General features: G+C 39.1%; 1 protein-coding gene and 1 long non-coding RNA gene across 5 annotated transcripts; one reads left to right on the forward strand and one right to left on the reverse strand.

Moving 5' to 3' along the window:
- Positions 1 to 2,485: 2,485 nt before the first annotated feature.
- On the reverse strand, positions 2,486 to 8,854 carry LOC129146534 (uncharacterized). Its single transcript, XR_008553396.1, has 3 exons — positions 8,811 to 8,854; positions 5,825 to 6,019; positions 2,486 to 2,596 (listed from the first exon to the last, which is right to left on the reverse strand). It is a non-coding gene; the product is annotated as an uncharacterized LOC129146534 (long non-coding RNA).
- A 381-nt stretch (positions 8,855 to 9,235) lies between these two features.
- On the forward strand, positions 9,236 to 67,279 carry FAR1 (fatty acyl-CoA reductase 1). 4 transcript variants are annotated; one of them, XM_037522695.2, is made up of 13 exons: positions 9,236 to 9,372; positions 12,383 to 12,467; positions 29,335 to 29,530; positions 34,581 to 34,756; positions 40,717 to 40,896; positions 43,293 to 43,470; positions 44,621 to 44,665; positions 44,785 to 44,912; positions 45,853 to 45,920; positions 47,385 to 47,556; positions 55,580 to 55,709; positions 58,510 to 58,637; positions 67,005 to 67,279. In XM_037522695.2, the coding sequence occupies exons 3-13, from the start codon at positions 29,342 to 29,344 to the stop codon at positions 67,165 to 67,167; spliced, it is 1,557 nt and encodes a 518-aa protein (XP_037378592.1). In that variant the 5' UTR covers positions 9,236 to 9,372; positions 12,383 to 12,467; positions 29,335 to 29,341; the 3' UTR covers positions 67,168 to 67,279. The 4 variants fall into 4 exon arrangements, with proteins under 4 accessions (XP_037378592.1, XP_037378594.1, XP_037378595.1 ...); XM_037522697.2 differs by lacking the exon at positions 47,385 to 47,556 and adding an exon at positions 47,857 to 48,028; XM_037522698.2 differs by having other exon boundaries at positions 44,785 to 44,903.
- The last annotated feature ends 49,963 nt before the right edge of the window (positions 67,280 to 117,242 follow it).

Genomic DNA, 117,242 nt, shown 5'->3' on the forward strand with positions numbered 1-117,242 from the left:
TTTGAAGTTTCCAAAAAGATTCTGAAAAGTATGTTAAGTAGACTTTTTAAAAAAGATTTATTTATGCATACAAGAACTGGGGTGTAGGCCAGAGGTGCAGGAGATAAGAGAATTCACCAGACAGAGTGGGGAGCAGAGCAGGCAGAATGACTGAAATACACTGCTAAGGGGAGCAGCAGGAGAGACAGGAGAGGTCTGCTGTGTCATGCAGGTTAGCTCCCTGAATAGGGATGGAACTTGTGCTGCAGTGGCTGGGGATAGCTTGATAGTGCTGTGTCTTTAACTCCTGTGCCACCAGGGAGGCCCCAAGCAGACATATTTTATAAAACATAATTATTGTTGAAAAGTTCTTTTATATACTTTTATCTCATATTTTAATAATGTTTTTAACAATTAAGTGCTCATAAACATTTCTTAAATAATTAAACAAACCTAGCTATAATCTTAAATGATTTTTCTCATAGATAAATCAAATATAAAGAAAATCACAGAAATAATCTAATAGTTAAAAATTATGTCTCTCCAAACTGTACTGTATTTGACATATACTAATCAGTATTTTTAGTACCTCCTGTTTTAAAATTGAATTTATAATTTTATAATCTTGATATCTAGCAGGAATAACCTGAGCACATCTGACTAATAAACCTAGTAGAAAAGTTATTTCTGTATTATATTCAATGTTGACAATTCTTAAGACATGATTTATTAAGTCAAAAAAATTAAACTAGTTTTTATTTACCGAAATTATCCCAGATCATGTGAACTTGAAAAAAATTTGAGTTCAAGTCTATATTTCTGAGTTTTAGGAAAACTTAATTTATGTAAGTGCATATTTTTTAAACCAATTAAATTGAACCTTTACAAATGAATTTTGGCAATATCCTGAGACAGACATCTGGCACATTACGTAACTTATATACATAGACATATACATACACAAACAGAAATCTTATAGTTTTTATTTTGAATCCTAGCCATGAGTTAGGTATAAATACAGAAATGCTAAGTTTACTAACTTACATGAATTGATTTTCATCTTTACCTTACTAATTTTTCCTCTAAATTTGATTTTCCCATAGGAAACAATAGGGCATTTAATGAGAGCTCTCTAAAAGATCCTTTTTTTAAAAAAAAATATTTTATAAATTTTTTACATCATTTTTCATTTTTGCACAATGTATGCATTTTCATCTTGGTTATAGTCCCCATACAATTCCCATCCCTCTTATTTTGACCCTAATCCTCCCTCATAGTGTGTCTCTGGTTTATAGTTGCTTGTTGATTTTGATTTTTACTTTATTATAATTAATCTTTTCCTGGTCCCTTATTTAGGTTTTCTAAATTCCCGCTATGAGTGAGATCATTCAGTATTTTTCTTTTTCTTTCTGGCTTATTTCGCTGAGCATGATCCCTTCCAGCTCCATCCATGTTGCTGCAAACTGCATGTGTTTATCTTTTTTGATTGCTGAGTAATATTCCTTTGTGTATATGTACCACATTTTCTTGATCCAGTCATCTATTTTTGGGCATTTGGGTTATTTCCATAGCTTAGCTATTGTGAATAGTGTTGCTATAAACATAGGGGTGCAGGTGCTCTTTTGAATTAATGTTTCTGTGTCCTTTGGGCAAATACCTAGGAGTGGAATTGCTGGATCATATGGAAGCTCCATCTTTAGAAGACTGAGGAATCTCCAAGATCCTTTTAGAGATAAAAGTCCAAATATTCAAAAGTATACCCATTATAACTGTGATTCAAAACCAACCAATAAGCTTTATTTGACTTATAATCCATATTAAGTCATTTTGCCTTACCTATGACACAAACGGTATCCCCAAAGAGAAGGTAAAAGATGCAACCTTCCCGAGATCCAGAAAGTTTACTCCTGAGTTAGCCTAAAACTGCAAATATCTTTATTTGCATAATGCTAAGAATAGTGTTTGTGAAGATGATCTCTCTCTTATTCACTATAGGAATGGACCAGCTGAGCTATGGTACTGGGTAGTCAATATAAAGATAAGGGTTTCCCAATACCATGAAAACAGAGAAGGTTGACAAAACAAAAACCTCTTATGGACTGGGTTCTTTCATTAAGACAAACTTCCCCCAGGGCCAGCAAGGTTGAACAGAGAATGCTAGCTGTCATTTTGTGTCTTATGTGTGGCTGGTGATCTAACTCAAGCCAATGCTTGTAACCCAAACTGGACTAAAGTGAATACACTTTATAGTGACAAAGCTCAGCTCTCAAGATACAAAACAAGATGAAAAGAATAACAACATAAATGACCAAGATAAGGAAAAGAAAGAGTAGGACATGGATCATAACCAATGGGTACCAAGAACCAAAAGTACAAGAGTCATAATTCAAACAACTAATACTAATATGTTTCCTGTCAGTTTATATTTAGAAAGAGACTTTTATTACTCTTGCTTTAAACTGATCTGGGAATAAAAATACTCACCTCCTGCTGGCATCTTGTCGACGTTCCAGGATTTCTCAATGTCCTAGCCACTGAATTGCATTCTCGTCACCAGAAACTCTAAGGGATGCAAAATTTTACCTCTGTCTTTTTAGGATATTTTTGCTGGGTGGGCCTGAGAATGAAAGTGACATAAGATGGATTAACAAAATATATAGTTTATATAAATTTTGTGTGACATGGGTGCACATGTAATAATTGAAAATCCAAAGAAATTGCTAAGCTTAGACTTTTACATTAGCTTGAGGGAGGAGAGACAATTGTGGAAAAGTAAAGTGTATTAAGGCTAAAGAAAGATAAGAATTATTTTAGCAGTCTTTTTGTATAGAATTCTGTTTTGATACCCATTGGAAGAAAATCTCTTTGTTTCTGGTATAAGGAGGGCATCGTTCACATGAGGTTTTTTTTTTTGGAGAACAGAACAGGTAGATTTATTTATGTATTTATTTATGTATTTATTTATTTATTTTTAAGATTTATTTATTTATACAAGAACTGGGGTACAGGCCAGAGGTGCAGGGGCATAAGAGAATTCACCAGAGACAGAGTAGGAACAGAACAGGCAGACAGACCGAAAACACTGCTGAGAGGAGCAGTGGCTGAGACAGGAGAGGTCTGCCGTGCCATGTGGGTATCTCCCTGGCTGGCTGGGAATCTAACCCACACTGCAGAGGCTGTGGACAGCTTCATGGTGCTGCGCTCAACCCACTGCGCCATCGGGGAGGCCCTACAAGAGTTTTTATCTCCTGTTTTCAGGAAGAAAAGGGCAGTTTAGAATGCCCTTCTTGTATCTACTATTTTTTAAGTTGTAAGCTCAAAATAAGCAAAGTGTTATATTTTTTGGTGCATATTCTGCTACCTTTCAATATCTAGAAAGTCACTAGTCAGGACACAGGAATGATTTAGTAAAGTCAAGAATATACCAGTTCCATTTTTGTTCCACCTAGATTAAAGCTATTGAATAACTGAGTGTCAGATGATTCATGTCCAAGTTAAAACCAAATTTACTTCAAGATCTCTGAAACAGATACCAGGCATTAAGTTTCACCCTTCTTTTAGAAAAAGACCAGGAAATGAAGCCATGAGGACCTGTGTGTACTTGCTCGGGCTGGCAACTGATGTACTAGTGGAAACGTCAGAAACTTGGAAGAATTTCTTTTTTAATAACAGGTTTAAAAAATGTTTAATGAGAACTTTTGTTTTTAAAGAATTATGCCTTTTTTTTTTTAAGATTTATTTATTTAAATATCCATACAAGCACTGGGTACAGTCGCAAGTGTGGGAGGGTGAGAGGATTCACCAGAGCCGGAGCGGAGAACAGAACAGGCAGATCGACGAAATACACTGCTGAGGGGAGCAGCAGGCGCAGCAGGAGAGGTCTGCTGTGCCATGTGGGACCCTCGCCAGTGGCCGGGCATTGAACTGGCGCTGCAGAGGCTGCAGGCAGCTTCGTAGCTCAGCGCTCAACTGCTGCGCCACCAGGGGAGGCCCAAGAATTATTCCTTTATTATAAGATTTTTATTATATTTATTTTTGTGTAGAAGAACTGGGGTGTAGGCCAGAGGTGCTGGGGGAGAGAGGATTCACCAGAGACAGAGTGGGATGCAGAACAGGCCCATCTGTAACCAGTGGCTGAAGCCAAAAGACTGTTATAGGTGGTACCCCCGGAGGGGTTTCCTGGTGTGGATAGCCTCAGGGAAAATGCTAAAAAAAGTATAGCATTTTTGGGTGGGGCATGGATAAAATATATAAGGTTCTGCAGAAGGGGGCACAGATTTATTCGGTCTTCAGGATTCAAGGTTTTTGGATCTGTAGCATTTGGGGTCAGCGGATTTCAGCCCCCATGGCACCCATCTTCCAGAAAGCTGTTGTGGGCCTCTGAAGATGGAGGCCTCCAGCAGCCAAATTTGGAGAGGAAAAGTTCAGAGACTTTGCAATTAGCAGAGTGACTGAAACTGTTCCTGGTTTTGCTGCAGTTACAGCCTGGCAGAGAAAGCAGAGACCGGAGAGAGCCACCTGGCTGAGCTGCGAGAGTGTGGCTCTTTGTTGAGTTGTTCCGATGCTACAGCTGCTGTCTTGACTGTCGCTTGCCTGGTACTGCATTGGGGCATCCAGGAAGCTCCAGGAGTATCTCCTGTTGGCTTTGTGAGTTGGAACCTGGCCTAAGAGTCTGGCTGCTGTGTGCTCCAGGTCAGCAGAGGCAGGAAGACACCATCTTGAACACGTGGCCTATTGTTCTGGAGAGGAGTTCTGTGACTCTTCCTCAGTGGTGGGAAGATGCCATTTTAGCTGATTTTGTTTAGAACTAAAAAACACTGGGCATGGCTTCGGGTGAGGTAAAGGCAATTTTTGGCCTCAGTAACACTTTGCTTCCCCCTGGTTTGTTAAATAAATCCCATTGTTGTTGTTCCCTGAGCCTGAGCAGTCTTGCAATTGGGCGCATAGATGAAGAACTCAGTGACCAGTAAACTATTTGAGCAGTGTCCTTGGCCAGTTTTAGTGCCCCTTGCTGCCCTATAGCAGATCCACTGAAATACACTGCTAACAGGAGCAGCATGCAAAACAAGAGAGGTCTACTGCACCATGTGTGTTAGTTCCCTGGTCAGGGATTTAACTCAGGACACTTTGTGGCAGGGAAGGCCACAGTGCTGAGCCTTAACTCCTAGGCCACGAGGGAGGCCCTAAAAAATATGTTTAAACTATAGCAATTATGGATGACATAATTGAGGACAAGGCAAGGTAGAGATCACTAAATGAATTGCAGAGAATAACTGATATCACCAGAAATTAGGTTCTCTTGAGGAGAGTTGTCTGAAACTTTCTATACTATGAAAGTGAGCATCTCTGATACATTCCAGATAACTGTGATAGTCTCCACAGCAACTAAAAGAAAGTTGCATTCCCTGTAGTTTTGTGCAAACAAACACTTTTAATGTGAAAGTTACTTTTAAAATAGTCATACTGTTACAGGGAGGGAGAGGGGCAGCCCAGACCCCACAAACCTGCCTGCTCTAAATTGGTTCTGCCATCCGCCCACATCAACACAAAACATATCAGACTTTAATGGGAAGGAACTTTAATACAATTAGGAAACAATACAGGAAAGGCAAAGAATCTAGTTTCTAAATCAAGCACCCAAAGTTACCCATCCCCTCGTGGGTAAAAGTCCACCCAAACAGGATTGGCCCAGAACAAGGCCCCAAAGCCTGTCACAAGTCTAAAGCACCTTCCAGTGGGGACCCACAGAAAAGCATCAGAAACAACCAGATGAGTCTGGAAGGAAAAGAGCAAAATCAAAATCAAGACAAAACCCGCCATTGTCACCTCCCCATGGGTCTCTCACCCTCATGTGTCTCTTGGCTCCATGTGCCTCCTCCAGGTCTCCTTCTGGCTCTCCATCCTGCTTCCTTCTTTCCTCAGTCTCCTCTGCAGCTTCTTCTCTCCCTGCTCAGCTCCACCCTCCTTTTGGGTGGGGCAGGAAACCTGGAACCTCCCTCTTTCCTGGGGACCACCCTGTTACAGTACTTTATCATGAAATCTGTAAAGATAAAGCATGGTGAAAATAGTGATTAATTCCATGAGTTCCATGAGGGACAAATGTAAGATTCTGTGCTATTTATTGTGGGAAATAAAAAGACACATAAGGACAAGGTGTAAAATGACTTGATCTTATTTTAGAGGTGACTGTAGCAAAGTAGAAAGATTGTGGAGGTTGCCATTAAATAGACCTAGATTTCAGTCCCATTTTGCCACCTAACAGCTGTGTGTTTGGGCAAATTACTTGTCTCCTTGAGTCTCAATTTTCTTTTCTATGAAATTCAGATGAATAGATGAATAGTTTAATAGGATTGTGGCAAAGATAGAGTGAAGAACCTCATTACTATTTAATAAAATACTGATCGAAAAATATATTAGATAGAAAAGGATAGATGCCATAGGAAGTATTTCTTCAGAGTAGGAAAAGATAGTATTTGCATTAAAAATTAATGCGCAGCCTCACTTATTTTCTGTTTTAAAAGAAGTCATAAAATTCTGAGCAATTCGTAATTACTTGCAGCTACATATGTTTAGTATATGTCTTTGGTGTTTATTTCTATGAGATTATCAGCAATATGTGGATTTTCTCTTTAGACTAAACTATAACAGTACATTTTAACTTGTGGTTACTTACTTTCATTTACAGAACTGTGTTTCTATAGCAAGAGTCAGAAGCACACACAGGTGTTTCATATTTGAATAAAATTGCAATGTTTTGATTCCCATATATAACAGCCCAATTTTCAGCGCTCTTGTTGAAGATAAATGGGAAAAGCATTTGAACAAATGATTTTTTTTTTGGGTAAAATCCTTCATTGCCTTCTGTGAAGACTATTAATTACTCACTGTTGTAGATAAAAGAATTCTTTGAATTAACAAGAATAATGGTGCACTATGAGGGACTCTGGCCATTCAACAAGCCCTTTCCATGAGACAGCACAATTTTGGAGAGTAAGTTTTTGTTTTTATTTTACATCCTCTTCCAGAAAGCACCCTCCCTCCACCCTCCACTGGAGATACATTGCCTAGTCACTGACTTGAATCAAATGAGATGACTTTATGTTCTCAACTCTGTTTTTAAAAATTATGATGTGCTCATTAAGCAATTACTTAATTTCTTCACGTGTTTTCCTCAGAACTAAGTATTAATTTGTTTTTTGTATCTATATATAGCTATATTTAAAAATTAAGGTGTTTACATAAAAATCAAAAAATCTGTAATTGAAGTGTTATTCAGAAACAGTGCATAATTGCATATGGTGTGCTGACAAACCTTAGCAGTAATGAACTTATCTCCCTGTCTTCTGAGATGATGACCTTAAGTCTAAGCTCTGCTAGATCCTCTTTATATACATCCCCTCATCCTGTATTACACTGTAAATGTTTATGTCTTTCTCCCCATTATACCCTATGCACTATGAAAAATACTGTCTTATCTGCCAGAAAGAAAAAGAGAAATACCGGATGGTCTCACTCATAGCAGGAATCTAGAAAACTTAAATAAGGGACCAGGAAAATGAATAACTATAAGAAAGTGAAAATCAAAATCAACAAAAAACTATGAACCAGAGACACTTTTTGGGGGGTGGGGGGCGGGAGGGGAGGGATTGGGGTCAAAATGGGAAGAAAAAGAAAATACTGTCTTATCTAACCTTATGTGCCTAGTTCAGAAACAGGTGATTTCAACAAAAGTACTTATCTGAATGGAAGAATTGTGTCTAGAGTAATAAATATGAATGATGTCATCTTTGTTTTGCTGCTGGTGCCCTTTCACAGGCCAGAATTTGGCCCAGGGTTGTTTGTTTTGGAGTATCACTGACCCATTTCTAAGAGGTATTTTGCTTGACCTATTTCAGAATTGTATTAATAGAGTGGTTCTGGACGTGTGTCTTTTTGCCTAAACTAGTAGAATGTCAACCCGGAAGGTATGCACCTGTTAGCTTTGTTTTCTGTGCCCTCCTCCAGAAAGGACTACTTATTCCTGGTTTGTGAGTTCCTCCAGGGCACGTTTGTATTTTCCAACTGGGTTTAGCAGAGTTTTTGCGTTACTAACAGGGCCAGGCCCAGAAAGGACATCTAAATCCCCAAAGGAAAACACAATAAACCATTCTAGCCCATCCTTAAATTACCAAGCCCTGTGTGCTAGTCACATGCCAGAAATGTAAATTTACTTTTATTTCTCACAATTCTTTTTTTTCCCCTTTACCTTCCTCGCTTGCAGTTTTTGAATAATAGTTAAATCCAGTGGGTTTATACCAGGGGAGTCTCTTGGAGACTAAGATTACAAAAATGTTATTACACTGTAATTCTCACAATCTTTTTATTTAAAAAATTGAGAGAAAGTATGTGGCGTGCACTAATCTTAAGTGCATGGCTCCATGAAGTTTTACATGTGTACAAACCTCTGTAACTATCACCCAGATTGAGTTTTTCCACTTCCCATTGGGTTCCTTTATGCTCCCCCACCCCGTCCATCCCCCCAAAGTAACCATTACTCTAACTTCTCTTCCCATAGATAAGTTTTGCACGAAATTATTTTGCAGGAAAAGTAAAGTAAAATTATTTGCCCATATTCCCGTGGGGCCGGATGAGACTTAAGGTACAGGGTAACCCGCGGTGGTTCCCGGGGATGGGCAGGTGGGGGGGCGGGTTTGTGGGGCCAGTCCACAGGGCCATCAATTAGCTCTCATCGACCCACCAAAAAACGCACGGGGCCCCACGTAGGCAGTGCGGGGCACGCCACAATGAACGCCCCATGGACAGGCTCGCCGACCCCGCCAGAACCTTCTCACCTTTACCGCGTGCACCCCGCAGCGCCAAGGGCAGCCGGGCGTGGTCCTGGGCGCGACCCGCCGCTACGCGAGTGGCCAGTGGGGGCGCTCCTGAGCCCGACATGAGGGCCACGCGCCCATTGGCTGAACTTTCCCCCGCCGGCCGGCCGGCCGCAAAGCCCACCCCCTCGATCCTTTCTCAGCTCTCTCATTGGTCGTTCGCGTCTCACCCGCGCCCACTCCCGCTCCTCTCGCCCCCTCCCGGATGGAAACGGGATTGGAGGGGGGGGGCTGGAGGCTGAGCCGGGCGGAGGGAGAGCGGTCCTGCTGTAAGAGGGCCAGAGCCAGCCAATCAGGGCGCGACGTGGAAAAGAGGCTCCGCGCCAGCCAGTCAATTTCCGAGGCGAGGGTTGGGGCCGGCTGACGCGACCGCGGGCGGCAGCCAATGGGCGTGCCGCTGCCCGTCCGCTCTTCAGCAGCCGGCCGGGGGCGGTGGAAGAGCGAGTGAGAAGAGCGCGACGGCTGCTGCGGAGCCATCGCTGGACAACCTGGGAGGAAGTGAGGCCGTCGCCTCTGCGTCCAGGTGAGGCCCGGAGGCGCGGGGCGGAGAGGCCGGGCCGCTCGGCCGGGGCCGCGGCTGCGGGAGCCGGGGCGGCTGGCAGGGCCGAGGCCCGGGCGACGCGGCCGCCCCCGCCCCCACCCTCGGCCGCTCGGAACCGGGGCTCCGGCCTCGGCACAGGTGGTCTCTGCGGGCCGGGCCGGGCCGGGCCGCCGCCGCCGGAGGGCCGGGACCTCGAGCGGGCTGGCCCGGAAGGGCCTGGTCTGCAGCCGCGGGGCCTGGGGGCGCCTCCGGGGAGGGGGAGGCCGCGCTGTGGTGGCCGAGGTGGGGCGGGGTGGTTAACGGGGAGCGGGCTGGTGTTGGAGGGTGACTGGCTGTGATTGAGAGATTGCGGGCCGGGAGGAGGAAAGTGATGGGAACAGGGTGATGCTTAGAAAAGGGTGCCCGGGAGCAGGTGCGGAACCCGGAGGGCGATTGGGCTCCTGGAAGCAGGTATTGAGACTGGGCAGGGCGGCTGGAAAGCTGCTGGGAGGGCAGGGAGGATTAGCTGGGGTTTGAAGGTTGAGCCCCGTGCACATTGGGGCGCGTGGATCTGGAATAAGAGGTCCCGACTGACACCCGAAGGTGCCCGAGAGGAGGAGGTTTCAGGAGAGGTGTGGATGGAGGCTGCTGAGCTAGGAGGTGGTAAGTGGCCAGTGAGGAGAAAGTGTACAGGGAATTAACGAGGTAGGTTTCTGTGCGGTAACTTGAAGGGCGTGGATCTTTTAAGGGCGTGGAAGTGGCAAGAACAACTCCGTTTTGGCAGAGACAGGGCTGCTGAATGTCTCAGGTCGGAGTTAGTCAGCTCGGTTCAGTCACTGCTCATTCAGGGTCACGCAGACTTGTGAACTCCCTCTACTGGGGCGCACGCCCCCCCTAAACACCCCCTCTTACTCCCCGCCCCCCGACAGTTCATCTTGTCTTCTCTGAGCAGCACATTAACTCATCCTCTCTAGTCGTGGCACCAGAATTGTTTGCTTTTGATTGGGTGGTAATGAGGAATCGCTTGATCTTTATATTTTAAAAGTGTGGGTTTTTTTTTTTTTTACTTTTTAATTAATTTTTTATTTTTTACATCATTTTTCATTTTTAAACAATCTTTGCTTCCCCCCAACCCCTTAGGTGTCCCTATAGAGTTTCCTTCACCAGTGCACCCGTGCACCATCACCTCAGTCCCCTGTGCTCCTCCCTCCCTCCCTCTGATTCCTCTCCCTCTGCCTCCCGTGCAGGATGTCTCTGATTTATAATGGTCCGTTTTTGCTTTGTTGTGTTTTGTACTGTTGTTACTTTTTTTTACACCGATGTCTTACTGGGTTCCCCTGTATTCCTGCTATAACTGAAACCATCCGATATTTTTCTTTTTCTTTCTGGCTTATTTCACTGAGCATAATTCCTTCTAGTTCCAGCCATGTTGCTGCGAATGGCATGCGTTTATCTTTTTTGATTGATGAATAATATTCCATTGTGTATATATGCCACGTCTTCTTGATCCAGTCATCTGTCTTTGGGTATTTGGGTTGTTTTTAGGTTTTACCTATTGTAAATAGTGCTGCAATAAACACAGGGATGCAGGTGTTCTTTTGAATCAGTGTTTCTGTGTCATTTTGGTAGATCCCTAGTAGTGGAGTTTCTGGGTCATATGGTAGCTCCATTTTTAGTCTGCTGAGGAACCTCTAGACAGCTTTCGGTAGTGGTTGGGTCAGTTTGCACTCCCACCAGCAATGTAAGAGAGTTCCTTTTTCACCACATCCTCACCAACATTTGTTGTTGCTTGTTTTTTTGATATGTGCCATTCTTACTGGTGTAAGGTGGTATCTCTATGTGGTTTTGATTTGCATTTCCCTGATTGTAAGGGATGTTGAACATTTTTTCATATGCCTGTTGGCCATTTGCATTTCCTCTTTGGAAAAATGTCTTTTAAGTTCTTCTGCCCATTTCTTGACTGGGTTGTTTATTTTGTTTTTGTGGAGTTGTGTGAGTTCTTTGTATATCTTTGTGATCAATCCCTTATCAGTTGCCTGGAGTGCAAAGATTTTTTTCCCAATCAGTGGGGTGTCTCTTTGTTTTGGTTAATGTCTCTTTTGCTGTGCAGAAGCAAAAATTATGTTATTTTAAAGGCCATATCAGAAAATACTTTCAGAAAATCTGCCCTACAGGGGAGTTTCGCAGTTATCTTGTTAGTCATATGTAACGTAGCATTAAAATGATGCAAGAGCTTCTATTAGCACAAGCAAGTACTAGCATATAAATACTGCCCTGTCATTCTGTAGGACTAGCTTATTTTGATATAGTAGAATTTGATTATGCATCATGCTAGTGGGAAATTTTTCAGGCTTAGGAAATGTTTTGTAGCTGAACAGGTTGAAAGTTCTTTTCACAAAGAGGAAAGGAAGACGGTATGTATTACTGCTACTGCCTTTCTGTGATAGGCTCTGAGGTATATTTTCTTTTTTTTTTTTTTTTTTTTTTTTTTTTTTATAGAGGCATGCTTTATTTATTTGTTTGCTGGTTTGTTTGTTTGTTTTGTTTATACATGCACTGGGTACAGTCAGAAGTGTGGGAGGGTGAGAGAATTCACCAGAGCCAGAGTGGGGAGCAGAGCAGGCAGAAGGACCGAAGTACACTGCTGAGGGGAGCAGCGGGCTGCAGGAGAGGTCTGCGCGCCATGTGGGACCCTCTGGTGGCCGGGGAGCAGCCGGGGATCGAACCGGCGCCGCAGAGGCCGCGCGCAGCTTCGCAACCCAGCGCTCAACCGCTGCGCCACCGGGGAGGCCCTCTGAGGTATATTTTCTGATTGATAGGACAGAAGGATTGTCAAGTACTTCTTGAAAAACATAAAATAATATAGTGTCAGGTGTCAAGAATGTTTCCCTATTAGCTAGATTAATAAAATGTTTTAGCTAATGGACCATCCTTTAGGATTTACAAATAATTTTTTGAGAATAAATTCTTGGTAATGCTATTCATTGATTACATTTTATCCCTGGTATAACAGAATACCTAAGTGCTGGGGTGCTGAACCGAGTCCGAGGAGAGAACTAATCCAAGTGGAGTTAATCAGGGAAGGTTTCCTGGAAGAGGTAAGTTTTGAGCCATCTTTTGAACCTAAGAGGTTGTGATATGGGTTATTGGAAGACATGGAGGGTGACATTCCAGTATTTTGGGTACATTATAAGCAACTATGTACAAAAGTAACAGATTAAAAATGTTTTTTAAGGAGGATTGACGATTTGAATGAATATTTAGGGATTTGAAAATCTGTTAAATCTTAGTTGATAAAAGATGACTTTGTGTGGTGGCCAGGAGAAAAGAATTAGAGGTAGGTAGTAGAGGAAAGAGCACAAAACTAATTTCTGATAGTTATGATAAGAGAATAGAATGAAAGGAAGGTGGGTTATTGAGAGGTAAATTTGGTGTTCAACCATATAGATGAGAAACATTTAGTGCTATACTAGGTTATGTTAATAATAATAGCAAGTTTATTAGGTATTTACTTGTGCTGGACACTGCTTTGAGCTTTCAAGTTTTTTTGATCATCCCTGTTTTATAGATCAGAGAACTGAGATTCAGAGACATTTAAGTTGCTTAAGGTTCATACAACTGGTAAGTAGCAGGTCAGGATTGGTGAAGTCATGCATTAAACTTTAATTGAACACCTACTTCATGTTGGCACTTTATTAAGTGCTGAGACTCAGAGTTGGCAAGAAATTCAAAGATCAGATCTGAGCCATTTTTCAGAGTGTCAAGAATTAATTGAAGAGAGCCAATGAAGAAAGTGAGAAAGATTAGTTGGAGAGACTTTCGTAGACACTGTGGAATATACTACTGTTTAGGGAAACAAGGAAGGAAGAGTTTCAAGAGGAAGTGGTCAGCAGTAAAATATGTAGCTGAAAGATTCAGAATAACGAAGATTGAGAGGAAACCACTGAGTTATAAAGGAAAAAATAAATGTAAATTTAATTGCAAGAAAACCAGAATAAAGATACTAAGATGTAGGCTGGTAGCAAATTGTGTCTAGTGACAAATGCTCTATACAAATTAAAGATTTGGTGTGATCACAGTTATGATCAAATTCATAGGAAAGATGTTAGTGTGTCCTCTTATAATATATTTTTTTTCCTCATAATATTTTTAGTCTTTGGCTGGTAAGATCATAGGTTTCAAAATGCTCATACTTTTTGTATTTTTCCCAAATTAAAGAAAATGAACATTACTACTTTTATAATTAGCAGGGAAAGCCATCCACTGTAATCAGCTATTAGTGAGGAAATACATGGGTAAACTAATCTGAAGTATGTTTGGAATAGAAGAAAAGATGGTCTTATTTCAGTGCTTACTGCATTTAAGGCACTTTTGTAGGCGTGTTCCTATTTTGGAAATGACTGCGTTGTTACTGGTAGAAACAACCTGAAACTGGCGTACTAAAAGATGCCATTTGTTAGTCTGAGGGATCAGGAGTACTAAATCACCCTGGATCATGGAGATAATGGTCCACCTCCTTTAATTGCTTTTTTCGAACTTATTAAATGAATTTGAAATTAAAAAGACCAAACCACTCATAGAATTGAGTCATTTTAATTGTGTCTTGGCCTTACACCCTTCCTTCTGATTCTGTAGTTCCTCTCTTCAGTGAGTCGGGTCTTAAGATGTCAGTTTAGTAGTACATATGGAAGTGCTGACTTAACGTGTAACTAGCTTAACTTAAGTATTTACTGTTTTTTCAGTTCCCAGTTTAATAAAAAGACAAATTTTGAGAAAATAAACTTTTCTTATCAAAAAGTTATTCCAGGGCCTCCCTGGTGGCGCAAGGGGTTAAGACACAACCACTGAAGCTAACCGCAGCCACTGCAGCACAAGTTCGATCCCCGGCCAGGGAGCAACCTTCATGGCGTAGCAGACCTCTCCTGACTCGCCCGCTGCTCCTCTCAGCAGTGTATTTCAGTCAGTCTTCCTGTTCTGTTCCCCACTCTGTCTCTGGTGAATCCTCTCACCACCACTCCCCTACCCCCGTACCTCTGGCCTGTACCCAAGCTCTTGTATGCATAAAAATAAAATAAATCTTTAAAAAGAAAAAAGTTATTCCAAAGAAAACTAGTAGGATTTGCTTTAGGATTAGTACATATTTATTCCAATGTCGAATGGAAAGAGGGAATTTTGAAAGTCAAGAATAGGATCTAGTTTTTAGTTTAATTTCATTGGACACATAGAGATTGTGGGAGGAAATTTAATATTTCACCTACGTAATACTTTCTTTTTTTTTTTTAAAAGATTTATTTTTATTTATGCACACAAGAACTGGGATATACGCCAGAGGTATGGGGGGGGTGTGGTGAGAGGTTTCACCAGAGACACAGTGGGGAGCAGAGCAGGTGGATGTACTGAAATCCACTGCTGAGCAGAGCAATGGGAGAGACAAGAGAGGTCTGCTGCGCCATGTGGATTAGCTCCCTGGCCAAGGATTGAACTCAGACCTCAGTGGCTGGCAATAGCTTGATAGTGCTGAGACTTTAACCGCTGTGCCACTAGGGAGGCCCAACTTTATATTTCTTTTTTTTTTTAATTTATTTATACAAGCACTGCGTACAGTCAGAAGTACAGGAGGGTGAGAGAATTCACTAGAGACAGAGTGGGGAACAGAACAGGCAGACAGACGAAATACACTGCTGAGGGGAGCAGTGGGTGGCAGGAGAGACCGCACCATGTGGGACCCTTGCCCAGCAGCCGGGGATCGAACCGGTGCTGCAGAGGCTGCGGGCAGCTTCACAGCCCAGCGCTCAACCGCTGCGCCACCGGGGAGGCCCCCAACTTTATATTTCTTAAGTAAATAATCACATTTACTTCTCATAAGATTCTCTAAGGTGGAAATCCATTTTACAGATGAAGAGACTGAACCTCAGAGAAGTTAGTAACTTTCCAAAGGTGGTAGAGTGGAGATTCAAACCTTGTTTTGTTTAGTGCAAACATTCATGCATATGAGACAAAAGATAAGATGAATATTAATACTTAAAATAGAAAAAAAAAGCCACACAGCTTTAGATATGTAGTAAGCATTTGTTACTTTAGAAGATGGGACTCTGCTCTGTTTGTTTGTGCCTTGTGACACTCTCCTAAAGATAGTGATTTTTGTTTGTCTTAGAGGGTGTATTGTGTTACATTTTATTGCTTTACACATGTAAATTTTCACATTTTAGTATTTTTTTTGAAATGAAGATGTATTTTACAATGTCTATGTATTAAAATGTTGATGAAATGGATACTGTGTCCAAAAGTCAAATGTGTCTCATGGTATATGTATGGTCGTCATGTATAATTGTCTTAGTTTGTTGTATGCATTTTCCTCCCTTCTTTACGTAGCCTATGAACTTTCTTTTCTATTTTGGCATAATATGTAATTGAAATTTGTATCGATTATAGTTATTCTCTTCAGCTAGTGAATATTATGGTGTAGAAGAAAATATTTTGGTGTAGAAAATTAACATTGTACTCTGAAGCAGCAGATAGGCGTTTTAATTTTGGTTTTGTTAGCAATGTGGTATGTAACTTGAGGCAAGTCACTTCCTCCTCTCTGAGCTTCAGTTTCCTCATCAGTAAAATGAATGGGGAGGGGAACTTTTAGGCCTGAATACCTTGAGCAAGCTCTATGTCCTCTTTATTATTAAGAATGTGGATGCCTTAGACTTTTTCTTAAGAACTTTATTGTCTTTTACTATTTTTTTTTCCCTCTTCATCTTACTGTCTTTCCTCCCTCCCTTTTCCCTAGGGATCCTTGAGAGAACTTTGTCAGACTTTTAATTTATTAGAGGATGAATTATTTTTGATGTCTTACACTAACCAAGAAAAGATATCTGAGAAAGTATGTACAGTAAATAGTTAATGAATTATGTGTTTCATGTGATTTAATAAAAGAATCATTTAAATAAAATACCATCAAAAAACAATTGAAGTTTCATGGAAAGAGAGTTCTTCCTAAAGAATGAAATGTGTTTAGTAAGTTTATCTGTTCTCTGCTAGATAGACATAAAACTCCTGGATCTGTCTTTAAGTTCTATCTGTTATAGTAGGAGAAGCAAACTTCCATACATTTTCTTCTTTGGAAACTGCCAACATAAATATACAGTAATGTACATATCACCAATTTTAGCAAGTATCAACTTCTGGTCAATCTTGTTTCATCTTAACTTGGTCTGTCCACTCCCCCCACCTCTTAAACTTTGAAGCAAATACTTAGAATTCTTACTAAGTATTGCCACACAGCATGATAGATGTAATAGATATGCTAATCTAAGGGGAGTGTGAATTGTTCAAATAAATATATATTCAGACATGTGTATCATACTGTGCTAGAACAAGAGAATTAGATATCATTTACTGTGGAGCTAGGATAATGTTGATGAGTATACCTATATAAAACACAATGTAGAAATATACAATCATATGCCAAAATTGGTGATAGAAATTCTAAGAGGGAAATGCCATCATTTCTGAACAAAAGTAGTATTTAGATATGGGGTGCGGATGATCATATGGAGAAAGCATGCAGTTAGAAAAATGTAACTTTAGCTTTATAGAATGCATCTATAACTATTTCTGCCTATATCTTCTAAACCCCATACAAGATGTTATTGACATGTTTCTGACATCAATACTTAGAAAAAAGCTAATATTAGGAATTAGAAGTCACACTTTGTGAATGTATCACTATCTATAGTGAACTTTTTGATGTATTCCTTTATAGAGCCTTGTAGGTATTTTAGTAAGAGTGTTTTTTTTTTTTTTAAAGATTTATTTATTTTTATACAAGAACCAGGGTACAGGCCAAATGTGCGGGAGGGTGAGAGGATTCACCGGAGACAGAGTAGGGAGCAGAACAGGCTGACTGAAGAAACACTCGTGAGTGGATGAGACAGAGAGACCTGTTTGCCTTGTGGGATTCTTGCTGGCCGGTTGGCCGGGATCAAACCTGCGCTGCAGAGGCTGTGGACAGCTTCACAGTGTGGTGCTTACTGGGAGGCCCCAGTAAGGCGTGTTTAAAGGTCCACTATTGTCTAGAACATTTGTGTGTGTGTGTGTGTGTATTTGTGTGTTTAATTTAAATGTTAGCATTTAACAAATTCAAGATTACTTTGAAATACCTAATTTAAATCATTCTTGTCATTTATGGAATTTTTGCCAGATATATTGACATGACAGTCAATGAGAAATCCTTCTTGGATTTAAGCAGTTCTTACCATTATATCTTCATATTTTGTTTTCAATTTTTATTTACTTTTTAAAATATTTGTTTATTTATTTATACAAGCACTGGGTATAGTCAGAAGCGCGGGATGGTGAGAGAATTCACCAGAGCCAGAGAGGGGAACAGAACAGACAGACCGACGAAATACACTGCTGAAGGGAGCAGCGGGCATGGCAGGAGAGGTCTGCTGCACCATGTGGGACCCTTGCCCAGCGGCTGGGGATCGAACCGGCGCTGCAGAGGCTGTGGGCAGCTTCACAACCCAGCGCTCAACCGCTGCGCCACCGGGGAGACCCTGTTTTCAATTTTTAAATTGATTTTTAATTGAGGTAATATTTGGATAACCCCATCAAGTATTTCCGCCATAGTACAACCATCACCAAATCACCCATAGTCCACCACCATAGTCCATGGTGCTTGCTTCCCTCTTTGTTTTTCCTCCCTGCCCTATATTTTCTCAATTTGGAGTATTGATTTAAATATTTTGAAATATTAACTGAGAATAAAATCTTATATTCCATTATGCAGAGATTCCTTTTTTTTAAGATTTATATATTTATGCATACAAAAACTGGGGTGTAGGTCAGAAGTGTGGAGGAGCAAGGTGAGAGGATTCAGCAGCGACAGAGTGGGGCGCAGAAGAGGCAGATCCACTGGAATACACTTCTGAGGGGAGCAGGGGGGAAGACAGGAGTCTCTGTGCCATGTGGGTTAGCTCCCGTGCCACCAGGGAGGCCCTAATACAGATATTCTTAGTCAAAGGTCATGAACCTCTTTAAGTGTCTCAAACTTTTGAGCTATCTCCTCAGAAATATATACAGATATGCTTAGTTTTAAGTTTTTCCATATAATTTCAGTGACTTACCAAGATTCTAGAATTCACATATCTTGGTGGAGTGGGGAGGTTCTGTGGACTCCGGTTAATAATCTGTTCTTTAATATAGTGGCAGAAAACATACTGCTGAAACTCAGCTCATTTCTGTGTGTACTGCTTATCTTTTACAAGCAAATATTTTCATTATGTGATGAAATTACAAAACTCATTATACAAATGTCCAATTTAAAAAACAGACTAATCCTTAATTAGATTCTTGGGAGAATGCACACCATAGTCACTTTAATAAACACGTAGGGATGAGTTTGTCAAAGATTTTGGAATAAGTGTTTGGTACTTTATAATGGCTACTCTCCTTCCTGAGTTAATAGGAAGTATAGCTACATAACTTAAGAATAAATATATGCATAAATATCTTCTGTTTAGTGGAAAAAGAAAAAGCTTCTTTGACCTATCTTGCCTTACATAGTTAAGATCTGTGGAGGAAAGGATCTGTTAATATTTGAGATTCTCATTTGTGTTAAAGTAACTCCTAAGTACGATACAGAGACTTAGAAACATGTATTGGTCTCAGAAAGATTCTCAGTGGAGCCCCGAGTTTATAGTGGTTATTGTCCTTCTAGTTTAAAGAATGGCCCAAAATAACTTTCTTAGAAATACATGGTTTTAAAGCCTTGTGGGTTGTATCTAAACTGTAATCTACATCAACAGAATCTTCAGGAGATAGGTACAGGTGAATTAACTGCTGATGGACATTTGACTTTGCAAAGCAGAGAACAGACTGTTTGAAGATCAGTGAATATTGGTGTATTGCTTAAAAGTGATAACCTTTGCGACCTATCAGAGTTAATAATTCTCTGGGTATTTAATGTTCTACTTGGAAACAACTCATTCTACTACATAGTAATAGATGCATAGATTTGAAAGCTAGTAGAGAATTTGGCCTCCCCTTCAGTAAATTTTACTAATGATCAGATAGTTAATTGACTGCCCAAGTAAGGTGGTTATTGACAGTCCCAACAGTGTAGTTATTCATTACTCTGCCTGATTTTTGGTAAGTCTTTGCTCTTATTTTGTCTTTTTTTTTTTTTTTTTTTTTCATTCTAGTTCTCAGTTTCTGGAGAATAAAATATCGTAACAGTAGGACTTTTAGCTTTGTGACTTAGATTCTCATATGATAAATTGAGAATTTCCTGAATTTTTAGCCTCTACTGTTTGCTGTGCATGCTCTCGCCCCATCTTTTTGGATTAGGCTTCTTAGAAGCTTAAGTCAATTTCTCAGCTGAACAAACATACCAAGAATCCAAAAGTCATTAAATACTTCATGTTTCTATACCTTTCTGGGCAGATCACTATCTGAGAGCATTCAGTTGCAAACTCTTATCTATGGACCTGGCAAGTTTTAAAGATAAACCAGGAAAAGATTTTTGAAAAGAGGATTTTGCTGAGAGATTTTGTCATTTAGACATTACTGGAAGCTTCACACACTTGGAATCATTGACACCCAAGTGCAGAGAAGTTAGTACTTCATGAAGGCCTCTGATTCTAAGCCTTTATGCCATATGTGGTGGGTGTGGACCTGCTTCTCCAGTGGTGTCCCCATCCAGGGTTAGGGCCCTCAGAAGAATGACTATGTCTGTTTTAACTCCCAGCCTTTCTTCATTCTTTTCTCAAGAATTCCCACTTTCTAGTAGAATGCTAGCAACTAATTGTCAGGGTAATAGCATTTTGTAGCAGGAGATGGATAGTTCCTACTTGAGTCACAAAAATGTACTGGTCTGAAGATCTAGATTAGTTAAAAAACTTTTGCCTCAAGTCCTAAGATGTAATTGTGTAATACAGGTATAATAAAACGAAATGATAATGAAACCCAACTAATGGTAATTTTTAGAGTAATAATTGAAACTACAGCTAGCTAAAGGCAACAACTAAGTGTCCCTTTTGAAAATTTATAGGATTCCAGCTATTGAATTTGCTTGTTATAGTTTTGCAGCATTGTGCATTGCAACAACCAGTTATTAATTGTATACAACTTGATCTTATAACTTGCTCATTTTTGCAACTCTTAATAACCAACTTAATAGTTTATTCATAAATAGCCTTATGGAGAGTTTATTCATAAATAGACTTGTGGATGCCCTTAAAATCCTTTGTATCTGAGGGAGGTTTGGCCCATATTTTTTGTAAGCTGAGGTATCAATGAGCTTTGCAAGATCATTGTTTCACTGAGTTGGGAAATTTGTGAAAGACTGGACTTAAAATAGAGTTCAGTGGTTTCCTTTACCTCAGAACATTTTGTAGTCTTTGATATGCTAATGTACTTTGTTAATCTCCTGGTTTGGAATAATGTATACAGTTTCCCAGCTCCCTGTACTACTTTGGGAAGGTTAAGAACAGATTCACAAGACTGCATAAGAAAATTATGAAGAAACAGGCAATACACCATATAGCAGGAGTTTGAAAGCACTTGGTTTTTAAGGATTGCAAGTCATCTGCTGTCATAATCAGAGTGTGTGTAAATGGCTTTGAGACTAACTCTTTCTATAACCAGTGAAATACCTGATTTTACCAATTTATTTTGAAAGTACTAATCTTCATTAATGGACTTTAGTAGTTTTAAACTAGACCACATAAGATAAATTATAAGTAATCTGCCTGAATCTATTTTTATATAAACTTGCATGTAGTTTACGTGTGTCCATGGTAGATCTGGTACTTTTTTTAATACTGGTTTTATTGAATAGCTTGAAATATTTTTATCTTAATCTTAATGTATTTACAAGAATCAGATGTGCAAGTTTCACAAATTTGTAAGCAAAGCACATTATTTCGGTTTATTCTGTTGTGTTGGAAAAATTCAAGAAGTCCTGTCTTTTGTAGTATATTTGAAATAGTATACTTTCGTATAGTGGAGTACAAAGTCATAATATATTTGGATAAAAATTTCATGTCTTGACATGAAAACATTTTTATAAAAGTAAAGAGAGACTATAGCACAATACTATTTCTAAAGAAAAGGATCATATATGGCTTATGGAGCTTAACTTTTTTTCTTTCTTTTACTATTTTCCCCCAAAATGGATTTGAATAGTTGTTTGTGAGAATGAAAAGTGTATTACCAAATGTGCTAACAAGAGCACAGTTCTCTTTCTGTAGCATTTACAGAGAAGTTACTCCATTGGTATCAGTCTTGAGGAAAGAGTTTAAACAAAGGAAAACAGATCTTTAAAATTTAAGTTACCTTTTCAGTAGATAATATTAATAGAATTGACATTCTCTCTGATGGATTAGAACTTTACTTTTTAAAGGTCTTTATGTTTAATTTTTTACAGTACTCAAAGGAATTCTTAGTCTGATTTTTTTTTTTTTTTAATGTCTGCTGTTTTCCAGCATAATGAGGTCTTTTGAGGCATTTTAACTCTTACCAAAAAGGGCCATGTTTATGGAGCAACTTCAGTGTGCAAATAATTATGTAGTATCTGCCTTGTTAAATGATACCCAACATATTCCAAGAACAAGTAAATCTTTTGAGATTTCTCAACCTCAAGAAGTACCTTAGACATGGGGAAAATAGGATACAGAGAGTTAAGTATTGGTATATCTGTAATTGTGTAGGCAAACAGAGTGGCCATTATATCTACTTCAATGGGTGCTCACAGCAGGATTGGACACTAGCATCTTTTATTCAAAGAAGAAATGTTAACTAAGATGCTAGAGCTATTCTTTTGTTTGTAGAAAATGCCTTATCAGCCTTAATTTTTGAAAAAAGGGAAAAGGAACCCAACTTGAAGACAGTAAATAGTTTGTATGCTTGGAGTTTGCATTTTGGCCCTTAATTTATTGCTGCGGCTTCCTTTCAGAGGAGGTTTTCTTTTATATTGAGACTTAAGCAAAACACCAAGATTCTAACCTTTTAATATATAGTAGAAAAGACACTAGACCAGTGTTTGCCAGTCCGCCTCCAGGTGGAAGCCTATCAAGAATCTTAAAAGGAAGTATATGTACTTAACCTACAAGGTGAGACCTTAAAAGTCTTAGCCAAAATGAGTTGGCTTGCTTTTGGCTATAAGTATGTCAGCTCCAAGTAGTAACCCTACTGTTTATGTTGTAGAGCTTATGGAGGAATGTTACTTTGGGCTGGTCAACCGCGGGTGTAACTTGGAAACCACGCTGGGCGCCAAACTGTTGTAGAGCAACCCTGATACAAAACGGGGTGCCTGACTGTGGGTCCTCACCCGCGCGCTTAAAAGGACTTATCAATGCTTTACTGCAGGCACACGTGAAAGGTTAATAAAAGGTTTATTTACAAGGGAAGGGGAAATGAGGAAATGTACAGCTCTGGGAGAAAAGTGGGAGACAAAGTTTTAAATGAGACCTACCCAATCCGCCGATGAGGAATCCCAAAATGGTGCTCTCAGAGTTGGCAGCCAGCCAGGAGCGGTGAAGCCAGGAGGCCAGCGAATGCGAGCCAGAGAGCGCCCAAGGCCCACGTGTTTGGTTTTTTTATATCCAACCTGGCTGCCCAACTCCACCCTCAGGTCCCAGCCACCCTCCCTTGGTGGTGATGGGATTTGTCTTTCCCAGAGTCTTGATGGCTTTAGTCTGGAGTGGGGGTGGGGTCCACAAAGCCTGTATGGGATTAACTCAGGACATCATTTCCCCCTAACAGTTAGAAGTTCACAATTAATTGGACATAAGAAAATGAAATTTTCATTTGAGGTTATTTGTATATCAAATATTTCAAAGTATAAGAGCCACGGATCCTGGGGCCATACTTTCTTAAAAATATAGAACAAACAGCTGTATTGTTTCCTATCCCCATGAATGTGGATGTAGGTGTCAGAAGGGTTATGCTCCTTTTGAAACCTGAAAGGGTTTTTTGCTGGCAGTTTTAGTCTTATTTTCTTGTATTGTTATTTGGCTCGTAGCTGGGTAAATCCAGTTTCTGCTTTTGTTACCAGGTGGTGTTCACCCTGTGTGTCTTCACTTGGATGTCTTTTTATAAGAACACCAGTGATCATTGGATTAGAGACCCATTCTGCTCCAGTGTGACATCATTTACTTTAATTAATTATAATTTCAACTATACTATTTCCAAATAAGGTCACATTCTGAGGTATTTGGGGTTAGGATTTGAACGTGTCTTTTTAGGGGGAACATAGTTCAACTCATAACAGGTCTCAAGGGAGATTGGTATAATTAGATTTTAACTGTTTAAACATGTTTCTACTTCAGATTCAATGAGTGGAGTTTTTAGTCAGTGCCCATAAGGCTGTGTTCTCTGCATTTTGAGTTCCCCTTCCCTTCAGTCTACACACATAATACATATAAAACTTACGGTGGTTTTTAACTCTGGACTTATTGACCTCTTTGAGAATCTGGTAAAAGCAGTGGATTCTTCCCCTAGGAAAAAAGGTAGATATGTCATGGGCTTGCACGCTTGCCCATATACACACATACAGACACACTAACAATATTTTGTATGCATCTTTAACATGTTCTTGCACTCTACCCCCAGGCTTTTCGTGAAACTCTGAATAAGACAGATACTAATTTCCATCAGTTAAGAGTTGCCTAGTACTTATTTCCCCTTTTGGTGGAGAAAAAAAGGAAGCTGGGTGGGGTGGGCTGGGTGGGGGGTGAGGAAGCAGAGGTATTTAAGATAATCTCATGGTCATTGTAGCTCAATACAGCTTTCTAGAAATTTTTCATTCTGTGTCTTATTTGCCATGTGTTTAGGTCTCTTTTCCCACCTCCGTCTCCCAAATGTGACATTTGGCTAAGGAAATTCTGTAGAACAGAATAATTTATGTCTGTTTAGACCTGCAACAGTATATAAATAGATCTTTGTCTCTTGCCCCATAGTATTGGGCTCTTGATCTCTTTAAATTCTGTTGATTATATCAAGGTGTTTTTGAATAAGGTAGTGGTCAAGCGTTCTGAGTCTGACAGGATTATATTTGTTTTCTTCACTTGTTGCCTTTTTTCCAAAATAATATTGCCCAAATTTTACCCCTGAACATCTTAATGGGCTTTCCTCTTAAAAATACAGATTTTTGTTTTTAATCCACCTTACAGCTATTGGAAATGTCTTTCTTTGCATTTATACGCTGGCATGTCTGTTTTTGGAGTCTTGCATTCATTTGTTGGTTTGTTTTTAAAGATACTGTATCAAACAAAAATTTACTGTTCATTTTACAATATTATGCACAGTACCTTTAGTAGTTGTGAAAATAGGCAATGGATATTATATGGTTCACAATGTTGAAAATATTAACTACTTGATCCTTTACAGAAACCTTTGCCAACGCTTGGTTTAGAATATTTTGGAATGAATTTCCCCCTTTTAAGGATATTGGAAGTTCTTTTTTTTCCACTGCATTTTCAGTCATGCAATCTAATGTCTAATTTTTAGAAAATCATTTAGCTCACCATTCTCTCTGCTAACTGAATTTCCCTCAACTCTTGCGAAGTGGTCCTCCGGCCAAAAGGTTTAGGCCAATAAGACAAAACAGCCTTGGACATGATTATGTTAAGTGCAGAATTACCCATGATTGGGAGTCCAATCTGTGACTCCCAATGAAAAGGTAGATGAAATACCTTATTCTGTCAGAATATGTGATTATTCATTTTACTGTTGATGGATATTGAGTTTTTTCACTTTCAGCATGTTGCAGTGTAATACTTCTTTATATCTTCTTATTTTTTCTTTTGGTGTTCATTACTAAATATTACCAAATGATTTTCCAAAGTGATTGTACCCACTTCTGTGGTGCTAGTAGGATTAGGTGAGTTCCAGTTGTATTACACTATTATCGACAAGTTTGCGATCCCCCACCCCCAAGGTAGTTCTGATATATTGCTCCTAATAAACTTATCCTGAGACTATAGCCTGATTTCCTGTCTTAGGAAATCTTAGGAAATTTCCTGTATTTGACAGCTAGTTAACTGTTTTCAACCAATTAAGTAGGTCTGTTATTTTTTCAAGCCCTCAGAGATTTGATTTAAGCTTAGTTGTGCTAAAATCATTCACTTTTTCCCTGAAATTAAAAAAAAAAATGAGTGTAGGTACATGTGAATATAGCAATATCTAGTCCAGAGATAATCACTGGTCTTAATTTGGTTTAAAAAAAAGGTAATTTTCTAGTTTAAAAGTTATAGTCACAAGTAATTGGTTGCTTCAGAAAAAACAACCATTACCCTTTTTTTGGACTGAAATGTTAGACTGCCAAGGGCCATACCGAAAATCATTGCCATGGAATTCTGTAAAAGAAAGATGAGTAAGGAAATTATATGCCTAGTATTTTGTGCATAATTATACTTAATTCTCACACTATGAGGTGAGGGGGGATGGTATAGCATCTGTATTTTAGAAATGAGGAAACTACAGAATCAAAACAGGAACATTAACGTACCTCCTAGGTGAGTCCTTCTAGACTCAGAGCCCAGAGTTTTCCCATTACATTGTGACATCAGGTCATCCTGTTTGATAAATGCTTATTTCTTAACCTGAAAATGATGTCTTTTTAAATTCAGATTGATAGTGGCAGTAATTAAATCCACCTACATGGTCTTGTGAGTCAAGTTCTAAGTTTGAAAATGGTCTCCTGTAGTCTTTCCCTCTTTCTTGGTGACCTATGGAAATGGCCCTCAGAGAAATCCTACTGAAGTCAATTAATTGCCTTTGAATTTTAACTGTTTAAGACTCTTCTGAACCAGCTAACTGTCACATTTCTATACCATGTTGCTAATTTTACCCATCAGGTTTTGTTGTGGAATGATGTGGAATTATAAGGATTCTTCAGTGAAAATTTGCGTTGTTTCATATGTTAAAATTTTCTATCTAGGAGATTCTTGCTTATTATATGCCAAGAAGACCTGTAGTGAAGAATGATGTTCATTTCCTCCTGTAATGAATCATACAACTTTAGAATTAGAAAAGCCCTTCAAACTATTCTAACCTCTTTACTTTCTCTAAGTTTCTCTTCTAGTGCTATGCACTTAGTAATTATTCTTGAGTTGATGTCTTAGTGTCACTGAAGGACAGGTAGAAACTTTCAGGCCCTCTATAAATGGAAACTGTAATTTAAGGATATTAGTTCACATTTGGCTGTACCTGTCTATGTGTGCTGAGTGAACTTAGGTAAGAAATATTAAAGATTCTTGTGGGAAATTATACCTGAAAGTGTGAGAGGTGTAATTTGTTCACATTGGATAATTTTCTTGTTTTCTTGTCTTTTCTATATGCATTTCTTATCACTGGTGAGTCTTTTATAAGACTTTGCTCCTGGTCCATGAAATTGCCTCTCATTTCTTTGTCCCACCAACCCTGCTTTCCATATACTTGTTCACATTTGTATGTGAACTTGGCAAGTGTCTGAAACTAGTTGACCTGATAACTAAAGATTTTAATGAATTTTAGTTGTTTTCAACTCTTTCTAATACAGGCAAAGGGATTCTTATTTGAGTGACCTGCCTTTTTTTTTCAAATGGTAGATTTTGTAGTTTTCTGGCTATTGTAATATCCCAATTTCTCAAGACAAATTGGTTTAAAGTAAGTTGAAATTGAGAAAAGCTCTTGTTTGTAATCATTTGCTTTAAGTTTCTAAAACTAATGAGATAACATGGTATCTTCTATTAATACAAGGGCTTTTATTAAGAGAATACAATTATGTTGAGGGGTGTAGTTTATATTGATTAAATAGTGTGCTATAGTACTTGTTTTTGTACTTACCTTTGCCTTTGCAGTTCTTTTGGATGTATTTCTAGGAATTGCAGGGTCATATGATAAATTCTGAGTTTTAACTTTTTGAATGCCCACTGATTTTCCTATAGCAGCTGAACCATTTTATATTCCTACCAACAATGTGTATAGGTTCCAGTTTCTTGACATCCTCAATAATGGCTATTTTTCCATAACTTTTTTGTTTTTGATGGTATTTAAATGGTATAGTGTTATTTTACTTCATTTTCTGTGTTTTGTGTGTGTGTGTGTGTATGAGAGAGAGAGAAAATACATTTATTTTCCCCATATAAACCTTTTATCTACTGATTTTCTTAAATTTACTGGTAAGTTATTATTTATGTGTTCATTGGATTTTCTATGTGCATAGAAGTTTCTGATTTCCAAAAATTTACTAATTCTTTGTTCCTTTTTCATATAGCTACTCTATGGGCATAAATAGTCTTGTGAATGGCTTGGAAAATATTTATTGGAGTTTAAATTCTTTCTATATTTTTCATTAGCTTCCCTTGTGGTTTGTTTTATTGCTTTTCATTTTGGTCCTTTTAAAATTTTTTGGTGTTTCTTACATATCTGGTGATCCTTGGTTATCTGTTCATAATTATGAAGGAATAAAGAGGGTTGGTTTGGGTAGCTGATAGTGACTTCCTCTCAGTTTTTTGAGGCTCATTTAAAAAAACACACACAAAACTTTTCTCCAAATGGGATTACTGATTGAAAATTCTACATGAATTTAAGAGCCAGAAGCAACCAGATAGATTGGGGACCTAATGTTTATTATGGACCTCAAGTATTATGAATACATTTTTCTTTTAGTTGTTTTATTTCTTCTCTCCCTACCCCATACCTCCATTTTTGGATATTTGGAGCAACCTCAGGCTCAGGCACCTTCTCTTTTGTCCCTAGCACCCATGCTGGATGCTCTTCTCGAGCAGATCTGGATACTATGCCTGGGAACCAAAGTTTATACAGGAAGTAAGACTGTCATGAGTGGCTCTGCTGTTGTGTGAGCAATCTTTTAATTGCCTTGATTTCCCTATGCTTTAATCCTGCTTCTTGACCTTGAGCTTGGCTTTTTTCTGTTTAGGGTGTTGGGACAGCTCTTGCCTCCTTATAATCCTTTCCTGTGCTTGTTTTGCTTGAGTTGTTATTCCTTCCACTATGGTTCCTCTGTCAGTTTACTCTCATTTGTTTCTTCTAGAAATCCTTTCCTTTCTTCTCTTTCTTACCTTGTTAATGAGACTGTTACTTTTAAACTATTACGAATTTATTTTGTGTAATCATGAAAAATTTGGACTTAGAATACATGTATCTGCTTCCCCTACTTAAAAAATACAATTGAAGCTCCTTATTCTCTTTTCAGAATGTATTGCATTTCCTCTCATGCATCCATTAATATTATGTGTGTGTTTCTAAACAATAAAGAGTATTGTTTTGAATGTGTTTGAGCTTTGAATAGTGATATACTGCATGAATCCTTCTGCATCTTGTTTTTTTCCACTCATCCTGGTTCTTTTGTTTAATGTCTTAGTACACTAGTTTTCCTGCTGTTTTCTGTGAAATTTGGAAGGATGTCAGCCCATGTATTTCTTACTGGTATCTTTTTAAAAGGGATATTTAAGCACCTTTTGGATATGTTGTCACTGTAGACCTTTAGGAGAAAGGACTTGGTGTTACCTAAGTCAATATGATACCTAGCCATGTTAAACAGGTAGGCAATTGAGTCTTACTAGTGACCTCTACTTGGTGTCATAAATTCCTTTGGAGATGCAGAAACACAATCCATTCATGTTTAGGGTTTCACGGAGTTTTAAATGAAGATTTGGGTTCTTATTGCTGGAAGGGTTTTCAGAGATCATTTAGTACAAACTGTATTAAAGAAACTCAGACCCAGAGAAGGTGAGTGACTTGTCTGAGGCAGTCCAAGGGGGAAATATAGGAATTAGAAATCATTGTTGCAGTTCATTGTTCTTTCCTTCTTAGTACAGTGAACCAGATGTTAAAACCCTTTTGTTAACACTGAACTTTGATTTTTCCTGTCCTTTAAAGTAATTATTTGAATACTGAGATTTTTATTACATAAAAATACACAGAAGATCTTTGAACTGATGCTTATTTGCCATATTTTCTTAGGATCAGAATGGTTTCAATCCCAGAATACTATGAAGGCAAGAATGTCCTCCTCACTGGAGCAACTGGTTTCCTAGGGAAGGTACTTCTGGAAAAGTTGCTACGGTCTTGTCCTAAGGTGAATTCAGTGTATGTTTTGGTGAGGCAGAAAGCTGGACAGACACCCCAAGAACGAGTAGAAGAAGTCCTAAGTAGCAAGGTAAGTGTGGAAAATGATCATTTGGAGGAGAGAAAATGTGTTTGTATGTGTAATCACTGCAGTCATCAATAGCTTAGTATATTTTTTCACTCTTGCAAATAATTTGTAAAAAGAAAAATCTACAGATTGACAATAAATTGAATATGACTTCTGATTGGTAAGAGAGAAAAGCTTTTCTCTATGGGGAAAAACTCATACAACACATTCTAAATTACCTTGTGATAGATATTTAATGTGATTTTAGAGTATTTGAGGCAGGTTACTTGTAATTACGAGATATTTTAAATCATCTTACCACTAATTTCTAACTGCCTACTCTGCTGTGAGACATTATGCTTTGATAACACTTTAAAATTCATAAGCATTGATTACTTCCCATGACAATATTAGAAGGGATAGCAAATTCAGGTATTCCCACTTGGTAAATAAACATGATGACAGATAGGTCATATAGAATACAAGAATATGTACTCATTTTGTACCTTTTGAAAAATGTTGCTAACAAAAAAAATGGAAATGAACTGGAGTAAAATTATTTCACAGTCAGAGCTTTTGAATTCTCAACATAATGATTTAGTATAGTGTAGATTTAGTGTAGTAACAAGTAAGTTTAGTGTAATAACAAGTCATTTATAGTTATTTGATATCTGGTAAGTTTCAACCTTCTAGAGGAACTGTGACTTTTGTTTTAGAAACAAAGACAAAACCAGGAGCCTTTTGAGTCATTCTGTGTTGTCAAAGAATTGCTGAAAGTGTGAAGAGATATCCTTAATTACAGATTATAGCACTGTGTGCCAAGCAGCCTAGATACAGTCACTGTCCTCATGGAGTTTACACTCTCTACCCCTCGTGTATTCAGTTATTAGCCAAGTCTATCTAAATTATTTTTAATTTCCCAACTATATTAATGCTCCCTCATTTTTAGGTGATTGTATGTATTAATTTCTCTGCCAGGAATACTTTCTTCTACTTTATAATCTCTTTTCCTTCCTAAACTATCTTTGTTGTTTTTCCTGTGCAGTCTTATAACACTATAATATTGTCCTTTTTTATTACTTATAACAGTATAATTTATTTATTTTTAACATAAAGTATTATTTCCGCCTCCCACTTCCATTCCTTATATCCCCTTCAGTCTTTTCTCCAAACACTTCTCCCTCTTAACCTCAGATCTCTTTGTTTACTAATGTCTGCTAGTTTTTATAACTTTTCCTTTGTAAAATTATCTACCATGTAAATATCCAGTATTTCTTTGTCATTCTGACATGCTTTACTACACATAATTCCTGCTTAACTCCTTTCATTTTGTTGTAAATGGCAGCATTTTGTCTTTCCTTATGGTTGAATAGTATTCCGGTGTATGGTATACACAACTTCTTGACCCAATTCTGTGTCAGTAGGATCTTAGAGTTCTTTCATGTCCTGGCTATCATAAATAGTGCTGCAGTAAACATTGTAGAGCATATAATTTTTTTGAGTGGATGGTTTCACTTTCTTTGGATAGATGCCCAAGAGTGGGATTATTGGGTCATATAGTATTTCCAGTTTTAGTTTTATAAGGTAAATCCAAAATGACTGCATCAGTTTATATTCTTACCAGCAATGTAATATAGTTCCTCTTTCTTCATATCCTCTCCACCACCTGTTGGGGGTCACTTTAATATATACTCTACTCATGGGTGTGGAATGATCTCATCATGATTTTAACCTGCAAGTCTCTTACTGGAGGCAGTGATGAACATTTTTCCCTTGTGTCTATTGACCTTCTAGATGTCCTTTTTAGTGAATTGTCTGTTTAGATCTGCTGCCCTTTGAGAATTTTTTTCTTTCCTTTTTTTTTTTAAATTAACCATTTTATTTTATTATTATTTTTTAAAGATTTTATTTATTTATTTATACAAGCACTGGGTACAGTCAGAAGCGCGGGAGGGTGAGAGAATTCACCTGAGCCAGAGCGGGGAGCAGAGCAGGCAGAAGGACCAAAGTACACTGCTGAGGGGAGCAGCGGGAGGCAGGAGAGGTCTGCGCGCCATGTGGGACCCTCCTCCGGTGGCCTGGCCGGGAGCAGCCGGGGATCGAACTGGCGCCACAGAGGCTGAGGGTAGCTTCACAACCCAGCGCTCAACCCCTGCGCCACCGGAGAGGCCCGAATTTTTTTCTTTTATTGCTGAATTTTATAAGTTTTTTATTTATCTTGGCTATTAACTGCTTTGTCAGTTATATAACATAGAATATCTTTTTCTGTCATTCAGTAGAATATCTTTTTCATCTGCTTATATTTTCTTTAACTGTGTAAAACTTTTTTAAATTGAAATAATCCCAGTTTCAAATTGCTTTCATTTTCCTTGCCATGGGAGTTGAGTCTCTGGAAACATCTTTATTAGTGATGTTATGAAACATATGGCCAATGTTTTCTTCTATATATTTTATTGTTATAGATCTCATATCTAAATCTTTAATTCATTTGGTATTTTTGTGCATAGAATTAGACAGAAACTCTACACCATTCTTTTTCTTGTTGCCTTCCAGTTTTCCAGCCCCATTTATTAAAGAGGCTCTCCATTCCAAGTTGTATGTTCATGGGTGCTTTAACATAAATTAAATATTGACATATAAGTGGATTTATTTCTGGGTTTTCAGTTCCGTTCCATGCATTTTTTTTCTTTTAATGCTAATAACATATTGGTTTTGGTACTGTTGCTGGTTGAAAGTCATGTGTGCGATGCTGCCACTTCTCTCCTTTTTTTCCTTAGTGGTTGCTTTTGCCTTTTGAGGCCTTTGATGGTTCCATATAAATTTTGATATTTTTTGTTCAATTTCTTTGATGAATATTGTTAATATTTTAATGGCGATTTTATTTAATTTGTATATCACTTTAAGTAGGATAATCATTTTGATTATACTGTTTCTCCCCATCCATGAGCATGGAATGTCTTTCCATATCCTAATTGCACTATCTAAATTTTTAATAATGTTTTGTAGGTCTTGTGGTATAACTCTCCTTGGTTAGGTTAATTATGAGGTATTTGATTCTTTCTGAAGCCACTGTAAATGGAATTATTTTCTTAATTTCTTTTTCTCCTTGGTCATTGTTTGTCTATAAAAATTTTTGTATGTTAATTTTGTAACCTGCTACTTTACTGTATTCCCTTTTGTTTGCTTGTTTCTAATAACTTTTTGGAGGCATCTTTGGATTTCCTATATATCATATCTGCAAACAGTGATCGTTTCACTTCTTCTTTTCCAACTTAGATTCCCTTTATTTCCAGTTGTCTGGTTGTTCTAACCAAAACCACTAATACTAAATTAAACAGAAGTAGACAGTAGGCATCCTTCTCTTGTTCCGATCTTAAAGGGGAAACTTGCAGTTTTTTCACCATTAAGTATTATATTGGCTATTGGTTGCGATATTTGATTTTTACTATATTAAGATAAGTTGCTTTTATTCCCATCTTGTCTAAAGTTTTTAATCATAAGCGGGTGCTGAATCTTATCAAATGCTTTCTCTGCTACTATTGAGAGCTTACATTTTTTATCTTTACTTATTGATACAGTGTATTGTTGCTTTATTTTTGTATATTAAACTATGTTTGCATTCCTGGGATAAATCCCACTTGATTATAATGTATGTATAATCTTTATTATATATTGTTGAATTCGATTGCCTTATAGATTTTGCATCCGTCTTCTAAGGATTTTGGTCTATATAATTTTCTTTCCTTGTGCTGTCTATCTGGTTTCATTGTTAAGTTAATGCTGGCATTGCAGAATGTATTAGGAAGCAGTCCCTTTTCTTGGATTTTTAGAAACAATTTGAGCAAGATGGGCATAAGTTCTTCTCTCAGAGTTGTATAGAATTCTCTTGTAAAGCCATTTGGCTCTAGGCTTTTGTTTGGGGGAGATTTTTCAGTTTCTGAAAAACTTTGTTCTGCAATTGAGTTGTGAATATATGAAGGAGGTGAGCCCAGTGGCTTCACTCTGCAACCATCTTGCCCAGCAAGATAAAACTATTTTAATTTTCCTATCTAGATTTTCCTATTAGACTCTAAAGTAGATTGAAGCAAATTTCATTTTTCTTTGTTTTTTCAGTATCTCTCAGATGCTTGGCTCATTTGAAATGTTTAGTAAATATTTCATTAATATAAGGACACATTAGTATTGAAGTCAATAGTAAACAATAGAAAACTTGTATACTGAAAGTCATCCAGGAAGATGAACATGAACCCTGTATAAGTGTTATAGTCTTTCTTCCTAGATTCAGTCCCTGCTTTAACCGCAAATACAGGCTTCATATAAATTGGAGAGTCAAAGTTTAATAGAGCAGTGATGTGGAAGTATCATCAATATTCCTCTATAAATGTGAGAAAGAAAACCTAAATTTGACTCATAGTTTAATGTGTCTTTACATTATCGTAATCTTGTGATCAGATTTTTAAAATTTTTTGAGTTTGCTTAAGAAATATTGAATTTTTATATATATTTCTATATGATATTTCTCAGTTTTTCCAGTTTCTAATCTGCATCTTTGCATACCAGTGTTTTTCCTTTAATATATTTACTTTTTCCTCCCCTTAAAATTTTTTTTAAAGACTTTGGGTAGAATGTGAATCATGGTATTTTACTTAAGTCGAGGAAATAAACCAAAATAAAATGAAGTGATAAATTAAGATCTGGATTTTAGAAATCTGAAAGATCGTTTTTAACATTGTTCTGATGTCTGTACTGTGTAAGTCTATTTTGAGGGTTAATATATTCTAATCCGTACATGCATGGACAGTTCAAATTTAAACTCTGCACACTACCAGTTCTTTGTCCTTGATAAGTTACTTCACCTCTCTGTGTCTCAGATTCCTTATCCATAAAATGGGGATAGTAAGGTGGGCCTAATAGAGTGTTTTCTGTATGGAAAGAATAGCAACTAAGAATAGCAACCTTAGAATTTGCGTAGATAAAGTTTTAAAAATAGTGAGCTTTCATCGGGAAAAAAGGTTATAATAAGTTTTAGAAAGTTAAAAAATAGTGCCCTAAAATAATTTTTCCTATCTGATAGCTCTTTGACAGATTGAGAGATGAAAATCCAGATTTTAGGCAGAAAATTATAGCAATCAACAGTGAACTCACCCAACCTAAACTGGCTCTTAGTGAAGAAGATAAAGAAGTCATCATAGATTCTACCAATATTATTTTCCACTGTGCAGCTACAGTAAGGTTTAATGAAAATTTAAGGTAAGTAAAGGCGTTTATATATTTGAACTTCAGAACCTAATTAAAAGGGCTAAGAGTAATTGTGTCTTAGTAAAGTTGTTTTGAAAATGATTTGAAACTGTTCATGCTGTGTTAAGTATAGCTTTTAGTCTCCTTAAGGGTCCTTCAGAATTTTCTTCCTCTTGTAAGTTTAAAAACACTGAATATTGTGTGTTTGTTAACGTACACGAAGAAGTTCCATCAATTTAAATATGGGACAGGGAGGAGGCAAATATTGAGAAATCTGGAGAGAAGAGAAGAAGGAAAAAAAGAAGAAAGTTTACCTTGAGTGGGGGTATTAATCTTAAAAATGTATTGTGTTTGTTTTCCTCTTTCCTTTATGCTCTCAGAAGCCTTTACTGTAGCTTTACTTTTCTAGTGTACACATATATCCATCTAAAATTTTTTTTTAATTATGCTCACATTTTTGCAGAGTAAAGCAAAACTGGCTTACCAATTTAAGCCATACTTTGTTTTTAAAACTTTGGTAGCAATGTTAGGGACAAGGTACATATAACATTAATTCAGTTTGAAAAATAATTTGAATTTCCTTCAAGATCATTTTCAAGAAAAAATAACATTTAAAAACTTACACCGAGACAAAAATCTAGTAATTATGCATTTCAAATAATGGTGCTTAATTCAAAACATTTTTTTCCAAGGCATGTTCAAAATACAGCTTTACAATGTTAATCTAATTGTATGGTCTTATACTAGTTAAGATGGTGTGGGCATGTTCAGGTTTCACGATTACTGGAAAAGTGTCTTGTCTTTTTTTTAAAGATTTATTTATTTATGCATATAAGAGCTGGGATGTAGGCCAGAGGTGTGGGAGGTGAGAGGATTCACCAGAGACAAAGCCGGGAGAAGAACAGGCAGATCCACTAAAATACACTGCTGAGGGGAGCAGTGTATTTTAGGAAAGGTCTACTGCGCCATGCAGGTCACCTCCCTGGCAGGGCATCGAACTTGTGCTGCAGTAACTGCGAATTGCTTTCGATCGCTTCATAGTGCTGATGTTTAACCCCTTGGGCCACCAGGGAGGCCCAGGAAAAGTTTCTTTTTAAAATGTTTTCAAGTTAAATACTGATAATAAAGGGTTTAGAGATTATCCCCCATATTGTCTTCAATGTAGAAGTATAAACCTTATGACATTAAATATGGGACAGTCAGCATCAAAGCATTACAGTATGTTTTGCCTTTATTGCAGATGAAGACACTATTATTTCGGTAATAGTGCTTTATCATTTTCAGTTTTCACCTTCATTGTTTTATTCCATGCTGACATTGCCCACTGTAATAGAGGCAAGTCCATTTTATACTTGATGAAGAAGAGGCAGTTCTGTGTAATGGAAAGGGCAGTGTTGTTCATTATTTGATGATGATAATTTATTTACTTTTTAATTCTGTGTGGCCATTATGTGTTCTTGATTCAAAAGTGACAAGAGAATCTTATTAGAAACTATAGTATAATCTAGTTTTCATTAAAATATGTGTATTTTGTGTTTACATATATACCTTTTGATATTTGACAGTTATTATCTTTGGATAGTGTAATTGCAGATAGGTTTTTAGTATGCAATCATCAGTCAAACATATTTCCCCCTACTGGAAATAGTGTTAGTCCTCTCCCTGTAGCCCCAGCATTGTCGTTAGTTTTTTTATATCTGAAAGAAAAAAATTCACACAGACTTATGAAACTTTTCAAGAAAAATATGTATGTAGATATTGGATAATTGTGGTATAGTCATCATTGGATTAAAGGGGAAATTAATGTTTTTAAGGCGGAAATTAATTTGCAGACAGGCAACATTAATTAGGATGAAACTCATCAAAGTAACCTTTATGAGGAGAAGAGGAGGAGAACCCAAGTACTATACTTTCTGGGAACCTTCTCTTTCTGTTCCCCTCAGGGTGAGCAAGGCTACCATTAATGAAAGGGAAATCTATTCATTATTATTCTTGCTTCTTTGCTGGAGGTATCATAGTGGATGGGTAGAAAGATGAATAAGAAAATTTATTGTTCTTTTCCTTGTCAAGTCATGTATATTACTTGTGTCAGGCAAGGCACAAGAGTATTTTCTCTCTGAAGTTATTCCTCATTTTCAGTGACCCAAAAACACTATCCCCATCCGCAGGAACCTGTAACAGAATATCCTTTGTGTACTTCACCCAAAACATTACTCTGTACCCAACTCTCTTTGTTTTGCAAATGGAAAAGAAAATAGCACATTGCCTTAACAATCTAGAGGACAGTGACCTCTCTGTGAAATGTCTTATTTGTTGGAGTTCTGTTTGGACAGATTTTTGCCCCTTAGTTGAGATAAAGAGGGAAAAAAGGTACACTCATGATTATAAGACCCCAGCCAATTATTTCATTGAACAGTATTTTCTTCTAATGTTTTCATAGACTCTCAGGTATTGTTAATTGAAAAAAAAAAAAAAATAAGGCACAGAAATTTTTTTCTTCTGAATTATTTCTTGTTCTTGGTGACCCAGAATGTGTTGTTCAGTCCTCAGGAGCCTGTAACAGAATAGTCTGTGTATACCTTTTCCAAAACAGTACCCTCCCATCCCTTTTGTTTTGCAGTGTCATAGACATCAAAGCACTGCTTTACAGTCAAGTAGACCAGATGCTATCTGTAACATATCCCTGCCTTTTAGAAGAACAATTGGATTTCTTTCTTCTTAAATACTGAGAATGTGAGAATTTTGGAAAGTTCTCAAAACTGTTTCTTTCTTTTTTAAAAAAAAAAAGATTTATTTATTTATGCATATAAGAGCTAGGGGTACAGGCCAGAGATGCAGGGCTGAGAGGATTCACCAAAGACAGAGCAGAGAACAGAACAGGCAGACTGACTGAAATACACTGAAATACACAGTGAAATACACTGAAATACACTGCAGTGGGTGAGACAGGAGAGCTCTGCTATGCCATGCGGGTAGCTCCCTGGCCAGCCAGGGATCGAACTTGTGCTGCAGAGGCTGCGGACAGCTTCATAGGTTGCATCTTAACACCTTGTGTCACCAGGGAGGCCCTCAAAACTATTTCTAAAAAAATTTCCTTTTGACCCTAATTGTACTTTAATAATTTTTGTAATGTGAAGATACTCCATCATGTTGATACACCATAATTTATGTAATACTCAATTAGTATAGCATATTTAGGGAATTTAATTTCTTTCTGTTTGAGAAATTAAGATTAGAAACAAGTTTTCCTCTGAGTTAATTTCAATAGGTAAACTAGATTAATACCTAAATCGGGCCTCCCTGGTGGCGCAGCGGTTGAGCGCTGGGTTGCGAAGCTGCCCGCTACCTCTGCAGCACCGGTTCGATCCCCGGCTGCTCCCTGGACACTGGGGGAGGGTCCCGCATGGCGCGCAGACCTCTCCTGCCGCCCGCTGCTCCCCTCAGCAGTGTATCTCGGTCCTTCTGCCTGCTCTGCTCCCCGCTCTGGCTCTGGTGAATTCTCTCACCCTCCCGCGCTTCTGACTGTACCCAGTACTTGTATAAATCAATCAATCAATCAATCAATCAACCTTGTATAAATAAATAAATAAATATTTAAAAAAAAAAATACCTAAATCATTTCTGTAATTCCCAATATTTTGACCTAATGTCTTTCAGATTATTTCATTTCATAGTATGAACAACAGTGTATTACTTTTTATCATTTTATTGCAACATTACTGATACACTTAATTCCACTTTTTTCCCTTCATGCAACAAGCTATTGAATAAAATTAATAGAAAGCAAAAACTACCTACCATCTTATTACCTTAATATTTATTGAATGCCTGTTTTCAGGTTTATGTTAGGAATAATGCTAAATACTTACAAGCTGTATTTTACTTAATTTGATTTTATACTAATTCTAGTAGAGAGACTGTATTATTTATTAGTATTCCTACTTACAGGTGAGGAAACTGAGACCTGAATGCTTGAGTGACTTTACAAGGTCACTCATCCTAGCTGATAGGTAGGCCAAGTTAGGATTTGAACCCAGGTCTTATTTTAGAATCTTCATAATGTATATATTTGAAAAAAATTAATACAAATTTCCCATTCTATTAATTCTTTCATTGTGGTAAAATACCTATTTTATTAATCCATTCTATTCATAATGTATATTTGGGCCCTTCTCATGTTTGCTATTGCTAGATGATTTTTTTTTTTTTTGAAGATTTATTTATTTATACAAGAACTGGAGTACAGCCCAGATGCGCTGGAGGGTGAGAGGATTCACCAGAGACAGAGCGGGGAACAGAACAGGCAGACTGGCGAAATACACTGCTGAGGGAGTGACAGGAGAGGTCTGCCGCGCCATGTGGGTCCCTCGCTGGCCGGCCAGGATCGAACCCGCACTGCAGAGGCTGCGGAAAGCTTCACAGCACAGCGCTCAACTGCCTCTGCATCGCCAGGGGAGGCCCGCTAGATGATCTTTCATTGATAATTTTTCTGTATATGAACTTTTGCATTTGTGAAATTGTTTTTTTGAATAAATTTCAAATGGAATTCTTTTGGCTGATCACCAAATTTTGATGTTGAGGTGGGGAGTTTCCCCATACCACCAAGCAGTTCTCCAAACCCAGTACCAACCAGCTGGGTTTCCTAGATTGCAGCTTAATTTTGATGCTGTCTGCTGGAGAGAGCATCAGGTGCCACAGGTGAAGGATTCAGTCCTGATGACTGCCCTCTTTAACCCCCAAATCACATGCCAGTATTAAGTCCATGTTGTGCTCTATACTTATGATTAACTGGCTGTATACCAGAGATTCTCACGACCTCTCCTTGGAATTGATTGATTTTTTAGAGCAGTTTACGGAATGAGGGATACATTTACTTACTTGATCACTGGTTTATTATAATAGCTTATTATAAAAAAGGATATGACTCACGAACAGCCAGATGGAAGAAAGGATGAGAAGATGCCAGTCCTTCTCAGAGTGCCGATCTTCCCAAGTCTTCATGTGTTTGCTTACTCAGAAGCTTTCTGAACCCTCATTAAGGTTTTAATGGAGGCTTCTTTACACAGGCATGATTGATTGTCCAGTGGCAGTTGAATCAACTTCTGGGTCCTTTTTCCCCTCTTTCAGTCTCTCTTATCACAGGATTCTGTCTCCAGTCTACCAGCTCCTATTCTTAGGTGTTTGCCAAATGTCATGTCATCAGCATAACAAAAGACTCCGTTATCATCACTCTGTATACTTGGGAAATTCTCAGGGTTTTGGAAACTATAAGCCAGGAACCCTAAATGAAGACCGTGTGTGTGTGTGTGTGTGTGTGTGTGTGTGTGTGTATTTCTTACTATAAATTACAATGTTACAGGAATATAGAGATCATTTTGAGTCTTGCATATATTTCTGGTACCAGTTTTATTATAATACCCTTTGAACTTTATAAGGTAGTCTTAAATAGATGTTTGAATTAATTACTATGAAGAGGGAAATAAGCATTCTGATTGGATTATATTTTAATGTGATTTATTATTTCTGAGTTTTCTTCTACTCTTTTATCCTTATTGGTGATTCAGCCTTAAAATAATTTTAAGATTATTTCGCTATTCTGATTTCTTCTCCTGTGGTATATCTGTATCATAAAGCAGTATGCTAAAAAATTATTATGCAAAAGATGCAGAAGTCATCTAAAATGACTTCAAATTTTATGTCTTTGAAATCTGTTTATTTTCTGGATTAATAAAAGTTTTAAATTTTACTTTCATTTTTTAATTCTGATGAGTTTATTTAATAATCAGAAACTTCTTTTAAGTTTTAAAGATAGACTGGATCTACTTTATATGGAAACAAAATGTACACAACCTGTTTGGGATTTTACTGTAAATAAAAATAGTCTTTCTCTTTACTGGAATTAAGATTGTTTCTAATAGGGTAAGTAAATGACATACTTTTCCTGTTAATCATTGTCACTTTTTCTTTTATAGAGATGCTGTTCAGTTAAATGTGATAGCTACAAGACAGCTTATTCTCCTTGCACAACAAATGAAGAATCTGGAAGTGTTCATGCATGTATCAACAGCATATGCCTATTGTAATCGAAAGCATATTGATGAAGTAGTTTATCCACCACCTGTGGATCCCAAGAAACTGATTGATTCTTTAGAGTATGTTTGTTTGAAATTTATATAGATTTGTTTTGATCCCAAAACTTTGGATCCAAGTTTTATCTATTTGTATCTCTTGGTCTATTTCAGTTTCTCTCTCCACTTCTTTCCACTTTATACTTTCTCCACTTACGCATACATTTATCTCTTTCTTAGTCCACAAATTGTTATGTATCTACTATGTTCTTTTGATTGTATAGATTGATCTAAATGATAGTCAGTGTGGAGTTTACACTTTTTACTAGGTGTGATGGTTGGAAGAAGGCTTATGAATAACTCATTCACAATATTAGAGCCCCTATTTTTCAGGGAGTCATTTTAGTGACTAAGACTTACCTGATACTCATTGAGACTAATGACTGCCTATTTGATAGCAAGGTTCTAATTTGTTAAGTGACTATCCTTTTTGTTTTCCCCAAACGGAGTATATCTATAGAGGATTCTTTTATTATTAGGGAATCAGAGGAGTCATGGTCCCTGTCCTTTCATTGATGTGCCTAGTGTTATTGTTTATAGTTTTTCTAAGGACCAGGATCCTATGAGCAATTACTGTATGAAAAATATTTGTATTTGATGGATAGGTAGTATGTGGAAAGTGTTTATACCATGACCAAGATTTCATTTGCTTTAGCCTATGCAAGTGAAACAAATAGGACCAGAACAAAAACCAAAAGTGTTCATTTTTTTAATATAAACTGATTATGAAAACATTCCATATGCATATCTTCACATATTTGTTACTCATGTAAGATTTTGTGCACATTTTCGTCCTTTTCTTCTCTTTCCCTTTAGGTTTCCTTTCTTTCCAGAGATGCAGTCCACTTTCAGCTTCTTACTCACCGTCCCCTGCTTCTTCAGGCAAATTCTATTCTTCCTGAGGGTGCTACACAAAGTCCATAGCTTTTTCTCCAAGGTGTTTCTTAAGATAAGGACTTAAGTCCTTTTCTTTAAGGCTTACCTGCTAATCACTATGATGAAGCAGATAGAGTTTTTAAAAATTGATAAATATGTGAGCTTACCGAGAAATTCTTACGGTAATTCCTTGGTTTCTGTTCTCTGATCTCATTTCTTAGGTAATCCCAGTTATTTACCTCATTTTCCTCACTGATCAGTAAGCAGAAGTGTTTAAAAAGTTAAGTGTAGAAGTTAGTGAAACCTTTTACTTTTTCTTTTATTAGTAGTCATTGTACCCAAACATCCAGGTAGCCAAGAAAGAACCTTTAACCTTCAAATTCTTTATCTCCTTTCTTTCTTTACCCCCCCCAAAAAAAAAAAAATTGAATAACATAATTTTAGGAAAAGTCATAGATACACTCTGTAAATTCACACCAATGATATTAGGCTTACTGGCTAAAGTCTCCTCAGCTTAGCCAGTTTTTGTAGTAACTCTTGAACTTTTTAAAACTGATCTTCACTATGGAATTATTCCTAAGTTGAGTAGTATCCTCTCTTCAATTTTTAATATTCTTTTTCATCTATATACAACAAGTACTTCCACATACAGAGGAAAATTTATCTTAATAAGGTTTTTTATTTATGTTTCCTCAACCTTAATAGAGTATGGCAGCCTACTGGGTATAAGGTATGCATAACATGATAGAAAATAAAGGAAAAAGGAAAGGTGTCTAAAAATAAGTACATGACATGTTGGAATAAGAAATTTAGACTGAGAAATGTCATAGATATCACCTAGCATATGACCCTTCTTTTACACATTTTCACAGTAGACCTTTTCTTCTGAGACACTGAGAAATCTAGAGGAGTTTTATGACTTCATAGGTTACTAATTGATAGAATTTATTTTTATTGTTTACTGTAGTATTTGTTGGTCTCATTAGTGAGCATTTGATTTTCGGTGCTTCACATTAAATATTTAATTACTATTTAATTATTTAATTACCCTTTTATATTAATTTAATATGTATGTTCCTTGCAAATGTATATAATTAACATGTTACATTGTTAGGTATATATAGAGATCTCTAATTCCTCATGTGAAACCCATGGAGCCAGGTGTATTTTGGAATTTATTTGGTTATAGAATACCTTAGCTAGATCTGGAGTAGCATCCTTTATCAGATACATGCAGTGTGTGAATATTTATACTCAGTGATAATAAGATCATAAATCAGTTCAGATCAGCTTTTGTTACCTACCATATGGTTTATTTTGAAAGAACATTCAATTTTCATACCTTTTTGGATATAGAAATTGAATGTAAGAGATGTGGACTTGTAGTTGATGTTTAATGAAAGTAAAAGTAACTTCCATTTTTGTTTTTAAGTTGTCACCATTTGAGTCAGTGATAAAGAGATATTTGAATGTGCAATGTTAAGTGGTTTTTCATTTTATAGTAAAACATCTGAAAACATTTTTGCATTCAATTTCTTTACCAGGTGGATGGATGATGGCCTAGTAAATGATATCACGCCAAAATTGATAGGAGACAGACCTAATACATACATATACACGAAAGCATTGGCAGAATATGTTGTACAACAAGAAGGAGCTAAGCTAAATGTGGCAATTGTAAGGCCATCTATTGTTGGTGCCAGTTGGAAAGAACCTTATCCAGTAAGTTTTGAGAATTCTTTTTAAGTAGTTGGGATTAAGATTTTTTTAGTCAGAACCCTATTTGAAAAGTTTTTAAGAGCATGCATTATTTACTGAACATGACTTACCATGGCAAAACTGTTTCTATTCTTAAAAAGACTTTTATTGATGTTTTTATTTCAGTGTAATGTAGAAATGCTGATCAACATTTTAAAAATCTTATTTGAAAATTAAATCAAAGGCTATGGTGGGACGTTGTCTGTAAGCACATTCACCTAATGAGTTTTCTCTGGCTCAAGTCTCCTCAACTTAGCCAGTTTTTGTAGCAACTATCTCTTCCATTTTTTAAAACTCATCTTCACTATGGAATTATTCCTACGTTGAGTAGTAGATTGGACTCTTGACATGTCAACATTTGTTGGCTTTTAAACTTATTTGTTGACTAGTTTTCCTTGCAGAGGTGATTGGAATAGAGATAAGAATATTCAAGATCTTATTTTATTTCATTTGCTTTTAATTACCAAGAAGAGGCAGGCCTTCCAAGAGGTAGGCTCTGCCCTGTATTGATCACAAGCTAAGAAAGATATAAGAGATTTCTGTGATTTGCTGTAGAAAAATGGCACTATGGTATTTATGAATTCTTGGTATAAGATGAAACATAACTTAGATTAATTTAGGAAAAACCTAGGTCTCTATAGTGGTAGTAAGTGATAACATGGTTTTTTTTGTTTTGGGTTTTTTTTTTTTTTTTTTTTTTTTGCTTTACAATTTTATTTTCCTTTGTAATTTTGAAGAGAAATTGTTATTTCCCCCTAATCTCAGGATACTGTATCAGCAAAGCAGTAAATAACATAAATCAAACTTGAATAGGCTTGATGTAGCACAAATACTTGATAGGTATAAACTCCTTTTAAGCAGTTTTTCTTGGCAGAGAGTTACTGGAAAAAGAGTTGGTAACTCCTTGAAAATGATTTTTACTTAGCCATTTATGCTTCCAGAGGAAGGCTGATTCTGTTTGGGATGGGGAGAAATATCCTCACCTAACCTGATCTATTTTGTAGTTTTTAGAAGAAAATTACCAGGTATATATGTAATGTAATACATTTCAAGTAATAAATTTCTAGTTTTATAATATTTCTAAGCTGCCTCCCTTTTTAATTTTTGATATTAGGGATGGATTGATAACTTTAATGGACCAAGTGGTCTCTTCATTGCGGTAAGTAAACCTTTTGATGTTTTTAATATTCTGTATATTTTTCTGTTTTCTATACATCTTTATATGTGTATGTGGACTGTTTTATATATCTTAAGGTGTTGTTTTTAATTTCAACAAAGGCAGGGAAAGGAATTCTTCGAACAATGCGTGCCTCCAACAGTGCCCTTGCAGATCTTGTTCCTGTAGATGTAGTTATCAACACGAGTCTTGCAGCAGCCTGGTATTCCGGAGTTAATAGGTATATGAGGTGACAACACCACTTGTTAAATCTATAGTAACTGAGAGGGGAAAACAGAACTAGTGACTCATGTTAATTAACCCCTCAAGCCTGATAGTCCCATTCCAGTACATATAGGCATTATTGCTTCCAACTGTAAGAGTTTATCGCAGGCAATAAAGTGGTTCCATCAGCAATAATTAAGAATTAGCAATAATTTTCTTGTACTTCCTATAGGATAGACAAGTTCATTAGCAATTAACAATGAAATAAAAGGCCTGCCCCCACCCCCATGATTTTTTTCCCCAAAACTAAAATTTGGTATAAACTAGCCTATATAAAGAGCCGAAATGCACAGAGAATGGCTTACATTTATCTAATATGGCACACTAGAGCAGCTTAAGGTCTTCAGTGTAATGCTCTCCCAACTGAATATTTTGGCTATAGAGCAGCTTTAATCAATTCATGATTCTCCTTTTAAAAGGGAATAATAGCATTTACAAGTAAACTTTAAGCTTCTCAAGGACATTTTCTCCTTTATTAATATAGTGTCCTATATTTGAAGTGAGTATTTTATATCTTAGAAAAGGGTGTGATTTATTGTTTTTAGTAAGAGGGACTAAGCCCAAAATGTCTTTTAATTAAAACCTCTGCAAATGGGAAGGTGATAGGAAGAGCTGAGATTGATTGTTGCTGTTGTCCTTAAATTAAAACAAATACTCCTCCTAATACAAGGAAGAAAAATATGAAAAGAAGGAAATCTATGTCTTTATAAATAATTATTTGTTAGGGTAGGGGAAAATGGTAATTATAAATAGTTATTCAGATACAAAAATTAATCCTTTGAGGATAAATTGTAGAAAAGGTACCAATCATCCTCATTTCTTCCTACTTGAATAGCATGCAAGATTTAGTTTGGATGAATTTGTCTTCCTTTTGTGATTCAATGTTTTGATCTTTGTCTTTGCAGACCAAGGAACATCATGGTGTATAACTGTACAACAGGCAGCACTAATCCTTTCCACTGGGGTGAAGTTGGTATGATTTTACCTGTGTTTTTGAATGTTAGAATAAATCTTACAGAACTTAAAATGTTTACTGAATTTTTGTTAGGAACTCCCCCCTCCCCCCCGAGACATTAAGGCCACCAAGTTCCCAATTTTAATTGCCATTTTAGAATAGCTACAAATACTGCCTTGTTGTTCTTAGTAATCTTTGGCAAATTTAAAAATATCTTACTATCCCCTTCCTGTCCCACCTTTGTCTGACCCATACTATTTTTTTGCTGTCATCTACAGCAAGTTTCATATGTACATGTTGTGTGGAAACAGTGCTTTTTTCCTCCCTCACAGACATTCTCAAGCCTGATTTTGCCTACCCATAGACTTCCAGCTACACAAGTTGGCATATCTGAGGAGATAGCTAGTGATCCCAAGAATAATAACTAAAGGAATTAGCAAGTAGGATACATTTTGCCAGGATATTTTCTATTACACTTAGTAATTTATTTAAATTCAAAAATTCATAGCCGTTATATGTATGCTGTTGTTTAAAATAAAAATAGTACAACTTAAAGTCTACTGAAATTGAATCATTTTAAGTTGTTGGTTTATGTTTCCAAATTTAAAGTAAAAATATCTTTGTGGTATTTAGTAAGAGGTTTTGTTTTACCCTAAATTTTTGTTACTCTTGCAGAACATTTTTGATTTTAAAGTCAATCCTTTATGTCATTTGTTCTAGGGCTTTTCTATCACTTTTTTATTTCAATTTGAAGATTAACTATTAGAACTTCTAAGAAAAATCTAGGATGATATTAATTTATGATAATTATTTAAATTAATATTCTTTTTAAGAATTTTAAAACATTTTGAATGACTTAGATTATTTGTAATATTTTATTGTGTTGTTAAATTTAGAAAAATCAAAGTGAACATCATTTTTTATTGAATATCAATATACATTTCCATTAAAATATTAACATAGATGATAATAGATTTGATTGTGTTGACATTGCATAACCTAAATACATTGCAGCAGAAGTTAATTTTGGGTTGTTTTAAGCTTGTTGGTATATGTTTATTTGAACAACTTAATTATTCATAAGCAAAGGATGATGATTTTCCTTTTCTTTTTTAAGTAAGTACAGTAATAAGAATCTGGAAAGAGGAACAGAAAGAAAGAAGCTATCGTAAGAGGTGAAATATAGAAAGTAACATTGTAAAATGACGTAGGTAAAACAAAAGGATTTTTAAGAGTGAATTTTAGCAAAAATTCATTCATCTAATTAAAATTCATAAATAGTGGCAGTCCTAAAACCACTTGAGTTCAGCAGTCTAATACCCATATTCTCTTAGCTACCATAGTTGAATAGACAAGTTTGTTTTTCAAATGAGCGAACTCTGACATCTTTGGTAAAATATTTTGCTTTGTAAAAACATGATTTTTTTCAAAACTTCATTACATGGTTGTTATCAAAGCTGTTACACAACTTTTCTTCCTCAGAATACCATGTAATTTCCACTTTCAAGAGGAATCCTCTCGAACAGGCCTTCAGACGGCCCAATGTAAATCTAACCTCCAATCACCTTTTATATCATTACTGGATTGCTGTAAGCCATAAGGCCCCAGCATTCCTGTATGATATCTACCTCAGGATGACTGGAAGAAGCCCAAGGTAATGGTGACTAGCTCTGTCTTATCTGTTCCTCTGACTGTTAAACAACCCATGCTTACACTAAACTGCATATTAACTCTGTATTTGTTTATGCTTATGATAAGGCTTAATGGCCTTTTGTGAATGAGAAGACTTGAATTTAAGACTTTGTCAGAAAAGCAAAGGTAGTGTTGTAATTTAATTTATTCTAAAGTTTGGATTATTAATTATTGTCATGTGCTGAATTCTAGGTCTAATTTTAGGCTTTTTTCTGAATAACAAATAACACTCAAAATGCTTTGATGCTTATTTTTCCTACAGGATATTATCTAAATCATTCCTTCAAGACGAATCCTTTAAACCAAGTATTAAGGCGCCCCGATATTAAGTTGTATTCCAACAGCTTATTGTTTCATTGTTGGAAGGGTGTCAGAGATACAGTACCTGCATTATTGCTCGATCTTGCACTCAGGTTGACAGGTCAGAAACCGTGGTAAGAGGAATAGCAGTAAATACACTATGTATTGGTAAGGTGGTGGAAGCTTGCTGGAGAGACAAAAAGTCGCTAGCATGAGCTTTACCTTTAGAATTACTAACCTGATTAATCACAATCACAATCAGGGTGCTGGGACATTTCTTAGAAATTGAGGATACATGGGGAGACTGAATCTCATCTTACTGGAACATTGATCCTCCAATACCCATAATAGAGGAAATGTCCAACACCAAGTTTGTCATTGTTATTATAAGCTGAAATAGAGCCCTTCTCTCCCCCTTAAAAACTTAGGGGTGAGTTTTATAGGGGATTAAGGGTAAAAATGTTTTGTTTCAAGTTCATTGTGCAGTTTTAAATGGAAAACATAGGATGCTGCTAGAAAATTAATTGATTTCAGCTGCCCATTCAGCTTATAATATGGTAATTAAAGTTTTTGACTAATTTTCCAGGTTGAGAATGTCATAGTTTAAAAGGTTAATAACAAATGGAAAAGTTCTATTTTTATTAATGGTTGTTACAGCCTTTCTTTCTCCTTTCTTCTCTTTCTACTGAACCTCCACAAACCTAGTTTCTTGCTGTTTTTACCACAATTATAGTAAAATGTTCTATAAAAATATTTATTTTTTTTTAACTACATTGGCATTACAATGAAGCCTTTGATTGGAGAGTCAGGATTTGAGTATTTATGTGTAAAGAAGATGCTGATTTCAGAACTTCCATCAACTGCTCAAAAATAAAAAGTGAGGTATCTGCCAGTTACAGCGCATCAGGATCTGAATTACTTGTAGGGATTTTCTGTGGATTCACTTGTCCAGTATGTTCCTAACCTAGCATGTTAAACATTGGAATATGTGGGAGGTGTGGAACTGAACAACTTTAGAATAGGTAAAGAAATACTTAAGGGGAAAAAGCTCTAAAATATATCAGAATTTTCAGGTTTTTCTGTAGAAAAACCTAGAATTATCTGTAAAGCACATTATTTATGGTAAAAAAAAAAAGCAGGTAGAAATTTATGAGTGATGGCAATGCATGTTGCTTTCTTGATAGTAATAAATTTGTTTCACATTAGAGCAGAAAAGTCAAAACTGGGTCAGAAAACTTAATGTATCTCACTGCCTTATATAGAAATTGGAACTTAGTAAAATTTTAAAAATGAATAAACAGCAAAGTTTAAAAAATAATTTATAGTAGATATTGCTGCATAACAAATCATCTCAAACTTAGTGGCATAAAATGACAGCAGTAATTTTCTTATCACTTTCATCTTATTATTTCTTTCTGGATTTAGAAATTCTAGAAGGAATCAGTTGGGCAGTTTTAGCTGGGGAGGAGGAGGTTTCATATGTGTATGGTCAGATGGCATGGAGAGGGGGGTCCTGCAGTGAAATAGCTAGTATCTTTGTCACTTCATGTAGTTTCTGCAAGGACTAGTAGTTGTCTTAAGGGAGTTGTAGTGCTTGTGTGGTTACTTACCTACCTCAGGAAAACATATGGCACTACTTCCACCTTAAATTCTTTTAGTCACAGGTGAGTCATAAGTCCTCCAAGGTTTAAAGTAAAGGAAATACAGAGAATGGTCAAGATCATGTAGGGCCTCCCTGGTGGCGCAGCAGTTGAGCATTGGGTTGCGAAGCTGCCCGCAACCTTTGCAGCGCCGGTTCGATCCCCGGCCGCCTGGCAGGGGTCCCACATGGCACACAAATCTCTCCTGCTGTGCCCACTGCTCCCCTCAGCAGTGTACTTCGTAAGTCTACCTGTCCTGCTCTCCACTCTGGCTCTGGTGAATTCTCTCACCCACCTGTGCTTCTGACTATACCCAGTGCTTGTATAAATAAATAAAATAAATCTTTAAAAAAAAAAAAGATCATGTTGTAAATAAGCAAGTGGGGTAAAAGGTATTGTTGCAGCCATTTTTGGAAAATGCGTATCTGCTGTAGTCAACCTTTTGGCCACAACAGTTCATATTCCTTCCACATGGAAAATGCATGTGCTTCTTCCCCTCCAAGATGCCTCCTTCTAACATTGGTTTGAAGTCAGTGTTTGGGCAATGAAATCTGGTGCTGTTCCAAAATGAGGCTCTTTAGGTGGTATTGCAAGTATGATTCCTCAAGTATTAGACTGAAAAGCTATGAAATACATTAATCAGTTACCTCCTGCCCATATACCCAACATATAATGGTTAGACAAGTATAGCAAAATTATTTTAGACAATCTTGATCCACAGAAAGAAATAGGAAACATGCAGCCATCTCAGGTCCATAACAGTTCTGAATTCCAATTGGCTATGTAATGGTTTCTTAGGGTTCATTTCTGCTCTCTGGGAGTTTTCTGAGGCTCTGAGCTTTACTTTCTGAGTCATCCACCTTTTTCCATTAAAAAATGGCCTCTTTTTTATGGAGCTGAAAGGATCATGCTCAGTGAAATAAGCCAGAAGGAAAAAGAAAAATATCGAATGGTTTCACTTGTAGGAGGAATAAAGAGGAACCAAATAAGGGATCAGGAAAAAAAAAAATAACGTAAATAATAAAACAACAAAAATTAGCAGGCAACCATAAATCAGAGACATTCTGTGAGGGAGAAGGAGGAAAAGGAATCACACCAGGGGAGAGGAGAGCACAAGGGACTATGGTAATAGTTAATGGGTGAACTGGTGGTGGGGATTTTATCGGGAATATACAATGATGTGAAAGATATAAATAAAAAAATATTTAAAAATGGCCTATTCGCAATTTTAAGTCTTTTCACTCTTCTTCCTGCTGTGAAAAATTGGGAATCCCCAGGGCAGATATTGGCAAACTTTCTATAAAGGCCTGTGTAGTAAATATGTTAAGCTCTGGGGACCTTATGGTTTCTATTGCAATACTCTATTTTTTTTTTAGATTGATTGTTTTTATTTATGCATACAAGAACTGGGGTGTAGGCCAGAGGTACGGGGAGGTAAAATGATTCACCAGAGACAGAGTGGGGAGCCGAACAGGCAGATCTACTGAAATACACTGCTAAGAGGAGCAGAGGGCGAGACAGGAGAGTCTTTGGTGCCATGTGGGTCAGTATCCCTGGCCGGGGATCTAACTCGTGCTGCAGTGGCTGCAGATAGCTTCATAGTGCTGAGACTTAACCCCTGCACCACCAGGGAGGCCCCTGCAGTACTCAAGCTTACTGTTAAATGTAGCTTCCACCTTTCATCCACTCAATTCTGCAACCATAAACATTATGTAAATAAATATTTACATAGTCTAGTAAAATTTTATTTACAAAAATAGATGGATTTGTCATATTGTCTCTGGTTTGCTGACCCTTCATCCAGAGGCCTCTCTTCCTTTTGTACTTTATCTTTTAAGTGTAAACTGATGATTCCTTTTAAATGTGTGGGTTTCCTATGTATTTATTTTGAGACAATTGTCGATCCAAAACCATTTGGCCTCCCTGGTGGAACAAGGGGTTAAGCGCAGCACTATGAAGCTATCTACAGCCTCTGCAGCACAAGTTCGATCCCCGATCAACCAAGGAGATACCCACATGGCGCAGCAGACTTCTCCTGTCTCACCCGCTGCTACCCTCAGCAGTGTATTTCAGTCAGTCTGCCTGTTCTGTTCCCCACTCTGTCTCTGGTATATCCTCTCACCTCTCCCCGCACCTCTGGCCTGTACCCCAGTTCTTGTATGCATAAATAAATAAATCTTTTTTTAAAAAAACCCATACCCATTGATTTTCAGACATGCCTTTCTCTATCCTGAGTCCCTTATGAAGCTGCTCTCGAACAACATCCTTAAATCTTAGATCTTGACTCTTAGATCCTACCTCTTAAAACAGTAGGGTTTCTTTGAGGTCCTATGAGGATTTCTGTCTCTATAAGATCTGGAGAGCCTTTTGTTTATATGAGTTAGTTCTTTAGACCTTTCTAAAGTCTTGAATCTTTACATTTGCATTCTGACTTTGATCTGTGCTCAGAAGCCCTTTCTTAAGGGAATTCCTGGCTGGTATTTTACTTTCCCTTCAAATTCTACTCACATAGTTTATTTTTTAAGATAACTTTGTCCTATTTGAGTAACTCTTGGCTAGATCATTGAATTTCTATGTTACCATAGGTGACAGTTTTGTTTTTCCAACTTCCAACATTTTTTTCACTTCCCTTTAAGCTGTAAGCAGTTTCCTTAAAACCCTTTAAGGTATCCACTAACATTCTAAGTTCTTCCAGGTTTTGTCAGTGGTCTCTTCAGGGGCCTTCCGCTTTCTTTCTACCACCTGATCCTAAAGCCAAAATACTGTGTGTTTCATTTTTTTGTTTATAGCAGCCTCTAATTCTAAGTACTGGGATCTTTCTCTATTATCTGTGTTGCATGATGAAGCACCTCAGATTCAGTGTCTTCAAACAATAATCATTTTATTTCTCATGATTTCTCTGTGTCAGGGATTCTAGAAGGCTTTGACTGGATGGTTCTGACTTAGTGTCTTTCAGGTGGTTGTAGTCAGATAGGGTCTGGAACAGGTACACTGGAGGAGAGTGTTAAAGGAGAGAGTAGTTGGGTTGACCAGGCATCTTTCTCTCACGTAATCTCAACCTCTCCATGTGGTTTCTCCACATGGACTACTTTGGGCTTCCTCACAGCATGGCAGTCTCTGGAAATTGGATAAAATACATGTGACTAAAGACCTCAAGGTTGTGAGTATTCTAGTGAGTAAGGCAGAAAGACCTATAACCTTTTCTTATCTGCCCTTGAATATTACCCAGTGTCATTTCTTTCTCATTCTATTGGTCAAAAGTTATCTTCACCTCTTGATGGGAAGATAGTCATAGTGACTTGGGTGAGCATGTAGGATGGGAGATAATACTGCAGCCATCTTTGGAAAGTAAAATCTGTATCAAATAGGAGATATCAAATAAAGAATCTTCTGACCTGAGGTTTATCCTGTGTGAGACTTTATAGGTTTCAAACAGGAATGATCTTTGACTGCTAGGAGCTTCAAGTCTAAGAGATGTAAAGTTTTTTTAATTTTGGCAGTGTTAAGTACAAAGTCTTTATAATTTATATTTTAATTTGTTCAGATATATATTGAGCAAGTTACTAGGCTTTATATATTGTATTGGGAATGCAATATAATGCCCAGTTCTATATTTTAACTGATATTAATCATGTCATTCATGATGTCCATTTTACTCAGTTTCGTTATTCTGAGTCAGCTAGATAAAAATCTGTCTTGCTATATGTCTGGACATAGTTTTATTTTTATATATTTGGTATTTAAAAGCAGTTTTATTGAGATCTAGTTTGCATGCCATAAAACCCACCCAATGTGAAGCATCCCATTCAGTGGCTTTTAGCAAACAGAGTTGTGTAACCTTCACCAATCTAATTTTCAAACATTCTGTAACATTAAAAAGTACAGCTCAGATGCATCATTCTGGTTCCTGGTCAATAGTCAATGGAGATTAGGATGCATCATATTATCACATGTGGAAGCAGTAAAAACTGACATTTAAAACTTTTTTCCATGGTCTTGTTTTTGGTTATTTAGCTTAACATCTCTGAACCTGATCTTTTTTTATCTATGTTATTCTGATTGGAGATGATTTTGCCTCAATTGGGACTTTTGACAATATTTGAACATGTTTTTAGTTGTCGCAACTGGGGTACTACTGGCATCTAGTAGGTAGGGATCCAAGGGTACTGCTGAGGTCTTACAGTGCAGAATACACCCCCTTCTCTCTCCCTGGTCCCCGCCCCCTCCAACACACAACAAAGAATCATTGGACTCAAAAATTAAGTGCTGAGGTTGAGAAATGCTGCACTAGATGGGTATTGAATCTTGCCCTAATCTACAGGATTGTGATTCTTTTTGCAGGTTGCCATAATATAGAATAAATAAATACTCAGCTTGTATCTGTCAATGTTAGCCCCTGGCATCTGCTCTTATAGCATGCTTAACCAAAGAGTGGCAATGCAACTTTTAAGTTTCTTTTTATTCCTGGTAGTATTTAATCCGGTAACTTTTATTTCCTTATAAATGCTCTGTGAACTTCATATATATATGGTCTTTCAAATTTCCTTTCTCCCTCTAGTCTTTCTATTATAATTATTTTTGATTGGCTGAATCAGTGATTGGTTTTAGGGTAATTATGATACTTGACTGAATCTGAAGCTAAGCCTAGGTGAGAATTGTCAGTGATAAAGAGTTAGGAAGAAAAACTTTTAATAAGATTTATGTTGGAAAACCATGTTAACCAAGTGTGTGTTTGTGTTTGAATCAAGTATATTGTACTGGCTCTGATAGTAACTGTTGATTTGTTTACAAATCTATTATGTCTTTTGTTGTTTTCTAGAAAATAAATTACCAATCTCTTCTCTAAAAGCAGCCTGTCTTGTTTTCCCCCCACGTGCTTTCTATTTATTTGAATCTTTCCTGTCCAAATATAGCGTTTGATTGATGCTTAATAATTATTTTTGTGTTTAGTGGAAGTTTTATTTTAAAACTACTTTTTTGCTTGAGCTGCAGTATTTATGTTAGTCCATGTTGCCCTTTTTTCTCCCAGTATTCTGAATTCAGGATTTCTTTGTAAATACAGTGATTATGTGATCAGAATTACTTAGCTAATATTACTGTTTTGATTTTTCCTCCCATTTTTAATGCTCTGATTTTCTTCCATTTCCCCCATTTCTAAAACCCCAAATTTTTGTGGGACTTTCTGAAACACATATAATGTTAATCCTTACTGTGGGACTATAAATAAAATAATTTTAAATTATTTCTTCATAAATTATTTTTCTGTTTATTAGAGGTTAAGAAGTTTTGGTGTGTTTTGTTTCAAAAGATTCTTTCCTTTTTCTACTTATCATAGGTAATTATTATTGTATAACTATTACTTCTCAAAGTAGTGTTATGAGATCAATGACTTACAGTGACTCAAAATTTATAAAATGACAGATTTAAAGATTAAGGTTCCTCAAAATTTTAAAAAGAAAAAAGAATGTATTGAACGTCCTTATTTCTCTAAGGGTGGATATTGGGGATTTGGGGAGATGAGATCTTGAATTTCTGTTTCAGAAAGTTTTTAACTCGAGTCATTGATACCACAGCACATCCAGATAACCAAAAGTGATCTGGCAATGTTAAGGAGAAAATTATTTTAAAAGAATATATAGATTTGGAAAGAGTTGATTAAAAGCTAAATGAATATTTCTGTATACTTTGTTTCCATGAGACTAAAGAGTTGAGATTATAATGTAACACAGTATGAGCTCCCAGGAAATCTTAGAGATTGTAGTTGAACTTAATAAAATGTGGCTTAAGGAACAAAGCACCAGGGATTACTAATTGAGTCCATTTGTTTGTAGGAAATTTGACCTTAAAAATTATTTTTCATTTTGGATTTGTAAAATGTATTCAAAGTTGCAGAAATATTCTTAGCCCCTGCTGATTTGGGTATTCATAGAATTACGTATTACAATTTTAATGGTAACGTGTCAATATAGAAACTGGTGTCCTGGGTGGTGATATTTTTCCTAATCTATGCAAAATGTGAATCTTTCAATTTTTCTTATAATACAGGATGATGAAAGCAATAACTCGTCTTCACAGAGCTATGGTGTTTCTTGAGTATTTCACAAGTAATTCTTGGGTTTGGAATACTGACAATGTCACTATGTTAATGAATCAGCTTAACCCTGAAGATAAAAAGGCAAGTATTTTCTGCTTTATATTAGAAAGTAAATAGCATACTGATTAGAGAATCATTTGCAACCTTGAGGAATGATTAGATATTTTCTACAACCATTGTATTACAGAAAGTCATTGCTCTTCAATCATAGGGCCTCCCCGGTGGCGCAGCGGTTGAACGCTGGGCTGTGAAGCTGCCCACAGCCTCTGCAGCGCCGGTTCGATCCCCGGCCGCCGGGCGAGGGTCCCACATGGCGCGCAGACCTCTCTTGCCGCCCGCTGCTCCCCTGAGCAGTGTGCTTCGTCAGTCTGCCTGTTCTGTTCCCCATTCTAGCTCTGGTGAATTCTCTCACCCTCCTGCACCTCTGATTGTATAAATAAATGACTGTATAAATAAATAAATCTTAAAAAAAAATTAAAAAAAAAAACTTCAATCATAATTGGTGGTGGTTAAATAAAGTTGTTTCATTTATAATATAAAGTACTTGAGAGTAGTAAAGATATTTTCAAAATGTTATTGAAATGTTGATTTTTCTCTTTAATGTCAGTTTTAAAGAGAACTTTGACCTCTTTCTTTGCTGTTAACATTTTGAGAAAACTACATATTTTGCACTTGTTAGTTTGAAACTTAAACTCTTTGTATGTATTCCTTTTGGGATTGTTTCAAGCATTTTAGTGTACAGAGTATAAATAAAGCAATTTCTGTAGCCTCTTAATGATATATGTAACCTTAAAATACTTTATTTTTCATATTAACTCTTCAAATATTTTAGCTGTGATTAATAACCTAATATGGTTGTTTAATACCTTAGTTTTCTATTTAAACCTCATAATTAGAAGTTATTTTGTTTAGTCTTATTTAAATTTATATTTTCCAGTGTCTTTGCTAATAGATATTCTTTTTAGGATCATTTTCTTTCTGTCTGCAATATATCCAGAATACCTGAATATGATTTAGTGGGAGTCAGTTATTAATACATTCTCAGTTTTTAACTGACGTGTCTCTTTGTTTTTCTCATTTCTATAATACAACTTTAGCAAATTAATGATAGCTTTTTTGATTATACTTTCATATCTGTCTTACGTTGTTGCTATTGAAAAGTTAGTGTAATTTGCTGCTGCTTTACAGATGATCTATTATTCCTGACTCCTTTTCAGAATCTTTATATTTGGTATTCTACATTTTTAAAAAATTATCTTGTTTTGTTTGGGCTTCCTGGACCTGAAAGGTTTTTTTTGTTTGTTTGTTTTTGTTTTTTAAGCAACTCAGGAAAAAACTTAATGTTTCTTCAAATATTACCTCTTCATCATTCTTTTCTTGTGAATTGTTAATATATATGTTGTTCTCACCTTTAGCTCTTTTAACATTAATTTTCATGTTTTGTATCTCTTTGTTTCTGCCTGAAAGCTAGATAATTTATTTATTTTCTGTGGCACTCTGTCAGCTATGTCTAAACCACCCAATTAAATTTTGGGGTTCACTAATTATATTTTCATTTTTAGAAATTTAGTTTTTTTCTAAATCTCATAGACATTTCTGAAATAATCTTCAGAATTTTTTCCTTGAAATATTAAACAATTGTTTTCAGTTCTATTTCAATAATTCAAACTTGTAAAGGTTATGCAACATCTGCTTTATATAACAACAGCTTTCTGTGATTTAGACTAGGACTCATGGTTCCTTGTTTCTTTGTTGCTTTGACTGTAAATTCATATTCCTTGAGAGTTTCTAAGGGTAGTTTTTCAAGCCTAGATTGAAATTGTACTTTACTAGTAAGGATTTGCTTTTGCTTCTGCCAAAAGCCTAGTGAATCTTTGTATCATCAATAAGGTGGCATTAGCAAGCCAGTACCACTTTAAAATATCTGAGTAGGTTTTTAGCATGACTTGATGAATTCAGGCCTTAAATTGGCTGTAGAGCTGGTTCTTGATTACAGTGTCTCAACGGAGATTTTTTTTTTTTAATTTTCCTGGTGCTAGTTTCCTTTCTCTTCACACTTTTTAAAACAATATAGCTAAAGTTATATCACATAGTTTGAAGAAGTTTTAAAAAATTATTTAAAATTTAAAAAATTATTTAAAGAGTACTTTACTTTCTGTTTTTCATACTGAGCCTTCAAAATCCAATATGCATTTTTATAATCTAGCCCCTAAGTTCAGAGTAGCACATTCCATATGCCTCATAGCTACATGTAACTACACGATTACCATATTGGAAAGATTTAATTTTTTAGTGGTTCTCCGATAAGTCCGCAAAAGTCCAAAAGTATGGTGTTTCTCTGCACACTTCTATGTGTAGTGGGTTTACTACTTCACCTTTGCTACTAGACTATAGCTGTATGAATTATTATATTTCTGCAGGAGTGTTCTATAACAAGACTTAATTTATGGGACCATAGGCTTTCTTGCCTGCACCCTCAAAAGTAGGTTTAAGTTACCCAGTGTCCTGCTGATAATTTGAGGTTGAAAGATTTACGACTTTTGTTGATTGTTTGCTTTCTCCCTTCCCTACCTCCACTCTATACAACACATACTGTGCAATGGATTATTAGAAAGTGAGTATTCAGGTGAAGAAAAGAACATTATTACCCCAAGAAGGTGCACTTATGCCCCCTCCCAATCACTGCCTCTTTTCTACTCTAACATTAAATGTTTTTTGTTTTACCAATTTTTAACTTTATATAAACAATGTTATGCAGTAATTTTTCATTCTTTTGTTGGTAAGTGTTTGGAATTAACTTATAGGAAAAGTAATGAATTTTTGACTAGTTGTAAAAGATATTACTCAAGAAAGTAACCATTATCTTTTTTGTTTTATGTAGACCTTTAATATCGATGTAAGGCAATTACATTGGGCAGAATATATAGAGAACTACTGCATGGGAACTAAGAAGTATGTATTGAATGAAGAAATGTCTGGTATCCCTGCAGCTAGAAAACACCTGAACAAGTAAGCGTTACATGGGTTTGACTTTGTTTTGTTTACCTTATGAAATATTGCACTTGTGTTTTTTTTTTCTTAGCTGGTAGAATGAAAGGCATTTCTAATACTCCGTAGAGAAAATGCTTACCTTTGGAGTTAAACTACAGTAGTATTGATTTAACCTAAGATTGCTGAAACTTATTTATCAGTTTATAGTGTTCCTAAGCACTATGTGCAGGTACAATTTAGTTTTAAAAAACACTATTATTGGGCCTCCCTGGTGGCGCAGGTGGTTGAGTGCAGTGATGTGAGGCTGTTCGTGGCCTCTGCAGTGCCTGTTCAATCTCCGCCCAGCATTGGAACAGGCCACATGGTGAGCAGACCTCTCCGGTCTCGCCCACTGCTCCCCTCAGCAGTGTATTTCGTCAGTTTGCCTGTTCCGTTCCCTGCTCTATCTCTGGTGAGTCCTCTCACCCTCCCGTGCATCTGGACTGTACCCCAGCTCTTGTATAAATAAAATAAATCTTTTTTAAAAAAAAATCACTATTATCTACTGCAAAGTAAAAAGGTAGAAGTATTTTTAAATTAGAGGGTTCTTTTTTTTTTTTTTTTTTAAAGATTTATTTATTTATACAAGCACTGGGTACAGTCAGAAGAGCGGGAGGGCGAGAGAATTCACCAGAGCCAGAGCGGGGAGCAGAGCAGGCAGAAGGACCGAAGCACACTGCTGAGGGGAGCAGCGGGCGGCAGGAGAGGTCTGCGCGCCATGTGGGACCCTCCTCCGGTGGCAGGGGAGCAGCCAGGGATCGAACCGGCGCTGCAGAGGCTGCGGGCAGCTTCGCAACCCAGCACTCAACTGCTGCGCCACCGGGGAGGCCCTCTTTTTTTTTTTTTATAATAAATTTTATTTTTATATTCCCCATACAATTGCAACCCCCCCATTCTGACCCCAATCCCTCCCCTCCCGCCCCCACCCCCCAAAAAGTGTCTCTGGTTCATAGTTTTTTGTTGATTTTGATTTTCACTTTCTTATAGTTATTCATTTTCCTGGTCCCTTATTTAAGTTTTCTAGATTCCTGCTATGAGTGAAACCATCCAGTATTTTTCTTTTTCTTTTTGGCTTATTTCACTGAGCATGATCCCTTCCAGTGCCATCCATGTTGCTGCAAATTGCATGTGTTTATCTTTTTTGAATGCTGAGTAATATTCCATGGTATATATGTACCACATCTTCTTGATCCAGTCATCTATTTTTGGGCATTTGGGCTGTTTCCAAAGCTTAGCTATTGTAAACAGTGCTGCTATAAACATAGGTGTGCAGGTGCTCTTTGGAATTGATGTTTCTGTGTCCTTTGGGTAAATACCTAGGAGTGGAATTGCTGGATCATATGGAAGCTCTATGTTTAGTAGGTCCAGAAATCTCCACACAGCTCTCCATAGTGGTTGGACCAGTTTGCACTCCCACCAACAGTGCAGGAGAGTTCCTTTTTCTCCACAACCTCGCCAACATTTGTTGTTGCTAGTTTTTTTAATATGTGCCATTCTCACTGGTGTGAGATGGTATCTCATGGTAGTTTTGATTTGCATTTCCCTGATTACAAGTGATGGTGAACATTTTTTCATATGCCTGTTGGCCATTTGCATTTCCTCTTCAGAGAAGTTTCTTTTTAGCTCTTCTGCCCATTTTTTGACTGGGTTATTTTCTTTGTTGTTGTTGAGTCTCATCAGCTCTTTGCAGATTTTTGTGATCAGTCCTTTATCATTAGTGTTGGGTGCAAAAATGTTCTCCCAGTCAGTGGGGTTTCTCTTTGTTTTTGTTATTGTCTCTTTTGCTGTGCAGAAGCTCTTTAATTTGATGTAGTCCCAGCTGTTTATCTTTGCCTTCACTATCACTGCTTTGGGTAATGTATCTGTAAAGATGTCTTTGATGTGCAAATCACGTAGTGTTTCGCCTATATTTCCTTCTATATATTTTATGGTTTTCAGGTCTTATGTCTAGTTTTTTAATCCATTTTGAGTTGATTTTTGTGTATGGTGTGAGGTAGTGGTCAAGCTTCATTCTTTTGCATGTAGCAACCCAGTTTTCCCAGCACCATTTATTGAACAAACTTTCTTTGCTCCATGCATAGTCTTTGCTCCTTTGTCAAAGATTAGTTGACCATAAATCTGTAGGTTTATTTCTGGATTTTCGATTCAATTCCATTGGTCTGTATGTCTGTTCTTGTTCCAATACCATGCAGTTTTGATGATTATGGCTTTGTAGTAGAGTTTGAAGTCTGGGAGTGTGATGCCTCCATTCCCTTCTTTCTTTTTCAGGAGAGCTTTGGCAATTCGGGGTTTTTTGTGATTCCATATGAATTTCATCAATAATTGTTCTATTTCTTTGAAGAATGACATTGAAATTTTGATTGGAATAGCATTGAATCTGTATATTGCTTTTGGTAGGATGGCCATTTTAATAATGTTTATTCTTCCAATCCATGAGCAGGGGATGTCTTTCCATTTCTTTGTGTCTTCTTCTATTTAACAGTGTTTTATAGTTTTCTTTGTAAAGGTCCTTTACCTCTTTTGTTAGATTTATTCCCAAATATTTGATTTTTTTTGTTTCAATAATAAAAGGGATGGTTTTTTTGATTTCTTCTTCAGATTTATTGTTTGTTTATAGGAAGGCTACTGACTTTTGTGTGTTGATTTTGTATCGTGCCACTTTACTGAACTGATTGATGAGTTGAATTAGTTTTTCTGTGGAGTTTTTGGGGTTCTCTATGTATATTATCATATCATCTGCAAATAGTGATAGTTTGACTTCTTCTTTTCCTATTTGGATTCCTTGGATGTCTTTCTCTTGTCTTATTGCTCTGGCTAGGACTTCCAGTATTATATTGAAAAGCAGTGGTGAGAGTGGGCATCCTTGTCTTGTTCTAGATCTTAATGGAATTGCTTTCAGCTTTTCACCATTGAGAATGATACTGGCTGTTGGCTTCTTATAGATGGCCTTTATGATGTTGAGGTATGTTCCTTGTATCCCAAGAATTTCAAGGGCTTTTATCATGAATGGGTGTTGCACTTTGTCGAAAGCTTTCTCAGCATCTATTGATATTATCATATGGTTTTTATATTTCTTTTTGTTGATGTGTTGGATAACGTTGATTGATTTTCGGATGTTAAACCATCCTTGTGTCCCTGGAATGAATCCTACTCGGTTGTGGTGAATTATCTTATGGATACATTGTTGGATTCTGATAGCTAAAATTTTGTTGAGGATTTTTGCATCAGTGTTCATTAGGGAGATTGGCCTGTAGTTTTCCTTTTTTGTGTTGTCCTTGTTCGGTTTTGGTATTAGTGTAATGTTGGCTTCATAGAACGTGTTTGGTATTGTCTCTTCCTTCTCAATTTTTTGGAAGAGTTTGTGAAGGATAGGCACCAATTCATCTCTGAATGTTTGGAAGAATTCGTTTGTAAATCCATCAGGTACTGGGCTTTTGTTTTTGGGGAGGTTTTTGATTACCATTTCAATTTCGCTGCTTGTAATTGGTCTGTTTAGGTGTTCTATTTCTTCTTTATCTAGCTTTGGGTGATTGTAGAGTTGTAGGAATTTGTCCATCTCCTCTAGGTTGTTGAACTTGTTTCCATACAACTCTTCATAGTAGTTACTGATTATTCTTTTTATTTCAGCTGTGTCCATTGTGATTCCTCCTCTTTCATTTCTGATCCTGTTTATTTGTGCTTTCTCCCTTTTTTCCTTTGTGAGGCTGGCTAGGGGTTTGTCTATTTTAATTGATTTTTTCGAAGAACCAGCTCTTGGTTTCATTAATCTTTTGGATTGTTTTTTTAGTTTCAATTTCATTTATTTCTGCTTTGGTTTTCATTATTTCCTTTCTTCTACTGGTTTTGGGGTTTTTTTGTTGTTCTTTTTCTAGATCTTTGAGCTTCGAGATTAGGTTGTTTCTTTGAGTTCTTTCTTGTTTCTTGATGTGAGCTTCTATTGCTATATATTTTCCTCTTATTACTGCTTTTGCTGCGTCCCATACATTTAGGATATTGGTGTCCTCCTTGTCATTCAATTCAAAGAATTTTTTAATTTTCTCTTTGATCTCCTCATTAGTCCAGTGGTCTTCCAGTAGTGTGGTTTTTAGTCTCCATGAGGTAGGAAAGTTCCTTGCCTTCGTTTTATGGTTTATTTCTAGCTTGATGCCTTCATGGTCAGAAAAGATGGTTGGTATGATTTCAATCTTGGTGTATCTGTTGATGTTTGTCTTGTGCCCCAGTATGTGATCGATCCTGGAGAATGATCCGTGTGCGCTTGAGAAAAATGTGTACTCCGTTTTTTTGGGGTTTAGTGTTCTATAGATGTCTGTTAAGCCCAAATGCTCTAGGTCCTTATTTAGAGCTTTAGTTTCTTTACTTATTTTTTGTCTTGTTGATCTATCCATTGTTGATAGTGGTGTGTTGAAGTCTCCCACTACATATGTGTTTTCTCTGATGTCTGTTTTCAGAGATGACAACAGTTGTCTGATATATTTTGGTGCTCCTTCGTTTGGTGAGTATATGTTAATTAGTGTTATTTCTTCTTGAAGTATTGTCCCTTTGATCATAATGTAGTGACCGTTGGGATCCCTTTTTATTTTTTTGAGTTTGAAATCTGTTTTATCTGATATAAGTATAGCTGTTCCTGCTTTCTTTTTTGGTCCATTTGCTTGTAGGATTGTTTTCCATCCTTTAACTTTGAGTCTATTTTTATCTTTTGTAGCTAAATGTGTTTCCTGGAGACAGTAAAAGGTTGGGTTTTGCAACTCTGTGTCTTTTTATTGAAGAGTTTAGTCCATTTACATTTAGGGTTAATATTGATATGTTAGCATCTGTATTTGCCATTGTGTTTGTCTTTCCTTTGATTTTATTTATTCTTTTCGTATCTTTTTTTTTTCCTTGCCTTCTTTCGTTGTTATTCGTCCCTCTGAGGTTCTGGCTTTAGGATTCCTTGTAGTATTTTTTGGAGTCGGGGTTTATTGGTAATGAAGTTCCATAGTTTCTGTTTGTCTGGGAAGGTCCTTATTCTTTCTTCATAGAGGAAGGAAAGCTTTGCGGGATAGAGTATTCTTGGTTGACATCTGTTTTCTTGGAGTCTGTTGACTATGTCCTTCCACTCTCTCCTTGCCCGTAGTGTTTCTTCAGAGAAGTCTGATGTCAGCCTGATTGGTTTTCCTTTGAATGTTATTTGTTTCTTCCCTCTTGTCAGCTTCATTATTTTTTCCTTGTCCTGGATTCTTGGGAGCTTCACTATTATGTGTCTTGCTGTATTTTTCCTTTCGTCATGGAAGTTTGGTGTTCTTGCTTCTTGTATATCAATTTTCAGCTCCTTCTTCACATTTGGGAAGTTCTCTTCAATTATCTCCTGGAATATTTTCTCTGTTCCTACATCTCTCTCCTCTCCTTCTGGTATTCCTATAACTCTTATATTTCCTTTCCTCATGGTGTCCGAATAGTTCCCGAAGTCTTTCTTCATTCTTTTTCCTTCGTACTTCTCTTTCCTTTTCTGTGTTGGTTCTTTTTATTTCTGTGTCTTCAAGAGAACTTATTTGTTCTTCCATTTCATCTATTCTGCTTTCATTGCTTTTCCCAGAATTCTTTAGTTCTTCCATTAATTCTTTGATCTCCTGCATTTCTTTTACTTCCCTCTTTAGGGACTCAATTTCATTCTTCTGATCGTTGATTATTTTTCCCTTATCATTGTTTTCCTTTATGACTTCTGTCAGTTTTTTAATCATGGCAATTTTAAATTCTCTTTCTGGAAGGCTCAGAAGTTCTTCCAAGTTACTGTCGTTGCAATCTGGGGGCTGGTTTTCTTTTTGTGGTGTGCTTCTTCCCTGAGGAGTTGCTATGTTGCGTGTGGTTCTTCTACTCCCTACTGTCTGTTTTCTAATTTGCCGTATGCGTTGGGACACTGTGTTGCTGGGACTGGCCGGCATCTTGGGTGAGCTTCTCTGCTCCCCTCTGGCTCCTCCGGGAGCCATCTGTCAGTTTCAAGCAGTCTTTACTGAAGAAAGATCCCTGTTCTAAAATGCCGATGTGGGGACACACTCCCCTGTGCTCCTGGTCTGCCCCGGCGGTGGGTTCCCTCTCCCCCTCTTGGCTTGGACTGCATGCCAGAGGTGTTCTGGTGTGGGCGAACTTCCCCGGCTCACCTCTGGCTCCTGAGGGAGCCTTCTGCAGGCAGTCTTTACTGAAGAAATGTCCCTGTTCTAAAATGGCGATGCGGGACACACTCCCTGCGTGTCCAGTCCCAGGCACACTCTTCTGCGCGCCTGGTCTGCCCCAGCTTTGGGTACTCGCTCCCCCTGTGGGCTCAGACTACTGGTCGGCAGGGGCCCGGCGTGGGCTAACTCCCCAGCTGGCCACTGGCTCCTCCAGGAGCCTCTGCTGGTTTCAAGTCGCTAGGTGGCGCCAGAGGTCTCTCCTAGAGCCCTTGGGGAGCTGGTTTTTTTTTTTTTTCACCCCGTGGGACAGGAAACAGAGCGGGAATGGTAGTGTAAACCTCAACGGCTTTGGGGTGCTGTGTCTGCCTTGTGCCCCACCATCGTGGAGAACCCACGCCCCGAATTTTGTGCTCCGGATCTCAGTTCCAAAGCCCTCAGGTCCAGGACGCGGGCTGTAGCCCAGTTCAGTGTCCACAGAATGGCGTCTTTTGCATCCCGCTCCCGTGCCTGGGTACCTGGTTCCTGGATACTCAGTGAGGGACTTTCACCTCAGTGAGGGTCTTCGCGTCTCCCTGCAAGCCTAGGTCGCAGGCGCGGGGACCTGGGCAGCCGCGATCCCAATCCGCGTTTGCTTTTCAACCGCGCTGCTTTTCCGCGCTATCCTGATCCCGATCCGCGTTTGCTTTTCCAGCCCGCTGCTTTTCCGCGCGATCCCGATCCCGATTCGTGTTTGCTTTTCCAGCGCGCCGCTTTTCCGCGCAAGCTTACAGGGCGACCCGGGGCTGTGTGCTGGTCCTGGCCTCCTCCTGGGGGGCGGGGTCTCTGTTTAATGGCGCCCGGAGCTCACCTCCGTGGCGAATCCTGCAGGGTTCTCCGCAGCTCCCGTTCACGGGGTGTGGTGGCTGCAATAGTTCCTTTCCACTCACAGTCCCGCTTGCTGCGTAGTTTGTTCTTGTTGGTCGTTTTAGTGTGTTTTTTTCCTCCTCTCTGCCGGTCGGAGAGTGCCGACTCTGTGGGTGGGGGAGGGGAGCAGGGTTCTGCGCTTTCCTCCCTTCTAGTCCTCTTTTATGGCAACTTTCTTCTTCGGGTGGTTTGCTGGCGTCACCCGTTTATCTTCCGTGTCCCAGTTCTCACTGGGACCTGCTGCTTTTTCCTTTTAATGGGAGATCTTACTCGCAGCGTCTCCTCTCCGCCATGTTGCTCCGCCCTCGAGGGTTCTTTTTTTTTAAACTTACACAAGCACACCTTTAGAAGAGGAAAAGATATAGTAATACATCGTTCAGCATAGAACTTTTTGTTTATAAAATAATTACAAATATTCCTTTAGTCTCAATATAAAAGTAATACATACTATTGTTTTTTTTAAAAAAAAATCATCAGAAAATAAGAGGGGAAAAAAAAAAGACTGTTAATCCATTATCCAGAGACACAGTTAATTTTAAGTAAGTTGTAGTGTTTTTAAATACAATTTTTATATAACACTTTTCAGAACTTTAACATTGTTCTTCTCATGCCTCCACACTTTAAGGTGGCTTAACTTTAAGAGGCTTCACAGGGCATCTAGTTTTATAGATGGAAAATTGAAGCTTAGGGAGGTTGTGTTTGTTTAGGTCATAACATGTGTAAGCAGACTGATCTTTTGACTTCTAAGTTCTTTGATCTTACACCATTTCTTTGAATACTGGAGTCCTATCTTGTACTTCTGTTGAAGATTAAGGAATTTATGCAACATTGTTGTGTGTGTAAAGAATTATAATCCTATTTCTAATACCACTGAAGAACATAAAACTGTTTTGAAACCTGAGCAAGATAATGGCTTGTTATTGTTTGAGAATGAAAAGATTCTCCTATATAGTGCTAGTTCCATGTTTCATTCTTGAATGATGTCTTTTCCAGTTGGCCATTGATCATGTGACTGTCACCTATAAATGAAGTAGTAATTTCACTTGTGTAACAATGATCACTTGTCATCTGTCGTTAATGGAGGGTGATGCATTGTTTGATGCATTGCTTTCCAGACTCCACATAGTTAGGTTTGCTTGACTTTTTACTAACTTTGAATTAAGGATTTCTAACTTTTAACTAAGCTTCAAATTAATATGAATTTTAAATTTGATTAGATTAAAAACTAAGTGTTATCATTCATCCAACAATATTTTATTACAAAAAATACTAATACGTATCTTGGCTTACTTTCCAGGTTGAGAAACATACGATACGGTTTTAATACAATCCTTGTGATCCTGATCTGGCGTGTTTTTATTGCAAGATCACAAATGGCAAGAAACATCTGGTACTTTGTGGTTAGTCTGTGTTACAAGTTTCTGTCATACTTCAGAGCATCCAGCACTATGAGATACTGAAGTCAAGAATACAGCATTAGAACATCTATGCATATGGTGGTCTAAATGCACAAAATGTAAAATGTACTTAAGTCATCTCACCTTTGTCAAGACATTAAACCATCTTAGATCGGAGTGTGGAGTAAATTATGGTACATCTTATGTAACATTTTAATGTTTATGCTCATAAAACCTAGTTAACACACTGTGGTATGCCAGTTCAAATCTACAACCGCCACCAAAACCATGACTTAACATTTTGAGCCCTGGGTAAAAGAAATGGGGGTTGAGGGTAGGAGTGGGGAAATATGAACACTGACCAGTTTAACTGTGCAATTCTGGAACATTAATTAAAATATGCCTTAACATATAGTAAATTTCTAATTCTAATATTTAGTGGAAAGGAAAGCATTTATTTGGACAGGAATATTAGCTCAGTTGATAGATATTTGACTCTCTAGTGTTTGAGTTTTTTCATCAGTTGAAGTGGGTTTTATTTGTTTACATTATAGCCACACTATTTTTACATCATCTTATAAGTTATTGAGTGGTTTCAAACATGAAAAATACGTTCTCGTTTTTCTTCCTCTGTTTAGAATCTGATACATATAATTTTTCTATAAATAATCAGTTTTCCTAATCAAAAGTCTACATATTATTTTGAAGACCCTCCTGGATCTAATTTGGTTTGAGAATCCTTATCAACAAATGCTGTGTTTTTCCAAGGAAAATGAAAGTGAATTCAATAAGACTAGTTTAAAAATAATGGAAATACATTTTTCTTGTCTACATTTTGACCAAATAAAAATACTATAAGATTTTCTTCATGTTTCGAAGCTGGAGAATTTCTTGAGACTTGCAAGGGTTGGGAGGCAAGGATTCACCATACTTGTGCTCTCCTCCATTTATATAAATCTTATTACTAGGTTTAAAAAGACTTATGCTGTCTTTCTAGTAAAATCTGAAAGTGCATTATTACAGAAGAATGTATTTGTAGGTAGCCATAACATTAAAGAAATGTTCTCGTGTGTAAACACATAACTAATTTTTGACTTTGAGAGCTGAATTCCTTCAAGAAAAATAAAATAATGCATAACATAATGTGTATAAAATTAAAGAATTTATTTACATGCCACGTGAAGTAGCAAACAGTTGAATGAGTTTGAAGATACCATTTTTTTTCTGCATGTGGTTTTAGCTTTAGAGAGAAATACATTATAGAAACAATAGCCAGAAACTAATGTATATTTTAAAAATACTTTATAATTCCCTTTAATCCTTAATAGTATTAACTATACTGTTTCGGTATACAGTTGGTTTAATAGACTGATCAATATAACATGTTCTATTTTAGTTGATCAAATTGTACTATATTTAAATCAACAATGTTGAATATATTTAATAAATAATGAGGTCAGTTCACAATACAAAAAGTTACATAGAACTTTACATCTCAATTTTCTTTGTCAATTTAAATGCAATGTATAAGAAGTTTATTTTGTTATTGTGAAAAAACTAAATGTAGAGGAAATCACCTTCTTCTATGTAGGTGTGAAATCTTGATAAGGAAAAATGCTTCCATTGTTGAAGCCAGATTTTCTGTAGTAAAACCTTTAAACATTATTTTAAAAGAAATACATACACACACACACACATATTCTTTAGAATGATACTAATGTATCTGGTCCAGGACCATCCCTTGTGTAAAGTATGAGAGACCATGGCAAGTGTCAAAAAATGGAATGAGTGATGCCTTTCATTTAAAGTGGCCCATGTAATTAACTATTGATGCTCTCTACACTGAGTATTCAGTTTCTTCTGATACGTTTCCACGATGTGTTGAAGGCATGCTATGATTTTTATACATCTGCTGGATAGACTTAGAATCAGATGAGCTGCCATTGTGTCTCACAAAAGAATCAGGTACAACTTCAATGGACACATTAAGTAGGTCAGGAGTATAATGTCTTCTAAACTGTGTCTTTGTCCTTGTAACCTAATTTAGAGAAATGCTAACTGAGAGGGCGCTGCAGTTATAGCATTATTGGTGTGGGTGTGTGTGTGTGTTTAGAATTCTGTTGAAAAGAAAGCTAATATGAATAACTTAATATGTCATTCTGGAACTCAAAGTTCTAAAATTAGTATAAAAAGTGTAAGATTGTTAATCCCTACAAACTAGACTTTAAGCTTGACTCAAATTTAAAGAGTTTGGAAATTATTTGTGTCATTCACTAGACCCGATTTTAGTTCTGTTTGATTATATTTTCTACACAAACTCAGTTTTTAATAGGATAGACTACTAAATTAAATATTTCTTTTAACTCATTTGATAGTTACATTGTATAACACATTTGGGTTTTTTTTCCCCCTTTCACTCTTGATTTTTATGCCTCTGTCAATCGTGACATCATTGTGAGTATATTTAAATTTGACTAGACAAGATTAAGATCTTCTGAAACTCAACACAGAGAAGCATGGCAATGTGTTCTTTGACTAAGGGTGGTATAAAAATAAACATTCTTTGAATCTGTATAATAAGATTTGGAAGCAGGGAGGAAAAAAATCTTATTTTTTGTGTGTATGTTGGAACTGGTTCAGGGTTTTTTGCTTTTTGTTTTAAATGTAAATTGATAATCTTTTATAAGAAGTAAGTAGAAGCATTATTGGGTGCCTTTGTTTGTAAACCAAAAAGTAATAAATGAATCCCTATACTTCCACTATAGTATTTATTGTATTTTTACAATAATTATCCTGAAAATTACTCATGAGATATTGTGGTTAGAATTACAGAAAATAGCCTGTCACTTCTTACCAAATTTTCAGGTTTACTCATTATTTCTCATATCTTGTTTTAATTTTAAGTCTTTAACACAGCATTTTAGGGGAAGTATATAGGCAGGATGAATACTTTTTGTTAAGGTATTCTATTTATGCATTAACTGGAATGAAGTAGTTTTTCTGTTTTCTATAAAAGTCCTAGGAGATTGCCAGGGTGTTATTAGACTGCAGCTACTCTCCTCCAAGTTAATGATCATTAACTTATAGGTACATCTTCAGCAATTTATTAAGTACAAGGGATCATTCATTAGTAATAGAGATTAACTGTAAAAAAGGAGAGTACATCAGGCTGGGGTAGAGTATGACTTCCCAAGCATGCTCTTCTAAGCTGACTCCAAGTCTGTACTTGAAACCATTAACATTGACTTGCTTTATTTTGAGAAAAACTCTAACCTTTTGCATGAGAAACTAGAGACAGGAACTTTTGCTGCATAACTTGATATAGAAATAACAATCTGTGATAAAAGAAATATGAAATATTTTCTCATTGAATTCATGTTTTTGTCTTTAGGCATTTTCTAGTATAGAATGAATCTGTCTTTTTTTTTTTTTTTTATGGTGGTACTACCCTCTTAAGTATAATCTTTGCTACCCTTAAGATTCCCAAATAAATTCGTCTTTGTCAATTGAGCATAGTTGTACAAAATTGTTAAATAATTTCTTTTATTTTTCTTTATTAAAGAAAAATTTGACTAAAGTTAAGTTTGATGTGCTCCTTTGCAAGTTGACAGCTCTAAAATACACTTATTGGAAAAATATCAAGCAATAAATATGAGTAATATCTTTATTGTGGGTCTGAATGTAGGAATAGAGCTTTTTTGGTGGGTCACAAATACAATACCTATAAGAGGTAGAGGAAAAAAAACAGTGAAGACTTCTTATGAACTAATTAGAATTTAAAAGCAAAATATTTACCTTAAATGTAAATAATGGCCTTATTTACCTTAAATAAAGGCCCCTTCTATGAAGCTATCTGCAGCCACTGTGGCATGAGTTCAATCCCGGGCCTAGGAGCTAACCCACCCACATGGTGCAACAGAACTTTCCTGTCGTCTCACCGGCTGCTCCCCTCAGCAGTGTACTTCGGTCAGTCTGCCTGTTCTGTTCCCCACTCTGTCTCTGGTGAATCCTCTCACCTCCCGCACCTCTGGCCTGTACCCCAGTTCTTGTATGCATAAATTTTTTTTAAGTCTCTTCTAGATATTTAACTTAGTTTTCATGTTAGGGAGTCATAGGGAAGAATTTTATAGGGTTGGTTTGTTTTTTTTTTTTTTTTTTAGTAGCTATAGGGTGTTCTTCAAAGATGCTTTGGAAGCAGAATTCTTTTACTTTCTGCTGTTGTCTGGAAAACCTAATTCTCTCTTGCATAAATCTGTCAAGAGTTTCCCTTCAGTTTTTGTAAGCAAGGGATAACTAGAAAATACTGGATTAGGGAACTACATAAAAGTGTTAATATTTAATAGTCTTTATATAGATCATATGATTCAATGTAGTATTAGAGCTGCTTTATTGGTGTTATTTTTTAACAAGCACACTGGAACCTAAACATACAAATGAATGTAGTTTTATATAAAGTATTCATCCCAGGATTGTGTGTGTATTTCATCAGTACTTGTTTGACATTTAATACCTAATTTTCTACATCTTTCACAGGTCACTGTCATTTTTCCCAATTTTGTTGTTCACAATTTTGCATCTTTTTTCATTATGGAATAACACTAGCAGACATTTGTTGAGCACCTACTATGTGCTGGAATTCACTTTAAGCCTTTTACATCAACTCTTGTGTGTCGTAAAGGAGGGCACCTAGATTGCCCATATTTTATAGATGTGGTAGCTAAGGTATATGACATTAGTTTTTACCTCGTGTTACACTGCTGATGCAGAGCCAAGATTTGAATTCAGGTAGTGTAGTTCCAAAGCCCATTATACTTGCCTACCATACTATTACTACAGCAACACAAATATTTCTGACTATTCAGAAAGGTTCTCTGACATGCTGTTGTACTAAAATGCCTTTATTGGTTTCTTCATTTCTCAAACCCAGCCTATTTCTTCATTCCCAAACCTATTCAAGTTTTGAGTACCTGTTATGGGTTAGATGCTTATGTTTTGTTTTGCAATTATCTATCTGTATTACCACATGAAGGTTCTTAGTGAGCCAGACCTAAGTATGCACACTGCCTACCCTTTAGGATTTTTAACATACCATAGCTTAGTAAACATAATTTTTAGTATAACTTGTAAAGAAAGAAAAAAACAAAATACTGAAAGTAAAGAGGAGTTACTTACTCTTAGTATTTCAGGGGAGGGCACATGCAAACATGGCATTTGAGTTGTGGTTTTAAGTCTGGGAGAAATGCTGGGATAGGGATGCATTCCAGGCATGGAGAATGCAATGTGTGATGACTGGGAAGTGTGGGGAACAGTGAGGAAATTTTTTGTGCTATAGGGTAAGATGACTAAGGAAAGATGAGCCAGTAGTGACTAAGGCAGCTGGAGCCAGTAGGGCCTTTGCAGGCTCAGAATTCAGTTTGAACAGGAATGATAAGTGGAAACTCACTTGCGATACCCCTCGCCAAAGCACACCCAATTCCTATTGAATAGGAGTAGATTTTGGACTTTAAACCTAATACATTTCTTTTTGAAATGAAGTCAATTTAAGAGAAAAGTCTACTGATACAATGTCACGGTCTTTGAGAGTACAAATCACATCAGTGTTTAAATACCTGGTCTGTTTTTTAGTTTTCTTGTCTCTCAAAGAATGATGCTCAGCCAGCAGCAGCAGCATCTGCATCACTTGGGACCTCAGTAGAAATGCCACTTTCAGAACCCATCGCAGGCCTACTGAATCAGAAACATGTAATTTCAATATTGTTCTAACTCCTACCCTATTAGGAGCACCCTCCCACCTCTGTTGGGTTATCAGATGCACTTACCTATTAACGCATTACATATAGCCATTCTCTGTCAGCTTAACAGACTGTCAAATTCTAGGTCAGCACAGAGCAAATGGACAGTTCCTTGAAGAAATGTCAGTATTGGGATCATGGGCTATTCAGAAATCCTCTTTAGCTTAATACCAAAAAAGCATGCAAAACCATGTAAGAGGAAAGTGGAGAGAGCCCATTAGGTCCTAAAGGAAACTTTTTTTTTTCTTGATGCAGAAAAATAAATGCAAGGAAATAAAATGTTGATGAGAAATTCAGAACTTCGGGTGTGCAGTGTGGGCCTAGCTGTGTTTGAGAGTCACCACTGCTTGTTTTCTCACCCTCGTCCCCTTTGTCACATAGTTCCTTGACAGTTTCTCTTCCTGCTCTTGCTTTCCCCATATCCCATTTGAAAGTTCCCTTTCAAGCCTTCCAGGGTTACCTTAACTTTCTTCTTCCAGGGAATTGGACCAGTATACCTTCTAGGAGACTGAATTCCCATGATAAAGGTCTACACACATGAAATATGTGCTGCTTAGTAAAATAAGCAGTTAAAATAAAGCGTCAAAAGGAATTCTTAAAGAACGCTCAAATATCCATCGCTAACTGTAGTTTTATCACTGACGCTTGTGCACATAGGGATCCTTTCCTTTTATTTGCCTAATAAGTAAGCAAAAAGTTGGAAAAAATGGGGAGAGGGGAGCCTTCCTTGAAAGATAAATAATATAAATGTAAATAATAGTAAAAAAAAGTAGCCAGGAAGGGTATGCTTATTTAGTTCCTACCTGGGGGATATTTCTGACCTCACATTCTTCACAGCATTGCTAGAGTTTTCTAAGAGTTGGGTCGTTAATAAAGCCCAAACTGAAAATTCCATCTCTCTCTGGAAGATGCAGCTCCCTTTGCAACCTGTAATCCACCAGATGCCCAGATAGGGGATCCCATACCTGCCTGTAATCAAAATTACTAGGGTAACTTTTTAAACATAAACAGGACCCACCTCCAGGGTTTCTGAAAGTTTAAGAAGTCTAAGTGATTTTCCCCTCTACTGACTTTCCCCCAGCCTGTGGTATTCAGCAGGATCATCTGAGGAATTCCATAAACATACTGGTAGATCTGGGACAGGGCACAGGCATTTGTATATATAACGAGCCTTGTGGGTAATTTGACACACTTAGAGCAATTGAAGAACTGCCCAAATTTTTTCAAAGACTTTCTTGCCACTCGAAAAAAATTGCAGGATTTTTCCACACAAAACAGAAGCAGATGACAGTAATGTGCAAAGTTGCTGTTCTTTAGCGTTTTCCAACAAATTGTACTGCCATTTCAGTGCAAATACTCAGATTGTTTTTGTAAGTGGATATTCTTTGTCTGCAACTCCAACACTATCCCATGGTAACTGCACAAGTGTGTGTAAAATTCATAACTAATAACATCTCAGGGCAGAGAAGCAGAATTATGTAGTGGAACAGCATTAGTTTTGTTAAGATGAAGTGTGATGCACTTACCAGTTGTTTGAAAATAAGTCATTTAACCTCTTCACCTCAATTTCCCCATCTGTAAAAATACCTGTTAAATTATATAAGGACTGAATGAATATAGTGTGTGACACATAGTAAGTGTTCAGTAAATTCAAAATCACCAAAACCATCCATAGAATAAAAGTAAAGACTAATTTTAGAATGTTATATTAACACAACCCACTTTATATTCTCTACTTTTACACTTTGATTTTCCATTTATGATACTTCTATCACATTTTCTTGTTTATCATTAAAGATGTGAATTCTGAATATTTTAAACGAAAATTTGGGAAATCAGTTCTCTTTTCCCCTAGCAATATTATCACTTCAATAGATCATCCCTCTCTCTCCACTGTGTTTTTTTCTGCAATCAATACCTTTTGCCCACTGGGATAAAATGAGGATCATTTAAAACTACCCCAGCAGGGCCTCCCTGGTGGCACAAGGGGTTAAGCACAGCACTATGAAGCAATCTGCAGCCTCTGCAGCAGGAGTTCGATCCCCTGCCGGCCACCCATATGGCGAGGCAGACCTCTCCTATTTTGCCCGCTGCTCCTCTCAGCAGTGTTTCAGTCTGTCTGCCTGTTCTTTTTCCCAATCTGTCTCTGGTGAATCCTCTTACGCCCCTGCATCTCTGGACTGCACCCCAGCTCTTGTATGCATAAATAAATCTTTAAAAAGAAAAACTACCCCAACCAAGAACAAAAATTCCAACTTATTCCATCTGAGGGCAAAATAATTCTTTAAAGATGCCCCCCAGATCAATCATTCCCACAGACTTTTTTGTTAGCCCCATCTTGAGACAATTTACCCTCTTTCTCTACCCCAATGTGGCCTGTAGTTAGCCAGTTGTCAAGCAAACAATAGTTTGTCCTCTTTCTGGGGTTGAAAGATATATAGCATGTCTTCTGGACCCCATTTATGTTCCAAAAACGTTGTGGGAGTTTCTTGCCTCTTGCATTTAAAAAAGAGAAACCTGAACGGCAGAAGTGTCAGTTTTTTCTAATCGTGTAACTTGGCTACTAAAACATTTCTTCACATCCCATTAGCCCTGTAGTCTTCAACACTGAAAAATTAAACAGGCTGATCAGTGTGCTATAATTAGAAGAAGCTGCAAATTATCCAAACAAACTCCATCTAACTGAAATGGGAGGGAAATCACCCCACCCTCAAATACATTTACAATCTCCCTTTTGAACAGAGACCGTCCTCCGAATCAAGACATCAGAAGAGTTTCAAATAACTAGAAATTGCAGAGTACCCGTGTTTAGAAATTGTGAAATCACAGGTTCTGAGCTCTAGTTTGGGTCTTTGCTTTGCCAGGCATTCCATGCAGTTTTCTCACCCTTTCTCCCTTTCAAAGGAGGTTATTACAGTGTTTCCACATTTAGTTGTAAGCTAACTTTTTCCCCCATTGCATTTTGTAAGAATGTTTTTTTTTCTAAGCTAACTTTTTTTCCCATTGCATTTTAAGCCTTGAGGTTTACAAGATCTCTTTCCCTTGGCTAATATTTTCTAGTTATTTCATTTGAGTTTCTAATTCTGACTCACAATCCTCACTTTGATAGTATCTACAGTTCCCCCCATTCACACTGCCCCCCAGGCCCCTAAGAACATTCATTTAAAGCCCCTATGCGGGGTGCATGTTCTTCACTTGCCCATGAGACCCGCTCCACCTCCACGTTGCTCTGCCACAACAAGCTGACTCTGGATGACACATCTGAGTTCCTTTGCCCTCTGGCTTCCAGTTGGATCCAGACAGTGAGAGGCATTGGCAGTAATAGAGAGAGGACGGGGTATTTATTCCTCAGTCTCTCCCTCTGGGTTTTAGTTTGGCAGGGCTGCGTTCCTCTAACAGACTGGCGCCTCTCTCAGAGCCCCACGCAGCGCAGAGTTGTGGTTATTGCTTCCTCCCCTGGTCTGCAGGTCACCACTGTTGCTAGTCCCTATGTGCCTCCCTGGTTGGCTGCCATAACCCTGCTCATGCTTTTGGAATCCCTTTCTTAAACTCCGTGTACCGTCTCTTTCCTCTGTGCTTAGTACAGCTTCTTGTCTGTGTCTTGGCTGTGTTGTGCTGGTTTCTTCCACTGGTAGGGTTCAGGACCCCAGATGTGGTAGAATAAAACCTCATGTCTGGTTCTGATAAAATGTCCACTGCCTTTTTCTGTTTTTCAGGTTCGCTACTACTTCCCATCAGTACCTAATGTAGGCATAGTTACTACATGGGAATTAGCCCTGCTCTTCCACATATACTATAGAGCAGACTGCTCATTCACAGGTTTGGTCTAGGCAGAAGGCAAATTATTTGTCTGAAAAAATTCTTTCTACATGGGCCTCCCCTGGTGGCGCAGGTGGTGGAGCACCTCGCTGTGAAGCTGTCCGCAGCCTCTGCAGCACCGGTTCGATGCCGGCTGGCAAGGGTCCCACATGGAGCGGCAGACCTCACCTGCCTCGTCCGCTGCTCCCCTCAGCAGTGTATTTCGGTCAGTCTGCCTGTTCTGTTCCCCACTCTGTCTCTGGTGAATCCTCTCACCCTCCCGCGCATCTGGCCTATACCCCAGTTCTTGTATAAATAAATGAATCTTTAAAAAAAAAAGTTCTTTCTACCTAGTCTGTTTTCCTCTATCTGTATATCCCAAACCCAACACACACGCACACGCACACATGCACACACATATTTCTATTGTATGTCAGACAATAGAGCTAAAGTTGTAATACTTCAATTTACTGCTCTTTATACATTCCCAAGGTCCATCTTGCCTTTGGAGAGGCTGTTGAAGGTGTCCCAAAAGAAAATTATCTCATATCTCTTTCCCTATGCCCCAAATTCTCCTCTATCCCATTAGTAAAGGTTTCATCATCCACCCAGGTAAGCTTGAAATGGAAATCATTCTTTTTTTTAAAGACTTATTCCTTTATTGTAAGATTTTTATTTTATTTATTTATGCATAGAAGAACCGGGGTATAGGCTGGAGGTGTGGAGGGTGAGAGGATTCACCAAAGACACAGTAGGGAGCAGAACAGGCGGATCCATTGAAATACACTGCTGAGGGGAACGGGGGGGGGGGGGGGCGGAACAGGAGAGGTCTGCTGTGCCATGTGAGTCCGCTCCCTGGCCGGGGTTGAACTTAGGCTGCTTTGCTTCAGGAGGGCCTTGCGGTGGAATTGCTAAGACTTAACTCCCAGGCCACCAGAGAGGCCCTGGAAATCATTCAGGGCCTTTCCCTCTCTTTATCCTATTGCATTAGTCACCAAATCTCCATTCTATTCCCTTAACAGTGGGAATTTACTTCCTGACATTTTTACGGCTACTGCTGCAGCCTCAGACCAACACTTCTCCTACCTGGATCCTGATAATATCTAACTGATGCCTCTGCTTCCTTTCCGAAGCATGCTTTTATCAGCAGCTGAACGATCTTTCTAAGTCATAGATCTGATTGTGTTAGCCCTCATACTTAAAACCCGAAGTGACTCTCCATTTGTATGTTACTGTCAAGATCAAATTCATACTTCATAACAGTTTCTAAAGCTCATTTATGATCACATCTTCCCTATACCTCTTTCCCCAGCCACTTGCTGTTCTATCAAAATTCTAATCTCTCTCTTGCCTTGATTTTGATGTCTCTACCTGTAAAATTCTGTCTGATCTCACCCACTTTACATTCCAGTTTAGGCAACAAGTCTGTATCAGGAATTCTTTCATCTGCAAATATCCAAAAACTCAGGTTGCAGGGCCTCCCCTGGTGGCGCAGGCGGTTGAGCGCCGCGCTGTGAAGCTGTCCCCAGCCTCTGCAGCGCCGGCTCGATCCCAGCCAACAAGCGAGGGTTCCACATGGCGCAGCAGACCTCTCCTGTCTTGCCCCCTGCTTCCCTCTGCAGTGTATTTCAGTCAGTCTGTCCTGTTCCCCACTCTGTCTCTGGTGAATCCTCTCACCCTCCCACCCATCTGGCCAATACCCTGGTTCTTGTATAAATAAATAAATAAATAAATCTTAAAAAAAAAAAAAACTCAGGTTGTAGCTTAACTCTTTTTATATAAGAGGTCTGGCAGCAGCTAGCATTGATAATTGTCATGATACTGTATTATTTATTATTACTGTTATGTAATAATAAAGTTAGCCTTTATGACCTTTTGTTCCTAATCTTCTGATAAAACTCCATTCCACATGTTCATTCTCCAAGTCCAAACCAGGAATCGCAAACAGGTTTTGTCTTTGGTATTATTGCCAATTAGTTGATAACTGACATCTCTGTTGACAAAAGATTTGAGAAACTCCATGGACGGGGATGCCATACATTACTGTTCACTGATGTCTCCGAGGGGTGCAAAAGACGGAATCATGCCATATGTCTAAGGCATCTGCCATCTTTGGTCAACGTACACATATCTAAGTGGCCTGATGTTAAGATGATTTCACGGTGGGCTTGTTAGGATGGAGAATGTCAATTCTAATTTGTAAACAGTAAATTATTCCACTTTAAATGGTAAACCAACTTCACTTTTCTAGCATTAAACCCAATTTTTATATCTTTTGTATGTACTACTGAATCCAGCTTGCTAGTATTTCTACTTTTCAAAGCCTACTTTGGATTGTCATACCACTTAATATGTTACAATATATTTCCATGTATCTCCCTCCCATTTTTTGTGCCACTGTTGTCAAATACTTTTTTTCACTTTTCCATATTTTACAAACTCCATTGTTAATATTTTTGCTCTTAGTAATTTTCTTGTAATGATCTTAAGAAACAAGGAGTATTGAACATTTCTGGGGCTCTTTGTTCTTCCATATAGATTCATATTTCCAATTGGTGCCACTTCCCTTTGGCTTGAATGATGATTTCCTTTGGCTGATGATAAATTCTTTTGCTCACCTGCAGATGTCTCTAGTTTCATTTTTACTTTAAAGGATATTTTTCCTGGAAAAAATTCTATATTGACATTCATATTTCCAGTGACTGTAACTCTCAAGCATTTGTGTAGACCCCTTTAATTCTCCCTTTTCTGGGGTTATCATTGTCAAAGGCCTCAAAACATGTGTCTAAGCCAGAAACTTGGGGGGAGTCCTTGCCCCTCTGTGGATGAACTTGTCTCCATCCTCCTCCTCCTCTGCCCTCCTTGTTTACCACTGCTCAGTTCTAATCCTTATCGTCTCTTACCGGAATCACTTTGACAGTCGACCCACTTCCTTCTCCCTGGCACTGCTCAGTTCATTCAATGTAACCAGAACAGTCTTTCCAAAGCACACAGATTATTATCTCACTCCTCTGCTAGTCATCTTCAGTGGCTCCCCACATCCTTAAAGTGTGGTCTCAACAGAGTCTATCAATGAACAGAGTCTAAAATGTGGCTTCTGTTGTCTCCTCTGGCACAACCAAGCTGATGCCCCTGCACTTCTGCTGTTTCTTCTGTCTGGATGTCATCCCTATACTTTCCCTTTAATTTCACCATTTAAGGTTCAATTCAGATGTTCCTTTTATTTTTTTATTTTTATTTTTTTATTATTTTTTTAAAGATTTATTTATTTATTTATACAAGCACTGGGCACACTCAGAAGCACAGGAGGGTGAGAGAATTCACAGAGCCAGAGCAGGGAGCAGAGCAGGCAGAAGGACCGAAGTACACTGCTGAGGGGAGCAGCGGGCGGCAGGAGAGGTCTGCGCGCCATGTGGGACCCTCCTCCAGTGGCCGGGGAGCAGCCGGGGATCGAACCGGTGCCACAGAGGCCGCGGGCAGCTTCGCAACCCAGCGCTCAACCGCTGCGCCACTGGGGAGGCCCCAGATGTTCCTTTTATAAGACACACTTGTCTGATTCACATGTTCCATTTCTGTGCTTGCAACTATGATAGCTTTTGTTCCCACTGCATTACAGTTACTGAGGCAAAGCAATATTCTAGCTGAGCCTAGAAAGGGAGCCATCACTGATGGGGAGGGCACTCTCTTGGGTTCTATTTGCATGAGCTGATATGCATAAGAGTAGTTTGTGGGGAAGCATTAAGTGTGGGATTGGGAAAGCCAAAGGGTGAGGGTCAAGTGTTGACTGAACTGATGGATTGCTTTGTGATTATATGCCCAACACTCTTGGGAACTTCAGGAAATATTTGAGTAACACTTCGCAGGCAATTAAAGACTTTGAGTGGGTTATTTGAATTAATGGGTCCACACATTTGTTTTCACAGGGTGCTGAGGACTGGGAACACTGAGTTTATATTTTTAGACTTCTCACCCCATAATCTGAGGATTGGGACTATTCTTTTCCCCTCCTTTTTTTTAACCCCTGGGGTTAAGCACAGTGTCTGTATTAACAGAGGATGGTTGGATGGATGGATGGATGAATGGATGGATGGTATAAATTAAAAGACTATTCTACTCTGTTGATTACTTGCCCTGAGTCCAAGGGATCTGGGGAGACCATAGCAGCCCTATACAGGCCAGTCCCAACAGCAATTAATCTCTCTTGTTACTTCATGCAGGATAATAGCCCTCTGGCAGTGAGAGACTTGGCCCTCACCCAGGCAAATATACAGAAAAACAACCAGTGGGGAGCTGTCTTGTGCAATGGCTCTGGTGGCTGTGAGCTATGGGTCTCGATGGTACCCGGGGGAGACGAGTGGCTCCTTTTCCCTGAGGAAATGGCCACTAAATCAATACATTCTTGTGCAGCCAAGGCGCCAGCCCAAAGGGAGGAATTGGCAGAGACAGTTTTTGGCAGTTCTGGAAGATAACACCCTGCCCAAGCACTTTCTGTGTCCCGTTTCCATTTCACAGCTCTCCTGGGCCCCTTTTTAAATTGAGTGAGGGCCAGGAGAGTAGTGGGCTTGGAGTCCTTGGCCCCTCTCAACCCTCTGCAGACCTCTGCTGAGTACATCCCAATAAGGCTGCAGAAAGATGCAGCCTCGCTTCCTCTCCTGGGGGTGCCCTGGCCGTGGGTTCCTTTCTTCCCTTTTAAGGAACAACAATTTCCTTGTGACTGAGGAACAGACTGGCACAGAGAAAAGAACAAAGGCCCTTAGAGGCAGATCAGTGGCCTGGCTCCGCCACCTGGGCACCTTAGGTTTTTACCTTCTCTGACTCAGTAACATGAGTTAGTTCATTGACCCCTTCTTGGGATGAAGACCCTCCTGCAGACTCAGAGCAAAGGTTTTGACAACTCACTGGTGCCACCTTTTTATTTTTTTTTTTTTTTTTTTTTTTTTTTTTTTTTAATAGAGGCATGCTTATTTATTTATTTGTTTGCTTGTTTGTTTGTTTGTCTGTTTATACATGCACTGGGTACAGTCAGAAGCGCGGGAGGGTGAGAGAATTCACCAGAGGGGAAGCAGAGCAGGCAGAAGGACCGAAGTACACTGCTGAGGGGAGCAGCGGGCGGCAGGAGAGGTCTGCGCGCCATGTGGACCCTCCTCCAGTGGCCGGGGAGCAGCCAGGGATCGAACCGGCGCCACAGAGGCTGCGTGCAGCTTCGCAACCCAGCGCTCAACCACTGCGCCACCGGGGAGGCCCGCCACCTTTTTTAAACCTTAATTACTAATACATAACACAGAAGGAGGGTTTGCTTTCATTGTGCAAATGCAAGAGGTCTTGGAAGTGAATTCTATGGCATTTGGCAATTGTTTTTAAGTGCCTGTTTGTGTCCACACTTAGTCTGAAATTCCAAAGGGAGGATGACATCAATCTGGTGCCAGGGATGGGATGACTGGGATCTGATCAAGAGTCACAGGTGAAAGGAGGAGGTAGTATAGCTGCTTCTGGAGCACAGTTGGACAGCATCTCCCTCCAGAGTCCCGCAGCGATGCTGCCTGCTTTTAGAACCGCCACTTCACTGCTGTGTCACCTGCCAGAGTCTAACCAGGAGGCCCTTTTCAACTTGTCCTCACTCTATCTTTCCATGTGTATCTCAATACCTTGGCTTCCCTTTCCCCACCCAGACCATCCATTTCTCAAAAGGGCTGCCAATGGCATTTCAGAAAGGGCAATTCTTCATTATACCCAAGTGCCCTGCACATCTGTGCACACTCCAGTTCACTCAGCAAATGCCTGGAGCACCAGCATGCACCTTACCATTCCTTTTCAAAGTTCTCCCTCTGCTCCCCAGTGCACCAGGTGCTCTTTGCATTTCTTTGCTTATTCCTCTGACTGAAATGTGTCTCCCCACCCACTTCTCCACGAAAAACCCTGCTCAGAGGCCACATCTCTGGAAGCTTCTGTTCCCCAAAGACCAAATCAGAGCTGCCATCAGTCTGTCTGACCAGGCAGGGGTCTTCACCAGGGGACCGGTTGCCTGGAGGTCGACTTTCTTCTTTACACTGTAGGCTTTGAAGGGCTGGACGGTGGCGCAGAAGCTCTTATGCATCGCCTCACTTCAAGCTTAAGATGCAAAAGGTACCTTACCCAGGAAAGCAGGAGTCTTACTCAACAGGGCGGGGCTGCCCCTCGGGGATCAGGCGGGGACCAGGCGGGAAGCAGAGCTCGGCTTCCACTGCCACCTGGCGGCCACCCAGCTCTCGGCTTTGATGCAATGGAAACAGCCGCTGGGCCCGCGGCCAGCACGCCCGAGCCCCGGGCGGGATTGGCGGCGCTGCGGGCCCGGAGCCAGGAAGTTACTGCAACCATCGTGATCATTATTACCGTGACAACCACTATTGCAGCAGCTATTTACGGTTTAAAGAGCTTTTATCTCACACACACACACTATTTCAGCAAACCGCACTGAGACCTTATGAAGTCACTAGAACAGCACTGATTTTTCTTATTGTACAGATGAATAAAGGGAGATTAATAAGTAACACATCCACTATTACTACAAAAATAACATCTTGCAACTCCAGTCCCTCCTTATCCTAATTATTCAATGCTTAGGCAGAGGCCCAATGGGATTTACAAACTCACATAACAAAGTTTTCCTATTGCAAAACTTGGGCTATAAAGCCATAAAGCCAGGCGCCCATAAATTTCCTGCCCAGTAGAAAAATAACACAAACTACATATGTAGTTAAAATTTTCTAGTAGCCACACCACGCATTTTTTACAAAAAGGTGAAATAAAATTTTTCCCAAGGTTTATTTTTATTTATTTATGCATACAAGAGCTGGGTGTAAGCCAGAGTTGGGGTGGGGGAGTGTGTGTGTGTATGTGTCTCTTTGAATTAATGGTTTTGTATTCTTTGGGTAGAAACCTAGGAGTGGAATTGCAGAATCTTATAGTAGATCTAGTTTTAATGTTTTGAGAAACATCTATACTATTTTCCATAGAGGCGGGACTAGTTTACATTCCCACCAACAATGTACTGAGGTTCCTTTTCCTCTGCACCCTCATCAACATTTATTGTTTTCGATCTTTTTGATAAGGGCCTTTCTCAGAGGTGTGAGGTGGTATCTCATTGTGGTTTTGATTTGTTTTTCCCTGATAATGAACATTTTTTCATATGCCTGTTGGCTGCCTGTATGTCTTCTTTGGCAAAGTATCTCTTTAGGTATTCTGCTCATTTTTGATTAGATTGTTTTCTTATTATGAGTTCTTTGTTGATTTTGGATATCAGCTCCTTGTTAAATGTATGATGCAAATATTTTCTCCCTTATATTTAGTAAGGTCTTCCTGTTTTTCAATTTTTTTTGGAGTGTGTGTGTGTGTTGGTTTTTTTTTTTTAAAGATTTATTTATTTATTTATTTTAAGATTTATTTATTTTTATGCAAGAACTGGGGTACAGGCCAGAGGGCGGGAGGGTGAGAGGATTCACCAGAGACAGAGCGGGGAACAGAAAAGGCAGACGACAGAACTCCACTGCTGAGGGAGCAGGAGGCGAGACAGGAGAGGTCTGTTGTGCCATGTGGGATTCTCGCTGGCTGGCGGGGATCGAACCTGCACTGCAGAGGCTGCGCACAGCTTCATAGCACAGTGCTCAACCCGCTGCACCACTGGGGAGGCCCAGGTCTTCCTGTTTTAATGATAGTTTCTGCTTGTGTGCAGAAGCTTTTAATTTGATGTAGTCCTTTGTTTATTTTTGCTATTGTTTCTCTTGCTATTGTAGTCTAGCTCTCAAAGATATTACTGAAACCAATGTCACAGAGTGTTTTGCCTATTATCTTCTATGTATTTTATGATTTCAAGTTTTACATCCAAGTTTTTGATTCAGATGATTTGTTGATTACATTCACAGCACATTTCAGTTTGAACCAGCCATATTTCAAGTGCTCAATAACCACATGTGGCTAATGTCTGCCATATTGAATGGGTGCAGGTCTAAAGAAACAAGAAAATACAAATAAAAAACTTAATATTATATTTAAAGAAACTTGGAAAAGAGGAACAAGCAAGACCTAAAGTGAGTAGAAGAACGGGATAAATTTAACAGTAGAAGTGAAATAGCTATAACAAAGCTCATACAGAAGATCAATAAAAGGCTTCCCTGGTGGCACAAGGGGTTAAGAAGCAACCTATGAAGCTATCCGCTGCCACTGCAGCACGAGTTTGATCCCCAGCCTGCCAGGGAGCTACCCACATGGTACAGCAGACCTCTCCTGACTCGCCCACTGCTCCCCTCAGTATTGTATTTTAGTCAAGCTGCCTATTCTGATCCCCACTCTGTCTCTGGTGAATCCACTCAGCTCCCACACCTCTGGCCTGTACCCCAGTTCTTGCATGCATGCGTAAATAAATATTAAAAAAAAAAAAACTAAGAGTTATTTCCTTGAGAAGCTAAACAAAATTGATAACCATTAGCTAGACTAACAAAGAAGAGGCAAAACATTAACAACCAAAATTAGAAATGAAAAGGGAGAAATTACTACAGATAGCCTAAGTATAAAGGAATATAATGAGAATAACCTTGAAGAAATCAACAAATTTCTAGAACAATAGAGCCTACCAACACTAAACTGAGAAGAAACAGAAGAGTTGAAACTATCGCAGTCATGAAAATGAAAACAATAAAAAACTCCCCAAAACCGAAAGCCCAGGGCCAGACAGCTTTACAAGCATATTTATTCTTTAAAGAAGAATGAATGCCCAAATTGCTCAAATTATTTCCAATAATACCAGAAGAGGTAATGTTTTCAATGCACTGGTCATTCCGCCATTACCTGAACACCAAAACCAAAACCAGACAGGCACAAGAAAAGAAAACTACAGATCAATATGCCTGATATATATTGTTGCAAAAGTCTTCACTACTAGCAAATCAAAGTCAACAATACTTTAGAAGGATTGTATATTATAATCAAGTGGAATTTGCCCTAGGGTGCAAGGATGTTTTAATATATGTAAATAAGTATAATACACTTTATCGATAAAAGGAAAGATAAAAATCATAATAGATGCAGAGTGATGCCGGAATTGTCAGGCCTAGTCTCCCAGCCAGGAATGGATTCCAGGCTGCAGGGCAGCGCTGAGCCCCAGCCGCTAGATCCCCCACGGGTTGGTGTCTCACGAAGCCCGAAGCCGCAGAAGCCGCAGAAGCCGCAGCAGGAACTTCGCAGACGCTCAGGCGAAGAGGCAGGGCAGGTTTGTTTAAAAAAAGTTTATTGAGAAGAAAAAGAACAGAAATAAAGTGGGACTCCCAGGCCAGGGAACCAGGCCTGGGAGGGGCAAGGAAGCCAAAGTGGAATCGTGTCTCAGGGAATATATACTTTCTTTCCCTGATTATTCTAAAGCTCTACCGGTCTCTTTGTGATTGGTCAGCTTTTGGCTGTCTCACTTAATTTGCTACTGAGTGGGAGATCTTCACATTCCTTATCTAACAGGTCTGTCTTTCCCCATTTGTTATATCTTTATCTTTATGGTCTAGTCCTCCCGGTGAGCATCTTTACACTTTATCTTATCATCTGAAGAAAACCAGGACCATCCTTAACAAGATTATCTGTGGTGCTGGGATGTTTGTTTTTCCCAGTGGAATTGGTTTCATTTCCTTGCTCAGTCCTTATCTCTGAAGCCTTCCTGAATTCTTCAAAGGTCCCCTCCTGCACTGTCCTAAAACTGCCTAATAACCCTAGCTTGCCCTGTCTCAAGAGGAACAAGATTGGGCATGTATTTATGATAGAACTTCTTAACAAAATAGGAATAAAAGGAGCCTACCTCAACAAAATGAAGATCATAGGTCACAAAACAGCAGCCAGTATAACACTTAATGGTGAAAACCTAAATGTTTTCCCTTTGAAATTGTTTTTTGGCCATGTTAAGTTTAGAGAGTGGGGTCCTTGGGTTAACTCTGGGAAAAGTTTCACCAGAGCTCCTCTTTCAGTGGCATTGACTAATTTCCCAGGTGAGGTTCTCTGTGACACAGAGATGTTGCTTAGATCCAAAAAAGCAGATTTATTATGAAAAGGGAGAGAAGGAAAAGGTCACTTGCATAGATGCAAGTGGGCAGAAAGAGCTGCCCCTAAAAGGGACAGATTTGCTAAAAGAGGCCTGCACAGTTACAGGCGGGCAGCCTTGGGAGGAGAGCGGTCTCTGCTGAGGGAGGTCAGTGAAGAGAAGCTCCAACATGATCACAGGTCAGGGGTAAGCATGAAGGCTGCTGCCTTGCAGAGGGAGGCATAGCAGGCAGAAGGGCTGCAGGTCTTGCTATAGAAAAGGAGAAGGTTGGTGAAAAGAAGCACCTGCATAGCCACAGGTGGGCAGAAGAACTGTTGGGTCAGTGTAGAAATTGCACTGATTACAGTCTTCTCTTTGGGAGGTTGTTCCTTTGTGGAGTGGTTTGTTGATTTTGGATAACTGTGGAATTTGAAGGGAACCAGAGATTCTACAATGGCCCTCAATCTCCATATCTTTACCTCCTGTCAGCGCCCCAGGCCACTCTAACAGCAGTCTGACACTTGCTTGGGTCTGCGCCTTGGCACCTAAGGATGGATGGTTATGTTGATGGTTTGCTCAACAAGCTGGGTTGATGGTTATGTTCCCATAGCTAGGTTAATGGTTATGTTAATCCCTTCTCTCTCCACCTCAGGCTCCAGGCATTATGTGAGCCAGGTTTTGGTTCTTGTGGCCCCCTCCATTCCTAGTTTTCTATCTTATTCTCCATCACCTTTAAGAACAGAATCAAGACAAGAATACCCACTGTCACCACTCTTGTTTAGTACCAGAGGTTTTAGCAAGAACTATCAATCACAAGAGATAAAAGGAAATGAGATTGGCACTCAAATGGTGCCAGTCATTGTATAGAGGGAAAGGAAATTTTGGAAGGTCTTGCTCTGATAATTAAATGTTTGGCTTGACAGTGCCACCAAATTAGCACAAGGCCCCATCCCTCTGCCAGGGGGCAAGGAAGGTAGGCCTGGGAGGTATCAGTTCCTTTTGGGGGAATATAGTTATTTCAGGTATATTTCTTATCTTTCCAACTAGGGTATAATTCTTCTTGGGAAAATTATTTTTGTACCACTTCTTTCTAGCATATGTCTGGACCCAGATGATACTTAGTAATTACCCGCTTGAGGGGTACTTGTCTAACCACGATTTGAAGAACGACTGACATTTAAAATCAGGAAGATGTGCTGGGTGTTATAGTGTTTAACTAGCAGTCTCTAAGGGTTTGGGGTGTGTGTGTGTGTGTGTGTGCACAGCTAGTTCTTCCAATAGTAAAATCTTTTATGTATGGTAAAAAGCATACTATAGAAGGAAAAATCCCTCTCCTGGTCTGCCATTCCTGACTTCTTAATTGGTCTCTTCAGTTCTAGGCTTAACCTATTTAATTCTCCATAAAACATTTAATTCCACTTAATTTCCATAAACAAGTTCTCATTATTGGGTCTTCTACACCATGCTGGCCTCCCTTCTGTTTGTTGATTATATTTAAAAATACGAGCATGTTTCCTTCTGGTCCCTCTCCACCCCCACTGACTCCTTTACTGCACCCGGAGGGTCTCTTCCCTGCAGGTCTGAGTAGCCAGATAGGAGTTCCTCATTTTGGAACCACAGACAAAAGCCTGCAGATATTTAACTGTAAGCAGAGAAGAAAATGTTACTGTTACAAACACAAGTCTGGCTATTCTTATGCAAATCTTGAGTGAATGAATCAAGAGATCCATTTAAAAGAGGTCAAGTCCTGCCAGGGGGAGAAAATGAGGGGCAGGGATCGATGGAAAACTCTTTAAACCCTGTAGATACACCCCCTTTCTAAGGCCAAGCATGCCCAGAATGTAAAGTGGAGGAGGGGTCTTGGTGCCTTGAGGGAGCCAAGAAGAGGAACCCTTGCCTTGTCTAAGGAAGAGCTCCATGGGACCAATTTGCAATTGTCATGGGATGGGGAAGCTGTGAGCCACAACTCCACTATGTCATTTATTAGATGGCATGATTAATGCCTGTCTCCCCAGCTAGACTGTAAGCCCTGTGAGGACAGGAGGGATCTGGTTTTTGCTGTTTGACTAATAAGTGTCAGACATAGGTAGGCACTGAAACATATCTGTTGAATGAATGAATGAACTATATGTGCACACCAGTGTGTATTTACAAATATGCATGCAACAAACATGTGCAAATGTGTATGTATGCACAAACATATATTAATATGCACAAGGTTAGTGTTTTAGTTGCTTGATGTCCACACTTGCTTTTCAAATGTCTCATTAATCAGTGAATTTTATTGAAGTACAGAAAGGCTTAAAAAGGTGATAAATCCATATAAAACCTCGGTGTGTTATGGTATGAACTCCTTGCTCCTTTTATCCTGGCTCACAGGTGCTTCAAAGCAGGGATTAGGCATGTGTTCTAACCCAGTGGTTCAGAATCTTTGGCGGGGGGAGTGTACATGATCTAGAAATATCACTACTTTTGTTATAGGGGTGAAACTTGGAAGCCGCGTTGGGCGCCAGCTGTTATAGGGCAGCCCCGATATTGAACAGGTTGCCTGGCTGTGGGTCTTCATCCGCGCTTAAAAGGGACTTATGAATACTCCACTCCAGGCACACACAAAAGGTTAATAAAAGGTTTATTTACAAGGGAAAAGGAAATAAGGAAAATGTACAATTCAGGGACAAAATAGGGAAATAAAGTCTTTAGTGCGTCTACCTGTTTGGCCGACCTGGAAACCCAAAGTCACTCTCAGAGCTGGCCGAGAGCCAAAATGGGGGACCCCTCCCAAAGCCCACATGTCTGTCTTTATACTCACTTGGCTGCTTAACCCCACCCTCAGGTCCCAGCCACCTTCCCTTTGTTGGTGATGGGATTTGGAGTTCCCAGTGTCTTTGGCTTTGGCCTGGGGTGGGGGTGGAGTCCACAAAGCCTGTATGGAATTAGCTTTAGGACATTCTTTTCCCCCTAACAATTCCCCCCTTTCACTTTATGCCACCATTTCCATGGTGATGAAGATAGAATATATGGATGTTGGGATGCAGTCTCAGATGAACATTTTTTTACCAGGTTCCAGTGTGAAAGAAAACCGGTCCCTCCAGGTATTTGCCCATTATGGAAAGCAAAAAGTCCTCTATTCCTGGAAAAACAGTTCATCAGTTCAAGCCAAAAAAATAAACATCTGGAGACTTTAGCCAAAACAAGACAGCAGATATGTCAAAATCAGAGAAAAAAAAATCTTAAAATGGTTCAACTGATGTAAAACACAAATTTTCTCAACCTTGATTCCAAACTTTTAACAGCATAGCAAAAGTTTGCAAACTAAATCCACTTTTAAACCATTTTTCCTATTTTTGCATAAAATCACAGGGCAGAAAATAACTAACAGCAATTTTTAGCTGGCTTTGTTGAAATACCCCATATAGGATTAGAGTGAACCGGTGGCATCCGGTTGATGTATGCTTCAGGAACAAAGTTGGTCTCATCAGACTCCACCTGGGCTTTCCTCTTCTCGAGGGTACCAGGGCTTTTTCGTTGGCCGGGTTGTCCAGTCTTGCCAATGGAGGCAAGCTTCCTCACCGTCTTTGGAGGTCTCTGGAACCCTACAAACAAAGCAAACAGGTTCTCCTCTTCTTGGTTCAGCTCTTTTTCAACTTTCTGGAAGAACTCCACACAAAGCCACACAATCAAACTCATGTCCAATTTTTTTTTTTTTTTAAGCAGACAAAATCAAAGTCACTCTCAGAGCTGGCAGGATGCTGCGAGCTGGTGGAGAGCCAAAATGGGGGACCCCCCCAAAGCCCACGTGTCTGGCTTTATACCAACCTGGCTGCTTAACCCCACCCTCAGGTCCCAGCCACCTTCCCTTTGGTGGTGATGGGATTTGGAGTTCCCAGTGTCTTTGTCTTTGGCCTGGGGTGGGGGTGGAGTCCACAAAGCCTGTATGGAATTAGCTTTAGGTCATCCTTTTCCCCCTAACACTTGCTCCTTTTATCCTGGCTCGCAGGTGCTTCAAAGCAAGGATTAGGCATGTGTTCTAACCTAGTGGTTCATAATCTTTGGGGGGTGGGGGGAGTGTACATGATCTAGAAATATTACTACTTTGATTTAATTTTTCATCAAAATAATTAGTTTTAAATTTCAAATCACCTTGCAATAAGAGGGATTTTTGCATTTAGCAAAAAAGGATAGAAGTTTAAAATGGTGGATAATTATTGTTCTAAAGTGAGAAAACCAGCAAGAGCCCCCATAAAGTACTTGTCATATATATTTTTATTGTCATATTTTTACAACTCTGACTGGAGATAGACAGTGTTGGTCAAATTCTTTTCACACAGATGAAGAAGCATTTTGAGCAGATGTAACTATCTCCTTCACATATAGATGAGAATAAGATGGTAGCAGCTGTGAGACTTAGCCACTATTCCTCCATCTTGTGTATAACCACCATTTTAGTATTTCAAGTTTTGCTTACTCAAAACTAAATAGCCTGCAGTCCAAAGAGGGTTTATGACCCCCACCCCAGTCTAGTCTTATCTCGGATGGCCAGCCACAGCGGAGCCGAGTAATGGGTCTAACTAGCCATAAAATAGAGCCAAGCAATTTGGGCCACTAATGGGGTCAAACTAGCCATAAAGTAACTGTGTACCCATCGTTGTTAGGAAATGCACCTGTGTAACCAATGAATGATGCACCTGTGTAATCAATGAATGATTGCCAACATGATTTAATTTTTAGAAATCTACTTGTAACCCTATATAAGATCCCTGTTCCCTTTGTTCAGGGCTCCCCACCTCCTCTGTTACATCGGTGCGTGTTGTGAGCCCGGACTCGAGCTCGTAATAAACTCCTTTTTGTTCTTGCATTGGCTGTCTGTGTGTCCTTGGGGGCTGCACTGGTCGACGTTGGGCACAACAGCAGCCAGGTCTGCATGGGTGTATAGCTTTGATGCTGGATAAAGACAGGTGTGGCCAGTAGTAATATGTGGTTCCCAGAAAGGAAGGAGTCGTGGAGAGAGAGCTGGCAAAGAAGTAAGAGGGGAGTGAAATGGAATATAATTGCAGTCATTCAGAAACCACAGAAAATGTAACAGGGTGGTCCCCAGGAAAGGGGGAGGTTCCAGGTTTCCTGCCCCACCCAAGGAAGGGTGGAGCTGAGTGGGGAGAGAAGAAGCTGCAGAGGAGACGAGGAAAGAAGGAAGCAGGATGGAGAGGCAGAAGGAGACCTGGAGGAGGCACATGGAGCCGAGAGACACGTGAAGAAACTGCTCTTGCCTTTTGGTCGTGGACTGGGTGACACAGATGTGGGTGAGACCTGTGACAATGGCGGTTTTTGTCTTGATTTTGATTTTGTTCTTTTCCCTCCAGACTTGTCTGGTTGTTTCTGATGCTTTTCTGTGGGTCCCCACGGGAAGGTGCTTTAGACTTGTGGCAGGCTTGGGGACCTTGTTCTGGGCCAATCCTGCTTGGGTGGACTTTTACCCATGAGGGGACGGGTAACTTTGGGTGCTTGATTTAGAAACTAGATTCTTTGCCTTTCCTGTATTGTTTCCTAATTGTATTAAAGTTCCTTCCCATTAAAGTCTCCTATGTTTTGTGTTGATGTGGCGGATGGCAGAAGCCATTTACAGTAGGCAGGTTTGCGGGGTCTGGGCTGCCCCTCTCCCTGCCCTGTAACAAAAGAGGCCATAGACCAGAGACAAAAATTTTTGGTGATAAAAATGAATCTACTATGGTTCCTTGGGTCTTGGAAACATCACATTCTAAAACAAACAGATTTGACTTCGCTCTTTATCTGCAGAAGGAGGAAAGCAGCCTATCACTGTGGTGAGTTGCTGAGATCCCAAAGCCCTTGTGCCTTAGTGCCCGGTGTGGTTAGCCATCTGTGTTTGGAGGCTCTAGTAATCATATGTAGTCTTTGCAGTTCAGGATCCATCTCCTCTTCTTCCAAATATAGTATCCCAATTCCCTCTCTTTCAGGAAAGAAATATGTGACTAGCCAATTGGAGTATTTTAGCTCATGACTTTAGTGATTGGCTCTGGAATTGGTATATATTCTATTGAGGAGACAATGAGGTTTGATTTTTTTCAATCTGAGATAGCTCCTGGGGGCATGTTACATGGATCTTGACAATGAAGTCAACAGAGAGGAACATATACTATAGAGAGATAGATAGGATGATTTTAGATTCCTGGATCACATCATACCTGAAATTAGCTACCATTGTAATTTTAATTATCCTTCTCCCACTCCCAGACTGTTTGGCTGTGCTTTTTGTCATTTTTGAGAGAGGGAATCTTAAACAGATACTAAGTCCTTTTCCTCTTTTAAATAAGGCAAAGTTCAAGGCCATTTTTGAATTCAGTGTCTCCCTTCTATCCTCCAAGTCTCAAAGAACATGATTATTGTCTTCTTTGGGTGCTTTTCCCCTTTTCAACCCTTGGAATACTTTCCACTCTGGAACAATCCAGGTCTGGGTTCTATGTGTCTAGGGCCTTGAAAACAAAGCACAAGGTACTTAAATGTCATGGACGCACATGCTGGGCTGTTCTTCCAGAAAAGGAGGAGAGAAAAATTTACCTTTTCTTTTGCCTACAGGTGGGGAATAACTAGAATAAATATCTCAATAAATTACCTGCTCGTTAACTTTAAACGTGTAGTGCTAAGGCAGTAACATTCTAGAAACAGAGACCCTGACCACAGACACACTTTTAGGAACATTGTAAGGACAGGACAGCAGAGGAGGCGGAAGGCACCTGACCCAGCCCTTCCTGATTAGAGACCCTTGCCAACTCCATTGGATAGGCTGGGTGGCCCAGATAGCAAAATCAGATGCCTCCAGTGGGTAACAAAATAGAACTGGTGGAGGAGGGAGGAGCACAGGAAGTAGCTGGTACTACTGTGAGCAGGAGAGGAAGCTTCCATAAAGAACAGCTGTTACTCAGCTCAGTCATTTGTCTCCATGGGGAGCAGTGGACTCAGCGTGGCTCCAGAATAAGAGAAGCCCTGACATCTGTAAGTTCTAAATATTGGTAGCTAATTAGACACAAAAACAGCACCATCAGGGCCAAACAAAACACATGTGCAGTCCAGAACCATGTTTTTCTATTCCTTGAAGCCCAAAATAAGTAGTCTCTCTTACCTATCATATTCATCAGAAACCAGATTCCCCACACCTCCCAAGCTACTAGACAAGTAGGTGCCTGCTGTGGACTGCCCTGGGGGGTGAGTGTCTGTGTTGGCCTGTTCCTTTTTCCAGATAGGGGACCTGTCTCTCCTCTGGGAAGTTCTCTCTCTCTTAGTGTAAGTGTGGTTTGGGTGGGATTGACTCAACATCTGGATCCAAGAGTCAGTACACAGCCCTGGTCTGGCCAGTCAGAGGAAGGGTCTTTTCTAACCTTAGTGGACTAGGCAAAGTTGGGTAGTGCATTAATTAAGTCAGCCAGTGAGATAATTCCTCTCATTTATTTGGTTTTCAAAAATTATTAGGAAGGAGAAACTGTCTTCCCTCTGGAATTGCTGGAATGAGTATTGTGAATCTGGAGTGTCTGATGCTGTCAATGGAAAAGGACTTGGAAAGGAACAAGATCACTAAGGAAAGCAGAAAATGGGGAGCATGGAGGTGCTATAAATGGGTAAAATCTGAGGCCCCACTCGCTTAGTTTGAAGCTACATCTACATCCGAACTTTTGATTAGGTTACCAAGAATTTTTTTCTTCTCTTAAGACAGCTTCAGTTTAGGATTCTCACACTAGTAACAAAAATAAACTTATTAAATATATACTGTCTTGCTAACTACCATGTAGAACCTCACACCTTCTTGGAGCCTGGGAGTCCAGGGTCTTGATTGGGTCCCTGTGGCAGGGAGGTGGGACATCTGGGACTTCAACATTCAGACTGTAGGGAGACGGGCCAGGGGAAGAAGCAGGAAGATCCAGCCTCTCAGCGGGAATAGTGTCAGATGTATGCTGGAGAAGCGGCCCACGTTCAGTCTGTTTTGCTATGGTGCTTGCATGTTTGTGAGTGAGCTTAACATAAATTATCTCAAATGTGGTTGATACGTGGTGGAATGATGCCAGTGGAATGTGGAAGCTGCACTTGTGCATCTGTGATGCTCCAGCCCATCAGAAGATGAAGGCGAGTGTGGGAACACAGCGGACTGCAGCACGCGGAGGAGGGGGCATGCGGTGCAGTTCCCTCTCGCCTCCTGTCTCCCATAGCCTTTGTTCAATCCTAATCCCCATTTTAGGAATTCTTCTTGCTCAGTACCCCATGATCAACTTCTTATCTCCACGACTCAGAAGAATACAGCTTCTCCTCAACTGCCTGTCATCACATTACTTTTTCTTATTAAGATTCCTTTGTTTTGGGGGATTTTTCAGGAGAATTTTGTGGGTATTTTTAGATTCTTTTATTACTTTTGTTAGTGCTTTGGTTGCAATCCGACTTTCCCCATAAGTGTTATTCTTTTTAGCTTGTAGAAAGTGTGTTTTTCTCCTTCTCTCCCAGAACCATAGATGTCTTATCTATGGCAGAAACACTTGCATTTTTGTTTTTTTAAAGATTTATTTATTTATACAAGAACTGGGGTACAGTCAGAGGCATGGAGGGTGAGAGAATTCACTAGAGACAGAGCGGGGAGCAGAACAGGCAGACAGACCGAAGAAGACACTGCTCAGGGGAGCAGAGGGCGAGGCTGGAGAGGTCTGCCTCTCCATGTAGGTTTCTTCCTGGCCGGCCGGGATCGAACCCGTGCTGCAGAGGCTGCGGACAGCTTCACAGTGCGGCGCTCAACCTGCTGCGCCACTGGGGAGGCCCAACACTTGCATTTTTAAAAAAGAGCAGAATGATAGGTCGTAGATGTGCGGACACTGGAGCACATCACATCAGTTCTCATTCCTTTCTTTCTTTTACATGGTATCAACGAAGTCCAAACTAACTTTGTCTATCTATCTGTCTGCCCATCTATCTTCTTAGGTCTATTATGGACATATAGATACTGGTATGTGATTCCTGGGTCCTAAGCCACTGAACCTAGAAGCTTTTCTAGATCCCTGAATCCATTTTTCAAGCTTGGGAGCCCGAGCTCATGTTCTGCTCCTTAGTATCCAGGAGGGGCCTTTAAGCAAAACCAAATACACAACAACACAGCCCGAGCAGATGCTACACACTGTAAAAGAAGCAGGATGCAGACAGCTGGAAAATTGTGCTACAGAAATAAACACCCGGTTTCTGCAACTTGGGCAACTCTCATTAGCCCTGGGAAACTCATTTTCATGGTTAAGTAGTTAAGTCGCTGATTAAAAGCATAAGACCATTTAGGCACCTGCTCATTTTTTCTTTTTTAATTTTAAATTTTGGCCAGGAGATGGTGCTCTTGAATGCATTTTGGCCAAGGAGTCCCTTGAGTGGGAGCCACAAGAACAAATTCAGCACCTGCAAATACTTCCTTCTTAAACTGAAAAATGACTTGAATTTTCCTAGGGGGAGAAGTAATGCAATTTTAAAACCAGCTAGAGGCCGAGTGGCTAAGAACTTAATAACATCACCTGTCATTTTTTTCATTTGGATTTTAAAATCCAATTAATAGTGATGGGGAGGGGGTGGTGTTAGGTACAGCCCCAACGCTGCAATGTTAAGCCAGGAAGTAATAACATTTTGAAGTAAAAAGCAAAAAAACAAAACATTTGAGGAGGAATTCGTTTCAGAGCTCACGACACTAGAATAAGGACGCGCAGTACACAGGAGCATGGCAGACCTGATTTAAATCCTGTAAACAAATGCCACATATAGTGGCTCATCCCTCCCATGCATGTCCATGCTTGTTAGCAGAGGTCTTTAAAGCCATTATGTCCAGGACTGAGGAGACCAGGAGAACTGGGAGTCAAAGACTGTCTGTATCTTCAAACACTACCCTCCTAGTCAGCTTCCACCTATATTAGAGAGCTAGTTCTAGACTGTGGCGGCTTGTTGTCTGGATCTTACATTGAGATGTGGGTCCAAGAAAGCGGTACCTAAAAGAGTACTTACTCGTGTGCCGGTGCCCTGTGTGGGGTCCATCCTGCAACAGCATTAAGTGGTTAATCTCATTATCCTTGTTTTGCAGATACGGAAATAGAGGCTTCAAGAGGCTAAACAACTCACCTGACTTAGGCAGCCACTGTTACAGCTAGGATATGATCCAGCTTGTTCCAGAATCCACACTCATTGCTATGCTATTAACCGACCCCCATCCCAGGCCCCCAATTGCTACAGTCACTTTTAAAACTGCCTTAAAATTTCTGAGGGCTTCCATAGTCCACAGGACAGAGGCCAGATCCCTTAGCCTACTACTCAAGGTCTTTTATGAATCAGATGCAGCCAAGAGTAGAGAAATGGCAGTGAGTTTCTCTGTAGTGGGTCTAAGACAGTGACCACCACTCCTATCGCTGAAACTGTTTAGACGCACAAACCTGCAATACCCACATTCATAAATAATTCACAGATTTTCTTGTCAATCCACGCATGAAATATTATTAATTCTTTACTTCTAATTTTATTTTATTTTTTATTTTTTTATTATTTTTTTTAATAGAGGCATGTTTTATTTATTTATTTGTTTGTTTTTGTTTTTTTTATACATGCACTGGGTACAGTCAGAAGCACGGGAGGGTGAGAGAATTCACCAGAGCCAGAGCGGGGAGCAGAGCAGGCAGAAGGACCGAAGTACACTGCTGAGGGGAGCAGCGGGCGGCAGGAGAGGTCTGCGCGCCATGTGGGACCCTCCTCCAGTGGCCGGGGAGCAGCCGGAGATCGAACCGGCGCCGCAGAGGCTGCGGGCAGCTTCGCAACCCAGCGCTCAACCGCTGCGCCACTGGGAGGCCCTACTTCTAATTTTAAATAAATTCCAAGAATATCTAATGTTTCCTTCCTGTGCTTCTATAGAAGATTCTTCCCCTGTGTGCTCACCCTGTGCGCCATTTGGAAACCACCAGCCTGAAATGAAGCCCGCAGGACCTGACCGCTCTGAGGCAGCGTTCTCTCTGGTCAGCATACAGGACAGCTCAGCCTGGGGAGATGTTGGAGCTTGTGCCTCAGTCAGCCCCTCCTTTCCCTGGGATAGGGAGGAAGGGAGTATCAAAATTATCTACAACGTGGTAAGTCTGGAAAGAGAACTAAAGGGAATATCGGGGCTGAATGACAATTCGTAATATGCAAAGTCCATTGGCCAAGACTCCGCCTCCGAGCAACATTGCTTGGATGGTGCATCAGTTTGCTGGGGCTGCGTAATGAAGTACACACAACCGGGGGATCTAGACCCCAGAACATAATTTCATACAGTTCTGGACACTAGAAGTCTAAGATCAGGGTCTTGATGGGTTTGTTCCTGCCAGGGTATGAGAAGTCTGTTCATGCCAGTTCTCCAACTTCTAGTGTTCTTCAGCTAATCTTTAGCATTCCTTGCCTGGTAGATGCTTCACCCTGATGTCTGCCTTCATCTTGGCATCCCCCACTGTACATGCTTCTTTACATTCTTATATAAAAACGATTATATAAGGACGCCACTCATGTTGGATTAGGAGCCCACTCTATGCTGATGTGACTTCATCTAAACTAATTATATTGTCAATGACTATTTTTAAAATTTTAAAAAAAGATTTACTTATTTATGCATACAAGAGCTGGGGTGTAGGCCAAAGGTGCAGGGGGTGAGAGGATTCACCAGAGATGAGAGGGGGGCAGAACAGGCGGACTGACTGAAATACACTGCTGAGGGGAGCAGTGGGCAAGTCAGGAGAGGTCTGCTGCACCATGTGGGTCACCTCCTTGGCCAGGGATCGACTCTTGCTGCAGTGGCTGCAGATAGCTTCATAGTGCTGAGACTTAACCCCTTGTGCCACCAGGGAGGCCTGTCAATAACTATTTTCAAATAAGTTTGTATTCTGAGGCGTTGGGGCTTAGCATCTCAACATATGTTTGGGGAAGGGGCACAATTCAACCCATAGCAGATGGTCTCTGCTGACGGTGGCTTCTGTGATTCTCCCTTTTCTAAGTTTATGCATGGCTGACTGTTCCCCTGCTGATCAGTGTGGGCTGGCTTTAGATCAGGGTTTCTGAACTCCTTGGCTCGATAGACATTCTGAACTAGATAATTCTTGTTATTGGGAAGGCAGTCCTGTGCATTGTCACTAGACGCTACTAGTATCAATTCACCCCCTTCAGTTGTGACAAACAAAAAAGTCTCCAAGCATTGCGAAAAGTTGCCCCTAGGGAACCATCACTTTAGATATTGTGACACAATGCAATGAGCTGCAGCCAAGACCTGGGGCCAGGGTCTTACTCAGCTTCCTGAGACTTTGCGCTTCTCCGATCTTCTGCATAGTATGTCCACTTCCAGCTTCAGTCCCAGAAGGCAACCTAAACCCCTCAATCTATACTCTCAGGGTGAAGTATACCCCTTCCAGGAGCTCCTAAGTTTCTCCAAATACAGACCTCACAGTTGCTTGAACTCCTCTTGCACTCTGGTGGGACAAGGGCCAACTTGAGGCCAGAAGTGGTATTTGATTCCCTTTTGAATTGCTGCCTATCCCATATTTTACCCTAAAGATGTCTCTTTCCTGATTATTAGCTTCTATATGTCACCAGCATAGCTTTAAAAAAAAAAAAAAGCTTGATTGATATATAATTCACATACCATAGAATTTAATAATTTAAAATGAACAATTTAATGGATTTTAGTATATTTGTTATCACAATTAGTTTTAGAACATCTTCATCACCCATCAAGAAATGTGATACTTATTCTTGATCATTCTCCATTCCCTTTAAAAGTCTTCAACTCTAGGCAACCACAGATTGACTTTCTGTCTCTATGTATTTGGTCCTTCTGTTCATCTTATACAAATGGAATCATTTTTCTCTTTCTTTTTAAAAAAATGATTATTTTTTATTGGGGGAATTTTATTACATCGTTGTTTGTATTTGGGGAATATAGGACAACACCTCCCTTTACAAATGGTGTTGCCACATTGCACCCATCACTGAAGCATCCGTGACCGGCCACCTTAGTCCATTGTGCTCCCTGCCTGCCTTGATCACGCTTCCCCTCTCTGCCTCCTTTGGATTCCTCAGTTCTAGAATCAATTTTCCAGGGTTTTAAAGATTGGTTTTATCTGTTCTTTGTTTAGTTTCTCTATATTACACTTATAAGTGACAACAACCAGTATTTTTCTTTCCCCTACAGACTTATTTTGCTTAGTATGGTCCTCCCAGCTCCATCCATGTTGCCCCAGATGGTATGAGTTCGTCTTTTATGATGGCTAAGAAGTATTCTGTTGTGTACACACACACACACACACACACACACACACATGACATCTTGATTCACTCATCTGATTTTGGTCATTCAGTCTGTTTCCGTATGTTGGCTATCGTAAATAGTGCTTTTATGAACATGGGGGTGCAAGTTTCCTTTCGAATTAGTGTTTCTGTGTTGTTTGGGTAGGCACCGAGGAGTGGGATTAGTGGGTTGTTTGGGAGATTCATTTTTAATCTTTTGAAGAAACTTCCTACTATTTTTAAATGGAATCAGTTAATACACGTGCTTGTCTTCTTTTGCTCAGTACAATGTTTTCAAATTTTATCCATTGTTGTAGTGTGTATCAGTATTTCATTTCTTTTTTTTAAAAGATTTATTTATTTATGCGCACAAGAGCTGGGGTACAGGCCAGACATGCGAGAGGTGAGAGGATTCACCAGAGACAGAGTGGGGAATAGAACAGACAGATTGACCAAAGTACACTGCTGAGGGGAGCAGCGGGCAAGACAGGAGAGTTCTGCTGTGTCATGTGGGTTGCTCCCTGGCTGGCCAGGGATCGAACTATTGCTGCAGTGGCTGTGGATTGCTTCATAGGTTGTGTCTTAAACCCTTGCGCCACCAGGGAGGCCCCAGTATGTCATTTCTTTTAATGATCAAAAAATATTTCAGCTTATGGATGAGGCATTTATTTATCCAATACTTGGAAACATTTAGGTTGTTTCCACTTTTGACTATATGAATATTAACATGAATATGAATCTTCACATGCTATGAACATTTGTGTATAAGTTTTTGCATGCCTGAAGACTAGGTCATATGGTAACTTACTGTTTAACCTTTTGAGAAACTGTCAAACTGTTTTCCAGAGCAATTGCACCATTTTATATTCTCATTAGCAGTGTATGAGTCTTTCAATTTCTCCACACTTGTTTTCTGTCTTTTTTTCTATAGCAACCCCAGTGGGTATGAGGTGATATTTCATTGTGGTTTTGATTTCTGCTTCCTCAATGGCTAATGATAGAATCATTTCATATGTTTATCCGGCACATCGTCTTTGGAGAAATGTCATAAAAAAGAATAAATATAAATGAATTCTATGCTCATTTTTTGATTGTGTTGTCTTTTCAATCATTTAATGTATCACTCTATCACTGGCTATTTGAACTACATATAGAGAGAGTTCTTTTTGTATTCTAGATACGGATTATAGATATATAATTTGCAAATATTTCTCTCTATAAACTGTCTTTTCATTTTCTTTTTTTTTTTTTTTTTATAGAGGCATGCTTTATTTATTTGTTTGCTGGTTGTTTGTTTGTTTTTGTTTATACATGCACTGGGTACAGTCAGAAGCGCGGGAGGGTGAGAGAATTCACCAGAGCCAGAGCGGGGAGCAGAGCAGGCAGAAGGACCGAAGCACACTGCTGAGGGGAGCAGCGGGCGGCAGGAGAGGTCTGCACGCCATGTGGGACCCTCCTCTGGTGGCCGGGGAGCAGAGGCCGCGCGCAGTTTCGCAACCCAGCGCTCAACCGCTGCGCCACCGGGGAGGCCCAAGTCTTTTCATTTTCTAAATGGTGTCCTTTAAAGCACAAATTTTTTTTTAAAGATTTATTTATTTATTTATTTATTTATTTATTTATTTATTTATTTATTTATTTGTTTATACAAGCACTGGGTACAGACAGAAGCACAGGAGGGTGAGAGAATTCACCAGAGCCAGAGCTGGGAGCAGAGCAGGCAGAAGGACTGAAGTACACTGCTGAGGGGAGCAGCGGGTGGCAGGAGAGGTCTGTGCGCCATGTGGGACCCTCCTCTGGTGGCCGGGGAGCAGCCGGGGATCGAACCAGTGCTGCAGAGGCTGCGGGCAGCTTCGCAACCCAGCGCTCAACCGCAGCGCCACCGGGGAGGCCCTGAAGCACAAAAATTTTTAATTTTGATGAAGTTCAATTGATTGATTTGTTTGTTACTTGTGTTTTTGGTGTCACCTGTGTAAACTTGAACAGACAGTATTGATCTATTGTTGCCTTGAGTCTTCCTGATGGGACTCTGAGCTCTTGACACAGAGAGGGGAGAATAAGTAATGATTATGCTTTATTAAATTTGTATCCTTAATAGTCCCTAGTGGTTATCCTCATTCTAACAAAACAGTTAAGGTATTGAGATCTCTAATCTGTTGCCTGGGTAAGATTCCTCTCTCTGCTACTATCACTGTGACCTTGGACAAATAATTTAGATTTACAGGCTACAGGGTCCTCATCTGCAAAATGCAGACAATGGCAAGCAATTATCATTGTCCTGAGTATAAGTTGGGTAACAAATGCAAGGCACTTGGCACAGGGCCTTGCTGTTAATAAACACGTTACCCAGGCCGTTGTTGTCTCAGTAACGGGTAGGGAGTAGAAGAATCATTACGGAGAGCACCCCAATTCAATCTGTATGTACAGTTACAATCCTGGTGCCTGGAAGGACAAACAGAAGCTTCCTCTCTACTGTGGCTGCATCCTCTTTAACATAGACTCCAACAGGATTTTTCTCCACCCATATTACTCCCATCTTGGAGGGTCTCTTTACATCATTCATCCTCCCAGGATCCTGGGGACAGCATCTTCTGCAGCACTGCCTAATTGTCTTCTAAAATTCCAAACAAAGTGGTTAATTGTTCCAGGAGGAAATACTGGTAGTTTTTGATTCTACAACTCACATTAAAACGGTGTCAGCATTTCTTACAAATCCCCAGGACACCACTTTGCATAAGTACTCTGCACAGTGGGTCAGTATCTCGTGATGTTTATTAAGAAACATGCTTTTTCACAGGCAGAGAAGCTTCTACTCCCAGGTGTGTTTCTCCCCTTGGCTTGCTGCAGTTTATCCTGATGGGACTGGGGCAGAGTACACTGGACATTCAGCTCATCTCAGATTTTAATTAATCACTGCTCCCAAGTGGAGGCAGATTTGGGTCATGGGAAAATTAGCAATGGGAAAAGAACAAAGCATTTGAAAATCTAAGATGAGGTATAGAATCACCAAGTCAAAGAAAAAATATAAATGAATTTATCTCATCTATCCTCATAATAATTATAAGTAGTTGATACTATTAATATTCCCAATCTAGAAATGACAAAGAGAGGTAAAGTAACCTGCCCAAGGTCACACAGCTAGTAAGTAATAGAGTCAGAAATGAAATACAGCATTCCATGTCTTTGTAGCAGCCCACCCGAACCCCAAGAGAAAGCTGACGTTACCTCAGGCTTGAGACAGCTCGGCTGCCTGAAGGACCCTGGCTGCTCTTGCCTTGTAAGACGTGTACTCCAGTCTCAGGCCTGGGAGGGCTTTCCCCTGGGCGTGGATACTGAGGGAAGATACTGCTGGGCTGGTTAAATGTCTTGAGAGATAAATGGAAAGATTTTTGATTTAATTGAGAGGATCAACTGTCTCCACGCAGCCCCCCTTACTCTCTGCACACCCCCTGACATACAAGAGTTCCTTCTTCATCACAAAACTTACCTTTTCACTGGGGCAAATCCCTTTAGACCTGTGGTAGGAAATGGGTTCAGCTTTATTCTAGTTGACTGCCTCGTGTTTGCTCAAAAATGTGGTCTTCCTTAGATTTTATCTGAAGAGTGTATGAGTGTGTAATTGGTTGGTGGGCTGGGTGGGGGGCCTGGAACTGGGAAGGATGATTATACAGGTAGGTGAGTAGAGGTCAGGGGAGGCCCCAGTCCCCTCACCTATGGGAGGGATGTCTTTAGTTGTGCAGAAGGGTCTCCCTGGTACGAGTTCTTCACTCCCTAACACCAATCCTGTGAACCGGCTCTGAATCCCAGCCCTGCCAATGAGTGGTGTTGGGGATGTTGCTTAATCTCTGAGTCTCAGTGCTCTGAACAGGACCCTGAAAGGCACAGAGTCTGGCATCTAGGTGGCACTCAATAAGTGTTTGAGAAATCAAATAGGGTCCTCACAATGCGCTTATCATAATGTACTGTTAACATTCATTGAATTCTGTTCACTAGATATCATCTGCCTATCATCCTGGTCTCAAGGGAAATTTTTTGTTTGGCTGGAGGACTTCTAAGGTAGTAGAATCCAGTGACTTAGGCTTGCTGATACTTCAGAGAAAGTAAAAAAAAAAAAAAAATGAACTGAATTAAGTAGGGACACCAGTAGTCAAGTATTGTTCTAGAAATACAGTAGGATGCGGGACAATCTGTGGAATAGGCTCCCTGCTGTGCATAGGCCTCTGCTCACCATCCCCATAGCCTACTTGTCTCTGAACTAAACTTGCATTCTTTCCCTTTAGGGTGAAATTCCTTCCCAGAAGAGTGCCAGACATTTCATTTCATGTAATAAGACAGCCCCCTCTAAGTCTAGTCATATCTAGCTCCTGGGGTAACCACATCTTGGCCTCAGACTTGGGCCCTCCAGACACCTTTATCTTTATTTCCAGGTATACCCTCTGAAACATGGGTTCATTCCTCATACTTTATTATAAAGATCAATTGGATCAATGACATGCTTTACTATAATTATTTAAAGCCATGTTTTCTCCAAAGAGGCAATATCTCTCCAAGGGGGTGAACATTGGTCCTGGTTATGTGTTTAACATGCAAAGCACAAATATACATCTAACTAAATATACAGTATATCTGTGGTAATAAAACTTCATGGAAGGGTTTAAAGGGGGAAAAAGTGCCTAAAGGGCTGCTTGGAGGAAATAATGAGAAAAAGTAGAGAAACACTCTGAAGACCAATCCTGAAAGAAAGGAATATTCACAATGAAACAATGTGATATCCATAGAAAGGGGAGGCTCCAGATTCCCTGCCTTCCACCCCACACCCTCCCTCAAGGAAGGGTGGAGCTGAGCAAGGAGGAGTCCCTGGAGAAGACTGGGAAAAGGAAGGAGAGAGATGGAGGAGACCTGAAGGAGGCATGTGTTGTAGAGAGACATGTGAAGAAACTGCGCTTATTTCTTGGCCTTGGACTTGTCCCAGCTTGGGAGACATGGAAGGAGTCAAAGAGATGGAGGTATGGGTGAGAGGCACATGGGGAGGCTGACAATGGCAGCCTTTACCTTGGCTTGGATTTTGATTTTGCTCTTCTACTTCCAAACTTGCCTGGCCCCTTCCGTCCCTTTCCCATGGGTCCCCACCAGAAGGTGCCTTAGACTTGTGGCAAGCTTTTGGACTGCAGCAGCCCTGCTTTGGGCCAACTCTGTTTGGCTGGGCATTTACCCACGATGGGGATGGGTAACTTTAGGTTCTTAATTTTGAACTATATTCTTTGTCCTTTTCTTGTCTTCTCTTTATTGCACACTATTTGTATTAAAGTTATTTTCTATTGAAGGTCTTATGCAGTAGAGTATGTTTTGCCTTGATGTGGTGGATGGCAGAACCTATTCAGGGTAGGCAGCTTTGAGGACTCTGTGGGTCCCCTCAGCTTAGGTAACAATATCCTGAAACAATATCCATTACAAATATACTTTCTATGTGATAATCTGCCTTCCATGTTTATTAATAGGGGTTTTCCATGTAACATAAATATTAGTAAAAAAAAAAATTGTTGGGGGGAAAGGATGCCCTGAACAAACTCAGGTTTTATAGACTCCACACCCACCCCAGGCTGAGGAGCTCCAAGGCACCAAGGACTACAAATCTCATAATGTCATCACCACATAGGGAGGATTGGTGGGAACTAAGGATGGAGTTAAGTAGCCAGGCTTGGTATGTAGCCAGACATGTGGGCCTTGGGGGTTTTTGGCTTTTTGCCCACCTTCAGCATGCTATTGAGGTCCCAGCAAAGCGGAACTGCTTAGGACGCCTTCATCAGTTTATCTCTTTCTCTTTCTTCCCAGGTTATTCCTCTCTTCATTTCCCCTTTTTGCAATTAAAACATTTATTAACCTTTTTGTGTGTGTGTGCCTGCAGTTGAGTCTCATTATAAGTCCCTTTAAGCACGCAGGTGAGGACCGACACTTAGGCCAACCCATTTCACACTGGGGTTGCGCTGTAACAGTTTGGTGTCCAACATGGTTGAACACATTACACCTGTGGTTGACCAGCCCAAAGGAACTTTTCTTGCATTGGTCACTGTAAGCATATCAGGTCTGCAGGACTTGTAGCATAATCTTTCTGTCTCAAGTTTTGAGGAGTTTGCTTTTCCTTGCGTGAAACTGTCTCTAGGGGGGGTGTGTTTTTGGACCAAACATGGCCTCAACCATAAGTTTAAGCAGTTTTCTCGCTAGCAAAAGTTGGTTTGGTTTTCTTCCAACCATAGATTTAAATACCCTTTTCCCTTTAAATATTACCTCCAGTATTATAAGCATAAATAATTTGGTAAAACCTGGTATGTGGCAGATGCTTTTGCTCTGTACACTTCCATGGGGGGGTTTACAAGCCATCCCTACTTTACAACCTTGCTTCTGGGTGCCTTCTTGGTAATGTGGTTAAGTGCTGTTTGCTACATTTTTCGTTCTGTAAAGAATTGGATGTTGTACTTCACCTATTGATTGCTGACCTTGTTGAGGACTCTTTCAGAAAGTGTGTATACATATTTCAAGGTAGTCTCTGCTATAGGCTATATTTGCACTACTTCATTTGTTGGAACTCTGTTGTTTTTTGGAAGTATAGATGGCTTCACTGGTACTAGTTTCCATCATCAAATTTGAGCAGAAAGCCCTTTAATCCTCTGTGATCAATTAGTTTTTATTATTTGTTAATTATATGCATTTAAAATGCATCCAAGAGACACACATTATGGTTAAGTACTATAATTAAACTCATATTATGATTGAAAATATTTTAATCTTTCATCATTCCAGGGAACTTAAGAAACAAATATTTATTGCTTATGCATAATTTAGAGAGTTTTCCAAAAAGCTCCGTTTGCTAATTGTGTAGCTCGTTGGATCGTCACAAAAGCCCTGTGAAGTAGGGGTTATTATTTTTACTATTTTTATTTTAGAGAGAAGACTAACTGAAGTTCAGTCAGTTCACATGATTTGTTCAAGAGACTGAGCTGCAAATGCTACAAAATGTGGATTAGTTAGCTCAGGTCACCATAACAAAACACCACAGACTGGGGAGAAAAAGTTTTTCCGCATGCTACTCTCTTAAGGGGACCCCTAAATTGGGTTGACAAAAGACAGATTAACAAGAGAAGCAACAAAAGTTTACTAGTGTTTGTATTATTGTTCTTGCATCGGAAACATTTGATTCAGTAATTCAAAGGATTGAATTCAAAGTAATTTAAAGGTTAGGACTCAGCTTACATAGCATCTTAACAAAGGAATATTTGAACATTTTTACATTTTTAGAAACTTAACAAGGCAAAGTCTCTAGGAGCAAACTAATGGTCAATGAAGTAAAGTTTCTTATGTAGACTCCTCTGGTGCCATCTCCAGGCTGAGAAAGGCTAAAATTGTCTCTGCTGAATAATTTTTATTCTTCTTGACAAAGAGATGAGGACACTTATGTCCCATTTTTTGGCAAATAGGAGAATACAGAGATCTTTTCTTGTATCTGCTTCTTCTCAATTACCTTCAACTCAAAATAATCTATACCCAAGTGACATATTTTGGCGTGGCAATTTCTGCCACTCTCTGTAACTTAAACAATGGGAATTAATTTTCTCACCATCTGGAGGTTAGACGTCCAAGAGCAAGGTTCCAACAGGTAAACATCTAGGTAAAACCTAACTTCTTAACTGTCCATTTTAAAGCCTCATGACTTTGGGACCTCCCTGGTGTGGTGCAGGCGTTAAAGACACAGCGCTATCAAGCCAGCCACTGCAACATGAGTTTGATCCCTAGCAGACAGGGGAACTGACCCACAAGTCACAGCCGACCTCTCCTATCTTGCCGCTGCTCCTCTCAGCAGTAAATTTCAGTAGATCCACCTGTTCTGCTCCCCATTCTGTCTCTGGTGAATCCTCTCACCCCCCACACCTCTGGCTTACACTCCAGTTCTTGTATGCATAAATAAATAAATATTTTAAAAAGTTAAGACAATAAAACCCTCATGAACTTGGCTAGGACCACATTTCTGACATGATCTCTGCCCCTTCTCTCCTCATCTTGAACATCCCAACTATACAAAACCCCCTTTCATCTTCTCTACTACACTAAGAAAATGTCTATTCTTTTTTCAAAACTCAGTTCAGCTGGCATGTCCAGGAATCTTACCCAGAAATCCCACCGAAAATGGCTCTTCTCTTCTTTTTGAAACCCTGATAATTTAATTATAAAAAATAGTTGCTCTTTCTTGCAACTATCTCTCCTAATGGAATGTAGGCCTTTTGTGGAAACTTCAAAGTACAGCTTATTAACGTATGGTCACCTCAGACTTTTAAAGAACAGCTAACTAAATTGCTATTTCTGTATCTTTTAAAATCCCATTCATTACAACTTTGGTCTGAGACCTCTTTGACCTCTGGAAATGTGACCTCTTGCACTTGGTTCACGGGGAGCCCTGCCCTGGCTCTCTTCTCGCCCTCATCTCTATGTCTACATTGGGGTCTACAGGTGTCTACTCTCTGGATTGTGCCTCAGCTCGGCCATGTGAGCTACATCTACTCTGCATTTCTCTCCCTAGTAACATGATTTGACTCTTTGTTCCAAATGCTTGGGATTACTATCAATTCCAAAAATGCTGTCAGAGCCCAAAATAGTTTGGAAATTGTTTTTCAAAGCCACTAGCTTATTCTTTTGAATATCCTTCTTGGAGGCAAAACTAGGTATTTATAAGGTAGGCTTTTGTTTTAGAAGGAAACTAGTATCCTTTACATACTTCCCATATTAGGCTTCTGCTGAAAGCCAGAAACCACCTCATTGTTTCAGTGGCCAGAATTTAATACAGTGAGAATTATTTCCCTCATAGAAGAGAACCAGACAGGCAAAGGAGGATACTGAGGCATCATAAAGATAATACCTGCAGGAAGCAGCTGTTTTCTCTAGGGTTGGAAAAACAAAGGAAAGATGTCAGAATTAGTAAAACTTAGAAGTTTCTGGAAGGGACTGCAGAGCCAGATTCTGATGCTGATGGAAGAGGTTTGGTGACTGGTGCTGTGGTTCTGAGGGGGCAGAGTGAGGCTGGTTCCCAGGGTGTGGACTCACTGCAAACTAGAACCACCTGTCTTGCTGGAATCATCAGCTGCTATGGGGTGAAAAAATGTTGCCAGGGCAATGCTGATAACAATAGGAAGCAAGAAAGGAGAAAGTCTCCATCCATCCCCTCCTCTACCCTCTAGTTCCCTGCGCCATCCTGATAGGCAAAGCCTAACAAAGAGCCAGCTGGCAAGGGAAAGTGGTGTCTGCAGCAACTGGGCCCCGCACCAGCAAGCAGAGCGTGCGTGTGGTGTGGCTGGGGTGGGTGGAGGGATGGGCGCTGAGAAACAACGGCTTCTTAACCAGCCACCTGCTGCGTACCAGGCACTCTGTAAGTGTTCTCACATATGAGAAAGAACACTTTTGTGCCACCCTGTGGTTGATAAACCCTTGCCCTATTTTATGGATGAGGAAAGGGAGGTCTGGAGAGAAACTAAAAATAGTGGCAGGAGAATGAGAACCACATCTTCTCACTTCATGTTCACGATTTGTTCCACTACATCTGCTGATGTTAAGCTTTCTTTGGGACAACAAGGTGGGCTGTGATGAGGAGAGAGAAGAGGGAATAAAAGAAAGAGCAGTGGAGATGCCATAAGCCTTCGTCGTGTGTAGTAGGATTGTTCTGTTTCAGGGCAGGCTGAGGAGCACCCATGGTCCCAAAACTGCCTGCTTTAAATAGATTCTGCCGGGCCTCCCCAGTGGCAGTTGAGGCTGTACTGTGAAGCTGTCAGCAGTCTCTGCAGCGTGGGTTTGATCCCGGCCAGCCGGCGAGAATCCCACATGGTGAAGCAGACCTCTCCTGCCGCACCCGCTGCTCCCCTCAGCAGTGTATTTCGTCAGTCTGCCTGTTCTGTTCCCTCCTCTGTCTCTGGAGAATTCTCTCACTCTCCCGCACATCTGGCCTGCACCCCAGTTCTTGTATGCATAAATAAATAAATCTTTAAAAAAATATTTTCCTCATGAAACTCCCAAAGTTACCTATCCCCTCATGGATAAATGCCCCCCCTAAACAGGGTTGGCCCAAAGCAGGGCTGTTGCCACAGTCTAAGGCACCTTCTGGTGGGGACCCATAGGAAAGGAGAGGAAGGGGCCAGGCAAGTCTGGAACAAATGGAGTAAAATCAAAATCAAAATCAAAGCTGCCATTATTAACCTCCCCGTGGGTCTCTCTCTCCCATATCTCAATCTTTTTCAAATGTGTCCTTCCATGTGCCCCAAGTCCCTGGTACAATTCCCAGGCCAATAAGTAATCATAGATTCCTCACATGTCTCTGCTCCATGTGCCTCCTCCAGGTCTCTTTCTTGCTCTCTCCTTTCTTCTCTCCTTTCCTTCTCGCTGCTCTTCTCTGTCCTTCCTTAGAGTGGGGCAGGGAATCTGCCCTGGGGACCACCCTTGTGACCAATGTCCTATATCTAGAAAATTCTACCCAACTCATAAAACATTTGGAGTAAGTGGATTTCTTATAGAATCTGTTAAAGGTGAAATTTCTACCAGGAGAGACTGAGCAAGAGAGACAGGAGCAAGACAGGGTAAAGCCTTCGTCGTAGAACCCTTGGGAAGTTTTATGGCTTCACTGGGCCATATACCTGTTCTGTATTTTAAGACTTGGGAGACTCTAACTGACATTTAAATTGTATCTGTTATAGATGACCAAGACAACACAGCTATAAAGTTGCACAACTGGGATTTGAATTCAGCTCTGATTTTCAAAATGTTTTTTCTCCAAAATGGAGTGGACAGAAGCCACAATAGTACCATTACCTACCATTTATTTAACGTTATCACACTTGAACATTTCTGACTGGAAATATGCTAAGTGCTTGCTTTGTTTAATCCTTACAATTTAATGAGGTCGATACCATCACATCTATTTTAAAGATAAAAACCTGAAACTGATAAGTTAAATAATATGGCCAAGTCACAACCAGCAGCAAGTAGAGCTGGAACCCACACTTAAATCCATTGGATCCAAATCTTGTGCTCCCAACAAGTTCTGCTTAATCTCTAATGTGCCTCAGAGATCCTGTTAAATGAAAGATGCTATTCAGGAAATATGGGGTAGGATCTGAAATGCTGCATTTCTAAGTTCCCAGCGATGTGGGTAACACTGGTCCATGCACCTCACTTTAAGGAGCAAGACTCCTAACAACGACATCATGCTGCTTCTCCCACCAGCCACTCCATCCCACCACTGTGAACCCAGGACACCTCTTGGTCAAGTTCAGTGGTGACATGACACCCAGAGAACATCCTTCTTTCGCTTTCCCTCCTCTGAAAATTTTCATAGTAAAGTACATAACCAAATAAATCCATCATCTGGCAGGTCATTAAAGGAAACATGATTTTTGCCCCCCTTGTGACTACGTTCAATTAATGAAGCTGTCATTAAAGTCCATGAATATGTCAAGAAAATTAGTTTCAGGTGTTGGATTGTTTTGGTTCTAGAATCATTTCTGTATTTTTAATGAGGTATGTTTGTAATATCATCACCCTCCGCCTCCATCAGGGGCTTACAGCTCAGGATCCCTAAGACGTCTAACATATTGGGGATCAGTGGGATGTTTACAGGAAGTAATTAACAACAGCTCATTGTTGTCTCATTCTATTACCATGAGATCTGCTCATTGAGAATGTTTTCAGAGCCAGGCATTCCTTTGGGGATAGAGAAGCAAATGTAGCTTGTGAAAAGTGCTGACAACTTTGCAAAGGGACCCAAAAAGTGTTAACCGGGGATCTCCCACTGATGTTGTAGGCTCATAAAATGGAAAGTCCTCAGGAAGATTCATTTCCCTGCCCTAACACAGAACATTTATTTTGTAAATTGTGTAAACTCTGATTAAAAGTAGCATTTTATTCTAAGAAGTAAATGGGGTGAGTTAACATTTTTAAATATTAACTGAAATGATTTCCCCTTGTGGTCGCTCCTCCCCCTTTTGTTTCTTAATTTATTTCAAACTAGACCTCTGTATTCTCAGCAGAAAAGCAAAACAAATGAAAGTAAGTAAATTTTTTTGACTTTGGAGCTTTTAAACTTGTGTGGACTTTAATATGCTTGGAAAAATACTTAAGAGTAAGTTTGCTTCCCCTCCATACAAAGACCTATTTTGCATTCCCATCAACAGTGCATGAGAATTCCTTTTTCACCACAACCTTACCAACACTTGTGAATGCCCTTCTTTTTGATATGGGCTGCCTCAGGGGTGAGGTGGTATGTCAGCGTGGCTTTAATTTGCATTACATTTACAATAAGGATGTTGAGCATTTTTTTTTTAATGTCTATTGGCCATCTGAGTGTCTTTTTTAGAGAAGTGCCATTGTGGTCCTTTGCCCATTTTTAAAGTGGGTTGTTTGTGTCTTTGTTGTTGTGTAAATACTTTGTAAATTTTGGAGATTAAGCCTTTTTCAAATGCATGATATGCAAATGTTTTTTTTTTTTTCCCATTCTGTAGGTTCCCTTTTTGTTTTTGTGATGGTTCTTTTGAGGGACAAAGTTTTCAATTTAATTTAAAAAAAGTGACTGAGCTTAAAGTATATGGCATTAGGCCTCCCAGGTAGTGCAAGGGGTTAAGCACTGCACTATGAAGTAATCCACAGCCTCTGCAGCACGAGTTGGATCCCCGGCAGGCCAGGGAGCAACCCACATGGTGCAGCAGACCTCTCCTGTCTCACCCATTGCTCTCCTCTGCAGTGTATTTCATTAAATCCACCTGTTCTGCTCCTCACTCTGTCTCTGGTGAATCCTCCCATCCACTGGGCCTGTACCCCAGCTCTTGTATGCATAAATAAATCTTTAAAAAGAAAAAAAAGTAGCATTGAGGAAGCAACTGGAAAATTCATTGTTGGTGGGGGTGTCTGAGAAGGAAGCGTGTTTATTTCTCTAATCTGTGGGATGACATCTTAAGATAGGAGAAGATACAACAGAAACTGAGATAAAGGAAGGTCTGCTTGGCATTTATTGTGCTCCCTCCTCTGAGAAATTCCTGGAGACTTGTCAAGCATCATTTTCCCATCCTCCATGTCTTGTGTGTCTGTTGTTTGTCAATTTTTTTGTTGAAAAACATGCTGTTGTACAATTTGTGCCATCCTTTGTTTATCCATTCATCTGTTGATGGACATTTGGGTTATTTCTAGTTTTTGCTATTATGAATAAAGCTACTTTGCATACTCATGGCCAACTTTTCAAAATAAACTTTTAATTTTAGAAAAGTTTTAGATTTGTTAGGGGGAAACGATGTCCTGAGCTAATCCCATACAGGCTTTGTGGACCCCACTCCCACTCCAGACTAAAGCCATCAAGACATTGGGAAAGACAAATCCCTTCACCACCAAAGGGAGAGTGGCTGGGACCTGAGGGTGGAGTTGGGCAGCCAGGTTGGGTATAAAAACCAAACACATGGGCCTTGGGGGACTGGCTGTCGCTTGCCTCCTGGCTTCACGGCTCCTGGCTTGCAGCCAGCTCTCAGAGCGCCATTTGGGATTCCTATCGGCAGATTGGGTAGGACTCACTTAAAACTTTGTCTCCCACTTTTCTCCCTGAGCTGTACATTTCCTCATTTCCCCTTCCCTTGTAAATAAATCTTTTATTAACCTTTTGCGTGTGCCTGGAGTAGAGCATTGATAAGGCCTTTTAAGCGCGCGGGTGAGGACCCACAGTCAGGCACCCCGTTTTGTATCGGGGTTGCTCTACAACAGATTTACAGAGAAGCACAAATAATACAGTGTCTCTCTACATTACACATCCAATTGCCACTATTATTACTATCCTGTATTAGTATAATGGATTTGTCACAATTAATGAACCAATATTGACACATTTTTATCAACTAAAGTCCATACCTCATTCAGATTGCCTTCATTTTTGTCTGATGTAATTTTCTGTCCCAGCATCCCATCCAGAATACCATATACATTAAGTCATAACTGTCAAGGCTACTCTTGACCATGACAGCTTTGCAGACATAACCTTTCTTTTTATGACTTTGACAATTTTGAAGAGTAACCAGTCAGTATTTTATGGGATGTACCCCAATCAGCCTGTGGCTTATATCTTTCTCATGGTTAGACTAGGGCTGTGGGCTCAGGAAAGAAAGATATTACAGATAAAATGTTATTTTCATCACATCAAACATATACACTACCCACATTGTTGGACTTTTTTCAATATTTTTCTGCATCTCTTGAGGTCATTATAATTTCTCCCATTTATTTTGCTTATGTGGTGGTTTACATTAACTAATTTTCAAATGTTAAATCAATCTTGAATTCCTGGAGAAAATTCCACTTAGTCATAATGTAATATCCTGGATTTTTTTATATTCCTGGATATAATTTGTTAGCATTTAGTTGAAGATTTTATGTATATGTTTAGGACTTACATTGTTATTTTATTTTTTTACATTTTTTTCCTTTCAAATCAGAGCAATGATGACATCATAAAATGAGAAGTATTCTTCCCTCTTTTGTGGAAGAATTTGTGTAAGATTGTGTCCATATCTTCCTTAAATGTTTGCTAGGATTTGCCAGTGAAGCCTCTGGGCTTGGGATTTTCTGTGGTAGTGTTAGGGGAAAGGATGTCCTGAGCTAATTCCATACAGGCTTTGTGGACTCCACCCCCATTCCAGACCAAAGCCATCAGGACTCTGGGAAAGACAAATCCCATCACCACCAAAGGGAAAGTTGCTGGGACCTGAGGGTGGAGTTAAGCAGCCAGGTTGGGTATAAAAACCAAACATGTGGGTCTTGTTCTCCCTCCCGCCCCCAATTTGGGATTCCAGATCGGCGGATCGGGTAGGACGCATTTAAAACTTTGTCTCCCACTTTTCTCCCTGAGTTGTACATTTCCTCATTTGCCCTTCCCTTGTAAATAAACATTTTATTAAGCTTTTGTGTGTGTCTGCAGTAGAGCATTGATAAGTCCTTTTAAGAGTGCCGGTTAGGACCCACAGTCAGGCAACCCGTTTTGTATCGGGGCTGCCCTGTAACATTAGGAGGCATTTAATTACAAATTCTATTTCCTTAATAGATATATAGGGATTCAGATTTTTTCTGTTTTATTCAGTTAGTTTAAGTATATTGTGATTTGCAAGTAATTTGTCCATTTTATCTAAGCTATCAAATTTATTGACATAAATATATTGATTATATTTATTCCGTTCTAAATGTCGCTAAGATTTGTACTAATAAATCCCCATTTTTATTTGTTTTTTTTTTGATTGGTAATTTGAATTCTGTCTTTAGCCCCTTTTCACCAGAGATTTGTCAATATGATAATAGTTAAAAGAATCAGCTGTTGGCTTTTTAACTTTTTCTAATGTTTGTCTGTTTTCTATTCCTTTAATCTTATTATTGCTTTAGTTCCTCTTCCTTAGGGTTTGCTTTGCATTTTGTTCATTAACTTCTTAGGTAAAAATGGTGATTTTTGATTTTAAGTTTTTCTACATTTGTCACTGTAGCTATAAATTTCACTCTAAGCACAGTTTTTCTGCATTGTAGTTGTGTTTTCATTATCATTCATTTGACACATTTCCTCAATTTCACTTGTGAATTCTTTGACACGTGGATTATTTACAAGTACATTATTATTAAAGTCTAAACATCTAGGTAGGGAGTAGTTTCTAGATATTTTATTGTCACTGATTTCTATTTGGTTTTGTTGTCTGTTGTGGCCAGGAAATATTCAGTAAGATTGCACTGTTTTAACATTTATTTATGATCTTGCCCATGTTCCTTTGCCATTACTCCTGCAAAAGAGGTAAAATGTATTTGCCCACCCTTTGACTTTCAAGTTGATGATGTGACTTGCTTCAGCCAAGGCAGGGACATTTTAACAGCACAGTCCACCCTTGGACAAATGGACATGGGAAGAAGCCTACCCAATCATCTAAGTGTCTTCAGGGACATTGAGCAGGGAACTCCATGGTCCTAGAATCCAGGTTTCATCTAGAAGGGGTGGGACAAAAAATCCAGGTAAGCACATCTCATTAGCCTTATAAACATGGGGAGAACATATATATTGCTAACTATAATACTATAATATGAACAGTCCTTCATTAAGGTACAAATCTTCCTTGATCACAAGTATTTTTCCTCAATATACCAACTGAAAATATTTTCTTTAGAATTTTGGCATGAATATTCATAAATAAGATTGGCTTATATTTCTTGGATGCTACGTATTAGGTTTTGGTATTAAGCTTATGCAAGATATAAGCATTTATATTAAAAAAGTGATTGAGATAACTTCTCCCTTATGTGTTCTGGAACAGTCTGAATCATTGAGGTAGGAATATATGTTCCTTAATGTTAGGTTCCTTAGATCTTGCCTGTAGAACAAGCAGGGTCTAATGTTCTTTTTATTTTTTATTTTTACAAAGTGGTGGGTCTATGAAAAACTTTGCTACTGTTTTGTGTGGTTGTTAATGTGTTCAGATAGTCTACTTTTCCTTGAATCAATATTGGTAATGTCTATTGTGCTAGAAAAATCATCTGGTTAATCTGGGTTTAAAAATTTATTGACAATATTTTGCATGATCTTTTATAATTACTTTTGCTATTTTTCACAACTTTGGCTTTATCTTTTTTCTTGTTCCTGCTGTAAATATTTGTCATACATTTTTTCTTATTTAGGCTTGCTAGAGTATTGGCTTATCTATCACTTCTGCTGGCATTTTGTTTTGTGATTCATTATTTTCAGCATTTTATCTTTATTAATTCCCTCATGTTTATTATATTTTGTATTGTTCTAAACTGGTAAGTCAAATACTTAGCTTATTATGTTCCAAATTTTCAAATGTGAATACCAAGAAAGAGCAGGCAGGTACAGGACTACGAATAGGAAATGAAGTCAAGGATCAGAGGAGGATGGGGCATGAAGTGAGGGGGAGAGAGAGGGAGCTAGATGAACAAGAACTTGAAGTGTTATGACAAGCAGCAGAGAATGTGTGAGGCTTGGTTGTCAGGGTGACATGTTATAAAACATTGCCATCAGGACATTCGCCTCCTCTGCTCAGCATTCAACTCCTGTCTCCATTTTGGCCATGAGTGCATCATGAAGAGCTTGCCAAATATGCCACAGAAAAAAGACCCATTATGTCTACTGCATTTTTGATCTAAAACTTTTAGCATCAATAGCC

The sequence above is a fragment of the Talpa occidentalis genome, unplaced genomic scaffold (assembly GCF_014898055.3).
Source record: "Talpa occidentalis isolate TD23 unplaced genomic scaffold, MPIMG_talOcc4v2.1 talOcc4.3, whole genome shotgun sequence".
NCBI classification, from domain to species: Eukaryota; Metazoa; Chordata; class Mammalia; order Eulipotyphla; family Talpidae; genus Talpa; species Talpa occidentalis.

Excerpts from the sequence above, each read along its gene's own strand:
- FAR1 (XM_037522695.2), top strand. The coding sequence starts at position 29,342 with ATGGTTTCAATCCCAGAATACTATGAAGGCAAGAATGTCCTCCTCACT. Across the intron at positions 47,557-55,579 it reads ATGACTGGAAGAAGCCCAAG|GATGATGAAAGCAATAACTC; the intron begins GTAATGGTGACT and ends CTTATAATACAG. Across the intron at positions 58,638-67,004 it reads GCTAGAAAACACCTGAACAA|GTTGAGAAACATACGATACG; the intron begins GTAAGCGTTACA and ends CTTACTTTCCAG.